Source organism: Oenanthe melanoleuca, chromosome 10 (assembly GCF_029582105.1).
Source record: "Oenanthe melanoleuca isolate GR-GAL-2019-014 chromosome 10, OMel1.0, whole genome shotgun sequence".
NCBI classification, from domain to species: domain Eukaryota; kingdom Metazoa; phylum Chordata; class Aves; order Passeriformes; family Muscicapidae; genus Oenanthe; species Oenanthe melanoleuca.
The window spans coordinates 16,222,358-16,344,253 of NC_079344.1; the positions used below are offsets into that span (position 1 = coordinate 16,222,358).

General features: G+C 51.3%; 4 protein-coding genes across 7 annotated transcripts; 2 read left to right on the plus strand and 2 right to left on the minus strand.

The window, feature by feature from the left end:
* Nucleotides 1–7,094: 7,094 nt before the first annotated feature.
* On the plus strand, nucleotides 7,095–19,569 carry OAZ2 (ornithine decarboxylase antizyme 2). Its single transcript, XM_056499477.1, is given in 6 exon segments — nucleotides 7,095–7,241; nucleotides 10,369–10,444; nucleotides 10,446–10,526; nucleotides 15,038–15,213; nucleotides 16,997–17,082; nucleotides 18,828–19,569. Coding segments are annotated over 6 exon segments (573 nt in total). The 5' UTR covers nucleotides 7,095–7,221; the 3' UTR covers nucleotides 18,962–19,569.
* A 1,437-nt stretch (nucleotides 19,570–21,006) lies between these two features.
* Nucleotides 21,007–84,940, minus strand: ZNF609 (zinc finger protein 609). Of its 4 annotated transcripts, none has more exons than XM_056499462.1 (10): nucleotides 84,804–84,940; nucleotides 70,419–71,283; nucleotides 35,575–35,800; nucleotides 27,997–28,084; nucleotides 25,300–27,658; nucleotides 24,499–24,865; nucleotides 24,183–24,358; nucleotides 23,474–23,690; nucleotides 23,279–23,357; nucleotides 21,007–23,163 (listed from the first exon to the last, which is right to left on the minus strand). In XM_056499462.1, exons 2-9 carry the CDS (start codon nucleotides 71,163–71,165, stop codon nucleotides 23,284–23,286), a joined length of 4,254 nt encoding a protein of 1,417 aa, XP_056355437.1. In that variant the 5' UTR covers nucleotides 71,166–71,283; nucleotides 84,804–84,940; the 3' UTR covers nucleotides 21,007–23,163; nucleotides 23,279–23,283. The 4 variants fall into 4 exon arrangements, with proteins under 4 accessions (XP_056355437.1, XP_056355440.1, XP_056355438.1 ...); XM_056499465.1 differs by having other exon boundaries at nucleotides 70,434–71,280; nucleotides 84,804–84,934; XM_056499463.1 differs by having other exon boundaries at nucleotides 70,419–71,280; nucleotides 84,804–84,934.
* Nucleotides 84,941–88,025: 3,085 nt separating this feature from the next.
* TRIP4 (thyroid hormone receptor interactor 4) lies at nucleotides 88,026–114,516 on the minus strand. Its single transcript, XM_056499876.1, has 13 exons — nucleotides 114,354–114,516; nucleotides 113,865–114,031; nucleotides 113,521–113,657; nucleotides 111,441–111,674; nucleotides 110,619–110,697; nucleotides 108,546–108,675; nucleotides 108,065–108,280; nucleotides 107,624–107,750; nucleotides 106,798–106,985; nucleotides 105,998–106,122; nucleotides 105,611–105,702; nucleotides 91,907–92,009; nucleotides 88,026–88,249 (listed from the first exon to the last, which is right to left on the minus strand). The coding sequence occupies exons 1-13, from the start codon at nucleotides 114,437–114,439 to the stop codon at nucleotides 88,182–88,184; spliced, it is 1,752 nt and encodes a 583-aa protein (XP_056355851.1). The 5' UTR covers nucleotides 114,440–114,516; the 3' UTR covers nucleotides 88,026–88,181.
* A 915-nt stretch (nucleotides 114,517–115,431) lies between these two features.
* On the plus strand, nucleotides 115,432–118,249 carry PCLAF (PCNA clamp associated factor). The gene is made up of 4 exons (XM_056499877.1): nucleotides 115,432–115,570; nucleotides 115,684–115,761; nucleotides 116,676–116,817; nucleotides 117,872–118,249. The coding sequence occupies exons 1-4, from the start codon at nucleotides 115,525–115,527 to the stop codon at nucleotides 117,927–117,929; spliced, it is 324 nt and encodes a 107-aa protein (XP_056355852.1). The 5' UTR covers nucleotides 115,432–115,524; the 3' UTR covers nucleotides 117,930–118,249.
* Nucleotides 118,250–121,896: the final 3,647 nt, after the last annotated feature.

Below are 121,896 nucleotides of genomic sequence, written 5' to 3' on the forward strand. Positions count from 1 at the left end.
GAGGCCCTTTTCCTGTTTCTTTCCTCTCCATTCTTTGAGCAAAGCTGTGTTCCAATAACGCTTCCGTGGAACACGGAGAACAGAGAGGTAACTGGGATGAAATGTTTGGCATCTGGCCATGTTTTAAGCTGACAAACCCTCACCAGTTTTCCACTGCAGATGTAACAATACTGGAAACTCCACTCAGAACACAACCCTGCCTGAGCCCCCAGGCCCAAGCAGCCACCAAAGACAGGACTGGAAAAAACCAAGTAATTCATCATCTATCATAACAGGAAACTGCATGAGAAACCCTGATTTTACCTTCTTTGTATCACTTTGCCCCCAGAGTTCCAGGTGATGGGAGTTTTGAGCTTTGGAGTCTTCTGTGATGGTAGTGTAGACTTTGTCTGTAAAAGAGCTCGTGGCATTTAGCTCATTCTTCTCTCAAACTGCCCTTCCTAAATCAAAGTTCAGCTCCTCCAGAATCTGAGCTTTTTCTCTCCCTCTGTGTGCCCAAGCAGTGGTTTCTTGGAGAGATTCAAATGAAGAATGTAGCTTTATAAGAGCAAATTAATTGAATCTAAAAAAATCCAAAACTACAGTAACTTTGAATCACAAGGGAAAGGCATATTCAGTGGGTTTGACACAGGAAAGGATCCAAAGTTTATATTAGATGAAGAAATTTAGCATATTGTGAATAAATGAGTTGCATCACTTGGGAAACATCCACTAGACCAAAAAGCACAAAATGCAAGGAGACAAGCACCTACATATACAGACATTCATAATAAAACTAAAGAGGACAATTTTAACAGCATTTAGTGTTATAAAGGAGCTCGTCTCCATAAAATGAGCAACCTGAGGAACAGCAGCACCCTGGCTTGTGTTTAACACACTGCAACTGCTGAAAGGAGCCAGAAGCCAGAGCAGGGCAGGCAGCTCTTTGCTTCCATCAGCCCTTTGCCTCTGCTTGCAGATGATGCAGAGGGCTAACACCCAGCCAGCTTTGCAGGGAGCTCCCAGAGATTTCACTGAGCCTGCAAATTCCTGTGGGGCTGCAAAAACAGGAGCTTTATGAACCCAACTGCACTGGAACAGCAGCATGCCCAGCAGACAGCTCACACACACAGAGGCACAGAAAGGAAGAATCCACACAGATTTGGGTCTTTTTGCAGGGACTGCATCTCCAAACCCAGCTGGCAAAATCCATGTTTGCATGTGTGACATGGAAAGAGAGAAAGAACACTCCTTTTTCCAGAGGATAGGAGAGAGGCATGATCATGCTCTAGAAATATCTGGATGTCAGAATGAATCCTCTGAGTGAACCAGTACAGTGAAACAGGCCTGGACACATTATTATGGCAGTGTAGAATTGAGAAAAACAAAATTATTAAAGCAAAAGGAGGTGTTTTGCCTGGACAGGTCCTTGAGCTTCTCGGTTCTTTGTTTCCAACGGCTTCACCACCAGTACAGGAGGTGTCAGCAGGCAGGAGCTCTGCAGCCAGGGGTGAATCCTGGGCCCTGAATCACTGGTGCTGCCTTGCAGCATCCCCAAGACCATGAGTCCTTCTGGAGGATGGAACCAATCCCCTGTGTGGGATCCGTGGCTCAGCTGGTTTAAATCAAACCTGGAGGGAGAGTGAGGCTTAGGGTGTCACCTCTGCTCAGGGAGCTTTGGGGCAGCACTGTCAGGATTTCAGATCTGCAGGGACTGCAGATTTCCAGATTTGGGCTTTCCAAGATTTCCTGTTTTATGATACAGCCACGGGTTAAGATGAATTATACAAAACAACTGACTCCCCCAAGAGACAGTTCTGAGCTCTTGCCACGTGACATTTATAAGAAGCCTCATTCAGGTACTGTGAATGCCATGGGCAGACACAAGACTTCAATTTTTTTACTATCCTTGCAGTGTGCAATCAGCTTGTGATCTTAAAAATGCAACTCCAAGAGGCCTTTGGGATTTTTGGCTGGATTAGCAGGGGCTCATCACCACGTACCAACACACCACCCAGTCTTTTCCACAAGTCCACCTCTGTTCATGGAAACATTTCCTGAAGTATTGACCACAGAAAAACAGCTTTTGTGCAAGTCCCATTGCTCAGAGGCAGCACACAGGGCCTGTTTTGGCTAAGTTCAGGCAGTTCCATCAGAAACACCTCCAGCTCATCCATCCCACCTGCAGCCAAGACATGACCCCTTTTTCTCCAAGGGACAAGCAGCAGAACTGCTGTTCCCAGCTTTCATGTTGATGACTACAGAGAGGTGAGCAACACCTGCCATGCCAGTATGGAATGCACAGGGAGCAAGGATGTGCCAGGAAAGATGAGCTCACTGTAAAAATAATTGAAAGAGCTTTTAAAGGAATCAATACAAAGCCCTGGCTGGATTCAGATGTGCAAATGTCAGCAGCAAGGCACCGCCCCACCACCCGAGGGCTTTTCTCTGTGCTCCTTTTTATCAATTTGTCCTTGATTTTGTCCCTTTTTTGTCTCTTTGTGCCACCCACCAGCCCTGCACTGAGTATCCTGGAGTGTGCTGTACTCCACAAGCAGCCAAGGAAAAGAGCTTTGGGCACAAAACAGCAGGGATGATGCAGAGAAGCTACAGGCAGTGGAAACAGGGACAGGGAATTACAGATGTATTTATTTTGGCCAAGGAAGAAGTGACCTCTGGAGCAAACCCCAGCTCCCTCAGATAGTCCTCAGTGCCAGCTTGGTTGATGCAGTCCAGAGCTGGGAGCTGCATGCACAAACCTCTCATCCACACATTCCTGGCTTGCTGGAGGCTCTATACTTCATGGATTACTTTCTCCACCACACCCCATTCCCAGGTTCTGTGGTGCCAGATCACCACAGGTGGAGGAACTGCCTTTTTTTTTTTTTTTTCAGTGTTTGCCAGTAAAACCCTGCTGCCTCTTCTGGGCAACCCATCCCAACACTCACTGCTTGGAGGGACAGTGAGAGACTTGCTCTGGCATGTCCTCCTCATGGCCATCTCACAATACCAGCAGAGTATTGCCATCTCCAAAGGCACTGGCACTGACCACAGCATCCTTCTGGAGCACATCAATGACACAGGTTTGTGACAGACCCCTCTCATGGTGAACCATCATGTGCTATCACCAGCTCATTCCCCTGACACCATCCAGCTCCTCAACCCACCCCAACACCACCCAAATTCGGGCTGCACAGGAACACCTCTCCTTGGTGCTGATGCACATCCCACTGGCATGAGGGACACAGCACAGCTGTGGGAATTCACTCCTTGTCATGATTTCTAAGTTATCTTCTGCCCATTCCCTGGCTCCAGGCCTTGGACACACCAGTTATTGCCATTCCCTGAAACAAGACATTCCCTGACCTCCTTTTCCCTCGTCACTAATTGACACCGAGCAGGTTTCAGCTCAGCTCATGCATGAACTCCACGCTGGCACCGCTTAATGGCTAAAGAACAAATTCTGACAAAGCTCATTAAAAAAGAAAGCCACTGATGTCAGCAACATGCCTTAAATCTGACCCTCAGCTCCAGGCAGGTCTGCCAAGAAATCAAGTCATCCTGCTGGAAATATTAAGGGAGAGCAGAAAACTATCAGCACAGTATGGAAGGAACCTCATTTGTGGATGTGAAGCAGACTGAAGACACAGGTGAGTGGCACAAATCTGGCTGTTCAAACTATTAAAACCCACCTTGCAGATGGACACTCAAGACAATTCCAGATGCACTGATGGGCCAGTTTTAGGGAATTTGTGCACAGCTCACCTCAAAACACAGGGAGCCAAAATCACAGGAATGCTCCTGGTGCTGTTTTGGTTGTAACAGACACAGACAGGTCAGCACAGGAAGATGGAACTGGCAGAAGGGCTGGGACTGAGGTATGAAAACAAAATTCTCTGGCAGGGTTCACTTCTGTTTTCTCCTTAGGAAAACACCACATGTAAAACAAAATAAGGAGTCACAGAAGGAGGATACAAAGGCACCGTTGAAAAGTTATTTACACCCTCAGATACATGTCCAGCTCCACAAAGTTCTGAATGACACATTTCTAACAATGTTTTTAAATAACCACAGGGTATTCATTACACTAAAATCTACCAACCTTTCCTCTCTTTGTCTGGAAACCTTTGGAGAAACCTGAATCTCCATTCCCCTAGCTGGGGAAAAATTGATCACTTCTTTCCATAGTTTGTCCTCATGGAAAGTATTTTTAAGAGCTACACAGTCTGCATTTGATCACAATAATTAAAGAGATGCTCAATTAGTGTTTGCAAGCTTCTACAACAGAGAGGTTGCAGACTGCATGTTTTGCATCTAGAATTTGGGATAGTGAACCCCAGAACCCAGCACAACAGAGTAAAGCTATTTGGAGATGTCTGTCCTTCATCAGACTGGCTGTGGCAAAAAGAAACTGCCCAAAAATATGATGCAACAGCATTTCTCATTGCCAAAATCCTGGGCAGGGCAATAAAACCCGGGGAGAGCAGGAGGCACAGAGGGAATGGAGTGGTGCGGGACTTTGCAGGGCAGGGAAAGAGAGAACTAGGAGCATTGTGGGCAGGGGACAGTGACAAGGGAGAGGACAGGCAGGACCTGAGTCCAAGCAAGGTGTTTTTTGCTCTGTGAAACACCTCCCTGCCCAGGAGCTCAGGGGAGCCCCAGCTGTGCACAGAATATCCCACAGCAGCTCCGTGCAGGGAACAGCCTCCCATGGCCAAGAACAGCAAATAAAGAACCTGCTGGCCCCTGCTGGCACTGGCACCACACAGTGACCCTGCAGCCTGGCTGCCAGGCCCAGCCTCATGTGGCAGCTCTGCCACCCCAAAACTGAGGGGCAAGGACATGTCTTGATGCCAAACCCCAGGCAGAGCAGGAATGATGAGCCCACTGCTCCCAGCACGGCTCTTGGTGTTCTTTGCACTCAGGGGACACTGAAGCACAGAGCAAGACACATGATGGGAAGCTCCCAGGGTCTGGCACTGAGGCAGGGGCTGTTTCTTGAGGGTGATGCCTCTCTTTGGCCTCCATCCTCATGGCTTGTCAGGACACCTCTCACTGCACCCAGCACCCTCCCCAAAAGGGGCTCATGGACACAGACCCCTAAACCAGCAGTGGCAAAGCACTGGAGGGCTGTAAGCAGCACCAGGCACCTTGTGTTTCACACACTCTCCTCCTCAGCACAGATGGGGACACAGAGTGACATGCAATAAAAAAAAAAAAAAATAGAAACGCTTCCCAGGGAGATGCAAAAATAATACTATGTACATTCCAGCTTCCCAAACAACAATCGCCTGAGAAGCCAGCACTGTGGGAAAGTCTCAGTTCACTTTTCCTGGGCATTATAAATAGAATCAGGGCTACAAGCAGGGCTGGAAGTGCGAAGGAAGGGGGGAAAGGCCATTTAATGGGCTCTGTTTGAACTTGAGCCCTGGCTGATGTCCAGCTTTCTGCAGAACATCTGGTCCCTTCCTGCCGAGCGAGGGGCAGCTGCATTGCACTGGGAACAGGGAAGCCCCAGCCCAGGGCTGCCTGTTGGAGCCCAGAGCCCTGAGCCTGCTGGGGCATCACACCCCAGGCTGCTGCATGTGTCACCCAGGAGCTGGCACTGTCACTCAAAGCTGCCTCTGCCATGTCCAGGTGTGAGACCAGTGTGAGATTCTGCAGGGCTCCAGCCCTGGGGCTGGCATCCATAGGGACTCCAGAGCTTCTATCCAGAGGGCTGCTCAGTCCCACTGAGCTCTCTTGCAGGACTGAAGCCCACGAGTTCTTCCATCTGCCTGGTTCTCCAGGAGCCTCATCTTTGGCTGTGTGACTTCTTTTCCCTTACAGATACACTGCTCACTAAAAGCCCTTGCAGAACCCTCTCATGGGCAGCTCCACATTCTGTTATCCATGTGTTCGTGCTCTACTCCAGCTCCTATTTATCTGGGTTATGAGCCTGTGGTACCCCAGGCCACATTTTATGCACCAGCAACATACCTTAAGCAGGATATAGAATCAGCATATCAGGGGAAGGAACCTTAAATCCCATCCCTCTGCCATGGGCTGGGACACTTTTCACTATCCCAGGTTGCTCCAAACCATGTCCAACCTGGCCTTGGACACTCCAATGCATGGGGTAGACACAGCTTCTCCAGGCAATCTGGGTGCCAAGGCTTCACTGCCCTCACAGGAGCAGTCTCTTCCCAATTTTTTACCTCTGCTCTGAAATAAATAGGGCCAGGAGACCAGATCCTTGTAAGTGACCAAGTGCAACAGGACAAAATCTGGCTCTGGTTGATGGTATATGATTCCCTGAAGTCCTGCTAGACTAGAGCAACAGTTTTCATCCTTTTATTACACACCAGTTTGTTATGTTGGAGGTCTGAACTGTACTAAAGGCCTCTCATTTGCATATAGTCCATGTGCAGGTTCTTCTGGGCACAGCGGGTGTGGTTCCGGTCGGGAAGAGTCATGGATACAGTGTAAGTAATGGAAGGAAAGAACAGACAACCAGGATTATTTACAGAGACATACAGCATTAACAACCGGGATCAACTGGATGAACATACAGGCACTAACAGCTCGTAGCTAACTGGGTGGGCATACAAACACTAACAACTGTAATTGACACCTTCGTAGGAAAACTTTCACTTTTCACATGCACCACTGGCTTCCCCTATGCGGCTCTACGCATTCCTGGGCCCTGTTCCCCAACCTCTTCTCCCACCACCTCTGCCCCTGCTCCCGCCTGGGCCTTGTCGCTTCCCACAGCCAGGCTGCCGGCCTGGGGCTCGCTGAGACCTGCCAGACACGGGTGTGGGGGAGAACCGGGAGCCCGAGAAGAACCGGGACCCAGGAGATAAACGGGAGCCCGAGGAGAGCCGGGAGCCCGAGGGGAGCAGCAGGAGATAAACGGGAGCCCGAGGAGAATCAGGCCACACGGAGCACCGGGAGCCTCAGGCGCGCTCCCGCTCCCCTCAGAGACGCAGGGGGCGCGCGCCCGCTCCGCTCGGTGACGTCACGGGCGGCGGGCGCGGCCGGGCGCGCGCCTTTGTTTTGGGCGGCAGGTTCCCAGGCCGCCCGCGCGCCGCGGGGCGGGGCCGGGGCCGGGTGCGCGCGGCGCGGGGGGCGTGTCCGCGCGCGGGCCCGCGGGGTCAGTCGGAGCGCGGCGCCGAGCGGAGCGGAGCGGAGGCGGGACACGGCGGGGACACAGCCGGGCAGCAGCGCCAGCAGCACCAGCAGCACCGCAGCGAGCCCACCATGATAAACACCCAGGACAGGTGTGCAGCGCGCTCTCCCTCGCTCCTCAGCGCGGCGGCGGCGGCTTTGGCGGCGGGCGGGCCCGGGGCGCGGGCGGGCGCTGAGGCGGCGAGGAGGCCGCGGGACGTGAGGAGGTCGCTCTGCCTTTCCCAGCTTAAAATTCCTATGGAGGCGTTGCTTCCCCCTGGAGGAAGCCCCGGGAGTGGGTCTGGGCCCGCCGGGGCCTGAGGTCCCTCCCCGCGCCCCCCGCACCTCTCTCTGTTTTTCCAGGCAGGCCGGGTGTCAGCAGGCACCAACTTGTGTATTTTTCTCACCTGACCGATTTATCTCGTGTGTCGCTTCCTTGTTTAGAGTCCCCAGAGTGTCATTTTGTGCGCCTCTGTCGCCGATAAGAGCCCAGAGGATGCGTATCGAGCAGCTTCGGTTCTTGGCCGTTGCCTGTGGGGGGGATGCTTGAGCTGTGCTGTGTTCATCACATGGTTATCTACCATTTACTCTCAAATCGGCTCCTGGATATGTGCCTAGCAATAGTAGTTATTATTATTATTATTGTTATTGTTATTATTATTGTTGTTTAGTGTAGCTGCATCTCCAGAGCCTGTTGTGGAAGGGGCAGAAAGGAAAACAAACAAAACAGTCATTTCTTCAAAGTCAGGGAGCTCTGTGGGTCCTTCCGTCTGGTCTAAGCGGTCAAAACTAAGAAAGCCCCCAAAACACCAGGAAATGTGCTGATTCCAGGCCGATGTGCTGGTGGTGGTCTCAGCCTGGCTCTGTGTGTGCCTAGGAGCAGTGATGATGGGGTTCTGAAATTGCTGAGCTGCCCTTTGCACTTAGCAGGGACAGGGCACGGGCTTGGGATCGCTGGGAGCTTAGTGAGTTAAAATTACACCCGCGGGATAAAGGCGTGACATCCATTTCCAGCTCCCCTTTCAGGCAGGGCACAGATGAGCAACTTCTACCGAGGAGTTTCTCCACGGAAGGGCCTTGGTGATCTAAATGCATCTGAATTTTAACCAAGCTGCAGGAAAACAACTTCTCCTAGGAGGACAGACGTCAGAAGGGAGCACAAGCCTAACTTTTTAGCTATAAACAGGCTCAGGGAGAGTTGCCGTTTGCCAAGGATGGATGAAGGGATCAGGCATTGTTGGGTGTTAGCGTGAATTTCTTCCCAGGGAACACAGCTGGAGAAAGCAAAAGCCCTTTTAATCTGTGCCCCACACACACTCTCCTCTCTGAGGGTGTTGCTCTCAGAGCTCTGATCCTTGTGGGGGGATAGTGGTGGTGTGCAGGGACCCTGATTTTGGGGGTGGGGAGTAGTGGTGGTGTGCAGATTTGGGCCAGCGATGTGCAGGCAGCAGCTGAAGGGGGTGATGTTTTGACTTCTGCATGTGCCAGAGGAAGTGAAACTGGGAAGTGTCTTTGGCTGTTTTTCGTGAAAACTGCCTCTCTGTTTCAATTTTTTTTTTTTTCCCCACAACTCCACTTCATTATCCAGTTTCTCGATTCCTTGGCCGCAAGTTGGAAAGAGCTATCAATAGTACATTGTTGGCTGGAGGGTAGAGGGAGGAGGGAAGGGAATAACAAAGCTGCCAACAGCTTTCGGGGGTGGGGACAGCACAAAGTGCTTTGTCATCCTCTCGACATCCACTACTACTGAACACACACTGGCCCATTGATAGCCCCAGGCACAGCAGGGAGCACAGAACACGCTGCTTTGCCACCAGACATCTCCTGGTGTATTTAAACTGCCTTTTCTCCAGGAGGTGCCTGCTCTAGCACATGGCAATGCTGCCCCAGAGCCCCGTCTAGCAGACCTGGGGGAGGGAATGAGTATGTGGAGGAAGAATATTAGTTTCCTGTAGAAAGATGTTTCTGGTGGTAGATGGTAAGCAGAGATTGGTGAATTCTGCACTCTGCATTTGTGAGTTATGTTTTTGGCACTCAGAATGCCAAATTTTAGTAGTTTGCTTGCAGCTGGCACAGGCAGGTTACAAGGCCAGGTTGGATGGGGCTTGGAGCAACCTGCTGTAGTGGAAGGTGTTCTTGCCTATGGCAGGGGGTGGAACTGGATGGGTTTTAAGGCCCCTCCCAGCCCAAACCAGTCTGATTCCATGTTTCTAGGTATCTCAGGTGGTTCTGACAGTGCAGCTCTCTATTTGGTGTTTGGATACTTAAGCCTGTCTGCCTTGTGGAGAGGGATTAGAGTGGAAAAACACTGCATTGGGAACAGCTTCAAGTAAGATGTTTCAGGTCAGACGGTGGTTGTCAGAACAGCTGCAGAATTTATTCACTTCAGCCTGGTTCCTTGCTCTGTGCTCATGAGAGCCCTCCCTCACTGCATTGTTTTGGTGGTGCTTCCCAAGCTTTGTGCTGCTGTGTTTCATACTGGGAGCACTGGAGAAGGACTCTTTTCCCTGCATGGCTTTTGCAGGCTGTGCTAGAGGAACATTGCTGGGCCTCAGCACAGAGCTTTTGTGGTGCTGAGAGAGGAACCAGGGCTCCAGCAGTAAAATACTTTGCTTTGAGCTTCCTAAAAGCTGGAACAGGTATTAAAGCCTGTGTCCAAAGCAATTGTGGAAGACTGTGTGTAGGACTTCCAAACAGACTTGGAAACTGCAAGGGAAATGTGTTTTCTTGCTGTTCAAATCTGCTCTGAGGGGTGAATTTGTAATTTTTAGGGTTGGCGTGGAGGATGCTTGCATGGTGCTTCATGTGTGTGTAAAATGTTGCCGTGGACGTTGTAGAGCATTGGTTGAAGAGCCAACCCTTTCACTTCTGGGTTTGAAAATGTGAAACTTAAACCTCCTCTTCCTGGGCCCTGTTGATCTACTTGTAGGTATTTGTCTCTAGAAAATGTGCTCTGGTCTGGTCATGTGTTCCCAGCCATCTGTTCCTGGCAGCCTTCCAGGCCTCTCTTATTAGCATGAGGTTGCTCAGCACTCTCTGGGTTCCTGGCTCTAGCCCCTCCTCCACTCCTCACAAAACATGCTGGGTTCTGGTGCCACTGGGGCAGTGGGTGGTTTCAGTGCTGACATCTGGGTGCTGTGGAGGAGCAAGGACATGAATGATTTGGGGTTGGAGAAGCTGGAGCCTCCTAAACATGATCCCTGCTAATATAACATGGTGTTCTCTCTCTTTTTCTTGCAGTAGTATTTTACCTTTGAGTAACTGTCCCCAGCTGCAGTGCTGCAGGCACATTGTTCCAGGGCCTCTGTGGTGCTCCTGATGCCCCTCACCCACTGTCGAAGATCCCCGGTGGGCGAGGGGGTGGCAGGGATCCTTCTCTTTCAGCTCTGATATACAAGGTGAGAAACATTTCACTTCTAAACATTGACCTGTACCTGTGTTACAACTCTGTTCAGTTCCTTTCACAGTCTGCTGGGAATAAATGCAACAAACTCCAAGATAATAAGTGGGAGAACAGGGAATTTTTCAGGGACTGAGCTGCAGATAGGTCTCTCCTGCTTAAATATCACCTGTTTGTTAAGAAATGAAAGACCATTGTGCAGCAGATCATTCATTAGCCTGCCTGCAAAGGCCTGCTGCAGCTATTTTACACAGAGCCTGCATTATCAAAATGTGAAAGGGCCTGGGAGCTGCCTGAACCAAGGTGCAGATGGGAGAGGCAGCCATCCAGCTCCCAGACAGGATTGTTTCTAGAACATGAGCACAGGCAGGGCAAGATCAGGAAGGGTTTCTGCCTGCAGACCTGCAGCTGTCTCATTTTATGTTCCTCTTCATTCCATGGGACCTTTCCTTTCAAATGAGGAGACCTGGCTGCTCCTTCCTGTAGAGTAACTGGCATTTGTGTGACCTGGCTCACATCTGTCTCCTTTCTGGGACAAGGGCTGCTCTTCCATTTAGATGAGGCAGACTGAATTTATGCTCACCTTGCAAATTTGTCTGTTGAGCCAGGGGTGTTGTCATAGGTGCTAGACCTGATTTTTAATTAACCTGTGTGCGACACACAGACATTACCTGATGAAAAGATACAGACCCTTTTGGGCCACAGCTCCCAGAGTCTCCTCTTGGAGTTCCTGAGAGGATCACAGACCTCATGGTTGCTTTCATAGTTTTCTTTGGTGAGTTTTCAGCACTTTACTCACTTGCTTCCCTTACAAAATGTCAACCTCTGAGTCTCCAGTGACAAGGTCCCGTGAGTTTAATGCTTGAGGTGAATTGTCACAGATGTTTGGGAGGTACAAACTGCAGAGAAGCAGCACAGTGGGCTTCCTGTCACAGAAAGAAGATACAAAAATAGCTTCAAGAGGGCTCTGGACATGTAGTGAATCCCCTCTGTGTGGGAAATGGGACCCTGCAGCTGGAACTCCTGCCAGCCAGCTTTGCCAAACCTTGTGTGTGCACCAGGCAAGGCCCAGAGGCAGAAAATGGGCTCAGCATGGAGGGGGAAGGTGGAAGGAATCATGACTTGTAGACTTTGGAGTGTTTGATTCCAGTACAGGCCTGAACTTGCACAGATTTTGGCAGTGGTGTGTAGGCAGAGGGGATGTCATTCAGATAGCTGCATCCCAGAAATATGGATGGAATTCCTCCTGGATTTATTGCTTGACAAAACTAGTAGAATCTGTCAGAAAATCAGCCCCTTATGTAACAAAAAAATCATGGAATAGTTTAGGTTGGAAAAACCCTGTAAGGACATTGAGTCCAGCTGTTCCACCAGCACTGCCCCTGTTCACCACTAACCCATGTCTCCTACTGCCAAATCCACAGGGCTTTTAAACCCCTCCAGTGATGGTGACTCCATTCACCATTTCTCTGGGCACTCTGCCAGGGCTGGACAGTCCTTTCAGTGAAAACACTTTCCCTAATATCCAACCTCCTCTGGCCTGGAAATGGTTGAGGTAATTTACTCTCATCCCATCCCTTGTTCTCTGGGAGCAGAGTATGACTCCCACCTGGCTGCACCCTCCTGTCAAGGAGTTGTAGAAAACAAGAAGGTCCCCCATTAATCTTCTTTCCTCCAGGCTGAGCCCCCCAGCTGCTCCTCATCAGACTTGTGCTCCAGACCCTTCCCCAGCTCTGTTCCCTTCTCTGGACATGCTCCAGCCCTCAATGTCTGTCTTGGAATGAGAGGTCCAGAGCTGCCTCCAGGGTTTGAGGTGTGTCAGGCCTTGGAGTGGTTCCAGAGTTGTGTCTGCCCCTCAGTCACCTGCTCAGTCTGGCAGTGCTGTAGTTACAGCAGCTGAACTTCTCAGCCAGCAGCCACCAGCATGACCTCGAAAGGCATCTGGATCCAAAGCTTAAGTCCTTTTTCCAGCTGTATCAGCTGTTCCAGTCCAAGGGATGACCTTTCTGAACACACCTGCCTCTGCCAGTGCATGCAGCACTGCTGTAAATTTGGGTTCCCTGTAAGGGTTGGCATTTTTGTGTTAAGAGATTAAAGCTCAGCTTTCCACCCAGGGAGCTTTGCTGGAGCTGGGAATGCCACAGTGTGGGTGCTGCCCAGCTGAGATGTGCCCTGGCTGGCAGATAGGGCAGGAGGCTGCAGGTGTAGCACATGCCAGCAGCAGGTGCTTCCACAGCTTTCTGCAGCCTCTTGGCTGGGGTGGACCATAACATCCTTCCTTCTGACCCTGCTAACACACCAGGGCCTCCCCCCATCCTTCCTGGGACATCTGAGAAGTGGAGCAGGGCTGGAAAATCTTGTGCTCAATGAAATGGAACCAAGTGGAAGTTGGTCCATGTGGCTTTGCTGAAATGGAGCTGGAGGGTTAGGGAGCCAGGGTTTGGGCAGCTGTGTGGAATTCAGTCTGGTAGCAGGGAGTTTTGCCCACAGGAACATGGCAGGGGGTTTTTGTGTGGGGATTTTTCCAGGGCAAACTGAAACTTGAGTGCTTGTTGTGTAAACAGGATTTTGCTTTGAGCAGCTTTCACAGGATTTTGGGCTGCTGTTGCTGCTTCAAAGGAGCAGCCCACAGAGCCTTTCCCTTCCCTGGCATCTGTGTTTGGATGCCTAGAAATAGTGTCAGCTGCCCCAGCCAGGCAGAGTAAATGTAATTCCCACTGAACCGGGGGAACTGGTTCTGCTAATCCCTGTGGTCCTGCTGCCTTTGGCTCCTGGGCTGCCACAGGAGAGGTTCCAGTGGAACAACCTCACTGGGTTTAGAGCACTGGACATAACTTCTGGTGACAAGGAAGTTCTGAACCAAATGTCTCAGCATGCTTTTCCCTTCCTATGGCAGTGCTGGTCTTCCCACTCAAAGGCACAGCTCCCATATGTAAATCCCAGCCTGCTTTCCTTACCTTCCTCACCCAGTTTTAGTTTTGTGAGCATGGGAAAAGCGTGATCTGTGAGCTTTTCTGGAGGGAAGGATGTTTTCTGGAACAGAAGCACTTTCTGCACTGTAGTAACTGTGAAGGGTCCTGTAAAGTCACTCCTGAATGACATGCACATAAGACCCTTGGATGTGTTTCTGTTAAGAACCTTTGTGTTCAGCCCTGCCTCTCTCTCCTGGCTCCATCACAGCCACAGCTAGACCTCATTGGAGCAGCTCTCAGTGCATTTCTTGGTGCACTCAGCCACTCAGAATTCCTTCAGGCTTGATGAATAAACTTGTTTCCTACAGGATATTTATTCTGGTGAAGTGTAAACTTGTTTTTCAGCTCAGTTTTGTGGGCTTTCAATGAAAGGCAGCTTCCTCTGCTTGGCTTTCAGATGCCAAGCCACTCCCAGTTTGCACATGGTATTACTTTATCACCAGTGTGAATGTCCTCAGAGGCTTCTCTCTCATACAGTAGTCAAACCAAGGGGCATCTATTTTAAGACAGGAGGTAATAGGAATTAAAGCATTGGGACAGGAACTTGAAAGGAGTTGCTGAATTAATTGCCCTGTTAAAATATCTGGAGGCTGGACAGCTGCTCACCCAATGATCCAGTGGAGCAAACCACTGCCCACCCACCTGCTGTGGAGGGAGGGACACATGGCTCTCCAGGTGCTCTCATGACTTTAGGTATCTGCTTTACTTCAGCCCTTCAAAGCTGTGCAGGTGCCTGTGAGTGTGAGGGACAGGGACATAGGAGCTGTCACCAAGCACAGGGACAGTTCAGCTTTGCTGCAGTAACAGCCTTAACTCAGGGCTCTGCTTCTTTCCTGGGGCTTGTTCCACTGAAACATGGAAATCATTACTGGGCAAGCCAAGTGCCTGCAGGAATTGTCTGAAGGAATGGAGCTTTAACCACTGAATTGTTTTCTAGGAACTGCTGAGCTGGTCTCAAGTAGTCTGCATGCTTGGCATCCTCATGGGGCAGGACTGGGGAGGGATGTGTGTGTTTGTGGTCTCTAGAGAAGACCTTCTCACAGGCTTTAGATCTGCTCTGGAATTTCCCTGCACTCTGTTTTCTTCCCTTACCAGGAGGCAAACCATTGGTTATAAAATCTGGGAAAGCAATTTGTGGTCACTCCTGGAACAGAAAGGTTGTGTTGGGGATGGGGAAGGCACCGAAACTGGTTGGGCTGTGGCAGCAGAAGCTCTGTGTTGGGTTTGGGTCTAGTTGTGTTCTTGGAAGGGCAGTTCATGAAGCACCATCAGATGTGACTTGGAGCCTGCAGTGAGGGAGTGGAGTCTTCTACTCATAAATTTAATATTAATATGTAAAACTGCATTCCTTTAACAGGAAAACATTTAACAAGAAATCACTCTGAGGGCTGAGAACTGTGTGATGTGTCACTGAGCCAGCAAAAGGGGAAGGGAAAAGCATAATCCTCTTCTCAGTAAAACCCTAAGACCATTTATTTGCATTTGCTTTCTCCAGTTGTCCCCAGCTGTTCAGACTTTACATTTTTCATTTTCTCAGGATGAGAAGATCACTGTTAGCCAAGATGTCCCAGTGCATGAAGGGAAGCCTCACATTGTGCACTTCCAGTACAAGGTCACAGAGGTGAAGACCTCCTCCTGGGACGCAGTGCTCTCAAACCAGAGCCTCTTTGTGGAAATCCCTGATGGATTATTAGCTGATGGAAGCAAAGAAGGGTAAGTTCTGGATCCCAAAGGGGCAGCTGTGGCTCCTGGGGGGGCAGGACTTTGCTTACATAGGTGATTGTGGATCAACACCCCATCCCTGGAAGTGTTCCAGCCAGGTTGTATGGGGCTTGGAGCAACATGATCTAGTGCCAAGTGTCCCTGCCCATGGCAGCAGTTGGAATGAGATGAGTTTTAAGGTCCCTTCCAAACCAAACCACCCTGGGATTCTGTGCTGTGTGTGGGGGAAATGGGCTGTGCAGTGACAGCTCTGTGTGTGGTTTGTACACATTCTGCTCCTTGGTCTAGAGTCCCCCATAGGGATATTTTTCCTCAGTGGTATTCCAGATGAGTTACCATTTTTTAAGTCCCAACACTAATGAAAAACAAGCAATAAATGAGCAAAGGGAATCTCTGCATACTTAGGTATAGAAAGCCAACGAGATTTTCTCTGCTGTTTTATTAAGCCTATCTTGGCGATTTTCCTCTCTTCCAGGGAACTAAAAACCCCTCCATCCTATGAATGCTTTCCTCATCAGTAGGTGGGTCTGCTCTTGGAGCACTGCCACACTGGTGCCAGGCTCTGCCAGGAGCTCTAATTTTTCTCTTGGCAGAATTCAGTCATGTTTTGTCCAGACAGCTCTGCTATGGGAAGTTTGTGTAAACGCAGCTTCCAGAGCAGCTCCTTCCTGCCAAGTGCTGTGCCAGAGGTCTCCACTGCAGTGTAGATGTGGCTTTGCTAGATTCCTCTCTAGAGCAGTCAGCTCCTCCTGAATCCCCAAGTAGGCTTCATCCCTTAGTGACACAAGCTAATGAAGGAAAAACCCATCACTGGGCACCTTCAGGAAGTGGCAGTGTTGTTACTGTCTCACACTTGTCTCATTTGATTCTGAGTCCAGATAAATGTTTCTGTAGTTTCTCCAGTTGGCCCATAAATCTCTGGGCTCTCCCTGGAATGGGTCCTTCTGGGAGGGGATTTATTTGCCAGTGTCATTGTGACTTGAAGTGCAATTTTGTCAGGTTATTTTTAGCTGGGTGAAACAGCTGAGGAGAGGCCAGAGGCCATAATTAAAGTAGTTCATTAACATATTAACAGAGCCCTTGCAAATTTAATCTCCTGTGCTGTGCTGCCAGCTGGTTACTGAGATGTGGAGTGAAGGATGTTTGTCACTGCTCTGTCAGCGCCAGTGGTTGCAAGTGATAGCAGTTGATTGCTGTGCCACCCTGGAGGCTTGCAGAGGGGTTACTGCAGCAGCACTTCCATCAAGAGGTGGCAGAAATTATCCAGCTGGAAAGGCAGGAAGCAAGGATTCAGGGAGCAGCAGCTGTGCCATCCAGCCAGTGCGCTCAGGAAATGGCTTTGCTTGTGCACACATTCTCTGGAGATGGTTTGTTCTCCTTTTCTGCCTGCCATGAGCTTGGTTCTGGGCAGTTTTCCTTTCCAAAAAGTACAGAACTGCCAGATCCCCCATGTGCATTGCCAGGGAATGCAGCCTGGCCCAGGAGCAGCTGTGATACTCCACTTCCTGCCTATGAAGGCTTCAGTCTCAAAGCACCGTGGGTGGGGAGGGTGTTTGTGGCTGTGAGGACAGGAACTTACCCTGGCTGGGAGCAAGGACAGCTCTTGAATCTGCAGGGCAGGAAGCCCATTGTTTCAGCACCCATTGTCTGCTGGAAGGGGGCTGTAAACAATCTTTGTGTCTGAAAACATCCAAACAGTTGATAATGCTCAGAGGCTTCCTCAGGACAGGACTTCCCAGAGCTGATGTCCTTTTGTCTTACCCCTCCTTGGCAGGTTGTCAGCACTGCTGGAGTTTGCTGAAGAAAAAATGAAAGTCAACTATGTCTTCATCTGCTTCAGAAAAAGCAGAGAAGATCGAGGTGAGGGCTGGCCCACGCTCGGGATTGCTCCTGACATCCCACACGGTGCTGCTGAAGCTGTAAAGAACTTAATCCCAGGGCAAGACTCACAGGACCCTCCTAGTGCAAGGATTGTTATGTGCATAATTCTTATGGGAATAGTTTTGTGTAGAGGAAATAAGCCCTTTTTGGAGGGTAAGGGTAAGGAAGTGGTGTGGTTTCTCCAGATCTGCTAGACAGGGCTTGAAGCAACCTAGTCTAATGGAAGGTGCTCCAGCCCATGGCAGTGGGGTGGAACTCAGTGAGCTTTAAGGTCCCTTCCAGCCCATACCAATGTGGGATTCCATGGGATTCCATTCATCTGCTTTGCTGCCCTGCCATTAAATACTCTGGTGCAAAAAGCAGCTCCTAAATGATTTGGGGCAATTTTCTCACCTACTGTCAGTTAATATTCCCCTTCTGGCGAGCAGTGAAGTCTGTTTGGCACCAGGCTGCTGTGACATGGAAGGTGAAACTAGGGAGGAGTTAGGAGATGCAAAACGAGCACTTAGAGCCTGTTGCCCTGAAATTCATCAGCTTTCTAAAGATCTCCTGGCACTTCTGTCCTTTCCAGGCTTACAGGTAATCCTGGCCATGGCTCGAGATGCTTACGGCTTTGGGGGCTGCATTAGGATCTAAAGATAGACCAGCTGGGTGAGGATTACAGCCCAGGGGGCTGGGGGATGTACCAGGCTGGGAAGGTGTCACTCTAAATCCCACCAGAGTCAGGCTGTATCCTAGCAGGTAATTCCAACCCCAATGCTAATTTTACTCCACAGCTTTGTGAGCTGTCCCAGCTTCTCCGAAATGAAAGGCCTTAGTAAAGCAGAGCTGAGCCCAGGAAGATGTCATCATCCCTCATTACCATGCCTGGAATAAATTCCAAATCAAGTCCTGTTATGTCACCACTAGCACTGTTTTCGTAGGTGGCCCCTGTGGAAGCTGGGCACAGAGGTCAGCCAGTGCCAGGGGTTGTTGGCAGGAGTTCTGGACTGGATCCAGGTCATTGTCTATGCAGCTGAAATTCAGTGCTGCCAGAAAATATCTCTAGGGGCTCCTCTGCATGGTCACTCAGTGTCCTGAAGCTGATTGCCTGAGGGTGCCACAGGGATGGGACACGACACCAGGGTGTCACAAGGCAGCTTTAGTGACACAGGCATGGTGCCACAGAACTGTATCTGTCTGGGCTGGCCCCACTCTGAATTCCCACATGTAACCCACAGTGGCTTTCCTGGGATCTCACCCCGACCTGTGCAGAGCTGTCTGGAGTTTCCACTGAGCTCCAGCACCTCCTTGTGGAGACAGCAAATGTCTGCCTTGTCCCAAAGCAGCTTTGTCTTCACTGCTGTCTCCTCTCCTGGTGCTCAAAGGTGTTGGGGTAGGACAAAACCTACGGCATGGCCACGTGCATCCTGGAAAGCAGGGATGTGCAGCTGGTGCAGGCACAGAACCAACCATTGCTGTTTCTCACAGGGGATAGAAGCAACATAGCAGGAGAAGCATGGACAAAGCTGCTCAGTTGCACAGCTAAAGTCCCTTCACACTTAGGAGCAGCTGTGATGAGCACAGGAGACAAAAATCCCTGTTGGAGAGAGAGCTGTGCTTCCCTGCATAGGAAGCTCTGGATGCACTCACAGGGGGTGTCCCACACACTTCAGTATTGATGGCTGAAGGGAGAGGTGAAGAGGGTCACTCCTGGTACTAACAGATCTCCTTGTCTTTGGTAGCTCCTCTCCTGAAGACATTCAGCTTCCTGGGCTTTGAGATCGTGCGGCCTGGCCATCCCGCGGTGCCGTCGCGGCCAGACGTGATGTTCATGGTGTACCCCCTGGACCAGAGCTCTTCCTCCGACGAAGAATAGCTGCACAAGGGAACTCCAGGGACCCTGACATGCCGTGGAGAGGAGAGAGGATCTCCTCCTTTCCTGAGGAGAGGGAAGCAGAGCTTCTGTTGGACTGCAAGCGCATTTCTCATTGTTAGATTGGGCTGTGTATCCCCAGAGTTGACTCTCATTGAAACATGTTGCCTAGAGAACTATCTATCACACATGTAATCATCACTAGGAAAAGGAAGATGTTTATGAACTGGCATAGGAGCTCTTCCCATGCAGCTGCATGGTGTGGGAGCCCCGAGGTCGGTACCACCTTCGGGACTCCTCTGAACCCCCACTGCTGCCTCCTGCCTGCCCAGCGTGGGCTCAGCTGGGACATGACCCATTCATTTCCCACTCATGACCTTAAAAACAGCCTGGCTTGGTGTGGGGCACATGCAGGAGACGCTCAAGTTTATCCTTTAACACTACATTAAACCCCCCGTGCATCTCCACTCCAGTGCTGGTTTAACTGGCCTAACCTTTTTTTCTGAAACTTCTTGCTCTTCCAGCTTTTGTTTTATGCAGTCTTAACCCTGTTCCATGTTTCCATTACACTATCACAGCATTCAATAAAAGGGGCATTCAGATGAACTTCACACACCTGGGGCTGTTTATTTGGGAGCAGCAGTTTCCTGACCTGCACCATGATGGTTAGGACAGTCCAAAGAGCCAAGAAAAGCTCCTGCCTTTATCCTCCACCCCAGGATGGATCTGGAAACAGCCCAAGCTCTCACCTCTGTTCCTGCTCACCTTCCCACAGGGATGAGCTCAAGGCTTGAGATGCCACCAGTGGCTGTATCCAAAGCAAAGGCTTGTGTGGGGGCAGGTGCTGGGTGCTCTCCCAAGGCTTTTCCAGGAAGGGGCCATGGTGCTGGCAGTAGGTCATGGCTCAGTCCAGCCCTGTCCCTGTACTGTGGCACTGTATCCTGGCTGGCTCTGTCTGACAGAGCTCCAGGGAAGGGGGATGTGCTCCAGGGCCATGTCCTCAGCTCTTGGGAGCCTGGCTCCTTGCTGTGGGATTGTTCCTGTTGTGCTTTCGCCCTTTGATAGATGATTCTGTTGGAAGCTGGACCTGAGTCATTCCATATCCACCATGGTGAGTGTTTGGTTTGGGAGAGGTGGGGCTGTGATATGTGTGTGTGTCTATTTGGGTCTCTTTTGCCCTCCTTCACCTCCATAAAACCAAGAGGAAAAAGAGCTCTGCTCTCCCCAGGAGACCATTAGACCCTCTGTAGTTTTAAAATCAAATGGGCTGTTCTCTGAGCCCTCAGGAATGGGTGTTGCTGGCTAAAACTGCTGAGTGCTCCTTCTGGCTTGAGAAGGGCGCAGTTTTATCCCTTCTTGTAGCTGGAGCTGCCCCTACTCTGCCCTGAGACTGGCAGGTTCCTCCTGGGTGTCCCTGCATGTGCCAGCAGCCAGCTGCCACCCCATGGTGCCCCAGGCTGGCACACCTTGCTCTTTCTTACTTATTGGTAAAATGTAGGATTCTGGTCAATGTAGGAGCTGGAGTGAGGCGGATCTGAGCTCTTTACTGTGCTGGAGATACAAGGCTGTGCCACTGCATGTACTTCTCTGACAATTTCAAACCCTCTCCTGCCCTGCCTCAAGTAAAGAGGGCAAATGTGGATTTCTCAGATCACCAGATGCCTTCCAAAACACCCTGTGGAAAATGTGGAAGGTGCCTCTGATGTCCCTGGGTGTTTCCTCCTCCATGGCAAAGCTGGAGGAGCCAAACCCTGCCCTGTGACCACCCTGTGCATCCAGTACCTCCTCTACCCTTGGGCCATAGTGTAGGGCTTTGGTGCCCAGGGGTTCAAGCCTGGGGGGTTCTGCCTCCAATTAGCAGGTCTGAGTTCAGCTGCAGCAGCCATGGGAGCCAGGGCAGAGGCAGATCCAGGAGCACAGGGCAGAAGGCTTCTCAAATACCCAAGATGGGGAAACCCCCTCTCCCATCCCCAAAAATAACTGGCCACAGGTTTTGGGGATAAAGGACCAGACTTGGGGGAACAGGAAGAAAAAGCAACCCTCACAGGTTTGTGATTGTCTCTTAAAAAGATTTATTCTCCCTCCTTGCCTAAATGTACAAAGGCAAGAAGAGTACAGTTTGTATATATATATATTTATATATATATATATATAAAAAAAACAAGGAACTCGTTAATAATGTACACTTTACAGAAGGGCAGAGTCAGGAAGACTGAAATGAAACCCAACACAGCAACGCCAATGGAAACGAGCTATAAACACCAACGGTCTGACACCAGGGCTGGGGGTGGCCCCGTGGGCAACGGCTGGCCCAGAGAACCCGGGAAATGCTGAAATGTCAAACCTCAAACCTATTCTGCATAAACTGTTGTTTCATTTAACACCTAAAGGGAGACTCATCTGGGACCCAGCTGGGAAGGTGGAGAGCAGCCCCCCGACCCCCTGTGACTGCCAGCAAAGCCTGAGACACCCCCGACCCCCCAGGCACTTCCTCTGCGCTGCTGGAGCCGCTGCGGGCCCTGGCCGTGCTGGGGCCTGGCCGTGCCGGGCTGGCCAAGGCTGGAGGTAGGAACAGCCAGTGGGACACTCCTCCAGGGGTGGGATGTGGGGCTCTGCAAAGCACGCCCACCCCGCCAGTCCCCGGTCCGTGGCTGCGTGTGGCTCTGTGCCGCGTGTGGGGTGGGGCCACCAACCCCCCTGTCCCTGCGGAGTGTGCCGGGCCGTGCAGCCCCGTCTCCTTCCAAACACAACATACAGTGGAAGAAAAATGAGTCAAACAACAAGAGCAGGCTGAGACCACCGTGCTGCCGGCACCCAAACCGGGGCCCAGAGCAGCCAGTGCCTCCTTTCCAACTGGGTACAGTGGGATGGGGAAGAAACGGGGAAAGAAAACAAAACCCAAAACAACAGCTTTCAAACAATTGCTTTTTACAGTATGTACAGAGCCCAGCAGGCAGAGCATCCCCGTACAGCGGCCCTCGGGGCCGGGTGGAACACGGACACGCACAACTGAGACTGATGGCCCCCATGTCCCCCAGGCAGGCAGTGAGAGCCGGGGCAGAGCAGGGACGGCCCGGCCACTGCAGGGCCGAGGTAGAGTGTCGGCCTGGAGACAGCCACTCTGGGGCTGGGGGCAGAGGACCAGAAAGCCCCTGTCCTCAGAGCTGGGGAGCAGCCAGGAGCTGGGACCATCTTCCTCCAGGACCAGGAGCCCCCAGCCCTGGCACAAGGCTGGAATGGGGACCAGTGTGGCCCCACGTGCCTCCTGCAGAACCTAAGTGTGCTTGTTTCTTGCTGCGCCCTGCCTGCAGCCTGGGGAAGCTGCCCTAAAAGCAAAAGGTGGATGAAAAGGGGACACACAGCCCCCCACAGCAGGATGTGCTGCCCCAGGGTTTGGGGGGCACTTGCCATGGTAGTGGGGCAGAGGAAAGGCTGGGGTTTGCAGAGGTGCAGCTCAGAAATCAAAGCAAAGCCACAGGCAGGAGCTTCAGGCAGGTCTGGACTGTGCACGGCCTGGGGGGCCCTGGCAGCCTGTGGGGTGAGAGATGCAGCCCCCAGCTCTGTGTACCCTGCTGCCCCCAATGGTAGAGGCTGCTCTGCTGAGGCTAAGAGCCTCCCCAGCACCACTCTGGGGGCCACACTGGCGGATCCCACCCACTCTGTAGTTGTGGGTGCTGTGGGGTGCAGGACCAGGTGAGGGACTGGGAGAGCCCCACAGCTGCCACCCACCTGCTTGGCTCACACCAGCCCCCCAACACCACCAAGGCTCTGTGAGCCAGTCCTTCCTTCCTTTCCTGAAACTGTGGCCACACAGCAGGCTCGGCCCTATGTTCCAAGCCCCCTCCTGCCCCCAGTCCTGTCGTGAAGCAGCAGCTCACAGAGACACGGCAGGGTCCCAAATTCATCGAGAAACCTCAGTGCTTCTGTTTCCTCTTCATAGCAGGTGAGTCACCTCCACCCTGAGTGCTGGTGCTCAGTAGAATAAATATATCTGCAGGTACCAGCTCACCCACTCACCAAAGAGTCAGTGTGGAGTCAGTGTGTGTCCGACCAGGGGAGAAGACAGAGTCTGCCTCGGATCATGGCAGGAACATCAAGCAGTACAATTAACACCATTCAACTGATGTCTAAAGGAGTCTCCAGCGCTTCTCCATGTGAGCCAGTCACATGTCTTGTACAGCCCAGGCATCCCGGTGCGTCACATCCTGCCACGACCCAAGGGCAAGTCAGCTCCACGAGCCCCAAGGCCATGGGCAAAACCTAAAGCCTGGAGGGCATCCCGTGAGCAGCCAGTGGGGTGCGGCAGGAGCAGAGCCTTACCGTTCTCACCTCCGGGGCGGTGGGTACAGGGAGGGAGCAGAGCCTTGCTGGCTGGCTACGATGGCTGTGGAGGAGAGACCTGGGGGGGAAAAGAGGTGTCAGCAGCTGGAGACAGGGCTGGGCACTGGGGACAGTGTGAGGGCCCCGTGGCCCAAGGGTGAGTGCAGCTTCCCCCCAGCCCAGCCCCACTCTCACCTGTTGCATAGGGCAGGTTGTACTGTGCTGGCAGCAGCGAGTAGCCGAGGTGGTGGTGGTGGTGGTGCGTGGAGAGCAGGCGCTGGGAGGGCGACGTGCGGGGCCGGTCGCTGCTCCTGTCGCCGGCAGCCGCTCCCCCGACGCTGCTGCAGTTCCCACCGCCCCCCACCACCCCACAGCCACTGCGCTCCCGCTCCTGAGATGTCTTCTCACTGATCTGGAGAGGAGAAAGCAGACACATGCTGAGGGACACGACCAGTCACCCTAGGGCACATATCAGGATATTCCCTCTGCTTTTGACCAAAAGGTTCCCATGATGCTGATGGGAAGTGGGGTGGGATGGCCAAAAGCCACGTGGAGGACTCAGGGCCTGTTTGAGGACAACTCTTTCCTCACTGCGTCCAAGTTCTGTCTCCCAGCTCAGCCCAGGAGGAGCCACGGGATGAGACAGCCCCCACATCCCACCTGCCAGCTCCAGGGCTGAGGACAAGTTGTCACCTGGTTGCTGCAGTGTCTGGAAAAGCCCCAGCACTGGGGCAGAAGTTTGGCTGGTCCATTCCAAAATATTTGTAATGCTGGAACCCATGGCTACAGGTCTCCCACAGCAGCAGAAATAGCAAAACCACATGACAAGCAGAGCTGCTCCCACCTCATAATAGGATTCAGAGACTATCCCACAGAGCTGGGCAAAGCCAGCGCCCTGCCTCACCGTGGGTGATTTGCTCTTGTAGTGGCTGGCATGCTGCTGCAGGATGTCCAGGGCCTTGGACTCTGAGCTGGATTTACAGCTCACGCTGGGGCTGGCTCGGGACTTGTCACTGTCATCACTGCCGGACGCTTTGCTCCCATACGGAGAGAAGGAATAGCTGGAGGGTAGGTATGATCCTGGGGGAAGAACAGCAGTCAGGGCACCACAGTGGGAGCATGTGGCTCTGCATGTGTGTGAGGATGTCCCGCAGCCATCCCCCACCCTGAGAGCAGGGACAGCCGGGAACAGACACCCCCTGAAGCCCCCAGCTCCCTACCTGGGTAGTTCTGCATCATGACGGTGGGCATGGCACGGTAGCTGGGGTGGTTGGGGTCGTACGACTGGCTGTAGGAGTAGCCGTGCATGTACGGGATGTAGGACTGATGCTGCGTGAGGGGTGAGGACACAGGGACGTGCACACTGGGCCTGGGCTCCTTCCCCACCATGCGAGCCTCCTCGCCGGGGGTCAGCTTGCACTCGGAGCTGCTGCTCTCCTTCCCCTCCTCCTTGGACGAGGCTTCTTTGCTTCGGTTTCTTTCTTCCTTCAACTTTCGGTCCCTCTCCTCTTTCCATCGCTCATCCTCTGTCTTGATGTCCGAATACTTGGCTGGGTACACATAGGTCCACATCCGGGGCTCAGCTTCCTGCAAGAACAGCCAGCCATCAGAACAGCTGCCTCCCCCTGGTCCTGCCTGTCCCAAAACCAACCTGCTTTAGGAGGAAACTGGCAAACCCCACTCCCCTTCCCTGGGCTCTCCTTGGCCCATCTGTGGCCTCTGCTTCCCACACAAACAGCCAACCACCAGAGCAGCTGTCTCCCCACACCCCCATCCTTCCCAAATCCAGGCTGTGTTTGGAGGAGACCAGCAAACCCCACTCCCCTTCCCTGGGCTCTCCATAGCGCCTCCATGGTGTCTCAGCCCCACCCTTTTTCTGTCCCTGAGGGAATCTCATGGAGTCCCACCACAAGCAGAGGACAACATGTGTTCTCTGAGGTGATGGCCCCAGCAAAGCCTGGTGGGTGGCTTCCTCTCGGAGCAAGCCCAAGGCTGGGATGGCAGACAGGGCAGGGCATTACCTGTCTGTACCAGAGAACAGGGTCCACCTCTGCTTGCCGGCCACACTCGGAGCCAGCCTTCGTCTCAGCCGTCTCCTTCCCTAGGTGACCAGCCTCACTCAGCTTCACCTTGAGCCCCTCGGCCACCTGGCTGCTGGACAGTTTAGATGAGTCCTCCAGTTTAGGGATGATGACAGATTTGGCCATATCAGGACCTCCCTGCTCCTTGGGCTTGCTCAGGCCTGACTTGACAAGGTCTGTGAGGCTCGGGGCTTTGGTCAGTGTTGGGGGCATGGGTGGCTTCTGCTTCCATTCCTCTTTGAGTGCCACCTCTCTCTCTTTCAAGCCCAGCTCCGCCTTCTTGTCCAGCCCTCGCTGCTGCTGCTGCTCCAGGCTCTGCCGCTGCTTCTGCTGTTCCTCGTACTGCTGGCGGTAGGCAGAGTTGGTGCTCAGCAGGTGAGTGTGGTAGCCCTGCTCGCTGTAGCCGTAGGGCGGCACGTAGGCGTACTGGTTGTAGTAGAGGGACTGCATGTACATGTTGGGGCGCTGCTGGATGACTGAGGGCTGCTGGCTGGAGCCACTGCTGAGCTCTGCCTTCTTCTCTTCACAGCCTTCACTTTTCACCTTCACCTCTGGGTTCTCCTGCTCCTCATCCTTCTTCAGCTTCAAGGTCTGTGTCTCAGCTGCAGACTGCCCGCCAGGGTTCAGGGGTCCTGGGCTAGCCTGGGGGTAGCCAGGGGAATAGTAGGTTTCAAAGCCTTGGTAGAAGGGAGACTCTTTGCTCTGAGGTTGTGGTGGGAAAAGAGCTTTTTTGGCGCCTTCCTTGACCAGCTGCTCTGGATCCTTTGCCTTCACGCTCTCCAGCTTGCCCTCCCCATCCTCCCCAGCATCGGAGATGTCCGAGTAGGCAGGGCTGTTGGTCTTCACTGAGCTGGCCTCTGCCCCATTCTGGGTGACAACATGCAGAGGGGTCAGGGCCTGGGCTGGATTGGTGTTCTCCAGCCTGCTGGCCCCGCCAATGGAGGGACTGGGTGCATTGTCAGTGAAGCTGTAGATTTTATCCGCCTCAGCCTTGATGCTGGCGAGCCGGCTCTGGTGGGGGTCAGATGAACCGTTCAGCAGCCCCTCACCTTTCATCCCCAGCTCACTGGATTCCCCTCGGAAAGGGCTCTTACCTTCCTCTGCTCTGCAGGCTTTGCCAGGAGTCAAAGGGTTTTCCACCTCTTTAGGCTCTTTCTTCTTCTTGTCTTTCTTCTTCTTCTCCTTGGAAGGGGTGAGGGCAGGGTTGACAGTGAAGGGCTCTCCCATCACTGTTGGCTTGGGCTGGATGGGTTTGAGCTGGGGGCTGTTGGGCATGGTCTGGACCACAGTTGTGGCGAGGCCAGTGGAGGAGCCGGGGCTGGCTGTGGTGAGCGTGGCAGTCTGGAAGGTGTAAATGGGCTGCGGGGGGATGGCTGGTGCAATGGGTCTGGCAGACTTCAAGCTTTTGGAAGGAATCTTCTCCTGTTTAGCACCAGAGGCCTTCTTTGACTTGTCCTTATCAATGCATCGCTTCTCCAGAGAGTCAAAGTCATCATTACTCGTCTCATCGGCCACCAAGGGACCATCCTCAGAGCCATCATTGGACAGAGCACCCAGATCTGTGTCCCCTTCCCCACCACCCACCTTCTTCTTGCAAGGGACCTTAGCACTGAACTTGCTGGATGGGGAGGGGCTGTGTGGCTCCATCAAACGCACCTTGGGGGTGGCCGAGCGAGCGGGTGACAGGGAGCCCTTCTGTGTCCCGGCAGCACCGTTGCAGCTCCCGACATCTGCATGCAGGGAGGGCTCCTCGCCATATTCACTGTCCACATCCGCCTCCAGCTTGCTGTCGTCATCCGTGTGTGCGTGGGCCTGGTGATACTTCAGCCCGTTGATATGCTTGTACTTCTTGTTACAGTTGGGGTGGGGACAGTCGATGAGGATGGGAGAAGGGCAGTTGCGCTCCAGGACAGCCGGCTCCACCTTGACCGTGGCAGGCGGCACTGTGGCCGAGCCCATGGAGTTTGTGCGGATGCGCTTGCTGCCCTTGGAGTCCTCCGAGCTGGAGTTCAGATCCATGTCGGAGAGAGGTTTGCTCTTGCGCTTGGTGACAGAGGAGGGGCTGGCCTTCACGTCCTCGCTGGTGCCGCCGGGCGGGGTGCGGTGGTCCGACGAGTTCTGGCTGCCCCGGCGCCCCTTGCTGTTGGCCCCTGCCCGGGTCTTGCTGCTGCTGCTGGTCCCCTTGCTGTCCGAGGCAGTGGCCGTCTCGTTGACCGGGGTGTTGCTGTTGGGGCGCATGCGCTTGCCCCTCCCCCGGCCGTTGCGCATCTCCAGGTCACTGGTGGGAGAGTCACAGAACCTGCAGCGAGGAGGACACAGAGGTTCTAACAGAGAGATGGCTGTGCTGGGCTGTGCTGGCCCCAAGGCACAGTGGGGTCCCCCTTACTACCCTCACCACCAGTCCATAGACATCTCCCCCAAGTGATTGATAAAGAGAAAGCGGAGAGGTCCCCTGGGACGTGTTAAGCCATCTCCAGTCTCCAGGACAAGGGATGTGTTACTGTAAGGCAAGGAGGAAATGCCAACCCCTGTGGCAGCCCCGAGGGCACAGGCAGTTGTGTCCAGTGCTGTGGGGGCCATAGAGGGCCAGATCTGCCCTCGGTGCTAGGAGTCCAACAGAGCCCCCCACCCACTTACCGGGGAGGCGCCCAGTCATGCTGCGTGCAGTCCAGCAGCGTCCCCACGTACGTCTTGTTCCTCCAGGTGACATTGACCACCAGCATCCCTGCAAGGGGAGGGAAAAGGATCAGATGGGGCCAGATGCGATTCCATGGTGCCAGGAACCTGCCCCTTGAGACAGGCAGGATGAAGAGGTTAGCTCTAGAGTTGAAGGAGGGTGGACAAGGGGTCATGGGCTCATAGAAGAGGTAAGACATTGGGCTCAGGGCTGGAGGGGCACCAAGATAGAAGTTGGAGACTCCCAGCTCATCCCTTCCCTTGGCATGTCTCACCTACCCCTTCTTCCTGTTCCCTACTTTCATGGGATGTTAAAACACAGTGACCCCCAAAGGGCTGTGGGATTTCAGGTTAGACCTGAAGATCCACATTGGCTCCGTGTGTGCTCAGGTAGGGTAGAGAATGTGATCTCCAGGGAGAAAGAGCTGGGAAGCCACTGGGGAAAATGCAGAAAGCCTCTAGCAAGGCTGTGGATCCCAAAGTGGAGCCCAGCAGGGCTACAAACCAGCATGGCCATGAACCTCATGACCCTCTGGGAAAACCTACTACTGCCACTAGATGGCAAGCTGAGCCCAGCATTCCTGCTCAGGCGACTGTCCCTGGCAGGAAAACACAATCCTGGCAGAATAACCCACAGTTGCTCTAGGCCATTTTGCTTCAGCACCTCCAAGGGCATTCCTCTGCCCTGTATTTCCATCTGGAGAACCATCCATGGGGCCACATCCTCCCATCACGGAGCAAAGTCACTGGGCATTCAGAAAACATTGCAGTTTCAGCTTTTCCACACTAATTCAGAAGAGGAACTGCCTGGCTCACACCCACGCTGAGGCTGAGGATCCTCAGCACCTCTTCTGGGAGGCAGAGAGGTCTTGCACAGCATCCCTCAGCATTGTAGGGTCTCCTCCTTGCCACGGATCACTCTGATTTCCACACAACGGGAGCAGAGTCTGTTGTGCCAGGCACATTTATCCAAGCAAGGTAAAAGTCAGTAATGCATTTGCAAGGGTTGATGAGTGCAGCAAGATATACGGCCCTGGGAGATGAATGGAGCCGAGGGAGCCCGGAGCAGCTGCGCCTCAAGTATGTTTATAAATCTCAGCCCACATCCCCCGTTGTGCTATGCCAGCAGCCAGCTGCAGGCTTCAGCAGGGATAATACATGGAGCCAAGGCCCAACACGTGGGGCTCCTTCAGAAAGAGAAATGAAATGCAGACCTTCTCTTTCTCCTTTTCCTCCTGGAAAATGTTGCCAGCAGATCATGGGAAGACATGGTGCCAGCACAGGGACAAGAGCCACAACCAGCTCATCCCAGTGAGCAAGAGATGCTGGGCTCTCCCTTCAGAGGAAGGTGCTGGAGACCTGCCTTAACAAAGACATGGCCAGGATGTGATGATAGAGACCACCTGAGGGAGAAACCAACTGCTGGGAACCCACAGCCCCATGCACGGAAAGCTCAATGGGAACAGTGGGATGCTGGTTCCAGGCATCCCAAAGAGGGCATGTGGAATGAGGTCTTCTGTTCTTCCAAATTCAGCAGTTTTTGGCAGGCAGGAGCCTGTCTCCCTTTCCTTAAAACCCAAAGAAGCTCCTGGCCGCATCCTGCACCTCAACCCAGCCCTACCATTCCCAGGACACCTCTGAGGAGCTGCTGTGGGATCCTCCCAGGAGCTGCCCAAGGACCTAAGAAACAAGCAGCACTAACCCAGGCCCCATCCCACCTGGTCCTTCTGCTCTCCCCACCAGTTAACCCCTCTGAAGGCAGAGAAGACCATGTGAGCTGCTGGAAGTTAATTGTATGGCAAACCACTGGAGTCTCTTGTGCATCCTGGGGCCAATGTGTGATATTAGAAAGGTGCTGGCATTTTTCCTCCTGACCACCACAGTCACAAGAGCAAGATGAAAGAGGATGGGGCAAAACAAGCTGGTACCATCTCTCCTTCTCTGTTGGAACACCAGGCCTCCAACACACACCAGCGTATATTTAACCCACTGCAACCAATCATTCCAAATCCCCTCCTAATCCTCCAACAATAACCCAGGACAATTTAAACCCCAGGATAGATCCTAAGCAGCTTTATTCACCCACTGTGTCCCCCTCCCACGGCAGGATGATGAGCAGGCACAGGCATGACAAGGGCAGCAGTGAGGAAGTAATGCTTTTGCATCCCCAAGAATGCAGATGCTCTTGAACAGAAGGAATCCTGCTTGGGTAACTCCCATCCCACCTGGTTTCATGGGAAGGTGACATCTTTGAAGCTCTTAAGGAATAGATACCACCCAAATCTGAGTGCAAACCGCTCAGTGTCCTGCTCACTAAGTGCTCACATCAGAGCTGTATCCTGTTTGGAAAAATTAAGGGCTGGTGATGGTGCAAAGATGCCATTCAAGAAGGCAGTGTATGAGAAAATCCAAGTAAAAATGTGGGATGGAGGACAAGGCTGCTGTGGGCACCAGGAGCCATTGTAATGGGGCACATTTTCCCCCTTTTCAAAGAAGAATCCCCCAAGCCCAACCAAGAACATCTCCATGAATTCCTCCTCCACCTGTATCACTTCCAGGATGCCCTGGCTTTGGGACGCCCCTTCTTCATTAATTTCTTCCTCAGCTGCATCACTTTCAGGATGCTCCAGCTTTTCCATAAGCCCTGCCTGTGTGCAGAGATCCCACCTGACCTGTAGTGCCCAGGCTTTGGGACACAACACCCAAAGCTGTTCATGGCCACCACGCTCCTGCCAAGAGAAAGGAGACATCACAAGGCTGTCCAGCATAATTGTCACCTCACCCAGTGAGATCATTCACCAATTGCCATCACTGGCAAAAGAGACTCATTCTGGGGAAACTAATTTAATTTATTGCAGATCAAATCAGAGTCATGAGAAATAAAACCAAACCTTAAAACACTTTCTCCTGGATTCTTCCCAGGCTCAACTTTTCTCTTGATTTCTATATCTCTGCCCCTAAACAGCACAGGGGTATGGGGAATGGGGACTGCTTTTTCTCCCCTTCCTAAATATGCTATCCTAGAGGCACTGCCCTCACTGCTGACAGACTCAGCCTTAGCTGACCTTGTCCAACACGGGGGAAGTTTCTTGTGTCTTCTCACAGAGAAGTCCCCTCTATCAAATCTTGACAGGAACCATGAACAGTTTCCCCGACAAGGCAAAAGGGAGACAGGATCATCCCATCACACCATGCAGGGATGGATGCTCAGATGGTACATGACTGTCCCTGCCAATCCAGCTGCTCTGCAGGGACTGCAGCACACAAAGATCACTGCCCTGGACTCCAGGAGAGATGACTTTGGTCTCTTCAGAGACCTGTTTGACAGAGTGCCATGGGACGGAGAGCTGGAGAGAAGTGGGACCAAGGAAGCTATAGATGACATCCAAGGATCACCCCTGAATTCAGGAGCAAGGTATCCCAACAAAGAGAAGTCAGGTGGAAATGCCAGGAGATCTGATGGATTAACAGGGAGAAACTCAAACACATGAAGGAAGCCTGCAGTCAGGGTAGCCCACAGCTGAGGGGCTCATTCACTTGTTTCCCTTAATCTTCTCCAGCAAGTGCTCCAGCCACACTACCTGAGATGGAGGAGGCAAAGAGAGGGACTGGAAGAAGGAAAAACCATCTGTAAGAGAAGTTTGAGGTGTGTAAGTCCATGGGACCTGATGAGATTCATTCACAGCTCCCATGGGAACTGGGAGAGGAAGAGTCTAAACCACTATCCACGGTATTTGAGAAGTCTTTGCTCTTACCCTCCCATCTTCTCCTCCACCATTCCAGTTGGTGTTGGCCCAAGGTCTGGTCTAGCTGGCAGTGAACACTGTTCCTTATGCTCTCCTGTGGCCATGCTGGTGACACCATCCCTTTGCTGAGCCTGGCTTGTGCAGGGATGTGTTTTATCCAGATGTTGTCATGGGGAGCAGCTGTCTTGGGAGCTCCCCTAGTGCTGCTGTGTAATTCTAATCCTCAGGAACTGTTAACTGATCTGATCACACCAGGAAGCATTGCTCTCTCCGCTGCCTCAGGAGCTGCCAGGTCTCCTCCATCCCCCTTCCATGAACCTGTTGTCACCTGGCTTGGACCATGTCCCCTCACCTCCCCATGGTGCCACACCAGTGCTAACTGCAGCAAAACAAACACAAACCCTCTGAGCTATGAGGATCATGGTGTGACAGCACCTGGAAAACATCAGCACACTCTACATCTCTTCCTCCAGCTCCTTCCTGAGACATTAGTGGCAGGTTACCCATGGCTCAGATTTCTGTACTCTGGACATCTTGATTGTCCTTTAGCAAACTTCTTGTGAGGGTATGATGGAGCACAAGCATGCCCAGGGTTGGCACATGCCAGTGTGGACGTGCCCTTGCCTGGATCAGGAGGGAAATGAAATAGATGGGGATAGAATGGAGAGGATGGACCAAAAGCCCAGAGCTACATGGTTGGTGGTGGGAGCCCTCTGGGATGCTTACAGCAGGGTTCATGGACTCATGGCAGATTTTCTAGTGGGAGATGAGGACAAAATTGGCTCATCAGGTTCATTGGAGCTTCATGCTCCCATCTCAGATGGACTTGTCCTTTTTGTCCAACTTATCTTTCCAAGCATTGCCAGGTTTGGGTTTTAGAAGCTTTTCTCCATGATTTTGCATCCCCACATGGAGAGGAGAAGGATGACTTCCAGTGCCTAAAGGGGATCTAAAGAAGGCTGAGGGGGGACTTTTGCAAGGCCAAGAAGTGACAGGCCAAACGGCTTTAGCTGAAAGAGGAGAGATTTAGCTTTAGATTGGATATTAGAAAAAAAAAGTCCTTCCTGACAGGGTAGTGAGGCCCTGGCACAAGTTTCCCAGAGAAGCTCTGGCTACCTCATCCCTAAAAGTGTTCAAGGCTAGGTTGGATGGGACTTGGAGCAACCTGGGTTAGTGGAAGGTGTCCCTGCCCATGGCAGGGGGTGGAATGAACTGGGCTTTAAGGTCCCTTTCAATCAAACAATTCCTCAGTTCTGTGATTCTAAACTTGATGCAAGCCAAGAGCTATTCCACTGCTCTGGGGTCCTCCCAAGCAGTCCAATGAGGCTGCTACATCCCAAGGAGCAAGGGGAGAGACGGATTCCTCTGGAGATGTTGAGGAGAGCATTCAGATGCTGGAGCACCTCACCTGGCTTTGCAGACATGCCCCTAGAGTAGCTTTCTCCTCTGTATCCTCTGGGCGAGCAGAGATGCTTGCTGCATCCCTGAACATTTCACAAGCTAGATCCAGCATCACCCTTGACTCCATCTTTGACAATGGGAAGGCAGGGGAGAGATGCCAGGCAAAAAACAGGGATAGCTCTCCCCTGCCTTTTCACCCAAGGACAAGAGATGCTGTGTGACCAAGAGCCAAGACACACAGCAGACCCAAAGAGACCAAAGGCAGTATCAGGGCTTGCCTTTGTGCAGAACTGGATGTGAAATCCTTGCTCCCAACAGTGGCAACCATCAGCAGCTGGCAGAAAAGGATCTTTGTGTGAGTTCACTGAATTACCAGAGACTAAAAATATCCAGGCTGTGGGGAATCACAGGACACCTCCAAGCCATGCTCTGAATGGTGGCTGCAGAAGTGAGGGGAAATGTGGATGGACAGGCAGACAGGCATGGAGATCATGCTGGGGTGAGGAGAAGGAGAAAAGAACAGCAACTGGTCCCATGGCAAGGCCTCTCAACCAGCAATTGGTAGGGAGGGATGTTCCTGTGCTCCCTGACTCAGGGATGTTCACTTCATCCATCCTGACACAGCCACTGTGACCCATACAAGGCCCAAGCTCTCATCAGGTTTGCTGCTGCCTGTGGGGGTCTCCAGCAGCCCTGGGATGTTCAGGGAACTCTGCAGTTCCAGGGCTTTTGGGTCGAGTGAAGTCACACCAGGACAGCAGGCTGATGGGACTGGGGAGATGAAGAAGCCCCACAAGTGGAGGGTGCCAATGTTTCTCTGTACTGCTGTGTCCCAAAAACCAGCCCAGCCGTGGCTCAGTTTCCTCAGCTGAACATGGTGTATCCTACAGAGTGACCAGGCTCTTGGAGACACCAATCACACAGTGCTGGGGAAGTGGTAGATCAGTGCAGACCTTTCACAGGTTTCTTTGAAGCAGATCCACCCTGCAGATCCCCTGGACCTGGCACGTGCAGAGCAGGGCTCCTGAATTCTCCTGCTTTGTGTTTCTTCTCACAGATTTTACATGTGACATCTTTCTACCTTGGAGCAGCAGAAAAAGCACACAGCTCCCAGCTGCCTCAATCAGGGTGAATTTTTTTCCCCACATGGGATTAACAGTAAAGCAGAGGAGTGTGGAGGTCCCCATCCCAAGCTAGACATCCCAGTCTTCCCCAGCATGGTTCATCTACTGCTCTCTTCCCAAACAGCTCAGGTGCTGTTTCTCAAGATGCTTTTTCCAAGCGGAACAACTTCAGTGCTCACATCAGCAACCACTGCAGCACTTGGTCCTGTGCCAACCACGGTGTCAAAACCAGTTTCCCAGTAGGAAGAGAGAAAAGGCAAACTGGGCCCACCCTCACCTTCCAAAAGCACGGGACAAGAAAAGAACCTCAATGGAAGCAGCACGTGGGAACAGAGATTTCAGCTCAGCATCCATCACAGATAACAGTCTCACTGAGGAGTGGCTGGGATGAAGACCAACAGCTTCATTCTCCACACAGAACAGCAATGGAAGAGTGGGTGCAGATTTCCAAGAGGAGCACATGGATACCTCGCTGAGATGACCCATCAACCAGCCTCCACCACCACTGCTCTTTCTCACCTTTGTGCTTCTGGACTGTTTCTGCTTCCAGACGCAAACACAAGGAGCTCACCCCGTGCCTCCCAAAGCAGAAACCTCCAGCGTCCCACTGAGGCTAGAGGGAAGACCAAGTTCCAGCATTTGCCATGGGCCACTGAGCCATCTATTCATTCCTTGTGTTCCTTGGCAGAGCCCCAAGAGCAACAAAAACCCATCAAAGGACCTGGGAAAGCAAACCAAGCTGTGCACGGATGAGATGAGCTCCAGTGGAAAAAAAAGATTGGCTTGGTTTGGCAAGAGAGCCAAGAAGCTGATCTCCCACTGAGTCAATTTTGAGAGCTCCGTTGAGGTTTTTTAATCCAGCAGGAGATTTCTGCCGCCTCCCAGGGTTTGAGTGTTTTTGTGACAGACCTGTGGGTTGCCAAGCAAAAATGAAGTCAACTCTGTCGAATTCCTGTGCTGGCTGGCATGGTCTTTCCCCTGGATCTCCAGAACAAGCCAGCTCTTGTCAAAGGGCAGAGAAATAGCAGATTAGATTTTTGCCTGCTTTCTGTGCAAAGGGATAACACAACACATGGGACTGACTCAAGTACTGGCCCATTACTCCGTTTGCTGGATGGATTATGGACTGCTCTCACACGGCTCCTCTGTCCTGAGCACCCAACTGGTGGCAGGACATGCCAAAGAACATAGCAGGGACATGGCAAGAAAGGGACTGCCGTGACTCCCCCGTGCTGCTGTCACAGAGCAAGCAGCTCTGTGCCACTCACCGTCCTCCGTCTCCTGCCAGACGATGCCCTCCAGGTTGACGCTGGTGCCGGGCTCGCAGGGGCCCAGGCACTCGGGCTCGGTGGCCAGGGCCACGTCGCAGGTGTTCACCCCCACCGAGCGCGTGCGCACCATGATCTGCTCGCACGGCGACGAGATGTCGTTGTTCACCACCGGGACGAGGAGGTGCAAGGGCAACACCGCGGGCGTAGAGACTGGAGATTCCATCTGTGGGGAAAAAGAGAGACGTGGTCACCATCAGCAATACTGCTGGGAACACAGAAGGGAGAGCAAGTATCAGCACATTTACATTCCTGGAGCACCTCAAGCTCAGGACTGTTACCTTCAGTTCATGTCCCACACCCCATCAGGGGACAAGGATCTCACAGGGCTCTCCTGCCCTGCCCATACCCATGTAACCCTGGGGAGCTCTGCAGTCACAGAGATCACACCCACAAGTCCTTGTGCAGGAGTTATCTGTGCTCCTGCTTCAAAGAGCTCGTGGCAAGTTCCTTAATGATGGCTTCTGTAATCACCCCTGGTGAGGATGCCTCTTGGCTATGGCTCAGATGTTAATGCAGTCAATGACTTTGGACCCAATGGTTCACTAGAAGAGCTTCTGCTCAACCAGCAGGACAGGACAAACGAGTAGCAGACTCCCTCTGGCACCTATGAAAACCAACATCCTTCTCCTTCCAGAACTACCCTGTGACCACCTGCAGACACAGGCACTTGCATCATATCCTTCTTCTCTATGCAAGTATCTGCTTCAGAGCCTGATCCAGCCATTGTGCTCTCTCTGCACAGAGAAACCAGATCCCACAGCCAGAACTGGGCTTGGAAAGCCAACAAGCCAACATGCCAAGTGGAAGCCTGGCCAAGCCACCCTGCTGCTGAGAGGCCAAGGTCCTTGGCTGCCACGAAGCAGATTACAGCAGTGTCAGGAGGAGGATGGCTGATGGGCTGATTCTGTGGCTGGCCAAGGCAAGGGCAGGGTGGAGACCTTCCCATCCTTTGGGGTTCATCAGCCAAGCCAGCCATGGCCAGCCATCCCTGCACCTTGGCTTGCAAGGACCTGCAGTAGCTCTGGGGCAAGTTGCTCTACTTCAGCTTAAACCTCCTCTCTTTTACCATTTGTGATCTTTAGACACTGGGCTACCTCAGCAGAGAAGCAGACTGAGGAAACTCATCACATCAGCAGGAAGTGCTGACCCGGGCTCCAGTTTCAAGCAGGCAAAGATTCCTATAGAGCACCCAGTTCTACTCCCAACCCCCCTAAAACTCTGCTGAGGGAAAACAATACACCTGGAGAGCACAAGTTTGTGGTTACCAAGTGTGGACACGGGCACCAGCCCATGATTCCTTCCAGCCTTGCTGCTGACTCCCATCCTGGTCCTGACCAGCTGCCAAATTTCCCTGCTCCCTCTCTTGCTCACACACCTCCATCCTTCAGGAAAGGGAAACAACTCCAGCAGAACCTTGCACATCTAAACTAGCCTGCTCCACCCAATAGGGTGCCCACAAACACAGCAAGTGCCTGGAGCATCCCACCTCCCCACCAACTCCTGACCCACAGATTCTCTTCACATCCGTGGTGACACACACCTCTAGGCAGAGGAGCAGAGAGAGGATATCACATCCTGGCTCTCTGATAAGGCAAGTTGATTTACTCTTCCAGCAGAACACAAAGCACTTTCTGCCTGCAGCCCTCTCCTTGTCCTGCATCCATCCTCTCTCTAGACAGCTCATCAGAGCAACATGCAGCCCACTCGGCACTAAAGATGCCTGGAGATCTTGAACAACAGTGGTTGAACCCCACAGTCCCCTCCCCAGCAGCACAGCTTGTTATCCACAACCACCTCCAACCTCCCACCAACAGAACTAGTTCTCCCCCAGGAACTCATCTCCAGACCACCCACCTCCAAGGCTGCCCTAGGGCCAGTGGCCCAACTGCACCCCATGGGATTCAAGAAGGGTGGTTTTGGCATAAAACCACCAGAAGGCTGCCAGAGGAGCTTCCAGAAGACTCCCACAGGAAAATCACCACCCAAAACATAGCAACCTCATCAGCAGATCCAGGGCAAGATGCTCCAAGGAAGCATGAGGCTCCTTTGAAGGGACTCCTCAATGGCACATTCTGCTAACCACAAGTCAGTCTGCAGCAAAGGAAGAGCCAGGGAGGAAGCAGGCAGGGCCACCTGGCTGGGGTGGGCAGCGAGAACAGCCCAGGGAGTGGCAGGGATCACTGCCCCCACTGCCTGTGGAGCAGTGGCTGTGTGTGCACATTGGGGACCTGCTGAGACCGTTCAGCTTCCTTCCACTCTGCAACAGAAACCACAGCGCAGCACAGGAGCGTTTAATTACAGTTCCAGCTCTGCTAATTATCGCCCGGTCACATTCGTAATCTGCATTATGCCATGGTGCATAATAAGCAGCTCACTGAGATCTCTAATAAGCAAGGCAGCTTGATGGGATTTCATATCTCACCCTGCTCTGTAACAAACAGCCTCTTTCAGCAGCTGTGGGGAGACAAGGCAGCTCTCCTGCTCCCTTGCCTGAAGCTCCAGAGCAAAATAAAAAGGGTCCTGATGGTTCCTCAAGGGTGAGGGCAGGAGCAGAGGTTCCCCACTGGGACACAACCAAAAAAAACTGAAAGCCATGCTGGAGGAAAAGACATATGAATTAATCCCTGAAATTCACCTCCCCCTCTATATGTGTCTTATCTCCCCTTGCCATGTTCTTTTCTCCTGCTTTCTGAGCAAGGTCAGGAGATGCAGGATGGCTGGGAGAGCCCTATATACCATGGGGCAGCTCCTCTGGCTGCTCTTCCCCTCCAAGGGAGAGAGGGAGCCCAGGACAATGCTGGCAGCACTCACACCCCACAGCACTGAGCATCCCATCACCTCCAGGGCTGTGCCAGCCGAGCTCACCAGCCCCAAAAACAAGCCTTGTACCTTCTGGCCACCCCCTCATACCATTCCTGGGCCCTAAATCCCCCTTGCAGAAATAAAATTTATTTCTCTTTCCATTCTGGGTAGGCTCTAAGATTAAATACCTGCTACACTCTCACTGCTGCAGCAACCTGGTGTGTCTGCAGCCGCTCCTGTGGGAGTTACATGGGGTGAAGCTTCTGCGTGCTAGTGCTGGCCATCCGTGTCTGCCTGCCACTGCCTCCCCTAATGAAAGGCCTTTGTGTTTCTGGTGAGGCTTTCCCATCACGAGGAACGTGCTTTCACCACCGCCGAGGACAGAAGTGGAAAGGAGCCAAGCCTGGGCGGCAGCGACCAGCACAGGCTCTGCTCAATGGGAAAAGGAAAATCCACTGAGAGTCCAGGGTGATGCCAATGGCACCGTGGGATGCCAGGCTCTGGGGGACAATTAAAACCTATCCCTCATTACAGCCCCCTGGGAAGGTGGGAGGGGGTCTCACATGAAGGGAAGCACGGCAGTGGGTGCTGGCATGGGGAGATACACACAGTGCAGTTCCTGCCATCTTTGCAGCACTGGCTCCTTAGCATCAGCTGCCCTCAAGGGGACATCACAGCAATCACCAATGAGAGAGTTAGAAGAGGGCAAACCCTCTAAACAAAAACACCCCACTGATATAAAACACCCCACTGACTTTAATGTGGCTCCCTGGACCATCCAGACCACCCATTCATGTTTATGAGAATTTTGGTTTGTCTGCAATAATCAAAGTCAGGCAAGAAAAATGCATTTTGGAGAGATAAAAGCCAAAAGCAACACCAAAACCCGAGAAGAGCAAGCAGCAGAGATATCTGTGGTGCATCTCTAAGGGCAGAGAGGGTGTGAAGGTGGAGAGCATCCCCAGATCTGCACCCTATCTGTCAGTCAGGACTCAGGGTGAGACCATCAAAGCATCTGAGATGCTTCTAGACTCCAGTATATCCCCATATGAACAAGCTATGAAGCACACGGATCATTTTTCTCACCTACAAGGTCCTTCCACTCCTACAGACACAGAGAGACAAGAAAAGCCAAGAGGGAGCCTTGTTACTGGTCACGAACTCATGACTGTGTGTGCCAGGAAACAGAACCAAAGATGTTCCATGACAGGAGCATTGCTCGAGGCTTGCAGTCAACACGTCACTGACCAGCTCAGCTCAACCTTTGGGAGCTCTGATGTTCTTAACTCCTGTCCTGGTCTGTCACTACATGCCCCTCAGCTTTGCTGTTTCAGAGCAGGAGCTGGGACCTTTAGCTTCCAGCTCCTTGGAGAGAGATTCCCAGGGAGCAGAGCCATCCAGGTGACAAGCATCTTTGGTGAGCATCTCTAAACCCCAAAACCACAGCACCACAGTGCCTCTTCCCCTCCACTGACCTTGGCAGGAATTTCTGAATCTTCTCCAACCTGACCCCCAAAGCCAGGTATGGAGCCTGAAGACAAAACCCCTTTGTTGGCTCTGGTGCCCACTACATCTATGATTCCATCTTAAACCCACCTGCAAGCAGAGCTCCCAGTCATGTTCCCCAGCAACATCTGTTTTCGTCCCAACACAGGAGGTACTTAACCCCAGGCCATGTGCAACAGGCTCCAGAAGAACCCCTCCCCAAACAGTACAGCTGCCACTCAACACTGACTGCATTTCTCCAGCAAGAAAGCAGCCAACAAGAGCTTCCAACAAACACCCACATGCAGGGAAATAGTGGTGGCAAAAGCACCAGGTCCAAGGACAGAGCCAGGAGTGTGGTCTGGGGCACTGATCCCTATGCTGTTGCCCATTGTTCTTCCCTTTTGCTATAGCAAGAAGTTGAGGTCGCTGACATCAAGATGTGAAAAAAAGGATTCTGTTCTAGACAAAAGTCTCCCTTCCTTGGACAAACACAAGCTCAAATAAACGAAGGCAGTTATTTCTACAGACCATAGCTACACTTGGGGAATATACTGGCTCCTTAGTTGGCAAATCTGAGCTGACAGGGCAACAGGGCAGCTGCTCCAAGAAAAAAGGATTAACATTTGCAACAGCCCCTCCTTACCAAGAAGAGCTAAATGCCACAAGGAAGAATTAATACTTCCATATGCTTCCATGTGCTCAGACTGGAGTGGGCTCAGCATCACACTTCCTGAATTCACTGCCCAGAGAAGACAAGTGAGTGTGGGACCCCCTGGCCAGTACTACCACCAAAGAGCCAGGCATTTCAGACGGGAACTAAGGAGTTTTAAGGAGCAGAGGTCCCAATTTCCCAGTCCCAGGGCTTTTAGCATCCCCCAAAAAAAAGCCAAGAGAGGCCAATTCCCCACCACTCTCCTTCACAACTTGTTCCCAGTGTTCCTCACCATCTGCTCCCACCTGTCAAACTTGGGATTCACGGCATCTCCCTTGGCTGTTGATGTCAAGGTGTAAAGGGAGTGCTCTACTTACAAAAGCTGCCTCCATGTCCTTTCCTGGCCATACCAAGCACCTGTACTCCAGCTCTGAGATTCAGAATAGGGGCTTTGCCTCCATCCATACAAATACCTTCCCTGGCCAGCAAGACCCTGCAAAATGGCCAGAGCAGATGGTGGCCAAAAGGATGGCACAAGGCAGGACAATGCTGAGGTTGGCAGCACATTCACAACTCAGACTCATTTTTATCTGGCCACTTTGGGGTGGACCTGGCTGAGGAAGTCTATTCTGGCCACAGGTGAGTGGGCCATAGGAACCAAAGCCTGGAAGAGGATATCTGCATAAAGCTCACAGTCCCACCACCAGCACCACCAAAACTGGTCACAGTTAATGGGAATATCAGGGTGAGACATCCCACCCAGTGATGCTGGAGGCACAACCTCCCACCATGCCAGTGATGGGGATTCAAACACCTGGCTGTGCAGACAGCCAGATATGATCAACCTCAGCCACGCTGCTGGAGAAATGCAAATACAGCTCAGCATGACTTACAACGAGCTGCTTTTCCTCTGCAGAGGAGAGGGGAATAAAATCACTGCTTGAACACAGCCAGTCTTATCTCAGTGCTTGCAGTGGTTTGAGATCAAGAGGAGGCAGACACCGCAGAGGCACAGTCCTGCACATTACTGTGTCTTCAATAAAGCCAGGAATAGTATCTAAGGCAGACGTGCTGGCACCGAGTCACCTGCTCCGACCACTTACAAGACTATCAGATCTGCTCCTGGAAGGGAAAAACGGTGTCTCCAGCAGGAGAGAGGTAGTGAAGAGCAGTGATGAAAGGGGACAGGTGACATAAGTGAGAGACATGGAAAATAAATCCAGGCTGGGACCTCTGTGCATTGGTCCTACCACATGTCACTGGGTCTCTGTTCAGCCATGATCAACCACTGATATCCCACACACGGGCCATGGGTCTCCTCATTCATTGAATTAAAATGAGGAGCAGGTGATTTGGTGGGGAAAAAGGGAAAGATCCTATGTGGAAAAACACTGGAGATGCATCTGTCATGGGAGAGCAGGGATGATTAGGAACACAGAGCCTGACCATGGGTGGCTACAAGCATCCTTCACAATGACCAGCCCAGCCTCCAGCCCCTTCAGCACTGCTGCTGCCATGGTCACCATCCTCACCTCTGGCAGGAAAACTCTAGTGACAGCAAGTGACTGGGAACACAGATCTCCCATTATGGCCCACAACCTGCACCCCCACCCTTCTGTCAACACAGTTATAGCTGACATGTGATTGACTTCTCACATTGCTGCTTCCTGCATCTCCATTCTCCAGCATCCCCTGCACCACTGACACCAGCCATGTCTCCTACAAGTCAGGTTTCTACATGGAAGAACCACTGAGAGGGCAAGTCTTGCTTTTGCTTATTTTCTTTCCACCAAAATAAGAAGGCAGCTGCATCCAAGGATCCGAGCAGTGCTCACCAGCTGCCATTAACAGCACTTGCTGGCCAGCAGATCTAAGCAGGCAAAGGAGAACATAAAAAGTTTCACAAGCACCTCAGTACATCTATCTCCCAGAAGGAGGATACAAATCCATGAGACCTTTCACAAACCACTGGCAGATCCAGCCACTGATAACTGATAAGAGCCATCTGATAACCACCAGCTCCACAAACCTGGCCAAATGACACAGAGGTTGAACCAGCCAAACTAGAGACATCCCTAAAACCTGAATCTGCAAGGCAGGCAAGAGAAATCAGATGAATAAACAGGATTTTTGTGGCAAGTGGCTTTAACCTGCCCACAGGGTCTGCCTTGTGCTATACAGCACACTGCCCAGCATCCTGAGCACCAAGCACAAGCTTCATCACCCAAGCAGCTCTAGGGATGAAGAACATGCTGCAGAGCTTGGCATCTCCATTACAACAGATCAAGAGATGAGTCTGAAAGAGGCTGAAAAAGCAGGCTCATAGAGACAGCAAAAACACAAAAGCTACCAACAAACTTTGGCCAGGATCAACAGCCAAGGACTGCAAGCCAAAGCTGACACTTGGTAGGTCAGGGCTGAGCACAAAAAGCTGGCACAGCAGCTCAGCTCTCTGTTAGGCAATAGCATGGCTCCATCTGCCTGCCTCAACCTTTCCTTCAGTTTTTTCACTCTATCATTTCTCTTGCCATTTTTTCCTCTACCTCAGTCTCACAAATCTAAACCCCTAAAACATGGACACTGTGGCTGCTAGGCCTCCAGCAATTAATGCCAGGACATGGCACTCCTGCACACACACCCACATACATACCCACAACCCTACATGCAAACTCAGGGCATTAATAATTCAATCACTTTTAATTAATGCTTATCCAGGCACAAAGTCCTTACCTTAGAAAAGCTGCAGTACACAGCAGTCAACCAGAGGGGAGACAGCTCAGGATTTACAAATCACTTCAGTACAAAACTGGATTCTTGTAAATATAGACCAAGACTTGAAGCAAAAATGAGCTGGGCTCTGACCTTTCTCATCTAGGATGGGTTCCTTTGCTTGCTCAGTGCACAGTCCAGGGACCAGCTTAGTCCACATCCATCCCAATATTCAGTACCCTCTTCCAGGTGAGAATGGACAAAGTCACTGCAACCACTCTGTCTCTGTGGACCCATGGTAGACAATACAACTACGTGCATGGATGTGGTTTTATTACACCACTAAGAAAACAACTTTTAAACTTGAAAAGCACAGGAGATGATGTGCTAAAAGGCCCTGGTGTTTTCAGAGCAGAGCTGAGAAAGAAGAGATGGAGCGTGGGGTAAAAGATGGGCTTTGTTTGGGAGTGTTTTGATGAACCAAGCTGTGAATGTGGGGACAGCTGGACCTTCCACAAGAGCCAAAGCTGTGGCATTGGGTTGTGCCTCCAAGGCCTCAAAAATGGCCAACAGCAAGTATCACTCACATTCAGAGTCACTATGCAAAATACAGGGGGAATATGGAGTTGCAGACATAAATAAAGCAGTCAAGCACCATCCAAAGATGATCCTCTCAGTGACCTAAAAGGGATCATCTGCAAAAGGGCATCTTATTATCCCAGAATGGTTTGGCTTGGAAGGGACCCTAAAGCTTATCTCATTCCATCCCCCTGCCATGGGCAGGGACTCCTTTCACTAGTCCATTCATGACAGAAAAGGACAAGAGACAAACTGAAGGAAGTTCAGAGAAGAGACACAAAAATAACAAGGCTGAGGGGATTGGTTTGGAAGAGGAGATTAGAAGAGCTAAATATGGATAGCTTGGTTCAGTGACAGCTATGTGGGGACACAGCCCTAATCTACAAATACATAGGAGGTGAAAACATCAAAGGAGAGAGAGGAATTACGCAGAGGATGATGCAGAGGAGCAAGGAGGAAATGGGATGAATCAATGAGAGGAACGTTTAAGACAGACATTTGCCACAGCTTTCTGGCAGGAAATTTTTTCCTAAGTACACCAGTATTTTCCAAGTGAGAAAATCCTTCATCCTTCCATTCCTCTGCTCCTTCCCTCTTTCTTTCCCACAACCCTCCATTAATATCATACTGCATCACTCCCCACCGCACTCCCTAAGTGCTGCTCACCCCAGAACCATTCTGTGCCAGGTTCTGAATCACCAACAAGCAACATTCAAGGTTTTCCCAAGACATGGCAGTAGTCCTTCTCCTTTTAGAGAGCCAACATCCAGCAGCTTTGGAACTGTCCAAGTTCAGATTAGATTTGCCAGGTTTTGGCAGGGTTTTACTTAAATTTTGGCAGTTATCTTTTCTTGACGTTCTTCCACTGCAACCACGATAACAAGCATCTCTGATGAGAGAGCAGCTTCAACTCTGTGGTCCATCTCTGTGGGAGGATGGTTTGTAAGAATAGTGTTGAAGGCAATCTCCTCTAAAGAATTAGAGCTGTACTGAGGAGTGGAAACAGCCTTGCCTGACCCATGAGGATGAGTGTTATAAAAGGGCAGGTTAGCTAGTTGTCAGTTAGTTGAAGATGGGGTCTGCTAGCTGTGTGGTGAGGAAGAAGGGTCACAAAATCTAAGATGTCCTGTGAGGGACAGGATGGATTTAACTGGTCATGCAGAAGGGAGAAGGAAACTCTCAGAGAGAAGGAGGGAAGGAGTCAGTGCTGTGTGGAGCTGCCCGTGGGAAACTCACAGACAGAAGGCATGAGGAGTTTTTAAGATAGTAAGGGACAGACTCCAGTGTCAGTCATGCCTCCACTGTTACACCTCCATGGCTAGACCATGAGGTTCATGGCCAAGCAGATAAGAAAGAGGTTCTTCTCTTATCCCATCAATCTCCCAACACAAGGCAGTGGCAAGTTGGAGAGTTTTCTAAGCAGTTCTCCTGCACAAGAAACTGTCTGCCCACAGCTACAAACAGCATTTGGTCCTGAAGGTCCTGTGGATTGTGGATGAGAAGCCAAGCCAGATGCTCATGCCTGTTAAAATTTGTTTGGGGAAGGGGTAGGAGGGAAGGAGACAACACTCAGTCCCTGCAAAGCAGGGTGCACCTCCTGAGGCACCAACACAGCTCCTGGAGGAGGTCTAGCATGGGGAGGGCACCAGAGGACCACAGCTGTGACACTTACTCTAGTGGCACCATGAGAAGCATCATGTCCAGATCATGGGGTGCACATAGTTATGGACAGGGGGAAGAAAGAGGCAAATCCATTCATTGGATGCTTCTCCCAGAGACCTTCCATCACATCCCACATACACCACGAATACAGAGCATTTCTACACATGGGTTGTTGCCAGGTATTGGCAGCTCCTGGAGAGGCTCAATTCCAGGGTGAGACACACATATTTCAGATGCAACAAGCATCAAAGTCAAGGAGGAGTTTCAGACCTATTTAACCCTCAGACAAAAGGAGACATCTTCCTTTCATCTATTTAGTAAAACCTGCTCAGGAGTGATGTGCACATCCCAGCCCCCACAGGCTGCACGTTTAGGAAGCCGCCCACTTGGCTCTCATCTCCTCTTCTTTGTAGATTTTGCTCCAGTTGCCAGGAGAGATCCTGGTGCTTTCCAGACACAAAGCCAGCTCTGTTCCACGGCCTGATGGGGAGGTTACAAGAGAAGAGAGAGCAAGAAATGAGCTCAATCACATGATATGAGGATGTGGGTGAAGACAACGGTGTCACCACATGTGTCTCATACCAGTGGCCACAGAGAGGGAACTGGTATCTGGAATGTGCCTCTATCTCCCAGCACGCAAAATGGAAACCTCATGCTAACACAGGAATGACAAATGTGCTGTGTCCTACAACTGCATCAGACCCCTCTCCCCAAACCCCAGTTTTCCAGCAAATTCCTTCAATCATGCTATTTTAAAACAGCACAAGTCAATATTTATACTCTGGCTGATAAATGCTGGGCTCACCCCAACTCTTCAAGCAACAGTTTGCACCCATGTCCATCAGCTCCCATCAGGAACATGCAGGAATCAGTGCCTGCAGGACACAGAAAATTCCATACGAAGTTTTTCAAGCCAATTACCAAGGTTTTATTAATTACTGAAATCAAGATGCTGCCTCACTATTCCTGAGCAGAACAGTGTCCCCAAACAGGACACTGACCCCAAAGCAGCACAACACATGCTCATATGGCTGTGAAGTCTCTAGATGAGCTGTAAGAGGAGCAGGAGTGAGCTTCCCATGTAAACCCACAGGCTCCCATCACCTACTCTCACTCTGGACTTTAATTCTAGCCTTTGGGATGAAAATCAGCTTTCCTGTCTTTGGCTCAAATGCCTCTTGGTGCCCCTGCTGTGATTACAGAATCACAGACCAGTTTGGGCTGGAAGGGATGTTAGAGCTCACTGCAGGCAGGGGCATTTGCCAGGGGGAGGCAGAGCCTGTGGGAGCCAGTGCCTGGCTGCTGGACACAGCTGGGCTGTGATGCCTGAAGGTCTCACCTGGCAGGTTTTGTGCTGACGACCAGCAGCCGCCAGCGGTCGAGCAGCAAGGCTGGGGAGGATCGATGGCTCCCTGCAGGGAGAAGAGGAGCTGAGCCAGAGCCAAGCCAGACTGTTAACTCATCACCTGCAGGCCACCTACAGCCAAGGACTGGTAGAGCCACAGTGGGGCTTTCAGCACATCTCAGGGAGCAGAGGATGCTTTGTGATTCACATCACAGGACTGTGCCACCCGCAGCTCCTCCTTGAGAGTTCTCCGAGTAAAAATGGAAAAAGAGCTTCAAGTAGCTGCACCACCAGCTCCTCTGGAGCATACCAAGGGGAAGAGCTTGCATCTGAAATCCAAACCAGCCTTCACCAAACAAGGGTGGATGCTGACACCACCCATGGCTGAAGCTTTCTGCTAGTCCAATTAAGCTCCAGGAAGGTTTTTAGCCTCCAACCTCACATTTCTCAGGCTACATGCAGGGATACCCACGGGTCACCAAATTCCAGCTAACAAGAAATTGTTCCCCTTGCTACAAAACAAAGCAAAATGAGAGAGAAAACAGTCACCACTGAAAAAACACTATCCAAAGCCAGCAGTCACTATGCCTCCTTCCATCCAGCAGCACCTTAGACAGCACACAGACATGTAAAAATGAGATGCCAGGGGCTGGTGGGCACACAGATCAGGGAGTAGTAGAGCCAAATTTATATTCAATCAACACTGGATTTTTAGCTGGCATCCCTAAAATAAGGCAAGGATACTGCTGGAGTTAGACTCATTATAAGCAAGTATAAATCTTCAAAAATTTCATTTCTTGCCCTGCCAAAATGTCTTCAAATTACCAGCCAGCTATTACAGAGAAATCCTAATGGCATGAGGAAGAGCAGAATAATAATAAATAAGGGAGTTTTAGCCCCAAGGATATCATGCTCGAGTACTGGGGTTTGGGATCATTTTGACCAAGAAATGCTGAGGGTTTGTGGTCACATCAATAAAAAGGATGTCCTCAGCACAGAGGAAGCCACCACCCCCACAAGTCCACGTTTCCAGGTTCTTTGGGAAGACGGCACCACAGTGTTTTTTGGCATTTAATTCTTAATTTATATATACCTTTATTTTTTATACTTCAGGATCCTGGAGAGTTAAAAGAAAAAAAGAATGACAAAAATACGGTAAAGGCAGGATAAGCAGGATACCAGAGTCCCTCCCAGGAATGCCTCTAGATCAGTGTCATGATCTAACTACCAGTGGGACAGTCTTCCACAACCTAGTCTGGAAGTTCCAGTACCCCTGTTATGGCTGTCCCATAGCTTTTGATACCTCTACTCCAGACTGAAGCAGACAAAAAATATTTCTGTCTGTAATAAACCCATCTGACCTTTAATCACACTGTCTCTCCTGAAAACACAGCAGCAGCATGTCCATACACATCCTCTACTCCCACTCATACCTGAGGAAAAAAAGCAACAGCTTTTTATTGATAATAATCACACAAGATGTTGTTTGGACAGAAGGAGAAGGTTCCCATTGTGCCAGCCAGCAGCCCTGGGATGGCTAGGACATGCTAATGTGCTGCTGGTCTGCAGGTTGGGGCTAGGAAAGCAGGAACTGGCCAGGGAGAACCAGGGCTTTGTGCAGCTCTGCAACACCTGGGAGCAGGCAGGAAAGTGCATATGAAGGCATGATGTGGATGGATGGATGGATGGATGGATGGATGGATGGATGGATGGATGGATGGATGGATGGATGGATGGATGCTTGTGTAACCCCTGTGCTCAGAGTGGTGTGGCAGCAAAAGTCCTCCTTGCACACTCTTCCCATCGTTTGGGATCTCTGCTAACATCTGACCTGATGCTGGCTTTTACCAAGCCAAAGCAGGTAACTGGTGCCTGTCTGAACACCACCCAGATCTTCTCTACAGCAGAGACCATGGCAATGTCCCCTAAACATCATGCAGGGACAACCAAAGAGCTTCCCAAGGGCCTCCAAGAGCTGCTGGTAAAGGAGAAGGGCACAGCTGATACAGCAGATCCCAGAGATGCTTTGTGGCCACGGAGACTAAAAATCAAACACTGGCATTTGAAGGACAGTGTCTCAGAGAAGGAAGTAGATGGCTGCAGGGATGAAAGCCTGAGAAAAACTGCATGAGCACTAGGAAGGACCACTGGGAGTGGGAGGGGGTTCAACAGGATTAAAGAGTTGAAACTTGGTAAAAAGCCTGGAAATCAGTCCCTGCAGGATGGAGGAACACCAAGGGACAGGATGAAGGAGAGGACCAGAAGAATGTCCCTGGATATGGTAACAGTAGCTAGGCAAATAAGCATGGGAAAAGCCAATGGGATACACCAAAACCAAGGGTAAGTGCTGGTGGAGAAGTACTGACATCCCAGAGGAGCAAGTGAAGAGACAGAGGTGGAACATAGCTGGAGTCATGCCGAACACTCTGCCTTGGGCAGGAATACCAGTCAGGGAGAGACTTGGGAGGTAGCCTGGCAGAGGAGAAAGCCTTTTTCCATCACATCAGCAACTTCCCACCCCGAGAGAGCAAGTGCCCTCTGCCCTCTGTGCTGGCAGTCTCCACAGCTGCCACCCTTGGAGATTGCTGAGCCACAGGGTCCTGCTCCTTCAGCTGAGCATTTCCAATATTCTGTGACTGTCATTCTCTTCCCTTGAAAGCCCAGAGACCATAATTCATCTCTCAGCTGGCTTTAGCTGCTGTGCAAATGACCCCCAGCCTGGCAAGACATCCTGCCCATTAGTCGTCACCTCAGCCTGGCAGCTATCACTGTTACACATCAGCTGCAGGAAGCCAGACAGTCTCTGCTCCAGCCTGTTTGCATCCTTGGGAACGCTAGGAGTCATCTAGCCACCTCCTCAGGCTGGGAGAGACAGCCCTGTGACAGCCCTGGCTTAGCCACTTCCCTTCTCTGGGGACCACCGCTGGGCACGAGCCAGCCAACGTGGAGACCTGCCCTCTTCTGAGCCAGCAGCTCCCACCTTCTCACACACAGGCAGAGGAATATCTTGGAGAAGGGAAGCAGAGCTTCTGTGCCACAGCTGCAGACACATCTGGTTTTAATTGCATCAGCAAACCCTAAGCAATTAATGGCAGGGAGGAACAGGGCACGGAGAGAGAAAATGGGTACAGCAAGCAAAGGGAACCATTTACTCCTTCCCTAAGCAGAGGGACATTATTTTACAGCTGCAGCTGTGGTGGCCTCACTGGCTGCATCCCACTCCTGGAGCATCTCTTGTTTTGTATCCAGATTACTACCATGCCTTGTTTTGTGATTTTAGTCCTGAAGTCCCTTAACCAGTTATCTCAGCCCCAAACAGAGATCTCCAACCCCGCCATACCCACAAAGCCTTCCACATGCTTCCCAGGAGCCACAGGTCAGGCAAGTGCCCATGCCAAGGGCAAACAGGGACTGGAGACAGAGTCCCCCACCACCATCCTGAAGCTCTGGTCTGCAACCGTCTGCTCCTACTCAAAGCAGAGCCCAGTCCCCATCATTATCCCTGCCCATCCCACTCCCTGGGAAGTGTCTTCCTGCAAAGCCTCCATAGCTTGATCACAGAGATCACAGCTCCTCAAACACAACCTGGAAAGGGCAAGGCACTGGGATGCCAGGAAAGCATTGTTGTCAAAAAGCAGTAAACCATGTGCTAGGATCCCTGACCATCTTTGCTGCATCTTCAGCCACAGGAAACAGAGCTTAAGAAAAAGCCTGAATACAAAAGCACCAAAAGCTGAGAAAAAAAACCTTCCAGGAAGGGGAAGATGATGGAAGATCAAGGAGATGCTGGCCTGATCCCCAGCTGGAAAACTCAGCTCTGAAAGGAAGGCTGACAAATAAGGAAAGTATCCATGGGAAAAGTCTCCACCAATGGTTTGCAGCAGTCTCACCTAACTCTGCACTTTGTCACGCTGGAAACCCAGCCTGCTCCAGGATGGTACAGCCAGGCAGAAGCAGTCTCCCCTCTCAGCTCTGCTCACCTCTCCTCCCACCATTGGAATACAGCACTATGGCAATTTTTTGCTCAGTTTAGTGAGTACCAGGACTGCCAGGACTCCAAAGGCTCAGGGCCTGGCTGTGCTCCCTCAGAGCATGCCCTGGGCACTTCACCCACAATAGAAAATAGCTTTTGGATCATCAACAAGCTTGTGTCAGGATTAGGGGAGTCATTCCCTCTGCTACCTACAATCTCAAGCACCCCAAACTCAGTACCAGTAATCCCAAGGAGATCAAACAAAGTCTTTGGCCAGATCCCAAGTCCTCCTCCTGTTCATGAGTAAACCCCAAAAATCCAGGGAGCTGGACTGGTGAATTCAGGTATGCTTGAGGCATGAGGCACTCCATGCTGGAAAACTGCTGGCTGGAGCAGGGTTCTGGCTGCCAGCAACTTGTGTCTGAGAATACCCCCAGGAATGGGCCATTAGGCACCCCCAAAGGGTGATTTCACTGCTTCTCGAAAAAGGCTCAGCAGCACAGACCCTGTTCCCAGGACAGTTTGGGAATGAGCACAGCAGAGCAGTAGACACCTGGGTAAGTTTAACCCGCACAAAGTAGAAACCGAGGCACCCCATGACTGAGCACCAGCAATTAAAACCTAGAAAACCCACCCTTTATCACCAACCCTTGGCTTTTAAAGATTCAGGCCATTATCAGTAGGATTGGGCAGGTGTCCTGGTGTCCATAAGGAGCTGTGCTCCCCAGCACATGGAACACAGCCAGACAGCAGTTTATCCAAGTTATTTTCTCTGTCTGAGGAATGACATTACAGGAGGAGAGAGGACTGGACAGAAGCCTGCCCTTCCTCCTTGCCCTGCACAGAGGCTGATCACATGCTCACCCAGTGGCGAGGAGCCATCCAGAACCCTGCTGAAGATATTGAATTTGCCAAGAAGCTGAAGAGAGGTGCAAGGCAGCAGGCAGTGATTTATGGAGCTGACGTGCCTTCCCAGGTCACACATCAATAGGAGCCTCACCTCCTCTGTGGGCCAGCAGCCAGGCCGATTATCTGTCCTGTGCTGCAGGATGCAGTGCCAACAGCCAAGCACACATCACCCAGCTTGTTTGCAAAAAAAAAATGATAATAATAAATAAAACCCTGTAGATCCAGGTGATCTTTTGCTCAAGCCCATGCTTGCCAGTGGTAAATGATCAAGCACAGCAGCCTGCAAGAAAGCATGTAATGCCTGGAGGCTGACCCTCACCAGAGCTCCTGGAAAGCACAATGGCAGCCAGCAGCAGGAGCTGCCTGGCATCTGCCCATGGGGGCTCTCCCACCTCAACCCACCCCAAATCTGGCCCTAAGATTTTTGCAGTGTTACAGACATCAGGATAGAGCTGGTTGCTCCATGAATCCTGTCGCTGGTGCAGAGCTAAGAAAGCAGGAAAACAGCCTATGCAAAGAAGGTGCTCACATGACCACGTGCAGAAGCCACGTGCCTTTTACAATTAGCCCCTGCTGACAAATGCACTTTTTTTGAAAAAAATCAATTTTAAGAAATCAATTTTTCAGAAATTTAGATTTAATATGGTATTTCCTCAAATCCTTTTTCCTCTGGTAGACCTGAGGGATAAGCTGAGAACCACCCGCACTCAAGTCACCAAGCTGAATCACAGAAACCTGAAGGACATAAGCTGCTGGAGCTGCTGGCTGCCAACACTGCATTAACCTTTTTTTCCCCTTCCTTCTGTTTTACTGAGTAATCCCCAGATGCAGCCACTCAGCAGCAAGATGCCATTCAGTATTCCTCAGGGAGTTTCAGAGCCTTTCTCCCTCTGGAATCAACAGTGGAAAGAAGTTTGTGGTTCTTGTATGACAGTCCTGTAACGAGAATTCCATAAATTCTGAACTGTATTTCATCAGGAGTTTTAAAGGAGAAACCAAATTTCACAGGAGAGAAACTCAAGACGTGGGTTGAGACTTTAAAAAACCAATTTTTTGTTCTCTCGGATCCCACCAAATGCCTTGGATGATGTAAACTTTTGAAGGAAGGGATATTCAGAGATACTCCAAAAGAAGATGTACAACACCTGAAGCTCCTAACCTAATCACCAATGAAAATACAGCCCAAAACAGTGAACCAACCTTGTGTTTTTTACAGGAATGAACAAACTTGAAAGAGCCAAACAGTCATGTCTGAGAGCAAAACAGCAAGGATGTGAGAGTTTGGGTGCAGGCAGGTGAGCATGACCACAAAAAAGCTTTACTCTTATTTTTCAGCCCATTTTGGTGCCACTGGCTGCATGCTGAGCTCATGCAGACAAGAAACAGGACCAACACACTCTGTCCCATAGGACAGGTGGCTCTTCAGAGAGGTGAGACTTCATCAACATGGAATCTAAGCAACATATTCTCACCTGTGACTTCAAATCACCTAACACACCTGGAACCCACCATTACATAATCCAGAACCTGAATGTTTTTACACCTCAGATAGATATATTACAGAAGGCCACAAACATGCATAAGCCATCCCTTGCTCCACAGCCGTGGTGAGAAGCCTGCAGTGCCAGCCAAAACTGGGACCAGGAAGGACTGGAGGTGTTAATCTGGTAACAAAAATGAAACCTTGAGGTTGTGAGCCAGGCTCTGTCCCAGCTGAGCTTGCGTGCTAGAATTTTAAGAAGGAGGTTGTTTGCTGACAGCTTAAAGGATTTAAGGGAAGGATTAACCATGGCTTTGCTGATGAGGAAACCAGTGGCAAACTTGGAGCAATCCCACAAGCATGGGCAGAAGCTGGAAGAGGACATGGAAAGGGCGGATGAGCCTTCAACAGCAAAAACAATAGGGACAATTTCTTTTGCACAGTGAACTGGACTGGGAGCAGCTCCTCCCAGCATTAACAACCTTGGTTTGGTGCCCACCAAACACAGGACAGCCAGCTCTGGAGTCCTGCCTTCACAGCACTGGATCATTGGGGTAACTGGAGGTGTCCAGAAGCCATACAAGTGAGAACACTGCAGACCTCAACCATGAGGAAAGGTGCCTAAATAGAACAGAGTGGAAGGCCTGGAGGGGAAGGACGTGGTGGTGGGAGTCCTGCTGTGGAGATGTGGGAGGAGGGAAATCCTGCTGTGAGCAGCAGGCAGAAAGGAACCACAGATCCACAGCACATCCTGGTTGCTTCAGGAGAGCTTCGTGTTGTTGCTTAAGAACTCTGTGAGCTGTGTCTACAGCTGAATGAGGCTTATATCCAGGTGAGCAACACAGATAAAAAGCAGGAGGCAACAGATCTGCTGCAGACTGGCAGAGGAACATGAGCCTAGAGGGGTTTGTTTCCAGAAAGCAGGATGCTGGTTACCAGGAACACACACAGACCAATGGACTTGTCTGGCAAGCTGGAGCCCAGCAACAAGAGCATGTTCCAGCTGGGAACAGCTAATCCACCCTCTCAACCCAGTGCAGCTGCTCGGCAAACAAGCACGGTCCCCTTAAGAGAAAGCACAATCAGCCCAGATTTAGCTGGAAGAGGGTGGGGATATCGCTGAGCTCCAAGCCATGGTCTGAACCTTATCTGCTGCTTTAATACCTATCAGTGTTGATACAGATTAAAGGATTAGTCAGGATTATTGAAGGCAACCCTCCCTCGCCCCAGGCAGTGAGGATGGGCATGGGTTCGGTGCAATTCCAGTCTTCCCCTGCATCCACAGCCCTTGGCTGCACCCTTGAAGAGAAGGAGCCTGAGAAATATCTCATAAGAGGCTCTCCATGAGCAATGGCAACCATGAAACAGATGTAAGGGAGGGAGACTGGGCTCCCTGGGAAGAAAACAAAGACTCACCAGCCGGAATCCAAGTGGGAGTTGGGTTTGTTGTCCCTACAGTTGCCTACCAACACAGCAAGCCTTCATGGACTAGCACCACCACCAGAAGAAACCACCTCACTACAATCCACCCATGGCTGTTTATTCCTGCTGTGGTCCAAAGCCCTCTTTTCCTAACACAGGCATTTGTGGACTGTCAGGAAACTGCCTGGTTAAAACCTGCTTTCGATGTCACTCAGCACAGCTTTTAATTAGATCATGCCCCTGACCCAATTCCCCACATGGCTGCACAAACCCTTGAGCGTCAGTGTGGGAAGGGGTGGCCAGGAGTAGGCAGGACACCTCCTGGGGGAGCAGTAAAGCTCCAATGACTGCACAAGGAGGCAGGAAGGCTCCTCTGCCCACATTTAGGCTGAACACAAACCTGTGAGGTTTGAGATCTCCCATCTTCCAAGAGATCATCACCAAAAACCAGCTGTGTCCAGAGAACTTGGTCCTGAAACCTGGCTGGGCTGAAAGTGGCTCAGGACAATGGCAAGATGAGAGATACCACAGTAGAACAATCTCCCAGTTCTGCCTCCCATCCCCATGTATTCTGCTCCCTTCTCCAGGCAGAAACCATTAAGCAAAGACTATGGCTGTCATCTCCTGGATACCAGGAGCTCACATCCCAGCCTGTCATCCAGGAGAGACAGACTCTGAAAGGACACAGGTGGAGGAAAACACATGTTGCCCAGGTGAAGAATGCCCAAAAAAGTTGTGTCTACCCCATCCGAGGTCAGGCTGGACAGGGCTTGAAGCAATCTGGCCTAGTGGAAGTGTCCCAGCCCATGGCACAGGGTGGAATGAAGTGAGTTTAGAAGACCCTTCCAATCCAAACCAGCCTGTGAGTCTATGAAACACTAAGATGGAACCAAATCTGGCTCCCCCAGCTTTCTTGCTTCTCGCACCAGGACAACAGAAAGGAATGGCAGAAGCACTGAAGCTATCAGCAACAAGAAAACAGGTAATGTTGGGGCAAAAGGACAAAAGGACATCACTGATCTGAAATGATCACCTGCAAGAGCCAAACTTAGCTTACAGAACCACAAAAAAGTTTGGGTTGGAGAAGACCTTAAAGCTCATCCAGTCCCAAGCCCCTGCCATGGGCAGGGAACACCTTCCAACTTCTCCAAGTAGTGCATTCACATCCATATGCCAACATCCCACATCCTGCAGTGATTCAGGGATGAAACTCTGGATCAAGCCTCAAGCCCAAGGCAGTACCCCCTCTCCATCCCCACTTCCCCCAAACCATTTCCTCTGCAGGGTGAAGTCCAGGCAGCTGCTTCAGCCATTTGTTTCTTCCCACTAAAACACTACCAGGCTACACATGGCTCAGAAAGGAACAGGGAGCCCTGGCCAAAAAATACACCCAGATAAAAGACTCCTTTCCCCTGTACAGAGAAGATCAAAACCTTCACCAAATTGGTCGCACTTCACTCAAAAGCACACACAGTACAATCACCTCACCATAAGACACAAGCTGAAGACCTGCAGTGTTGGACATTCAAATGATACTAAGAGTCTATGTTGAGATGTTAGTTTTGGTCCCATAAAAGCAAGCAGGGTTTCATAAAAGCAAGCTGCACTGGGCATTCAGGGGCCAACAGCAGTAAATCTGACACTGGAAGAGCATGCCAGCCCAGTGCCAGGACAGGGTGACAAATTCTTGGCCCAGATGGAAGAGCAGCTACTTTCAGCCTCATTGGGTCACAAGCCAGCTGGAGCCCTTCAGTGAGTCTCCACAGCCAGGCCCCACATCCTGCACCATGACCCCAGGCAGCAGCCAGAACAGCTCCCAGCCAGCACAGATGCCTTCAGCCCATCCTAGGAATGTCAGGAGCTCCACAGGCAGAGACACTAAGGTGGTTTTTGATGATGCTTTCTGATGGTGCTTTCCAGAGCTCCTATTTCTAGACCGGAGAGATCCCTGAGTAGGAACATCCTGTCCCACCAACACTATCTCTTCCAAGTTAATATCATAACTGTTTATGGAGTCAAGCCTACCAGGAGCTGGACTTGATGATCCTTGTGGGTTACTTCCAACTCAGGATATTCAATGGATCATCACTTTACTCATCTGCTCACGGGTCATGGTGTGATTCCCAGGTGGGAAACACAAGCCACTAGCCAAGAGCCTCAGAGAAAGTCCTCTTATGAGTGTGCTTTTAATAACGCCTTGTTAATTGTGAATTAACTGAACTGACCCAGAGCAGCCAATCCCAGGTCCTTTGGGAGAGGCACAGGGCAACATACAGCCCATAGAAGCATGTTAAGCTTCCTCCAGCAGCTCTAACTCTGCCCCTCAGAAAACAGATGGCATTCAAACAGTATTTTGCTTCAGGGCCACGCAAGTTTGGAGAACACATGCCACGTATACCTACACATCTCATCAAGGAAGAAGTTCAGCTCCCTGTCACTGCACAAGTTGTCAAACAGTCACAGCATAGGGACATGTGACTTTTAGCAAGAACACTGCCAGAAGGAGAATGACAAAGGGGGCAGCGCTAAGACCGCTGTGCTCTGCTGAGCTCAGCGCCTCTCAGGTGCTGAGAGCCAAACTACTCCAATGCAGCATCAACCCACTTTCAGATGGATCTTCATACAAAAGCTCAGGGATTATCTGTGTCACACTGCCACCATCACATACTCGACACCTAAAGCTACACAAGCTATCACCCTCATTACATCAGCTTGTCACAGGAGATGACAACCCATCCATGAGCAATCCATTGTGAGGTGTGAGGAAGATGGATGTGTGCATCAGCAGTGTTCCCATCAATCTAACCACATTGCATGCAGATCTCTCCTCTCAGGGATTCAGTCATCTCAGCCACAAACTCCTGAAACTTCCCTGACTGCTGTTAGACCACCTCAGGCAGCATGTGACAAATTCAAACACTCTTGTGGAAAATTCATAGTCCTCCAACCCCCCAGGTTGGAGGTTCCCCAGGAGGAACAACGATCTGGAGCATTCAGAGCTTCCTAGGATGGTTCTTCGTGCTCACCCACAAATTGTTTTACAAGACAAAGTCCCAACAGCAGTACTTAGTCTCCAGCAAAGATTATTTTTGGCAGCTTTATCAGAACAGTTGTCACTCCTTTAATCTCTCCTTGGATGAAAGCACGTTTAGGAAAACAGTCCAGATGCTGGAATTCCAATAAAACAAAAACCTTGGTACAAGGCAGTCCTGAAGAGACCTTTATAAATAAACAGCTTGGGGGGGTTTCTGCTCAGCAATGCCAGGCCCACACTCATAAACCAGAACTACATGCTCCCCTCCCCAGGAATCAGAAAACAAAAGCTGGTTTGGGTCACCCAACTGCAGGACACACATGCAAGAACTACTCTTGCAACTCTCCTGCCCCTAAATGGCCAAGCTACTCATACCACTCCATGGATTTTTAACAAAATATTCCAAAATAACAATTTACAGAAGGAGTTACAGCCGAGCCAAGAAACTTGAGCTAAGAAGATGTTATGGGAAACTCGCCATCAGCTCTAAGTGAGGGTCCACAGAGCTGATGAAATCTCCCATCACAGCAACAGGTTTGTCCACTCCTCACACATCTTAGTTTAAAACTGGATATCATCCACAAGGGCTTTGAACCTCATAGCAGCATTTCTCACTCTCAAGAGCACTCACCAGCAACAGCTCAGCACCACTGAATCACAGATCAGTTTGGGTTGGAAAGGATCTTCAAACTCATCTCTTTCCATCCCCTACCAGGGGTATGGACATCTCCCACTAGACCAGGTTGCTCCAAGCTCCATCCAGCCTGGCTTGGAACACCTCCAGGGACGATGCAGCCACATCTTCTCCAGGAAACCTGTGCCAGGGCCTCACCACCCTCACAGGAAACAATTCCTTCCCAATATCCCATCTAACCCTGCCCTCTGGCAGTGGGAAGCCATTTCCCCTTGTCCTCACACTCCATGCCCTTGTCCAAAGTCCCTCTCCAGCTCTCTGGGAGCCCCTTTGGAGCTCCCCCTGGAGCCCCAGGTGAACACCCTCAGTCTTCCCAGCCTGGCTCCAGAGCAGAGGTGCTCCAGCTCTCAGACCATTTCATGGCATTCTCTGGACTCACTCCAGCAGCTCTGATGTTGGGACCTCTAGACTGGAGGCAGCTCTGCAGGTGGGGAATCACCTGCGTGGGGCAGAGCTCCCTCCCTCCTCTTGCCAGATGCACTCCTCTGGATGCAACCCAAGCTGGCTTTCTGGGCTACAACAGACACTGCCAGGTCACATCCAATTTGTCAGCTACCCATATCCCCAGGCCCTTCCCTCAGGACTGTGCTCAATCTATTCTCCACCCAGCCTGTGTTTGTACTAGGGATGGCTCCAGCCCAGCAGCAGGACCTTGTACCTGGCCTTGCTGAGCTTCACAGAGTCCACACAGACCCACCTCTCCAGCCTGCCAAGAAATCTTGACGAAATCCAACCATACCACACGGCTTCCTCGAACTCCAAGGCCACTATTAGCAAAAATTACACCATCTCCTCCTCCTGAACCATACTGGCCATGTCCAGTAGGTCTGGGATGACTCTCATCATGTACTCCCAGAGGACTCCACCTAATTTCCAACTGACAAGTCTCCAGTATACTGAAGAAGGCTTATTTTTCCCCTCTCCTCCCAGCCAGGGAGGGCAGGAATGGCATCCCATTAAATGAGCCAGAAGAAACCCAACCCACCCAAGGCAAGGCCCTGTCTTTGCCATTCACTGGCAATGTCAGCATGAAATGCAGTTGTCAGAAGACTTCTTGGGTTTCCTTAAGTTCTTCTGCCAAGTTCTGATTAAAATCCTCCTAAGTGGTTTTCTCTTTATTCCATTTCCTAGAACTGAGAAGCAAAGCAGACCTGAAAGCAGCTCTGAGTGCTGGTGGAGCCAAGAGCCCCAACAAGCCAAGCTGAGTCTCCCACATCAGCTCATTAGTATCAATGGGAAATTGAAAGCAACGCTCCTTCCATCTCCCACATCAGATGATCAGCTCCCAGAGGAGACTGGGTTTTAATGGCCTCACTCACTGGCAGGAGGCTGGGATTGCTCAACCAGCAGGGGCTGCTGAGGCACCTCAATGGGCGCGGCTTCAGTGTCATGTGTGAAACAGGTCAACCAGGAAGGAATATTCCCACAGGCTTTCAGGTAACACACAACAGTGGAGCAGTGGCTAAGGAGAAAAACACTGCACTGTAACACATCTCCATGCCCAAAACCATCCAATTTACTCCAGTCTCTCACCCCTACTTGACATGCTCTGGTTCATGATGATGGCTTCAAAAGAGAAGGCAACCTCTCATCACAGGCTCCTTGTGCTACCAGCTTGAGATCTGCACCACACTGGATTCCCTCTTTGCCCAGAAAAATCTGTCTGCTTTGGTGGCCTGGAGGATGAAACCATTGGTTTCTTTCCCAGAAACAACAGGTACCTGCAAGTCTAGTTGCTCTCGTTCCTGTGGCCAAAGGCTGGAGGCCATCAGGTCACCACGAAGATGGCTTCTGTCCTCCCAGCCAAGGGTAGCTAAGGAGAGCCCCTTCCCTGCAGGAAGGTAGATTTGGTCCCAGGGCTCAAGCACACTGAGAGCACTGTACAGGGATGGTGCAAGGGAACCCCAAAACAGCCTCTGTTCACACAAGAAAAACCAGAACCACGTGTTGCTGCCCTCTCTGCTGTGTCTTCCTCCTTTGCAGGGCCCCACATGGGAAACTGCTCCTGCCAGAGCCAAAACGCTACTGATGAGTATACAGCCTGAAAATCCCAGTACTTCCATTTTTTAATGCCATGAACCTCTTTATGGTCCCTGGGGGAGCAGGAAGACACTGACCCTACTGAGATAGCACGTGGACAGGACACATGCTGGTCCAAGCTACTACTGAAGGATCTTATCCCAGGGAACACCAACAGTTCCTATTTTCTTGGTCTGGAGGAAGCAGCAAGGGGGAGCACAGGCTGTGAGCCCCTGTAAAGCAGGGCATTTTCCTGGGAGGTGGCTCTTCTACAAGCCAGGCAGTGATCTGGCAAAGCCATGGTATATTTGGTCACATTTGGGTGTGGTTTCATATGCAACCTTGACTTTTTGTATGCAAGATCCATGTATTCATGTATGCTTCAACTCTTCCCCCAGGTCCAGGCAGGGACCTGCTCATGGCCGTAGGGGTTTGACCAAAAGGCTGGTTTCCTTCAAAGGGCCATTCACCACTCAGCCCCTCTGCTCCCACACCCTGCCCACAAAGCAGAGCATTAATAGCCAGCCTGTGAGACCATAAAACACTAATGCCCAAAGAGTTCCTGCACCTTGACCTTCTGGTCAGCAAACCAGGTCCATGATACACAGACACAGTCACCTCCTTCCCCTCCAGGCCACAGAACAGCAAATAGCCCTGGAAACCCTGAAACCTTGCTCTGTGTACAAGGCACCCTATAGATCCACTGGTTCCACCTAGGCATGAGAGCTTTGCCAGCAGGGGACAGCTCTGCTTGATGACTTTGTCACCACCTCAAAGAGCTGCCTGATACCCAGCCATCCTCTCCTTTCAGCCTGCGAAAGCAATTTTCCCTAGCCTTTAATCACATAGAGCCCAGACTCAGTGCTCTCCTGTTTTTCCAAGCTTCTCTAAGCCATTTTATTCCCAGAACTTGGCTCCAGCTTTCATAGATTCATAAAGGCTGAAGACCTCCAGTCTTCTAGTCCAGTCATTAACCCAGTGCCACCATGCTCACCACCAAACCCAGAGTGCCACATCCACACACTTTTCAAACACTTCCACAGATGGTGATTCCACCACTTCCTTGGGCAGCCTGTTCTAATGTCTCACTACCCTTTTAGTGAGCCCTTTCTTTGTTCTCTTCCCCTTCTAAAGGGACATCCATTCCTTACCTCACAGTGAGTGAGAGGGACACAGAAGTGAGGACCTAGGGCTTGGCATCCCACTGGGGAAGGAGGGTCAGGATCCCCAGCTGGAAATAGCTGCTTGCAGCTAGTGTAGCCACAGTAGCCATGGCACTCAGCGAGCACCATGTCTGTCTGGGACCACACAGACATCACAGCCTCTCCTCTGCACCACAGCGATGATGGAGCATCCCAGCTGCAGTGGTACCAGGGATTTTTGGGATGGCCTTCCCTTTCAGACAACAGACTCCACTTGCCACCACCCACAGATGACCCATCAGGTGGGTGCAGCTCTCTCTCCTCCAGTCCAGCTCGAACACCAAGGACCAAGACCCAGCTCCAGGGTCCTTTTTCTGAGCCCTGATCCTAGGATGCTGATCACCAGCCACATGGCATGCAGCTGACTCCAGAACATGCCACAGCTGTCTGTTAAGCAGATGAGTGGGCCACTCCCAGCGGGGCAGGCAGTGTACCTGCACCTTGACAAGTGAAGAGAGGGGTGGGGGAGTGAGCAGGGGGAGTCTGGGAACAGCATTCACTTGCACAGTACCTGGGGAAAATATCACAACACTGCATTTCCATGGGTAATGGGGGGAGCAAGCAAGCTTCTTGGAATGAAATTACTTTCTGGCTTGGAAAAAGAACCCAAAACCACAACGCCACAACCACAGGACTTGTAGCTGCAACAGTTTTCTCTACCCAGAGCACCCTTGTGCTCCCTCCAGCAAAACCCATGCTCAAGCCTAACAGGAGAAGCCAATCATGCAGAGAACAGGGAAAACTGAGACACACAGGCTCCAGCATTTGCATTAAGGGAGGGCAGCCCAGGGGGTTCTCTTACTCCCTTAGCACCAGAAAAAATCCACTTTTGAGCTTTAGCATATCCCATCCCCTCACCAAAATATGGTCACATGCACATTCCAACCAGAATTCCAGCTCAGGCCTGCAAAACAGGTATGCTCTCCACACTATTCATCACAACACATTCCAAGACATCCCAAGTGAATGAGGGTCAGACAGTATTTTAAAGTAAATCTAGACACCAAGTTTTAAAGCCACATCAGTGTCAAGGACAGGGGAAAAGTCAGCAGATGTGAGTACATGCCTTCACCACATCATACAAAAGCTTCTCCTTGCAAAGGGATTTATCCTGCCCACACAACACTGGGATGGAGCTTGCACCATTCAGCTGGCAAGGCTGGGGGCACAGGAGGAGGAAGGATGGGGAGCACAGGTACCACTTGCTTTCCTGGGTTGAGCAGAGCTCACCAAAGCTACTGTGAGCCCTGCCAGAGGCCAGTGAGCCCTAAAATCTTTACACCACAGCAAAGCCCCCATCTCCAGCCCCAGGTGCCACCACCACCAAAGGTGCCACCATCACTGCCATGCTTGCAGCTCCAGCCCCAGGTGCCACCATCATCGCTATGCCCCTATCTCCAGTCCCAGTGCCACCACCACTGCCCATGCCCCATCCATTCCAGCTCACCCATCCATGCCAGCCCACAACCTGAGCTCACCCCAGAAAACCCTGAGCACATTTATTTACATCAATCAGTTCCCGGATCTGGTCCTTGGGCAGGAATGAGTAACAGGGACAGGAATATATCGAGCAGATGTTGTCACCAAATACAACATATCGTCAGGCTGCTGGTGGCTCTAAATCATTCCAGAGCTCAGCAGTTGCCTCACAGCCCTGGGCTGCTCTCCCAGCTGCTGCTCAACAGCTCTGAGCCCTGGGGTGGCTCCTCTTGCACCCAATGAGCACTCAGGCTCCGGGTACTGATCACCACGAGGTAAGAATGTCAAAAACCACCACAGAAAGTCCATAGCAATCACCACTGCCTTTTTTCCTCCCCAGCTTCAGCTCTGGGGATTTAAGTGCCCTCTTGCCCAACACATCTTCAGGGTTGCCTGCACACAAGGATTCACAGGATGGATTTCACAGCTCCAGCCCAAAGCATCCTCGAGAGTAGCAGCAGAGTAATGCAGCACTGTGAAAGCAGTGGCACAGAAGATGTCGTGCCTGCAGAAAACAAGGAAAAGGCAGTGAATCCCCAACCAAGCAGCCTTTAAAAGCATAGGAGGGGAAACACAGGCAGCCTGTGCTCTGCTGCCCTTTCCCATGGCCTCCCTGGCTGCCGGGTGGAGAAGCAGCTTTGCTCATTAGCGGGTTATTCCTGGCACACTCCCCCTGCATCAGCTCCCCGGCAGGGCTTCGGGAGCAGCTCACAGGGTTTTGAAGCCTTCGGGGTTGCACAGCGCTCCAGAGGCGCAAATCTTCCTTTAAAGAAATCTCCCTCGGCAGATAAATGGTGCTGGGTAACTGGGGTCATTAGGCTAATGAGCAGCTACCGCCAGCCTGGAAGCAAAGCAAAAAATCAGCACAGAGTCTACCAGAGCCTGCTAGCCTCCAAATCTGACCCATCTTCAGCAGCTGCCTTTGCTCTCAAGGGAGGAATCAGGTCCATGAGTCAGCAGGATCAATCACCTGCCGGCCTTCCCATTAAAATCTCTCATCAAAGTACTGGGGGAGCAGATTTGCAGGTTGCTTGCACCAAGGAAGCTGAGAAGGGACTGTTCCTGCTCTGTCCCCCCTCTATCAGCCCCTTTGTTACCATGGTGTTATTTTGCTCTCACACTTCAGGAGTAGGGAGGTTTTTTCTCTTCTTTCCCAGCGCTGTTTTATTTCCTACCACCATGTCCTTGATGGGGAGCCACATGTCCTCCTGCCCATTCTGGTGGAGACTGGGCCATGTTTCGGCATGACAGCCAATTCACTGGGATGCAGCAATGCTGATGGGTCGGGCATCAAAGCTAACTCAGCCTTTTAGTCCTTCCTAACACTGCCATCTGGGAAAGCAACCAGGGAGAGATGCAATTTTCCCTTTGTAAAGCCTTCAGAGGTAGGATCAGCTGGAACTCCCAGCCAGCTACATCCAGTGGTTATAAAAGAAAGCCCACATATAAATAACCTCTCAGCAGGAGCCAAAACTCCAGCACTAACCCCAAGGTTTGAAGTGAACGAGGCTAATTTCCTCCTTTGTAGCTCTTGACATATGTTGGCTGTGTGCCCCCTTCTTGCCTTGTTCCTAGAGCAGAAGGCTCTGGGCGGCGGAGCCAGGGACAATAAGGAAATGAGTGGTGTCATTCCCAAGGACTCCCAACACAGCTCTGTCAGCAGCTCTGGAGGCAGCTGATTCCAGCATGGGACCATGGAGAAAAAGAACCATGGTGAGAGCATCAGGCAAGAGCGGTCCTGCACGGCCCTGCCACCTCCCTGAGCTGCCCTTGTTGGCTGCCATTCCCTGGAAAGAAACAAGCCCTTCGGCACAAGTGCTGGGAAACAACTTCTCCCCAAGGTTTTGGGGGTCCCTTCCAAATCAGTGGACTTCCCACATGCCCTAAAAATCCCTGGGGAAAACAAAGCACAGGGTGAACACCATCTCCAAAGCTTTGGAGGGGCTGAAAAAACAACAACTCTTTTCACCAAAACAGCTCCACTGGGAGTTTTTCCACCCAAATTCTGGCCCCAAGGCAAGGAAATCCACACTAGTCAAAATCCCAAGCATATCTTCAAAGCACAAGGCTGGGACCACCCCCAACATCTTCTGGCTCTCTGCCATATCAAGAGTGTCTGTGGCCATCTCCTGTTGGGCTTGGACCCAGCAGAAAGACTGAGAGATCTCACCTCCTCAAGCTGGAGTCACACAGGAATCCCTCACACCAATCCTTGCCACTGCATGCAGAACTAAGCTTCATGCCTTCCCCCAACAATGGAAAAATGGCTAGAAAAAGGCAACCATGCCTTCACTCCAGGTTAAAGGATGAATGGTGAAGAACACCTGGCACCTGGGGGTCCATCCCATGTCCCAGGCTGTAGGACCAGCATTGGAGGCACCACACAGGTCTGCATCCCTGGAACAGGGCAGAAGGTCCACCAAGGTGACACCAAAGCCACCCTGCAAATTGCTGGATAAGCCAGCAGCAGCAGGGACAGTGCACAGATATATTTTTTGGGTGTATTTCATTTTTTTGCAGCTGCCACTAGTGTGGAGTCACCACTGCCACCTGACCCCAAGCACTCCATCTGCTGCCACACAGTCCTCCCACAGAACTGCAGTTCTGGTGTGAACACACTGCAGCATCCCCCATCTTACAACAGTCCCTCTCCATCAGGTCACCCATAGCAGCAGTGTCTGCTCTGAGCACGCACAGGGCAACACCACACCGTGTCTAGGGAGAAATCCAGGAGAAAAAAATGCACCAGTGGCTTCAACCCCCTCTCCCGCAGAGGGACACGGATGAATCCACCCTCCTGGCTGCCCAAAACCGCAGCACACGTGACCCAGAGAGGCTTTTCAGAAGAGCCGAGTCTCCAGCGGCTTCTGTTTGCCTTTCCCTTGTCTGCAGCAGCATCACATCTGGACGCTTGTCAGAAGAGAAAGGAAAAAAAACAACCCTCCCTCCTCCTGCTGAACAACCTCGCAATCAAAACAAAGCCGGAGCAGCAGCCAAGAGCTGGGAGGCTCTTTTGTTTAATGCTCAACATCCCCCGGCTGGGCCAGCACGCCCTGGAGTGCCGGAGCGGGTGCAGGGGCCCAGGGTGGGCAGTGTGCTGGGTGCAGGGCTGCTGAGCAAGGGGCCAGCTCAGCCACCAGCCCCAAGGCCAGCTTAGCACACGACAGTGGCTGGTGGGGCAAAATCTGCACTGCTCCTCTGTGCACAGCCATTTTGCTGAGTTCAGCTGCTCACCAAGAGATGCCATTCCCTCCCAGCACCAACGTCCAAGCAAAGCAAAGCAAAGCAAACCAAATTAAACCCCAAATTAGCTCCAGCCATCTCCAGTGACCCAGGGACTGACCCAGCCACTGGTCATCATGCTCAGGGTCCATCAGCACAAACTCTTTTCCCTCCCTGCTGCAACTATTTTAAGCTCCCACTGCTGCCCCTTCGAATATTTTCTGGGGCTTCAAGGACCTGCCCAGGCACTGACCGCAGCCAAAGGCAAACCTTCTCGAGGTGATCAGCCCATCCCAGAGACTCTGGAAAGTCTCAGCAGGGTTATCATCAGTGGGCTTCATCAAGATCAGCCCCATCCCTGGAGAAGTTATCGCCCGTGCCCCAACACACTGATGGCATCGGGTTTGAGGAGAGCATGTAACAAGCCAGGACACAGCCAAGATCCACACCAAGAAAAAGGATATTTGGGATATTCAGCTCTGGAGGCTTCACCCCAGGAAGCAGCAACCAGAGCCACAGGGTCACACTGGCAAAACATCCCATGGAGCCCAAGGGCCATCTCCACAGGCTCCATCACTGCTGTCAGCCATGGGAGCAAGGGTGAACCCGCCTGTGGACAGAGCCATGGAGCTCACGTGGAAAAGTGTCTGGCAAAACCCAAAGCAAAGCTCCTTCCTACACCCAACAAGGACTCGATGGCTGCCAAATCCTGCAGCAAGATATTGGAAGAACACAAAAGCAGAAGTAGAGGCAAGTGGGGTGAGCTGGGTGGGGCAAGAGCTGGCTGCTACATTGAAGCACCTCATCAAGGAAAAATACTACCTGCTAAAGTGCTTGTTATTCCAGCTATGGAGATACAACAGAGCCTCCCGGCCGGCGGCTACTAGCTCAGCACACATCTCTTCTGTCTGACTTCCAGGGAGGTCACCCACCCCAGCTTCAGCAGTGGAGGGACAGAGTCTCCCTTTCTTCATCCACAGCTTCCCTGCCCGAAATGGAAGTGGGAGCAGTACAGGGTTAAGCAAAGGACAAGCTGACAGAGACCAAAGGTTGGCTGAGTCATGCTGTGGCTGTTCCTGTTTCAGTCTGAGCAAGTTTCTCGCTTCCCAAGCAGGTTTGTCCCCAGGGCAGAATGAACCTGCGGCCTTAATCCTCTCGATGCACTGCCTGGAAGAGCTGCCCTCCCTCCCACAGGCAGCACATATCTCTGCTCTTGGTTTGTTCTTTGGACGCCACATTCAGTTTTTGGGACATCGCTGCAACTTTCAGGAGACAGGACAAGCCCAATGCCACATCCCCCACTGCATCCCACTGGTCCTCCACCCTGCCCCAGGCATCCACCCAGCCTCAGTCTCTTCCTGGAGACACAAGACTGCTTTCCCACCCCTTACCATGCAGATACCTTTCTTCTCCTCGCCCACGGCTTTCCCGACCCAAGGAAGCCATCCAGCTTCCCCCGGGATGCTGATGAAACACAGACAATGCTTCCTCCTAAGTGACACATGTTCCTGAAGATCCAGACATCAAATCCCTTCTCCAAACAGGGATCAGCCCTCCAGCCTGAGCTTTCACCAAGGGGGTTATGCTTTAATCGGGACAAGTAAAATGGCAGAACCATCCTCACTGGGTGTCAGCACAGAGAAGATACAATCATTGGGATTAGAAGCAACCTTAATGCCCATCTTTTTCCACCTCCTGCCTCCTGGTAGGGGCAGCACCCACTAGACCACATTGCTTCAAGCCCTGTCCAACCTGGCCTGGAACACTTCCAGGGATGGGGCAGCCACAGCTTCTCAGAGAAACCTGAGCCAGGGCCTCACCACCCTCACAAGAAAGTGTTTCTTCCCAATATCCCTTCCAAACCCGTCTTCTGCAAGTGCTAAGCCATTCTCCCCTTGTCCCTAGTCCCTCTCCAGCTGTCCTGGAGCCCCTTTAGGCACTGGATCCCTTGAAATTTCCCTAGAGCCTTCTCTTCTCCAGGTGAATACCCTCAGCTCTCCCAGCCTGGCTCCAGAGCAGAGGGGCTCCATCTCCATGGCCTCCTCTGGATTCATTCCAGCAGTTCCACGTCCCCTCTCATGTTGGGACCTCATGGCTGGAGGCAGGTCTGCAGGTGCAGTCTCACCTGAGTGGAGCAGAGGGGCAAAATCCCCCCCACCTCCCCTGCTGCCCACACAGGGGGATGAGCCCAGGAGACAGAGGAGCTTTCAGGTGTGTGTGGAGCTTCTCGTCCCCCAACACCACACATCACATTGGTATCTCCAACTGCAAAGAGTTTCTGCAGCTGCATCAGTGAAAGAAATAAATCTTTAATAGTAACAACACAGCAAAGCCGTGCAGGGGATGACCCAAGGTCCAGTTGGCTGCAGTGCTGGCTGTCACAGCAGCCAGCACAGATGGCTACAAGGGAACATAACAGCCAAAGAATGTTGAGGTATTTCCCAAACCAATTCCCAAGCTTCTGTCCTCTTCATGCTTTTCCCAAGCCAAAACACATTGCCCTGTACACCCTCCTGATGAGTTTCTCCTCCATGAACCCGAACCCACTCAGGTGCCCCAAATCATAGATGGACTTCCAGCATCCACAGCTTTTAGCAGTAGCATTCCAGACCTTTACACAAAAGAGCATCTGCTGCTCTTCCTGGTTTCATTCACTTTGGTTCCACTGCCAGAACAAAGGAACAAGATGTCTTCACACCACTCCTGAATTTTACAGGCTTCAATTACCTGTTCCAGGAGTCTTCCTCTTAAGTGGAGGCAGCACAAATCTATTTAGCAACCCCTGTCCCAGAGCCATCCTGTGGTTGACCATCCCCACCATATACTTTTCTCCATATATGCTCCCAAACAAATCTCTGGTCCCAGCACCTCTCCCAACACCACTGTGCCTTCCCCACCCATCCCAACGCCACATTGTGATCCCCACATTAAAGCAGAACTCCTCTCAGGATTTCTGGCTCCTCCCAGGGAACCTTTGGCTGCAAACATGGTGATGATGGTTCTCATACTCCCCAGCCACACTCATAATACCCTGGCACATATTGATGGCAATAGGGCCAAGCTGACCATAACACACACACTTGTGATGCTCACCCTGTGCACAACATATGCACGACTTCACCAGGCACACACCCCGTGTGCAGCTGGCACAGAGGAAAGCACAGACCTCCACATGCTCAAAGTCCTCCCCATCTGAGCCAGAAATCACATCAGCCACTGTGATTGCACAAAAACCAGTGTAAAATACTGAAAAATGGCCATGTCCAGACACAGCCATGCAGCCACCCAGAGTCCAGAGCCACCAGATGGACAGGCGGCCACTCACCCCTTTGGTCATCTGCCACTGGGAGGGCTTTTTGTGCCCCTGGTGACCTGGAAGAGCAGCTTGGCCAGCTCACAATCACGTGTTAGTAGAGAAGTAACACGTCAAACATCATCCACAGCTATCCACCAGCCCTGGATCACCACCCCAAGTGGGACAGAGCCCATGGACCATCAACAGACCTGGGAATGAGGCGGTGACTCCTGTGAGCCCTGCTCCTTGTGCTCACCAGCATGCCCATGCAGATCCCACATCTACTAACATGTTAAGGGATCCTTCTCTGCACATGATGCAACTGCAGAGAAATAAATTCCTTCGGGAGTTGCAGGGAGCCTTGACACACAGTGTGAAGCTAGCAGAACACAGAGCACAGCACAAACTCTTTGTGTCCCCCCTTGGGAAATGTAGCAGACAAAACACCAGGACATCACCTTGACTTCAGAATGATAGAGGCCAGAGGCCTGGACTGATACAGCACAGCTAAAGTGCTGAGGAAAACCACATCTCAGAGGCTGTAGCAGCATGGTACCCAGAGCATAGTGTCTACAGGTGATCTGCCCACATGTGGTTCCCAGAACCGAGGCTTGACCAGTGTCATTCCACTGCCATGTCCAGACACCAGCACATTGCATGGCCAAACCACCCTCATGCCAAAACCAGGAGGAACCAGCCATGCACCAGTGCTGGCCCCAGTAGTACAAGACACGGTCCCATTCCCTTGTCACCCACAATGCCATGTCACAGCAACACCATGTGAGCAGCAGCAATGGCACCAACACCTTTCTTACCTTCTCGGACTTCACCTTTTTCAGCTGCCGGCACTCACTTTCTCCATCCTCCAGCTCCGACTTTACTCCCAAGGGATTGAGCGCAGCTCCTGTGTCAATAGCTATACTCCCAAGCTGCTCAGCAGCAGCAGGCTCTGTCCCCTGGCCCCCATCATACTGTCCCACCCTCACTGCCAGGGCCAGGGGCTGCAGCACACTGGGCTCCTTCTCTGCCGAAGCCCCTGCACCCTCACTCCTTTCCTTCTTGCTTTTGGATGAACCGCTCTCCTTCTCCTTCTTGGAGCCAGCCACACTGCGAGACGCCTTGGCCGACTTCTCCGAGCTCTTCGGGGTGACAGCGGGCACCAAACCACCTGAGTTCACACCATCCCCAGAGCGTCCTTGAACCTCCTTCTTGCCACCAGCTCCCTCACCGGGAGTGAACAGGGAGGACCCTGGGGTCAGCTTCCCACTGTCCTTGCCAGTCTTGCTCCTTTTCGACTTTGATTTGCCCTCCTTGCCTTGCGGGCCTGGCACTGGGCTCACAAACTTGATGTTGTCCGGTAGCGTTGCCACTGCATTGGGTGCCGGGAGCCCCACCTCCTTGGAGCCCGACATTTCCAACTTCTGCTGATCCTTCTCCAAATCAGCGTCCAGGTCAATGATGAGATTCCCTACACCAATGTCCCACTCATCCCCACTGTCATACGTCTCAACCGGGTTCGCATCAATTCCTTTCCCTCCGGAAGCTCCGCTGCTCAAGGACATCTTAGAGTTAACGGCCCCTCACAGTTCAAGGCTCTTCCCTGCCTCTATGCCCTGGGGGTCACCTACGTCCTTGGGGGGCTTCCAGTGGTCGAGGTCTGCCCAGGTGACGGCATCGCTGCTGGAAGGGAGAGCAAAGAGAACAGGGTTACACACAAAGAGCCATGGGCAGACAGATCATTTACAGCCACACCTGCAGGCAGGAGAGATCTGGGCAGAGCAAAACCCCCAGCCTCCCAAATCCCCCTCACAGCATTCCTTCTGCCACCCCCCGGGCTGGGGCTGCTCCACAGTCGCCCCCCCAGCAGCAGCCATCTGGCACTAGTCCTCGATCAATACCAGCCCTGGCAGGTCACGGCTCTCGGCTCCAACAAGACATTACTCACACATTTCCCCGCTCACCATTTCCCTCTGAATTATCGAGCGCTGCCCCTGGGAGGGAGGATTGATTCCTCTCCTGCCAATGCCACCCAGAGTGAGGGCTCCTCTCTGCGCCAGCCTCGCTGTGAGGGACAAGAGCTGCTCACCAGGCAAGTCAAGTGCCTCGGTGGGAAATAAATCAGAGGCTTCAGAGTGCCTGTGACACTTGGGACCTGTCAGAGCAGTCACCAAAGCCCAAATCACAGTGGGAAGCATAAGGGTTCCCATCCCACACCTTTGGGCAGAGCAATACAGTACCCAGATTTGGAGTGTTTAACACCACCACCTCTGGCCAAGCCCAAAAGCTTCCAGGGGGAAACAGAGACGCAATTATATAAGTACAAAGTCTTAACCGGGATGAGAGGGCTCAGTCTTACCTGCCCACGCCACAGCTGACCCCCATAAACCCAAAATACCTCTTCCCTGCTTCCCAGCCTCTCCCCCCAGGGAGGGAAACAAAAAAGACACCCACGCGCAACCTGACACAGCACCCTGACGAGACATAATTAACACATGTAACAGCTTCTTCCCAGCACCACCCAGCAAGGCCACCTGTTCTTCAGAATCCTTAAGAAATCCTTGACCACCCATTTCGACGAGGCTTCTCTTCAGCAGCATTGTCCTCCCCTTCCCCGCCAAGCTCCAGGCCTGCCTGCTCCTGGTACTATTTACAAGTGACACTTCAAAAACAAGTGACTTATAGAGAAACGAGAAGTTAAAGAAAACACAAAGCCGCAAAAAGCCCCCCCAAAAAAACAGCCAAAAAAGCCCACACCACACACACACAAATTTCTTTAAACCCCAGCAGGCAGGAGCCTGGAAAGCAGCTTCAGTGTGTTTCCAGAGACGCAAACACTGTAAAAATGCCAGGGATTCTTTCATCAGCTAGGCTGCCGCAGCCAGACCATTTTCCATCTGCTCCCTACAGCATCCTCGGCTCTGTACAGCTAATAATCCACTCTCTGACAGGTCATTACGGAGATTTTTAACCCCAGGAGCTGGGGGACTTGCGTGCAAGCTGGAAATGAAAAGCACTGACCTCTCATTTCAGCAGCAGGGAAAGTGCCGAATCAGGAGATCACTTTGTGCACCAGAGTTGCTAACAGCTTCCCAAAGCTGACCTGCGTGTTTCTATGGCCACCTCCTCCTCCTCTTCCTACTCCTGCCCCAGCACCTGCTCCCCAGCTCCAAGCTGATGTGTCCAACCCCATCAACCTGCCTCTCCAGAGTCTCTCTCCAAATCACCAATGAGATGCAGCAATTGGCAGCAACCACCTCACCCCTGCATGACAATCTTCGTGTCACGGATCCACAGCAATTCCTTTGTGCAGGTGGGCAAAGCCAGTAATGAGCCAGATGAACCAAATTTTTGGCTGATACCAGCCCCTTCCCAGCCCTAAGCTGAAGCATGTAATCCAGGAACAATCCCAATGAACTGGTGGACCACTGATGACCACTGATATGCAGGAGCAACCCACAGGAGCTGGCAGCAGAGGATGAAGTTCAGTCTCCAAATCCAAGAGTTGCCGACCCAAAGCTGGAGCAGGCAAAGAGCCATGGTGAGCTCAGGTCAGAGGGAAAAGCAGACAAGGATCTGACCCTGCAGTGACAGGAAAATGACAGACAATCCACAGGGCTCTACTGCAACATGCATAGCATTACCTGCTCCATGTAACACCTGCATGATGCCAGCTCGGCCAGCTCTCCACTCCCACCACAGAATTCACCTTGCTGCTCCAAACGTGCATATATGCACACACATCTCCTTAAGTATTATTTATACATGTGGAAAGGAGAGCAGATGAGCAGGACTTGGTTCTCAAACTCTGCAAACAGCAGCAGCTTTTGCCAATTCCTACCACAACAAAATAAAGGAGCCTAGAAGTCCACTGGGTCCCCAGCAACTGGAGAGCCAGGAACAATCAAAGAGTTAGAAAATAAGAGAAGCAAAACTCTCACCCTACAGAGGAGGTGCCAAGGGAGCCCAGGCTCTGCTAATGCAGACAGAAGGGAACCACAAACAGGACAGACAGGAACATGCTGGATTGGCAAGAGCAGGGGAAAGGCACGTTGTGACGAGAGTGAGGCAGAGAACTCAAGACATGCCACTACAGGAAGAGGGACTGGGGCAAGGATCAGCCCTTTCTAGAGAAGAGCTGAAGGCTGGGACCCTGGAATACCATCTGGGGGGATCTCCTGAATATGCTCTCCGTTGCATGTGGCTCTAAAGCATATTCCATAGGTTTTTCCCTCCCCAAAACTCCCATCCAGCTCCCCATTTCTCTACTCCGCCACTGAAGGCTCAGCCTCTGCAGCCAGAGGAGCATTTGAGTCTCTCTCCCAAGCCAGACCCGCAGGGACCTCAACCTGACACATCATGATTATATTGGGTGCACAGGAGCCCCTGGCTACTGCACCCCATGGCCCAGAGAAAGAGGTGCCTTTCCCACTGTCTCCTTTGCCCAAGCTGGAGAATACCAGGTGGTATCCAGATCCTTTCCATTCTCCTGCCGGGGAAGTAACGCTGCCACAAATCACAGCATCTCAGAAAACAGAGCGAAGAGATTGATTCAGCTGTAAACGTGTCCTTCCCCTTACCTCCTGCCATCACAGGATTGATCCCCACACAACATGAAAAGCATGTGCTCACTTGTTGGCCTGGAGACCTGCCAACAAAGCATTTTAAGAGCAGTCCTGGAGCGCAGATCCTACAAGGAGACAGCTTTCTGCTTGGGAATGCTGCACACACACAGCACCAGACATGAATAATTCAGCTCCATTAGGTGCTGAGACCTCTATAATCCACATCTACGGGCTGGGTCAGAGCCAAACCATATTCAGAGACAAACCTGAAAGTTCACTTTCAGGGCTGCACACACACCTAGAGATAGCTCTTCCACCAGAACAGCTCCGCTTCCAAAAGGCAGCAAGGAAACTGTGCCAGCCCCCGGCTCTATGTGCTAAAACCAGTGCAGGATGCTCAGAACCCGCTGAACCCGCGCCACTCAGGCTTTCTCTGCTGTTTACCAGAGGCCAGGAGACCAAAGCCGGGAAGGATTGACTGCCCAAGGGCAGCAAGATGTAGGAGAAAGCTCTTCTCCTGGCAGCAGCCAGCCCACACATAGGGAGACTGTCTCATAGCCATGTGCTCCAGCCTGCAGCGCTCCAGGATTAGCCTCTGGTGGCTTCCAGACATGACTGACTGCAATTTTCACCCTGATTAACTTTCAGGAATGCCCACAAGAAGGAGCGGCAAAGAGGACGAGGAAGGGGGGGAGAAAATCTGCAGGATGCAGCATTTCCTCCAGCAGGCACAAGGCAAGGAGCAGAAGGTTTGGTGAGATGGTTGCTGTGGCCAGCAGCAACCCTGGAGAGCAGAGCTCTCTGCTCCCTCCCCAAAGTGCCAAAGGCATGGAAGGGGTGCTGCCCCCCCAGCTTGCCCAACCCCCGAAGGGCTCCCCAGAAGCCCCCAGCTGAGGCAGCAGCACCAGGGGCTGCAGTGCCGAGGCCCTTCCTACAGCTGCTGGCAGCCAGCCGGCTGCTCTCCCCATCCACTGCCTCTTTATGAGATCCCTTTTTGTTTCCTTTTACGACTGAAGAAACTCGGGGCGGTGGGGGAACACACTGCCTTCCCCACGCTGCCGCGCTCACTCCCCACTCAGCTCCTACTGCCGCGCCTGTAATCCCCCAGCTGGGCTTGTTTGGGTTGGATTTTTGTTAAGTAACTCCCATGTCTTTTCTGCAGATTTCTTTTTAAGATGTTCCCTTTCTCCCCGCCCCCTCTCTCCAGAGCTGAGGGAGAGAGAAGAGAAAAAAACGAGAGAGAAAAAAAGAGAAATGTTGAACGCGAGCCAGCTGGCACGAACAAGAGGAGACGGAGAAATCTGCACAAAGGAGCTTCCTCACTCACTTGCTGCTTTCAGCTCAAGAAATCACACAGGGGAGGAGGGTTCACTCTCCCCCAGACATCAGTCAGGCTGTAGCAGACAAAGGAGATTTGCCATGACACCCTCCAGAACTGCCACCCAATGGGGGCAGGATCCCTCCACCGCCTGCACCCTGCAGGAGTCCGAGCTGTTGCAAAACACGCCAAGGCACAGAGCTTCAAAACAGGCACAGGTCAATGTGGAATTAAGCAAGATTTTGAATGGGGGAGCTGTGCTCCTGCCTCTGTGCTCACACAAGGCACCCGGAGAACTTCAGTGGCTCTCAGGCCACTGAAGCGGGACAATGTCAGCAAGCTGCCAGGAGGGAGAAGGCTGAACCCAATTTGAATAAAATGGAGCCACCCTTCTTTTTTTAATATGGAGGTGCACCCCATTAAGACTACATCTTCCAGCATGCACTGCAGCCAGAGTGCTGAAAGAGACAGGATAAACTTAGGCCAGGACTCCCAAGTTTCCGAAGGCTGAGCCTTGACACTGGAGATGAACCTGAGACAGGGCAGCAATCAAGTGATGAGTCATTTTGTTGGCATTCTTGAGAAAAGCTTGAAATACTTCAGTCCAGGCATGACAAAAGTGGGACACCTCTGGAAGAGGCTAGAGATGGAGGAAAGTGAAGAGATGAGCAGAGACCACTTTGGTGCAGGACAGCCAGGCAATCACCCTACCTGAAGCAAAGCTCCAGAGACCTATCAGCAACAAAACCCACCTGCTCCCAAATACACATTCAGGCCTCAACTTCACATTCATCATCAGGCAAAAGGTATTCCTGGGATCAAAATACAACCTCATCCCCATTCCCATTCACGCATGACCTTAAAATATGATTTTTCTAGCAAAACTCCACACAACTGCAGCACATGACAACATCCAGCAAAACTGTCAATATAAAAGATAAACACACGGTGCCAGTGCATTTGAAGAAAATACCAGAATAGCTAAAAACCTAGTGTTTGCTTCTTATTGACAGTTCTATAACCTCAATACCATGAGGTTATATAGGTTATGAGGTTATACTCAATCCAGGGCTGAAAAACCCAGGGTTCTTGAACGTGTCTGACTAGCAAAGACACCCTTCTTGAGAACCCCTCACTTCCCTCAACTCCCAACAGGCTACATACAGCCCTGACACATGAGGAACACAGAAAGGGTGAACACAAAGAGGACCAAGAATTTCAGGCTTTCCTCTATATCATGAAATGGGGAAAACTGGAACAAGTACCTCTCTAATCCTCCCATCAGTTTTGCAAGTGTCACCACCAGAGTCCAAATTTTTTGTCTATTCATTCCTTGAGACTCCATAGTTCTTCAGATTTACAATTATTTGATTTTGATGTCTCTCAACTTGTGCATTTTTTTCAAGGTACCACTTCTGTATATACTTCAGAATAAAACACAGCTCACATTTCTTCCACCAATTCACAAGGAAGTCCAAGAGCCTTGTATTTCAACAAAACTATCAGCAAGAGAACCAGCACATGCTCCTCAGCACATGGTCCTCAAGTCAAGCAGGAGACACACTGATACCTACAGACCCACATGAAGCACCAAACTTTCCATTCAGTTCCTGTGAAGGATGGCTGGCAAACAGCACTTCCTGGAACATCTGCTCACTCTCTGCTGAATAGCACTGCTGGAGTCACTTCTCTGCTGGGAAGCTGAGCAAGCACCATTGTTACACACAAGCTTGAACATACATGTCTACATGACTCAGGTCACAGAGCTGTAGAGCAGAGCAGGTTGGAAGGGACCTTGAAAGGTCACCTGCTTCAACCTTTTGTGAAAATGGGAGGTCAGGTGAGATTACCTACCACCCTGTCCAGACATGTCTTGAAAACCTCCACGGGCATGGACTCTTACGGTGCCCCAGAGGAGATTGTTTCATGGAATGGCTGTAAGAAATTTCTTTCTTATGTTGAGATGAAACCTCTCCCAGTGCAATCTTTATCTGTTGCCTCTTGATTTCTCCATATGGCTCCTCTTTGTAGGTGCCCTTAAGTCCAGCAATGTTCCTGCCCACACAGCACCTCTGCAAAGAGCTGACTGACCTCCTTCCTGCCAGGCAGGAGCCAGGTTTGCAGGAAAGGCCACAGTGCTAGGGTAACACAGAGGCATGGACTGGAGGAGCATCAAGCACAGCATAAACAGGCTAGAGTCATGCCACTGCTTTGTTACAGCTCTGACAGCAGGGTCCTGTGTGAGCCACATCCCCTCCCAAGTCTTTGCCATGGAGATGAACAGGGAGTAGCAAGGCTCAGGCTCTGGATCATAGCCTGCTCATCCAAAAATGCCAGGATAGACATCTTCCAGCAAGCATGATCTTGCAGACTCTAAAATCTCAGACAGCTGAATATGGCCAAGATCTTCCTAAGAGATCCCAGATCTTACCCAAATCCACAAGCATAAATAGATGCCCAGTATCTAAACTTTCTGCTGTATAGAGAAAGAGGAATTAAAAAACCCACATGTGTGGGAGAAAAAGTATTTGGTATGTAAAATGACAGAGCAGCTTCCTTCCTGCAAGCTCAGTTCTCAGATCTACCCTGAATCAGGGCTGCCTAACAAGGATTAAACCCCTCACTGTTGTGTCTGCATGCTGGAAGACACCCCTGTGTTACTGCCATACCCACACCTGCATGGGATGGTTTAACAAGAACCAGAAACACAGCCCCATCTTCACCCAAAATCTGCATCCCCTGCTCGCCCCATGGTCCTCATGTGCCACCCTGTAGGTGTCACAGCATCACTGGCACCCAGCAGATGCCCAGCAGGCACTGGCAGTGCAAAGGAGTAGAGCAGGGGCTCCACAGGGTTTGGCTGTCAAAGGCCAACACACAGACCACTGGCAGCTACACAGCAGCAAAAGCAAAGCAACACCATGAGCAGTAACCAGCCATTGGTTTCGTTTGGAGACTTTGGTGAGTCTACCCCAGACAAGCCAGTGCATTCCAGCAGCACTAGACATGGCCCTGGTGTTCCCCTACCACCACAAAGGCCATTCTTGAGCCCAGCCAGCCTTGTCCCTACTGGCTGGTGCCAAAAATAACATTAAACACTCAAAACGAGACATCTGAGCCAATCTGCTTGGCACTGCAATGCTTCCCATAGTGATAAACCTGGGGAATGACTGTCCCTTGAAAAGAGCTGGTTTCAGCTGGGGAAGTGGAAGAGCTGTGTGGATTTAAAACCAGTGCAGTTACATCCTTGTTAACCCCAACACAGAAGTGAGCTGATTTATGAGAGGCTTAAAGGTATCTGAACTGGTGGCCTGTCCTCTAGCATAGCCTAGAAGAGGGTAGAGGGCACACAAAAATAACCCACGAGGTTCCCAAACTTCAGCACTCCATGCAGGCTGGAGGATCACCAGCAGTAAGAGGAAGCAGCAAGACAGATGTGACCAGGAAAGATTCTCGAAGCATGAGCTGTGGAAATGGGAAGAAAGAAGACCTGGCAAAGACCAAAGACAGCCAATGGGCATAAATAACCAGTGGAGTAAGTGCCAGAAAAGGGAACTTGCCCTTTTCCCCTGCTCACCCAATGCTGTCAGCAGGGATGCAGGAAGGTGTCCAGGTGCTGGCAGCATCTTGAGCTCAACGTTTTGGAGAGAGCAGGGTGGTCAATACTGAACCAGCCATTTGCTCCCTATTCTTACAGGGCTCTGGAGGCAGCATGGCTCCTCACTCTGCTCCTGGTCTCCCTGCTGTCCCCTAGCCCCACTGTGGGCCCAGTCCCAAACTGGGTTCTCATGGCTTCAGAGATGCAGGTATCCAACAAAGATCACCCTCCACAGAGGTACAGCAGGAACAGCAAACCATTGGCTGCACTGCCACCCTGCATCAAAGTCAACATCTCTTCTTCATCTTCATCCAGAGTGATCCCAGCTGAGCAGTGTCTCCCAGGCACAGCTCTGCCTCAACAGGAGATGAGCAGAGCTGGTCAGAGAGGATGGACAGCCAGTGGTTTGCTTGCTCCTAGGGAAGGGAGAGCTTCTGGGCTTTATTTCCTTTATCTTTCCTTTTAGGAGCAGACCATGCAGCCAGCCTTGGCTGTTTCTCAGCCTTCAGAAGACAACGAACATCCCTCCACCACTCCAAAACCAAAGGAGCTGCCACTTCACCTATAATTTGTCTTTAATTCCCTTCATTCAATAACCAATTAGGGCACCTTGGCTCCCAAAGCTGAGTCTCCCTTTGTAGTAAGGCCAGTGCATGCAGCTGTAATCCCTCTTCCTGTCACATCATCAGCCTGGGAACACTTTGGGAAAAAAACAACCAGACTGTGAAGTAAAGGAGGAGGGAAGGCACATGCAGACAGGGACAAATGCAAGCAGAGCAAGCACCATGCCGAGAAATCCCTTTTTTTTTTTTCCCTGGGAGGGATAATAAATAGGTGTATCTCCCAGATTAATACAGCACATTTACAGAGCTCTGATATCCATCAGAAAGTTGCTAATTTGTGCTAATGACCCATTGCAAATTGCCGAATTTTGTGAATTAGCCAGTGCACAGGAATACAATAAAACCCAATGAAAACCATGCATCAAAGAGGGCTGGGCTTATTTGGGGAGTCCTAGTGCACTTGGAATTACTTGTGGCAATGGATGCAGAGGGAAGGTGCAGATTAGATGTGAAACCCCCTCAAAGATAAACAAGAAATCCTCAGGACAAGAAGAAATTTCAACAAGGCTACAAAACCTTTGGGAAAGGAGAAGTAATTCTCTCAGAGATGAGCAAGATTCTTCCTTTCCTATTGGATTAATAGTGTTTACTGCCAGTGAAGTCATTACACACCTCCTTTTCACTCCTTTAAAGCAGCACAGCATATTCCTCCTGATCTGCACCAGGAAAACTCCAAGTCAAATCCTTGGACCCACCTGAAGCAACAATGTTCTGCTAATCCAAACCACAAATGGGCTCAGCAAATTCATTAAAATCAATTTTGTTATCATTAAATCAGGATAGCCCCATCACACATGACGGAGCACTGTAGAGATCTCATCACTGCAGCCAGTGGAAGAATGAGGGGCCCAAGAAGAGCTTAGAGGAAAAGTCCAATGCCACAAAACCTTTCTGTGCTTGGGGAAAGAGGAGCAGAAAGCAACAACATCATCTTTCCTTTTCTCACACTATGAACATGGCAATGAATTGTAGAAGCTGGCCATTTAATGTTTCAATACAAAATATCAAGGCTGTCCTGAAATTATCCTTATTAATCCACAAAAAACTGCACTTGCATCCTTTCATACCCCTCACACCACATCTGAGCTGACGTTCAGCAGCTACGTCAGTGGGTTTTGTGCATGTGAAGGACACTCAGCTGCAGCGAAAACAAAACAACCTCTTGGGCACATCACAAAAACTGATTTTTCACCCAAATGCAGATGGGCATTGGTTTCCTTTGAAGAAAAAAAATCAACCACAAAAACAACCGGAGTCCCAGAGCAAGTTTCCTGGTCAGGCAGCCATTCCCTGTTTTCTTACTGTAAGATTGTTCAGGCTCAACCTCACTCCTTCCTCTGGCACAATGTCATACCTCAAGGCACCGACCTTCAGTAGCAGGAAAGTGCATCTGCATGGCAAAGTAAGCCATATCCCAGTGGGATCTCCTTCCATGCCCTTTCCCAACACAAAACAACACCCTTCCTCATCCAAGTCAACACAGCATGGCGACACAAAGCAGACCAGTTGCTGCCAGGCTGGTCAAAGCTCTGATTCAGGAGCTACACATGGCCACCAATGAGCTCCCAGGATAGTTGTAAGCCAGCTCATCTACCTACCCCTGATCTTAGAAAAGGTCCTTCACACCCACATGGGCTCCTCAACACACCACAACCCCAACCCCAAACCCTGGGGGAGTCAAGCACCCCCATGCAATGGCATCCTCATCCCTCCTCCCACTGCCACAAGCACCCAAATTAGGATCTTCCCGAGTAAGCAGGCAAGACCCAAGTTCATCACAGAAGAACTGCAAACAGCCCAGGCCATCTCCAGGTGCTTCAGAGACTTCGGTGCCTCCCAAAAAATATCTCCACAAACTACTATCAGTTGCAATGGAACACAGATTTGGGAACAGACACGACTCTCCTACTTCCAAGGTTGGGGAACCAGCAGTCCATATTCTGCAGGAACCATGGGATTCTCCATGACCTCAGTGGGCAACCACCCTACAGACTCCAGCGCTGATCCACTCGCTGCTTTCATCATGTACAAGCAGCTGAGCACGGTTAAACTGTCACCAGCTCCTGGCAAGGTCACCCACAGCCTCACCTCGTCTCCGTGGGGAACCAGCACGTGATGGACCCCCAGAAGCATCCACTGCTCGCTGCCTGCCCCAGCAGGTCCCCGGCCCTGGCCAGGAACAGCGGCCAGCCAACACTCAAAGGGCATCGCTGCGCACGCAGGATGTCGCACAGCCCCAGAACAACATACCTGGCACCATAAATACCATCTGATTTACATAATGCTCTGGATAAAGGGGACAAAGAGGCTTACTGCATTACATCTGGAACTAGGATTGCATCAGCGTCCACAGGCCTAATCCCAGGCAGAGCCAGGCTGCACGGGGCGTGGTGGGACAGCGCCGAGGTGCATCCCCACGCCCAGCCCAGCCAAGGTCAAGCTCAAGATTCTCCTTCTTCTCACCACAAGCATGCAGAGAAAGATCCCTACACTCCAGAAATGCCAACTGGATCAGGCACAACACGTGACTTTGGTCCTCAACCACCATCAGCTGGGCCCAGAAGTGGGATCCCAGATGTGGGTCTCCCACCTGTCTGGCCTAGACACAACACACAGACATCCACTTTGTCTGGGGAATGATGATCACATGGAAGTGCTAGAAAGACCAGGCAGCTCCTGGTTTTCTTTAATTTATGCAATCACAACTAAGAATACACTGTAAATACAACCTATAAACGATTTTTGATTCAAGGCAGGCCTGTTCTGCAAGAGAATAAACCAGATGGAGTGAACTCTGGTCTGTCCTTCTTGTTAATTCAAAATAAAGACACACATACAAGGTGTTGGGTAGATCCAACACCATGTGAGAGCACCTCAACCACCTTTGTGAGCCCTTTCTTCCCACAAACACACCTTTTCAGCTCAATTTACAAGGAAAAAGCTTTTGAGGGAGAAGCAGCGATGCCATCACCGCCGACATAAGACAAGCCAGGTGCAAAGAAGTGTGAGGGGACTTTGCAACTGAGGCAACGAGAGATTATCTGTGGCTACCAGCCAGCACAGGGCTCCAGACAGATGGATCCCCCCAAAAAATCACACCGCTTTCAGCAAGCAGAGAGATAACAAGTATCTTAAGAGACACATCCATGCACACACACACTGGCCCCCTGAGGCTAAAGAGCAGCCTAAATGGTGACTCACCAAACACACAGACCAAGTCTGAGTGCCTGGCTTGGAGAAAGGAATAAAATCCCTGTGCTCTGGCCATACTCAATTACAAGTCATTCCAACTTGCTTGATAATTAATTTCCTCCAGTAGCTCTAACCAGAAGCAGCCCTTGCCCCGCATGCCAGGCCAGTCCAGGTGAAACATTAAATCCTTGTCTTTTCCACCAGAGAAACGCCAGTTCCTGGTGCCATGCACATCTCCCTTCTCCTCCTCCTGAGGAGAAAACCTCACTGGATGAACGAGGGCATAAAAGGGCAAGGATCTGTGTTTTGCGACTGAAACAGCTTCAAAATAATAAATTATTTTTGGTCGAGAGCTAATCAATAAAATCAGCTGCCTGGATTTTCTGAGTGCCGTGCATGTGCGGTCGCATACTGCCAACAAAGAGCTAGAAATGTGCGGCATAATCTGATGCTGGAGTCATCGCACAAAGAGTGGAAATAGGTTTTCCTGAGGATGTCCAGGCGACGAACTGCCTGCACACGATGGAGCCCAAAATCCAGCCCCAAACCAGCATCCTTCCATATTTCCCCAGAGGTGGGGAAAGAGCCCATGGGGCTCTTCGGTGCACACTTTAAAAAATGAGTGTCTAACGCCTCCTCCAAGGGAAAGGGCCTTCCCAGAAAGGGAGGAAAAAGCAAAGTAAAGGCAAAAGGAAGGCTACTGGGAGATGGAGGGGAGCCAAGTCTCGCAGACCAGATCTGAACCTGTGACCTTCCCCGTGTACACAACGGGCGGGAGAGCGCACGGCAGGAGCGCTTGCCCCGCCGGCCGCCCCAGCCCTCGCGGGACAACCGGCCACGTTGTCACCGGCGGGGTCACCTCCAGACCGGCCCCGCTGCCCAACGGGGGCTCCAAGGACTCGGAGGAGGGCGGCTCGTCCTGCGGCACCCGGCCCCAGCGGTGCCGCCCGAAGGGGCTCCGCTCTCGGGGTCTGACCCGCCCCAAACTCACAGCGACTCGCTGAACGCATTGGGGAACATTGAATCATCCGGGATCCGTGCCGAGAACCCCCTAACGGCACTACAAAAGAGCTGGGGTCCAGGCAACCTCTGCTCCTGTGCCCGCAAGCCCTCCCTGCACAGAGATGGGGGTCAAGAGGGGTGACCCCCAGGAACACCGCTATCCTCTCGAGAAGCCCCTCTCCGCCCGCATCACCCCCCGCAGCCCCGCTCCTCCCCACAAAACCTGGCATGGCGGTGACCCCAGCAGGGGAACACCGCCGCCCTCCAGCCGTGGGAACCCCGGGCTCGGAGCTCGACCCTCGCGATGGCCGAGGCGGGGCCTCGCACCCCCGGCAGGAGCCGGCCCCAAACGGCCACAACACCCGCGGGGCTCCTTCCAACGGCCGCGCAGGGACCGCAACCGCCCCCCGGGCACGGGCACGGGGGGCACCAGGGGCGCACAGAGCCTCAATGGTCCCGGAGATCCATCCCCACGGCGAGAGATGAGGGCGGGGGAGGCACATATCCCCGTCCCCAATGGTGGCAGGGGTGGGCAGCACACAGAGTCCCCAAGGGTCCGGGGGGGGGGAAGCACAGCCCCATTGCCGGGGGTCACAGAGGGGGGGGGGGAGCACTGAAACCCCCGTTCCCAATGGTCCAGGGGGAGGGGTACGCAGAGCCCCGTCCGTAAGGGTCAAGGGGGGGGAGGGGGAGGGCCACAGCCGCGTTCCCAGGGGTCACAGGAAGGAAGGGGGGAGGGCACGTATCCCCGTCGCGGCGCTCACGGCTCCCGACAGCCCGGGCCCAGCCGGCGCGGAAGGGGCGGGGGGGGATGCCCGAAGCCCGAGGGGAGCCCCAACCGCCACCCCCCCACACACTGCCCCCGGCCGCGGCGGGGCGGCGCGGCGCGGCGGCCGCGCACTCACCCGGTCGCTGGGGGCTCCGCCCTAGGTGCGCTCCATGTGGGTCGCGCCGGAGCCGGCGCTGCGGGCCGGGGCCGGGCCGGGCCGGCCGGGGCCGCCACGCGCTGAGGCCGCGCCGCGCAGGCCGCGCCGGGTCCGCCGGGCGGGGCGGGGCGGACACGGCGCAAAACGCGGAGGGCGGAACGCGGAGCGGCGTCCCCGGGCAGCGGGGAAACACGGAGCGGATTGCGCGCCGGAAGGATCGGGAGCCGGAGACAGACAAAGCCCGGAGCGGAGCGGAGCGGAGCATTCCCTGCCTTAGGAGCCGAAGCCGCCGATGTGCCTCCTGGGAAATGGCGGGGGGAATCTTTTGGGCGTGTTTGACGCTCTGAGCGGTGTCTTGTGCCCGGCACGCTTTTAGCTCCCCGAGCCAGCAGCAGGGGGCGGGAATATCACCACCCGGGGCATCCACACCTACCTCAAAATCCTCCACATTGTGCCCCACGCTGCCACTTTTCCTTTCCAAACGCTCTTCTGGATGGAAAGAACACCTGACTCCCCACCGTTCTCATGCCCTGGAGGTGACATGTCCCCTAAACTCTCCCCGCCCAAAGCCTCAGCACCAGCCCTGCTGACTGGGGAGGGGATTTCAGTTCACCTCAGTGGGGATGTCCCAGTCCTGTCTCCACGACACCCCAAACCAGGAAGGAGAACAGGTACAGCAAGCTGTGCCAATGGGAGATGGGCTGCAGGATCCAAGCTGGCATCTGTCAGTGCTGAGCATGGAGCAGGAACACGCAGGAATCTGCAGGTCCTGCCGATGGAGAGGGGAGCACCAACTCCATCCACCCAGCCAGGGATGCTCTAAGTATTCCAGGCCAAGGAGGTGCCACCATTCCTTGAGTGTGCCATCATCCAGTGTGCTTTCAGGGGAGCACCAAAGGAGATGCCAAATTCTTCTGATGCACCAAATAAGGACAACACAAGACCCAAATCCCTGGCAAAGGAGGTGATGCTGAGGCCAGAGGTTTGGATGTCTCATCAGCTTTTGGGGCTGGAGCAGGTGGGAGGGAGCCAGAAAATGTTTAAAGCAATAGGAAAAGAGGGATGATAAGAGAATTCTTACAGCCCCAAAGAGAGAAAGAGGAGAAATCCTTCCTTATCCTCATCCTGATATTATCCTTATATCAGATCCTTACTCTCTTCCTGATGAGGAGAAACTGTTCTTGCACAGCACAGAGCCAATGCTGGCAGGCTCCAAGACAACCTGTATTAATAAAACCAGGTCAGTTTTTACTGAAGTATTTTCAAGGATTGGGTAAAAGGCTTTATGGGCATTTGTTGTTGATGTTCACCAAATCTCAGACCAGGAATGGTGCTTCCAAGGGTGGAAAAACAGCATCAGACAGGAACGCAGGATGAACCAGGGGATGAGTCAGTGCATCTTTCCTGGCAAAATTGTGATGCCACTAATAGAGGAGGAAAATAAAACCCCTTCCAGGCAAGGCAGATCCATTGGGAATGACCTCAGCATCACTCCAATGACATGTTTTGCCACAACCACGAGCAGGGCCTGTGATCCAGCCTGCCTGTGGCTGTCAGAGATCCCACAGAATCCAACAGATGATGGTGGACATCAAACCCTTAGGGATGAAACCTGCAGGCACCAGGTAGACATGAGTTGTGGGTGACAAAGGACAGGGAGGTGACAAGGCAGCAGCCACTGCCAGTGGTGGATGCAGGAGATGGATCTGGTTTAATATGGAGCCCAATTATGGGCTCATATTAAAGCCAGGCTCAGGCATGGGATGGGTGACCCATCTGGGGAAGCAGTACTTTGGGATGGGCATTTTAACAGGCACCAGGTGTGATGGGAAGGTGGGATTTCGTGGGATCACATAGCTGGTACAAGATCCCACTCTGTCATGGTCTGGTCTGATGGTGCTGCACTCCTGGGACAGGAGCAGGAGCTGGGGCTGGGCTGCCACCTCCTCCCTGGGTGCTCGCCGCTCCCACACAGCTCACAAGGAAGGCCTCTCCTGCCTCCTTCTTCCCAAGGCACCAAGACCCTGGGATGACTCCCCAAGCCCCCCATCCCTTTCCAACTCTGCTCCTATTGGCACCATACACATTCTCCATCACTCTCAAGGGACATCCACCAAGACAGTAGGATCTCCACGTGAGAGAAGTGCAGGGAAGTCTCTAGGAATCCCAGCACAGCTGACTGGACCATAGTGGTGGGACACAAGGGACAGAGCAGATGGGGGAATGCAGCCAGGGGAGGAAGGAAGCAGAATTCCATCACCCTTGGCATTGAACAGCAGCTCCCACACCACAAACTCTGTGCCAGCTCTGGGCAGCTCAGAGCTGAAACACCCATGAGGGTTTTCCCACTGAGGAATAACATGGGTGGGTGTTGGATCCAACTCCATCATTTCCAGCACCTCAGAGATCCTACAGGCAGCAAAGGGAGCCAGAAGACAACTCCCAGGGCAAATGGCATGGGGCAATTTCCAGTGCTGCAGCACGAAGGCATTGCACCCTCCTCCTCCTCCTCTCCCATGGGGCAAAGGGCTGGGACAACCTACACCCAGGGACTGTGCCAGCAGTGGAGCTGGCAGCTCCCACCACATTCCTGGTGCTCTTAGACTATGGCAAGGCAGAGCCTGGAGCATTGCAGCACGAGAAGGGATCGAAGGCCAGGATACACCAGTGCATGATGAGCATGGGCATGGCAATGTGGGGAGAGGCTCAGTGTGAGGGAGTAGAGAAAAAGGTAAAATACAGATTATTCCCAAGGTGTTCTACAGACAGCTGCTGGGGGCCAGCTCATGGGGGGTGGCTGCTGTTTTGGTACAAATCAGCAGAAGAACATATGGTTGGGCACTCAGCAGTAATTCCAAAGGGCTGGAAGAGCACCTGTGAGCAGGCACAGAGCCTGCCTCTAACCCAAATTTCCCATACCCACTTGAGAGCTCAGGCTCTCTGGCTGTTGGGAGCCACCCTTCTCCTCCCATAGAGCAAAAAACACCTCAAGGTACTTTTTGGAGAGAGAGATCCTGCCAAAGCCAGGATGGAGCTGGGCTGCCTGCTGCCAGAGAGCTCCCCATGCCTGTTCTGGGACCTGCTGCTCCTGGGGGTGCCAGTAATTGTTGAACCACAACTTGTCAAGCTCCATCTCCCACCCACCCTTGTCTGCAGCACAGGACCTCTCTGGAAGCATAGGGCTGTTGGGCCAGGTTTTGGTGAAAACAATCTTTTAATACTTTTGCAATACAAGAGATAAAGCAATACCTAAAGCAATCTGGGATCAGGGATCCATCTTCCACCTGCTTTCCAGAGCTGAAGACCATCCTGGCACCCTTCAGAGGCAGTTGGGTGCTTCACAGGAACCAGTGCTGCTCACCCCACAGCTTTCTGCTTCATTAACCCCTTCTTTGCTCCCTGATGGATCTTTGCATCCAGCTTCCCTGTAAAGAGGGGATTAAAGAAAAAAAGAAAAACACAACAAACCCTCATCACTCTTTATTTTTAAATGCTATTTGCAATGCAAATGAGCTGGAGGCACCGAGGTCTCCTAGTTAGTGTGTTCCTGTCACATCCAATTATGCTGCTTGAGGAGCCAGGCGTTTCCAGCTGCACAGCTCCCGTCACAGCCGTGACACCGCGAGCCGGGGGCAAGCGTGTCCGATGCGGCCAGGAGACGCCGGAGAGGGGAAACTCGAGGAGAGGAGTAAATTAACATCCAGCACTTGCCTGCCACTACCAGGGGGGAAAGGGATCCCTGTGCCTGCCTGCAGGAATCGTGTTGATACGCTCAGAGGGGATGTGGGACTGTCTAGCAACGTGTTTCTCCACAGCAGGACTGGGGACAGCAAGTCCTCAGCTTGGGATGATGGTGCAAAGGGTGATTGGGACATCTGCTCCACCTTGCCACATGCTAGGCTGGTGGTCTCCAAGGCCATCTGCTGCCTTTGCCACCAGGGAAAACCTCAGCCAGCAGCTCTAGTGGGACCTGGAGAAAACACTGACTCTCCTTGACCTTCACAGCCAGCTCTGCTTTCCCACCTGGAAGAGGAGCAGGACACAGGAACGCAGGCTTTTGGACAACTCCTGATGAAGAAGTCAGAAGCCAGGCATAGTGATGTGCTCCCTCAGAGGAGTGTCCTTGTCCTCTTCATCCTGCAAGGATGCTCCCACCCTCCCAGCTCCCAGAGAGGCTGCAATGCCACATCTCCCCAGGACTTGCCTTCCTGCTGCTCCCCTGCATCTTCCCATCCTCTAAATGCCAGCCTTGTTCTGTCTGTGTAGCTGGGAACAGGGATAGGGCAAGATACACCAGGCTCCAAAGTTCTACTTCAGCCACTGCTACAAAATCTGCTGGTAAATGCCCATGTGCCATAAGAAGCAGGTGCTTCTCCAGGGAAAATGGATTCTAACCAGCCAGTGACCATCACCATCTCTTCAAGAAAACGTCTCAATTCCAGTTCAACAAACATGGTTTGCAGATCACCATGCCACAGATCCACAAACTGAAACATGGCTTGGAAGATGTCCTGGGAGATCCTCCATCCCATTGGCCACTCCAGAGAAGACTTTCCCCCAACTGCCTAAGGATGGGGAAGAAGGCTCCTCCTTGCAATTGCTGTTTCCAGTCACTGGCACCTAAGCAGGCTGAGCCAGCCCATCCAGAAGCAGCGTGTCAGATCACCCTGTCCCCACACCAGGGCTGGTTTTGGCAGGAGAAAGGCAGGAAGTTCACATTACCCCAACACTACCTACTGTCACCAGAGCTGTTGTATTTCACATGCCTGCCTGTTTCTCCTGGACCCCAAAAACATTGGGAGGCTCCTCTGTTCTTCCAGCTGGCAAACACCACACAAGTAACCTTTAAGAAAAGGCTAAAAATAAGGCAAAGCCCCAGGGTCCCTTGCTCTTTCTGCTCAATGATTCAAGGCCTCTCATCTCACACCATGTCTTCTGCTCCTCTGCACTCTTCCAGCCACTGACTGTTGAAGGGAGGGTTCTAAGTGAAGCTTCAGGGTAGCTTTGCCTGGATTCAAGGAAATCTCCCATGAGCTCATCTCCAATGAGCTTTGTCCTCATGTGTTACAACTACATGGGGACGTATCCAGGGAGAGCTGTGCTCCCAGATGCAACACTGTGCCCATCCCTTCCACAAAAACAACGACCCTGGCAGAAAAACTGAGCCATATTAGGGTTTTTTTTCCCATCCCCAGGCTGCTAGAAACAAGTAATTTGCAACAGAGAAGCATCCGGATGTCAATGTGGCGAGGTCCATGCTGTTATCTGGCACAGAAGACTGTTCTGGCTTGGCTTTCCAACAGGACAAACTGGCATTTTGTCATGGTTTGAGCCAGGTTTCAAGGAGATCAGGGCAGCCAGCAAGCCCAGGTGGGGATGTGAGCTGGCACCTTCCCTCTGCTCTGCTTCCAGCTGGGAGAATTAAGCTTCTGACTGCCTGGGATGCAACGCCAGCTTCTATTAAAACAGCGCCTTGTGCCGATGAAAGGTCAAAGGCTTCCTTGCTCCTTCCCTAGGCTGTCATAAATATCACCCAGACGGACCATGTCCCTTCTGGGAGGTGAACATGCAGCTCCACAGCCCCCCTGCACTGCTCCTGTGACAGCTCCTACTGGGATGGAGGGCAGGGAAGGCAGGGCCAGCAGTGGGAGTGGGAGCACAGGCAGCCGCCAGCACAGCCGGCTTCCTTCCAGGCTGTTAGACTGATCCTTCTCCAAGCAGAAAGTGTCACAACACAAAGGAGATGATGTGACAGATGGGGAGGGGACTGGCAGCAACTGCACCCAGCAAGGCAGATGCACAGGAGCCTCATAGCAGCTTCACCCTCTCCCACCCATGGCCAGGCAGAGGTGGGAGTGAAGGAGTGCTGGGGAAGGAGCACAAGAGCCTGGCAAGAGCAAAGCAGAGGTTAAAACAAGGGAGAAAAAGGATGCAGTGGCTGCATCAGTACTCAGGGGGCCACAAGGCTGTTCCCCCACAGCCAAGATTTGCATCCTAAATAACTCCTGCCTGCTCACTGGCACTCAGAATAACCCATCTAGGGGGAGGACCACAAGCGAGATTCGAGTGCTTGCAGGTCTCCATTGGCTGAATGCACCTCCCAGTTGCTGCTCATAAAGCCAAGGAAGAAACCTTGGTTCCACAGGACATCCCAACATCCAGCTGAGAGAGAAAGGTGCTTCCCTGATCAGAGAGGGAAAAAAACCCCTCTAAGACAACAAAAATAGCCCTCTGCTATGCTTCCTTTATTAACCAGTCCTGAGAAATCTCAACACTCCTGAGCTCCAGGTACTAGCCCAAGGATCATGTAGAAAGGAGGGAGATCACCCAGTTGTCAGCTCTGCTAAGCAAACAGCCAAGGCTCTTCCTGCTTCTGCTGCTTTTAGCCCGTCAAATTAATTTTTCACATCCCCTGCAAGCGCGTGCGGTGCCTTCCCCGGGCTGTGTGGTGGGGAGGCTGCTAATAAGGACAGAGTTGACTGCAGGCTCCCCAGCTGCTGCATCCCTCCTCCATCCTTTTTATAGCAGCAGGCAGGAATAACTGGCAGCCTGCAGAGGGGCTGGTGGCTCGTAAAAGGGATAACGATGCTGGCGAGCGGAGCGCGGGCAGATGCTGCGGAGCTTCCCTGTGCCCTGCCAGGACATCCCATCCCATCCCATCCCACCAGCCTGCAGATGGGGAACGTCCATCTGGCCCTGCAGCTCTTGCTGTTCAAGACCTCAGGGGCAAGAGTGAGATTTGGAACTACAGGACACAGAGGTTGCCTGGATGTGCCTGGGCATTGCTGCACCAACTCCTGTCCTGACCCAGGCTAATGCCAGCCACTGACACAACTCCTCTCTGACTCCCCGAGTGTTTGCAGAGGCAGGAAGAAACGTATTTGGAAGGAACCGACATCTGGGGAAAGGGGAACCAAAGACAAAAAAAAATATTACAGATGTATTTGAGCCTTTAACAAACACCTCCAGATCAAAGAGCAGATGATAAAGGTTGGGAACTCATCTGGCAGCGGCAAGCTGGGGTGGCGAGGGGAGCCAGCTCCAAGGGCTGGGGGGGCATCTGGGGAAACTTTACTACTTACAGATTTTGTGTTTGCCTTTGATGGGAAACTTCAGAACCATCTCCTGGGGATTAGTGCAGATAAAGACAAATGGAGATCCGGACTCCTGGCTCAGGTCTGGATACTGTGAAACACAGAGACACAGAGACCAGAGTCAGGGCAGCTGCATGGGTGCAAAAAGAGCTCAGTGTGCAAGAACAGAGGGATCTTAGCCAAGATATGGGTTATATGGAGGCTGTGGCAGCTCAGATCAAACCATTTAAAGAACTTTTATTGAAAAAAAACCCAAACAATTCCAGGTTTGAGTCTTATTCTGCAAGCCCCTTGCTCAGGCTCTTCCCACTGCACCTCTGCCGAAGCTCGCTGCCTCTTTGGATCTCTTCACCTTGGGTGTTCCCAGACCCCTTTCAGCTCCGACCTGTGCTACCCCTGTGGTGTCATAGGACTGACTGATTTAGGCTGATCAGAACCCTGGTGGCCCAGGCCCTACCATCACCAGCCCACCCGCTCACTGGGACAAGCAAGCGACAGCTTTTCAGCCTGATGCACCCCCGGACTCAGATGCCTAGGAATATGAGTATTCCCATTAATCCCTAACTGGTCATGGACAGCACACCAACACCTCAACCAAAACAACCTGTCAAATCCAGCCTGAAATGACCACCAGAAAGGTAGCCACCACCAGCTGTCCCAAACATACATCCCCAAACATTCCCCACAAAGCTCAATCCCAAACATAAGAATTTGAGATTTGGAGAGTGTGCACTGTCCTGCTGTGGGACATGCATTCCTGGATATTCACTTGCCTATAAAGACTGAGCAACACACCTGCTGCATAACAAGGTGATGGCTCAGAGAGGCCAGCTAAGGGCTGGCTTCATTCACAGAGTCAATGGAGGGAATTTACCACACTGAAGATATGGGAGAGTTTTATAGGAAGAGAATAAACAGATTATAGAATCATAGAAGAATTTAGGTTGAAGAAAGACCTCTAAAATTGTTTCTCTCATTAACTATGTGGGGAAAAAGGAGAGAAAAAAACCCACTCCATGCAGGAAGCACACCAAGATCCTGGCTGGCTGCAGCTCAGCCTTCCTGGCATTCAGAGGTGAAAGGCAAAACAGTCATAAAAAATGCATATCTCAGCTCCCACCTCAGATAGTCCATAAGCTGCAGAGCTGGTGCTGACAGGCGCTGAGGCCAGCACATGCCATGAGGATGCTCCAGCTCAGGAAACCCTGCTCAAACAGACTGTGGAAGTGGTTTTCCTTCCATGGGAAAACTGCCTTCTTTTTTTTCCTGCTCCCCTGCCTTCCTGGAGCAGATTCATCAAGGCTGCTTGAGGGGACAGGATGCCAGACCAGATGGAGCTGCATGTCCTGGCAAATCCCCCATTTGTTTCTAACAAATGACTCCTAGGCCGAGTGTTTGAAAAGCTCTCACCGACCTGCCAAAATGAGTTTGGATTTGCCCTGGAACAGCTGGGCATGGCAAGGGAAGCAGGGAGCAACCCTCTCTCCCCACACTGCAGCAGGGTTTGGCAGCATTGCCAGCAGTTCAGGGAGATTTACAGAAGCCCAACGCTGGGATTGGATCAATCAGGGGAAGCGTTTCCAAGCCCTCTCATTTTACAAGAGCATGTAAGAGCTGTGCACAGAGTGAGGGAAAGGTACAAGCACTCAGCTGCTCCATGCAGCTCCGTGCAAGGGAGGAGGAGCCTCACTGATCCACATCATGCCCTGTTGCACTGACCCAGGCTTGGAAAGGTTTCTTCCTCTCTGTTCTTTTTTGGCTGAGTCACTTTACTTGACTTGCTTCCACTGCTCCATGCCCACGCCAAGGATTTTCATTTCCCATCTGCAGGGAAGGAGGATCTTGGAAAGTTAGGAAGAGCCAATGTGAATATTCCTGGCTAACGCCTGGAGGGAGTGAAATGCTGTCACTGCTTTGTTGCTCCCAGCATCACCTGGTGACTGGTGGCACCTCCGTGGCTGGAGGACCTGAGGACAAGCCAAAGGACCAAGGTCCTCCAAGGATGGAGGACCAAAGGCTACCCCAACCTGGCAGCAGAGGTGATGCCTTTCCTGCTCTGCTACACCTGGTTCAGCCAGGTGTTTTGCAGAGGTTCTGCTGCTGGAATGCAGTTGCTTCCCAAATCCCCTCAGCCACCATCTCCCAGGTGGACCTGGACAACACCATGTCCCCCTCACACCTTTTACAGCCTCATCCCAGGAACATCTCCTGAAGAGGCATCAGCAGTGAAAGCAACAGCCAGTTAGTTTCTCTACTGACAGTTTTCATTCAAAACCAGAATCAAGCCTTCAGCTCCAACAGCTCCTGCTCAATCTGATCTCAAGGCCAAGGTGGATGCCACAACTTGAATTTCTGCTTCCACACCACAGCCTTTCATCTTTGCTCCCAGGGTGCATTTCAGTCTGTGAGCCAAATCACTTTGTGTCCTTCATTTTAAAAAGCTTTGGTCCTTCCTCTGGCATCTCATTCCCAGGAGGCAGGGAAGGAGCCACTACATTTAAGGCTTCCTATTGTACCTACCCCAGAAACTTCTTATTTCATACTGGTGAACAAAAATCCAGAATATTCCTGCAGGCTGGAGCCGAGAAAGAGCCATAACCCTCTGCTCTGCTTAGAGTCAGGATGCTCCCAAGGTGAGGAAGATGAGGCTGAGCCAAGCCAACAGCCCAGTTCCCTTCTTCCCCCAGTCCCTTCCATGAGTACATTCCATTCATTCATCCCACAGAAATTTAGGAAGCTTCATTCTCAGCAGAGACTGCCACCAAGACACCAAACAGGTTTGCCTCTGTTACATGGCCCAAATTTAAGTACCAAAACCTAATTTCTCACTGTTTCTGCTGTGAAAGGTCAGTCAAGTCACTCTACTGCAACGCAGGAAGTTTAGGAGAGAGAGAAAAAATTTATTCCCAAGTACTCCACCCCACAAGCAACTCATCATCACTTCAGTAAACCTTAGCTTGGAATAAAAGCCCAAAACCCAGAGCTGGTGTGGCAGAGGGGGAGGACAGAGCATATCCTGTCATACTGTTCAGGCTGGACAGGGCTTGGAGCAGCCTGGCCTAGTGGAAGGCATGTTTCACTCCATGGCAGGGGATGAAATGAGATGAACTTTAAGGTTGCTCTTAATCCCAGCCAGTCTGGGATTCTGTGATCCCCAGTAAAGACAAATCTCCAACAGAGGTTTTCAAATAAAAGGTCAATTCAGAGGAAAACCATGCTTCCTGTCTTCCAGAGACTAAGAACCAAACCCAGCCAGGAGACCGATGAGGGATGTCCCTTCCTAAATTAAACAGCACTCACCTTTCTCATATTGGGGGTGTGAATAAGAAAGGTGCTGGTACTCCAGGCTTTACACTGCCTCTAACTGGAATCAACTTGGCATTTAGAAGGTGACTACAACAAACAGTCCAGAGAACAGATTATCCCTCAAGAAGGAGCAAACCTACCCTTCTCCAATCCTGCAGATGACCAGGGAAGCTCAAAAGAGAGGGGTGATGCAATGCAATCAGAGTGTGAAAAAAAAAGATTCAGCCTCCTTTCAGACCTTCTGCCACATTGTAGTCGGCTGGCAACCAGGCAGGTGGGAGGGCAGTGGGCTCTGTGGGCTGCAAACAGAGCTCTCACCGAGAGCTGCTCCTCCCACTGCCACGCACCAACACCCCACGGGTGCACTCCACTGCCCCCCTGCTCCTTCCACGCCTCACCAGGGCTTCAGTTTGCTGCTAACAGGTCTGGAAGATCCCAGCTGTGAGGAGATTAGGTGGGAGGGAGGAGAAAAGCAGATCTCAAGGCAGCTTAACACCCGCAGGAAGAGCTCGAGGTTAAATTAAGCTGGAAAAGGGAGCTGAGTGCTGGGCTCCTCCAAAAACCAGCCACCAGACTCACCCTCACGCCAGAGCCAGCACTTTGAACATGTATTAAGTGGCTATCAGATGTCCCCAGCAGTCACCCAGCTCAAGCTGCAAGCAGGGATAATTGCTGATGAATGTTCCATACACTTTGTTTTCGCCATCCCCCGTCTCCCATCACCAGCTTGTCACCACCAGGAATAGCAGCAGGGCTGCCAGCCTCCTGCTCCACAGCCCACAGCAAAAGAGCAAAGGAGGGGACGAGCCAGCTCAGAGCCAGCAGACACAAACCCACCTTCTCTGGCATCTGAGAAAAAAAAAATTCCTGCTATATTTTTCTCCCCACACCAATACCAATCTGTTACATTTTTTTTTCCCTGATTTAGGTAAAGCCTGCAGTAGGATGCTGGGGCCATGCAAGCTCACCCAGCATCACTGGTACCAGTGCCAATGGGACCCTCTGCTCATCCTGATTCCACCTGCACAGGAGAAAAAAAAAACATGGAGAAGGGCCATCCCAAACCCCTCGACTGCTGCACCCCTCCCCAGTAAACTGCACTGGCTTGAACCCAACTGCCATGACCCGAAGGCAGGGGAATGGAAGGAGCAGAAGGAAAACGTCCTGGGGGGAAGCCAAACCATCACTAACGAGATGAGCTCTGCTCCGGTGCATCCGAGGCAGGAACAAAGGCACCACGTGCACGGAGCAGCAGCTCTGCACAGCACAAAGCCCCAGCGCTCCCGGCAGCTTCTTTAGCGACCCTCCAGCAGCATTCTCACTCTCATTAAGGCCTCGGGACACAAAGGGGTGGGAACAGTCCCGGTTTCACACACACAGAGCCCTGCAATGCAACCCGAGCTCTCCTCTCAAGCCGAGTGCACATCCTGGTGAAGAATTGCACGCTGGAACCTGTGGTCCTTCCCCTGGTCACTGCCAGCCTCTCCATCTTACAGCTGCCAGGGACGCTAGCGGTGAGGAGCTGCTTGAGACGCTCTGCAAGGCTCATGATGGAAAGGGGTGAATCATTTTCCTGGCGTGGCTCCTCAGTGAACAACAGGGAAAACACGGCTTGCTCTGCCAGGCGGTGCCGGGCCAGGACACCCGCTCCAGCCTTCATTTCCCTGCTGCTCTCCAAGAGCTTTGGAATAAAAGAGGCAGCACTGGAAAGCAATGCTGTCTGGAAAGAGTAAAAGCAAGCAGACCCTATGTGTTGGCAAGAGAGTTCACCATAAAATGCATTCAAAGGGGAAAAAAAATCATCCTGGTGGAGGCAGCATCTCCTCTGAAAGAGAAGGGCTGGGCTGCAGGATCCAGCAGTGGCAATAAATCATTTCCCCCCAGCAGGCAGAAACACACACTGAGCTCTTCCTGGGTGTTGGAGACACTCCTTGGCCCTGTGCAAAAAGAGGAGTAGGATGCAAGGGATCTCCTGGGAGCCCAACTTCCTTCACCCTGTTTTCTTGGTGATTTGTGGGACAGGCAGATTTGCTCTTCTTTCATGCCTCATAAGCTTCATCGCTGTCAGAGATGTGTAACAGGTAATTAACTACTAAACAGCCATTTTCTCCTCCTCTCCAGAGGGAAATTGCTCACCATCCAGCTAGAAAATGTTTCTTCTGTGGTTTGCAAGAGGGAAAGCAAATGGGCAGCTTTTTGGGAGTGACTGACTGGGGGGTGCTGTGGCCAAATAAGGGCACTTGCAGCAATGCCTGCACCACGAACACATGGATCAAGGAAAAAGGAAGCCATCAGAGATGAGAGATAATGCTTAACTGGATGTGGGTGCCACTGTGCCCAAGCCACATTTGGCCTGTCACTTTTCCAAGGAGAGTGGTTTAGCAGCATCAGCTCGACAGCAGTGGTCTCCATCTCTTTAAAAGGACATTCCCTTTGGGGAATTATCCAGCCAATTTTCCCAGCACAGCCATCACCCTGAGTGCTCCAGAACCCATTCACACAAAGGTGACACCTCTGCAAACAGCAGATCCAGTTTTACCACTGCTGTTACCTCCTTATTTAGCCCTCCAATCCTGAAAAGCGCTTGCAGAGCACCCAGTGCTTCCCTCCAGTTCTGAACACCATCATGACACTGTCTTGCATCACACTTCCAACTCTAAGCACATTCTCAAGCACCATCTTTTAAGGTCATAGGCCAACAAGCCTTTGGCCCATGAGAAGTGTAACATTTTCCTAAACAGAAACCCCAGAGCAGATCCAAGCTTCTAGAAATGCCAAATTTTCTAGCTTGAGGCAGAAACATCCAGAACATGCACCCAAAGAACACTACAAGCTGTCCTTGGCCATGGAAGAGCTCAGGGATGCAGCAGAGCTGCTCTACAGAGGCTGTGTTAGCAAAGGGATATGCATCAATGTTCAGCTCAAATCAACAGAACACAAAAAGAAGGAAAAAAAGTAGGATCACAAAGAAATCCAAACAAAAGCTGTCAGCCAAACTTTTGTTTGAAAGCCTGTCAGGTCTAGACTGCAACGTGTGAGGAAGGAACAGCTCGAAACCACAGCTGCTAATGGTTATGGATTTGGCAATCAAAATGTCTTTGTTAAAAAAAAAAAAAGAGAAAAAAAAGTTAACTGCCTGACTATTGAGGCTACAAACCGCAGCCTTGATGCATTGTTGCAGTCAACATCCTCCCTGCTGTTCCCTGAGCGCTTACAGCTGCTGCTGGCAGCTCGTGTGCTGGCACATGCTCCCTGCACCAGGATGCACAAGGAATTTTGTGAGCCTCCCTTTCCCCTTCTTCCCACCACAATGCCTGGCAGCCCTGGGCTGCTCTGCCCCTTGCATGCCTGGCTGGTATGCAACCAGATCCAGGCACAGCAGGCTGGGATGGCTGCAGGATCCTTCCCTGGTGGGGTGGATCCATCCAGTGGGTGTTCTCTGCCTCCAGCCCAGAGCCCAGCTCTCATTGAGGTGTTTGTACTTTGATTCGAAGCACAGGGGAAACAATTAAAACACAGTAAGTAATAACAGGACTTTGAGACGTGGATTTTAAATTCAAGCTTGTGCTGGTGCACTCTGAGCAGTCTGTGGGAGACCCAGAGGACCCAGCAGTACCAGCAGCTGCTGCCCCAGCTCTTGTCACAGGACCTACAGCCACCAACACCCTCCTGCAGCTCACACCCCAGCCAAGGACAACACCCACCCATGGCAAATCCTGGAGATGTTTACAGAGTGCCTAGCACCAGTTCAGGTGGACTTGGAATAATATTTGGGAAGGGACTAGGCTGAAAGGGCTGTTTCCATCCTCCTGTGCCAAGGGACAGCTCCAACACGGCCCCATCACCCACACCATTGGCCAGACCCAGCAAGGAGAAGGGAAAAGCAATGGGGAGGAGGAGATGAGGGAAGCAGGGCACCTCATGGAGCTGCACCTGGCTACATACAGTCAGACTTCAAGCAGCTGCACAAAGTGCTTTCACAATCAGAGCTGGGAAGCACAGGGGTAGGACATGCAACCAAGCCAGAAAACCCAAACGTTGGGAACACAGCCCTGCACAGCTGTGTCCCTGCCCTGGCTCACCTGGGCAGCTGCCTCTCCCCATGCTGACCCCTCCTGCTGCTCCCCAAGGAGGGATGATGCCAGCACCTGCTCCCAGGATTGATTCAATCCCTCGAATGGGATGGGATCTCTCACAGGACCAGGAAACTCATTGGAGCAACCAGTCTGTTTAGGGTTAGGAAATCAATGGCACATCAACAAAAGCTTAAGCAAGCAGAGTCCTTGGGCACTCTACATGTACTGTAAGGTTTGTGTTTTGCAGCTGACACATCATTTGGGGTCACCATGGAAAGGGTGGTCATAGGTGAACCTGGGTGGGAAGGCAGTGGGGCACCTGACCTGGGGCTCCAGGTCAGTTTTATCTAACCCTCAGTTTCAGGATTAAATAAAATCCCAACACTGAGAAGGCAGCAAGTATTACTGACCACATCTGAGACAGGGAAAAGGCCCTGCCAGCTCATGAGTATTTTGCTGAAATGGTAGCAGAGGCAAAGTCCACAGTCATCATTAATTAAGTCATATGCTTCAGTCTTGGCTTTGCTTTCTCCCTTGGGTCCAGGAAACCAGAGGAGAGGGCAAGCAGGCCTCTTATCATTCGATTTCTTTGGCATGCTAATGCATTCCTAAATTAATCATCATCAAGTGACAATCTCTCCTTCATCTTAACAGCCTGAGCAGTGGCCTGAGCAAACCTGCTGGCTTATGCAAGGCAGCTGGAGCCTCAGAAGAGCCTCTGATGAAAACCAAAGCACTTCCCATATGGAAAAACTCCCCCATCTCTTACCGTCTCTAATCCAAACCAGCTGCATTCCTGCTCTGCTCCCAGAACCACAAATCAGGGGATTTTGTGGGGTGAGAACCTGAATTAAAGAGATGCATCACCCTGTGAGCCAGCCTAATGCCTAACACCACTGGATCTGGCATCTGGCTACACAGAAAAGACAAATTCAGCTCAGGAGAATGCAGGGCCCTGTTAAGTTCCAAGGCCTTGCAATCATTAACAGCCACCTAGACTGCTCCAGAAGGAAGGATATCTGACCTAGCTAAAAATCCTTCACTGGGAGAGGTGCCTCGGGAATGAGAAGGCAAATATCCTGGTGGTGGAGGCAAGGAAGATGCCAGGACAGCCACAGCACCACACAAACAGGCATCTGTCTCACTTGGAGCCTGCACTAGGAAACCCTTCCCTCAGGGACCAGGTCCTCATAAAAGGTCTCTATGCATTTACACTGTTCTTAGAAATACACATCAATGTCTATGTTTGTGTTTCTCCCTCCCATTAACTCCTTAGGAAAATATTCCCAGAGGGCTATTGTTCCTTTATTTGGAGATAATCTGAACAGGCACCTTCTTGAGTCTAAATATAGAAAATCTCTCCTCTTCCTCACTCCTGTTTGAGAATCCAAACTAACCTCTGCACAGTGGGCACCTGAGTCTCTTTGTTTGTTGTTGCTTTTTTTACCAGAGAGGGAAGAGGAGGCCAAGAGTTTAAATGCAACTTTTCATGAGAGGGAAAGCTGGAGCCTATTTAAATGATAGCTGCAATCTCATGGAACAAAAATAGCTTCTACATGTTCCCCTGTGCAGATTTAGGACACTAAGTGATCACCTAGAAATGAAAAATAAACACTTAACTCCCATCAAACATAATTAGCCAATATTTCAGCCTGGTATAATAGCTCCATCCAGATCTCGGCGTGTATCTGCACTCAAAATAAGCCAAACACACCTATCAACCACCAAAACAGCAGCAGGAAACACTCTTTTTCCAGTTAAATAGTCTCTCAGATCAAAGTCATTAGCAAAATGGGCTTCAGAGCACATGGAAATGGCATCAGTGTAAGCACTCCCCTGCTGGCTTTATGCTGTGCCCCATCCCACAGATGCCAAGTGGGTGCTGCTGAAGTCACTGGTGCCTCACACAGGAAAACAAGGGCAGCTCCTTGCTCTGCTCAAGGTGTCAGTGACATCAGCTCCGGAGCAAGGAAAAGCTGTAGTGAATGCTTGGATCTCCAAGGGGGAAAAAAAGTTTCCAGGTCACCTCTAGCTGAAAAGCGTAACAAAGGAATCATTCTGGTCTGGAGCAGGGATTTTTGGGTTGCTGCCAGGAAGAGAAGGAAATGAGCCCAGAATGTATTCTGAGGAGGGGCAAGATGTGCAAAGCTCTACTGGATATCCTGAGATTTCAGAGGGATCTCCAGGCAACCAGGGCTGAGTTCAGGAAGCAGCTCCTGCTGCAGATCTCTGCAAACAGAGCAAGTGACACTGACACCTGGGCTGGACCCTCCTAGCTGAACACTTCTGCTGCCAGAGCAGCTCCAGGCCAAAGATCACAGCTTGAGCAGTAAGATGTGGTGTAAATAACTTCTTACTGGAATAATTACTTTATTTCCCACTTGGGAAAGAGACCCAGAGAAGGAAATTTAACTAGCTCATGCAATAAGCAGCATAACTAGGATTAGGGTACCTGACATGCCACAGTTCCTAATCCCAAGGACATCTCTACTCTTCCCCTGCTCCCTGCCAGCTCCAGCACTCCAGATCCTGCTCCATCATCACTTCCCACACATCCTCAGGATCTGCAAACCATCTCATCAACATCAGTCAGGCCTCACATGCTGCAGGTAGGGCAGAGGAAGGCAGGACTGCTCCCTCTCAGTGGTGATGAAAGAACAGGCTTACATGTGCATTAAAAATGTGGACAAATAACCCCTCCCTGATCATAATGTAAGAGCTCTGGCAGGGAAATGGGTCTGACTCTGCTGGGGCAGCGCTGCTTAATTTTGGTTTTTTGAGCATAAGTGTAAAAAAAAAATATTAAATGAGGATAATGATAGAAAAATACCAGCGGGGTGCCACAACATCTTCATTAGCAACCCAAGAGAAGATGCAAACAGCAGGGAAATTAAATCTGCAGACAGTGCTAAACAGGGAGTGGGTGACAGCAGTGAAAGGTCTGAGTGGTAATGGGAGTAGGGACAGACTACAAAACCATGGAATCACAGACTGGATTAAGTTGGGAAGGACCTTAAAACTCATCTCACAGGGAACAATTCCTTCCCAATATCTCATCTAACCCAGCCCTCTGGAAGTGGGAAGCCATTTCCCCATGTCCTAGAACTCCAGCCCTCCTGGAGCCCCCCTTTAGGCACTGGAGCCCCTTTAGGCACTGGAGGGGACTCTAAGGTCTCCTCAGAGCCTTCTCTTCTCCAGACTGAACACACCCCAGGACAAAAAAAAAAAAAAAAAAAAAAAGAAGACCTAAGACCAGGAAGAGTCTCCTTTGCCTTTTGGGAACAAATAGTCACAAGAGTCAAAGCAAGCTTCTGTGGCTGCCAATAAACACTGGATCACCATCAAGACACCATGAGCAAGCCAGGAACTATTTCATTCTCACAAGGTTGGTATAACCTGCAAGCAAGGCTCACCCTGCACTTGTGAAATTTCTTCTGGAACATGCAGGAGCCTCAGATGAGAGGTGGTGAGGAGGAGAGGTGTGAGTCAAAGCACAGTGCCTGGAAAAGCTCCACAAGAGCTGAGTTCCCAAGAGGTCTCTGCTCTGCATCACCGCCCCTTGCCTGCTCACACATTCCTTGAAAATACCCTGTGTTTCTGCACGCCCTAAGTGCTGAAAAAGGGTAACATTCCTTGTCCTTCTCCCTGAGCTACAAGGAATTTTTGCACACCAGGAAATGGTTGGATCACAGTGCTGACACTTCTGATGAACCCAGGCTGAAACACCCACGTGAGCAACAGGAATTTCTTACTCCCGACGAGACCCAAGTCAGATTTCTGAGCTGGTGCTGCACACTTTGTCATCTTGCTGACATCTGCAATTAAATTCAGCTCAGCTTCCTTCAGATGCACTTGCAGCTCCTGAGAGCCCAAAAACCCAGACATTTCCTCAGAAGGCAACTGCAGAAAGGCTCACATCTCTGCATTTTAGCTCACACGTGAGGGAAATTACTGCTGCTTAAAGGAATCCTGGGAAAAGCAGAGAAAATCACCATAAAAAGGCAGGAAATTAAGAATTATAAGTAGTTTGCAATACAGGAGCAGCAAAAAGCCAGAGAAATGCAACCCAGGAAATGCCACAGCATTGAGGAGGAAGGGAAATCTGTCATTAACAGGTTGGATAATGGTGTTCCTGGAGTATGCTGCTCTGCCTCCAGTGCCTCTGCAGCCAAGCAGTACCCACAAACTGGGAGGGATCTCCAGAGAATGTGGCTAATTGTGAAGGTCCTCCATGGGAGGATTAAAGCTAGTTACCTACAGCAAAATTCCCAGCTCGGAGACACTGTCACAACCATTCTACCAAAGCCTTAAGAGCACATCCACAAAGGATGAGGAGGGATTGTGACAAACAGAAAATCACTTGTAAGAGGCCTAGATCTATTTTTCTACCACTGTTACAAACAGCAGGAGATGGACAGGAATCTCCACTGAAGCCCAAACTGCAAATTAGTGGATGCTACAAAAGAAAATCCCTACACTGGCCTCAGTGCCCCCTTCCTCTCTCTCCCAAGGTTTGTTCCCATACAAAGCCAAATACTCCTGTAGGTTTCATGGTATTCCAGTCCCAAAGCTCCCTCTGCTGCTCATACTCTAACTTCTCTGCCTTCCTCCTGTGATTAAGAGGCACAAGCTCATCAGAAACACATTCTCTGTCTTTCCAGGCATCTCTCCCAGGTAAAAACCTCACAGGGTTTTAAGCCAGAGGAGCACTTCCTGAAAAACAGCCCCAACTGATGCTGCCTCTCCAGATCTTCACAGCAAGATCATCCTGGTGAATTTTTTCCCAAGGAAACCATCTATTCCACCTTACAAGATGGTTATGGTTCACTATCAAGCCCTACATGGCTTGGTGATTCCCAGCAGACCAAACCTGATGTGCACAAGGGAATGGAATGAACAGGGATGAAATGGGATCAGGAACAGCCATGCTGTGCTTGGTGCTAAGTGCAGGTTTTTTAAGTCCATAAAATGCACCTCAAGGAAAGCTCCTGCTCCAGATTTTGGACATGGAGTCAGTCACAGCACCAGACTCAGGTCTCAGAAGGTCTCTAGTTCAACCTCCCAACCAAAGCAGGGCCAACACAAGAATTCAGGTGAGGCTGCTCATGGCTTTGTTCTCTTGGCTCTTGAAAATCCTCCCAGATGAAGACTTTTCAACCCCCTGGGCAATGCCCACTGCTGGGCCATCCCTATGGTAATTTATTTCCTTAAGCCACATTCAACCCTCCCCTTTCAACTTATGATCCTCCTGCTGTGTATGTGTACATCAGCACAGAGCCAATAATCTCCTTGCAGGAAGTGGTAGATCTGCCTCCTGCCTCTCCTCACAGGACTCCAGCCCCTAACCATCCTTGTGGTCTCTTGGGATTTGCTCCACTTTATCAACAATTTTGTGGTGACCCAAGTATTCCAGGTGTGGCTTAATCAATGCAAAGAGGAATAATACTTCTACTGGTTACAATTCCTCTGGAATTTGTGCCTATTCCAGGACAGCAGGTTAATAGATACTCTCCACTCTATCTATTGCATCCAAGAAGGTTATCAGGTTAGTCAAGCATGAGTTTATTTTTAGGTAAATCCACATGGCTATTCCTGATGTCCTCTTCCTCCATGTGCCCAAAACTGGCTTCCAAGAGCAATCTCTCTAGAGTTCCCAGAGACCAAGGAGAAGCTGACTGGATGAAGTATCCAGATCATCTTTCCTTTCCTTTCTAACCACAGGTGCAACAGTTACAAAGAGTCCTCTCCTGGATTCCATAACCATCCCAAGCTAAAAGTGGCCTCACAAGGCCAGTGCTCTCAGCATATCTGGACACACATCATTGTCACCCATGGAGTTTTATGGGTTGAGATTTCTCAAAAGATTCCTGATTCCAGCCTTGCTTCACTACAGGTAGTCCTGTGGCTCTCCTGTCCATCTTCCCTGGTGGGACAGAGCTCACCTCCTTCCTTGGCTCCATCTCCAGGTCACTTAACCCCAAACAAGGCACAAAACACTCACCAAAAAACACTGGCCACTGTGACCTCCAGCTCCTGTAAGGAGCACCAGGCAGATCCAGCAGCTTTGGACCATGGTCCCTCTGCACAGGCCAAGCCACTCTCTCCTACACCAGGGCAGTCAGTGCTGCTGGCCCCACAGAGAACATGCTGCTCTGAGTTGCCAGGCCTCTGCCACATAAATCCCAGCAATAATTTATGTATTCTTAATACAATCTAAAATTTCCACTCAATGTCTTCTCCAGAGGAAGTTCCACCACTTTAAAAACCCTCTGGTTAATGCAAACATGGAAAGGTTCATTTCTGTACCCACCTGCTCCTGAAATTGCTCTTGTGATAAACAATCAGTCACATCCACACAGCCCAGGAGGCATCCTGAGGGATAATCACTTGGAAATTCCACATCTGCAGCAAAAGAAACATCTCTTCAGGGAGCTCATATTCCCACACACAGCAGGGGTCTTCCAATCCCCAAGTGCCCTTCCCTCTTCTCCAGGCACCTCTTTTTTTTGAGGGACAAGAACACATATAGCAATTTTAACACTTTTTTTGTGCCTTTTCAGGTCAGGATCTTCCCCAGGAAGGACTAGGGCTTGGAAATTTAATTTTATATATAGCTTTCCATGCTCAGCATGGAGGATTTCTGACATTGCTCATTATGTGGCTCAATGTACCCCAAGAACCAAGGAGAGGAGTTCACCTTTCTGGAGTAGCATTCTGTAGGTGGCCTCCAGTTCAGAGATTTCCTGAGGGGAAGGTCTTTTAGCAGTAGCTGCAATCCATAACCTCCCTCGATGAGATGTATACCAGGTCCTGCCCTCCACCCTAAAGAACAGAGGGAAACATAGGACTAAAACTTCAGCAGAAATCACCCACATGGATAGATTTTTCATTCAAACATAGACAATTCCTGCTGCTAAGCTTTGCCCTGATTATCTCAAGAATCCAGGCACATTAGGATTTACAGCATCTTTGGCTTGGGAAGTGAAAAAGCTTGTCTCCAAAATGAGAAACGTGGTGAAGGGAAAAAAAGGCTAAAGAAGATTCTTTGTTCAGTATTAACAGTAGCAGCTTCTTTTTGCAACCCATTTTCCAGCCCAGCTGAGGAAGGTAGTGGCAAGCGTTGGGTTTCTTTTAAACAAGGCCTGGTGCCACTGTTGCCTTCTTTATGCTGAACAAAAGCCCAGAAGAACATATTTCAAGTGATTACCTTATTTGCTTTTCAAATTCCACACAGGAACTATTGCAGTGAAATCTCAGCCTCTCTCTACATTCACCCACTCTGAAGAAACTTGTCCCTTGAAGGTTAGGTACCATCCCAAAAAAAAAGATTCTCCAGCTCCTTGACCCATCAACCCACTGAAGAGCAAGCACAGGTTCCACACCTGGAGCTGTCACAGGTATCAGTCATTGCACAGAGCCAGTGGGTCTGCAGAGATCCTCTGAGAAACACAACTGCCCACCTCCCCTGTGGAGCAAGAGCTGCCTGGGGTACTTCACCTTTTCACTCCTCTCACCAGCAAGGAAGCCCAAGGCTGGTGCAGGCTGAGGCACCAGCCATCATCCGAGATCTCCTGCAGCTCCCGGTCCTGGATCCGCAGCCTGCTCCGCTCCGAGCCAGGCTCGCTTCCAGCCCCCACTGAATGAAGAGCTTTCCTTTGTGGGACCAAACCAGTTTGATCCACCCACTTGAGAGTGTTCAAAAGAAACAGGGAAAAAGTTAGCACCTCTCCAGGAGTCATGTGTATCCAATGCAAATCCTATTTGAAGTTTTCTTTCATTATCCTTATGCCCTTTGTAAAATGGGAGTCTGGCAGAAAAGACTTCATAAAATAGAGCTGAAAAGGTGACTGCCTTAGGCTGACTCTCAGAAACTATTCTGCAGTCCTGAAAAGAATGCAGGATGCTAAAACTACCAAACCAACCCACTGGGAGCAGGGCATTGTCAAACCTTCTCTATCCCAAACTGAGATGGCCAGTGAGGGACACAGGGGAGGAAAGAGGTGGTGAGAAACAAGGGGAAACAGGGGGAATGGCTTCCCACTGGCAGAGAGCAGGGTTAGATCAGCTATTAGGGAGAAACTGTTTACTCTGAGAGTTGTCTAGAGAAGTCTCCCCATCTCTGAAAGCATTCTTGGCTAGGTTGGACAGGGCAACCTGGTCTACTGAAAGATGCCTCTGCCCATGAAAGGGGATGGGATGAGATGGTCTTTAAAGTCCCTTTCAACTCAAACCATCCTGTGATCTTTTGTGGTTCTACAGACATGCTGGAATTGACAATTTTCAAGCTCACTATTGTGGAATAAACCACTGAAGCCCCACTGACCAAAGGAGCAGGCTGGAGGAGACGGGGATTCACCAAAACTCCAGAGTTTGGTGTCATCTTTGCCCCAGGGCTCCTGGCTGGCTCACTCAGTGCACCACAGCTCATGGCCTCAATGGTCTCATCCAGTCTGCAAGCACAAATGAGAAGGATGAACACTCCCTGCTTCCCCTGGGAACATCTCCCTTCTCTGCACTCACTCCAACCCAAAGCACTTTTTGCCCCGTTCCCCCCATCAGATTTCCTTGCTTGGTCTGATTTCTAATTTCAGCAGTCACTGCTCTCTAGTACAGAAACTCAGCTTGGTGTGAATTTGAGCTGAATTGGTTCTGTCGAGACTTCTACAACACCTCTTTCCCAGGCAGCTTTACCAAGCATGCCAGACCACTCTCCATAAGGATTTTCACATCCTTGCTCTGGGGCATGCTGCCAGCCCTCACTCACTTGCTGTGGTACTCAGCCATGCTGCTGTCCTCCTCCAGGATCTGCCTGCCAGCGAAGTCGATGGTGATTTTCCTGGCGAGCCGGGACGCGTGGCGCAGCTCCCGCAGCTCCTGCTCCCTCTTCTGGAGTGCTTCCCTCTCCTGCTTGGACAGCCACTGGTTGGAGTCAGTGGCAAAGTAATCTGACTCATCATCAATGACTTGGGTCCGACGCACGCTGGGAAAGCCCCGGAGAGAATGAGCACAGGGGGACCAGGACAGAGTCTCAAAGCCACCCTCCAACCTGCTCCTTTCCCTCTGCACTCTCATGGACAAAAAGCAAGGATACCCAAAGGGGATCCATCCCAGAGACTCACTTGTGTCCCACCAAATGCCATAGTTAAGGTGTCTGTGGCTGCAGGCTGGGTTTTAGGAGGAATTCCCAATGTTTCTGCTAAAGGTCATTTATGCTGTTCATGTTGGTCTCCCACCTAGTATCTTACCTTGTCCTGTCAAATTCCAACAGCTTGTCTTTGTGCTTCACAGCCATCTCCAGGCCTGATTTGAGTCTTGCTTCCTGGTGAGGCAGCAAGCCTTTGCTTATGTCATCCAAATTCCCTGAACTTTCGGAGCCTGAGACACAAAACAAACCAGAGCTCAGTAGGTCGGTGTGTTAAAGCCATTTGGATGGGCCAGGGTGCAAAAATGCCCCCTAAGCTAAAGGCCATGCCAGGAGCTAAAAGTACAGCCTTGCAGCAAGATCAGCATCTTTCTGGGGAGGTTGAAGCCACAATTTTTGCTCAAGCCCATTTCACAGACTCCATCCTCCAAAGAGGAGGAATCACTTAAATATCACAGTGATAAAGCCTGAGTAGAGTTTAGGGAGAAGCTCTTGGTCTTTGGTTCTCCTTCACCCTTCCCTAACAATTCCTGCAGTCAAAATTCCTCCCATCACCAACCATGAGCCTTGGGCCATAGAATCATGGTTTGGGTTGAAAAGGACCTTAAAGCTCATCTCATTTCACTCCCTGCCATGGTGGAACACCAAGGACACCTATCCCAGGGTGCTCCAAGCCCCATCCAATCTGGCCTGGAAGACTTCCAGGGATAGGACAACCACAGCTTCCTTGGGAAACCTGTGCCTCACCACCCTCACAGAGAAGGATTTCCTCCCAGTATCCAATCTAAATTTCTCATCTTTTAGTTTAAAACCATTCATTCTTGTCCTATCACTATCTGCCCATTTAAGTATTCCCTCTGCCTCCTTTTCCTAAGCCTCTCTAGGCACCAGGAGGGGCTCTAAGGTATGGAGGCTTTTATTCTTCAGCAACAACCCCAGCTCTTTCAGGAGTTCCCTCCTAAAAGCCAAACCCTTCCCACATGTTCACTCCCACAAAGAGTCTCTTGCCCAGGACAGATTCCAGGAAGACCCAGAGCCTTCTGCTGCTGTTTGTGCCTCCCACAAACAATATCCTATTCTAACACACCACACTAGATTACCGAAACCAGCTGTTTCCAGAGATGGAGAAATCTATTCCCAGCAAATGTTCTTCCTTCTTACCCCTCCTGGCTCGGGGCCCAAACCCAACCAACCAACAGGGAACAACCAAAAAAAAAACAAAAAAAAAACCACAAAAGGTTTGAACCCAAACCAGTATATTTCACCACACTGGGAAATGCCCTCATTTCAGGGAAACAATTGCCTGTATTTCCCTTTGGTCCCTGATCCACAATTTTTACTCCCAAGACAAACAGCAAACCACATTGCAGATTTTACCTACATGGATAACAAAACAAGAGCTGGTAGGGGCAGGTGGGAAAAGGGATAAAACAGGTAAGAAAAGGGATCCTGAAGTACACCAGCACCTGAAGTACATCTGTACTGGAAGGATAGAACAGACTGGCTGGTGCTCTCAAGGATTTCCATCCTCCTGCCATCTCCACAGCTCTAAGAAGAAGCCCAGATCTGGAGGAACTATTTCCCCAGTTCTTCAGCAAAGTGTATTTTCCAGCCAAGAACACCATGACCTCAGCTGTAGTTCAGTTAAACTCAGACAAACATCCCCACAATGCACAAGTCTTTGCTGGGACACTGGGTAGTATTTCCTCTTGCTTTCCTTGGCTCTGTTCCTATTTTTAGCTCCCAAGGTAAGTGTGAGACAAGAAGAGCCATTAGAAAATATTAACCACCACCTCTCTAAGCCCAGCAAATCAGACAGCAGCACTTCATCTTCCACAGCACGCATTCCACAGGAGACTTATCCTAATTTTCAAGGACAGCTACAATGATCCAGCTCATGTGATTGATTCTGGAATGCAAATGAGCAGCCCTGGGGCCTCAGGGAAAGGACATCACACGCTGCCATTTGACACTGGCCACTGTCACCTCTGCTGAAGCCTGGGAATGCTGCCTAGGGCTGCAAAAGGATCCAGGGAACCAGCTCCAATCCATCCCTTTAATGCCTACCACAGACAAGGGGCAGCAATGAGAGCAAGTGGCTCAGTGAAGTCTGAAGGAAATAAAGCACACAAACCATTTGGATTGATTCTATTCCAGGTATGGAATAGCTACTGACCTGCCATGAGCTTCTTCAGCAGTTTATGGCTCTTGTTGGAGTCCCGCTGAAGAATGTCCTGCTCTTCTTTAGTGCACACCTGAGGAAAAGAAGGAAATGAAGGTTTGGGAAGGACATCACATGGGAAGGATGTCACAGCTTGACCAGTTTCAGAGCCCTGGACAACAGTTCAGGCCGTTTAAAGTGGTAGTGACAATCCACACCTCCTTCATTTCCCCAATGACATGGGAAGCTTGTTCTTTACTAAAAGAGAAATGTAGAGTTTGATCTCTCCCTGTTCTGTGGGTGGACATGTTGCTGACTGAGCTCCAAGGACAAGAGACGAGCTCAGAACCATCCCAGGCAGAACCACAACCCTTAACTCAGAGTTTTTCTTTCCTTCTTGGACACTGGGAGTTAAACTGATCTTTCAAAACAGCAACCAACCTGCTTTAAAACATTTTGCTCTACCCAACTAATACTTTTCTCTCACACAAAGAATAATTTCCTCTTCTATCAATAACTTATCCCTTCTCTCCAAAAGGTGCCCTTTGAAATGAATCTGGGTGTTAACAGGTATCCCAAAGGATCCAAGAGTTTAAGGAAAAGCAGGACACTGCTCCTGCCCAGGGATGTGCCTGGGATGGGGCTGAAGCCTTGCAGAGATTTTAGACACTGTCAGGAAGGAGACTGTCAAGACACCAGGCAAGCTCCAAAGCCATGTAAACAATGTAAAGGCTCTTTCCTTCCCTGCTTTAGAGCTCTGCAAGAGGAGCCTCTATTAAAGGGCTAATTCAGCCAACTCCTCCATGTCCAAAGAGGGCAGCGAGCCCTGTGACTCACCAGGGCCCCGCAGAAGAGGCAGGGCCCAGAGCCCTCCTGCTGGCAGACGATGCGGCCGCACTGCAGGCAGTTGTTGATGAGGTTGTGCTTCTGGCCCAGGCACTCGCAGCCGTGGCGCCCCGGGAGCAGCACGGCCAGCCTGTCCTGCCCCTCCCTGGTGTACAGGCTGACAAACCTGGGCTTCTTCTTAGAGGAAATGCTGCTGCTGCTGCCTCCACTGCTGCTCTCCTGGGCCTGGGAAGGGAAAAATAAACCAACAAACTGTGCTCCAGTGTAGCACTGGCAGCAGAGCGGACACTGACCCACGGGCAGAGCAGCAGGCTCAGACAAGAGTTATTCTGCATCACTGGAATGAAGCTTGGACCAGACCCAGACTGAGAGCAAAGTCAAGCTCAGGCCTGCCAGAAAAGCTCCAAGGAATCCAAACAAAGCAAGTACACCAGGATGCACTCAAAGTTTGCCCCCCATGCCAGCTGGAGCTGCTGGGATTTGGGCAGCAAGAGCTGCTTTCTGTTCTTCTCACAGCCTCACGCCTCTTTAACAGCTCCAAACTACTCCCAAGTTCATCTCCAAGTATTATTTAGACTCTCTGTTTGTAGCTGTACCCAGACACAGCTGGTGGTGGCAGCAGGGCCACTGCACTCACTGCCATGTCACCTCCCAGCAGCTTCCCCACATCCCACCAGGCACAACAACCCCAGCAGGAGGGTTCAAGTACTGAGCTGTGAAATAAATTCTGCTCTTCCTTCTATCATCTCGCCTCAGTCATTTAAGGATTCACCTCTGAGCTTCAATCTGGTTTACTGACAAGCAGATGCAGCATTTTCAGTCCCCCCAGTAAAGTCCAACTGGTTTTAGTGCCACTGCCAGATTCAAACACTGCCACCAAGATAAAGTGACTTTGGCAGATCTTTCTCACTTGTTTTTTTTAAATTTTAATTAAGGTAGAAGGTAACTACAAGGAAATGTAACATCACTGTCCACTTTCAACCCACTAGTTCAAAAACATTGTGTTTTATCCTATAAACACTTTTGCAAACACTTTCAGCCTTTGCAGCCTCCCTGCTCCAAAAAGTTCTATTCAAAAACATGAATTCAAGTTCCACTCCTTACTCAGGAATAGCAGCATTTCTTGGGTTTTATGCTCATATCCACAGTTTCTTGCTGAAGTATTTCAGTTGCTAATTAAAGCTTTAATCAGTGTGAATGGGATAGTTTAAATACATCAGAAAAGAATGTTCTAACCACTTGGTGGCTTAAATTCCCCATCCTCACATCTGATTTAAAGAAATCCCTTTTATTCCTAATTACAGCCTCACCTTCCTTCACCTGCTCTCTCCCCTCAGGCTTTCTGGGGGAGAAAAATCCATGCTGGCTTATATGCAGCCTGATGATTATTTTACTCCCAGTTATAGACACAAACAGATATAACCTTTCTCCCCAGCCTGGATATCATAGAAACATGGGAATGGTTAGGTTGGAAAAGCCCACCAAGGTCACAGAGACCCATCATTAATTCTCCCTCCTCTCCTCTCTCTCCCCCTCCCTCCTTCCTCCCTCCCCACATGCCACATCCACATGTTTTTTTAATCCCTCTAGGGACAGTGACTCCACCACTATCCTAGACAGTGCATTCCAGTATCTGACCAGTATCATTTCCATGAACAATTCTTTCCCTAATAGCCAACCTAAACCTCTCTTGGCACAGCTTGAGGCCATTTCCTCTCATCCTGTCTCTTGTTTTCTGGGAGCAGATGCCAACACCCACCCAGCTCAGTTCTCCAGTCAAGGAGCTGTGGAGAGCCAGAACATCCTCCCTGAGCCCCCTCAGCTCCCTCAGCCACTCCTGGTGCTCCAGCTCTGCTCCCTCCTCTAGAAATACTCCAGCACCTCACTGTCTCTCTTGTGAGGGGCCCAAAACTGACCCCAGGATTTGAGGTGTGGCCTCAGCAGTGCCCACCTGGGCATCCCAGACACTCATATCCACTTTCCAACCACACATTTACCAGTGTCTGACACACTCCCTCCCCAGGTTCCAGGCTCCAAGCCTTCCCAGTAACTTCCAGCCTCCCACACTCACCTTGGCCAGGTCCAGAGGGGTTTTCACCTCCTCCCCATGAGCACTGGGCTCAGAATATGCCAGAGCCTCCTGCTTGTTCCTCCCTTTGCGTTTCCCCTTCTTGCCCTGGTCCCCAGCCCGCAGCACCTCTGAAGCCTCTGCAGTGGAGCAAGCACAGGAGGGGCTGGGTCAGTGCCAGCAGCAGAAACATGTCCCTGGGCTCTGCTTCATGGCTGAAAATGGGCTTTAAACTGTCCCAACAATCAGGAGTGGGACCAGTATCCATACAGGGATTTATGGCATGGAATTGTTTGTAATCACAATAAGCAAGCTTGTTTGAGAGTTTCCTGCTCTGCACCACTCACCATCCTTTTTCCAATAGGCCGGGAGAGGCTCGGGGGGCAGCTGGGCAGATTTCCTCCACCTCGTCAGCAGCTCTTCCACAAACCAGCTCTTCTTCCCATCTGTGCCCTGAACGAGGTCAACAACGTACTCCCGGATCTCATCCTCGTTTGTGATTGACAAGATGTACCTGCAAGGGGCCGGGGGGGATAGAAATGGGTGAGGGGTGGGTGCTCCGAGGTCTAACGTGTGTCATTTGGCTTTCCTTTTCGGATAAGGTTTCTGTGGAGATCGTGGTAAGACCACGGCACGACATGACCTTTAAGATCCCTCCCAACTAAGAGCATCTGTGATTCTGCAACCCCACACCCCCCTCGCCATTTCCCCTCCCCAAATCTCCACCGGAGCGGCAACCCCGGACAGCTGCCCTGACACACCCTGTTTTCTCCGTGCTGGACCGAGGAGGCAATGCTGAGGGCAGGAGGGCCCCGCCCGGCCCCGACCCCGCTCACCTCACCACGTCTTCGCCCACGTCCAGCCCGAAGTCCCCGCGCAGGTGTTGGACGCACCAGGCCAGGAGCCCGCTGGGCGCCGCCATCTTCCGCGGGGGACGGGAAACGGCGCCGCACCGGCCGGCACCCTGCTTTTCCCTTCCCCCCGGGAACGCAGCCGCGGAGCGACCGTTCCGGGACCGGCTCGTAGCGTCAGGAAAATTAACCCACAAACACCAGAGGTTTATGTCCAAAAAGCAGACAGAGGAGTCCTTTTTTGTTTTAATCGAATAAAGGGAGAGGTCATGGGGCATTCCCCTGGGATGTCTCAAATTTTTGGAGGACGCAGCCTCCCTTTTATTCCAATTTCGCGGCTGCATTTCCCTCTCTCTTTCCCCATGGGCTGAGGTACTTGAGAGGCACAGACTGCCCAGAACACCTGACATCAGGTTTATGGGAAGCTGGTATTGAGATGTATTTTTCCCGATGGCTCTGGTTATTTTAATCGGCATTCCGATATATTTTTCCCGATGGCTCTGGTTATTTTAATCGCGGGTGCTTGCCGGGCTCTCATCGTTTGGGTGTTCCCTGCACAGTTCCTGAAGGAGCCATTGGGGCTGTGTCTATTTAATGGTTAATCCGGGCTGCCCTGCTTTTGTTGGGTGTTACACTGCTGTGATGAGGCAATCTGTGTCCTTTTCCTCCGTGGTCCTCTTTTTGGTTTCTGAGCTTTCTTTATTATTTTATTCATACAAACATTGCTCATTCTACATTCTTGTATAACTTTACACGAATTACACTGCCCTCACAGGGACTTGCTTTCCCACACCACCCTGGGCCAGGCCGGGCTCCATTGGCCGCCTGTGGGGCGGAGCAGGCCGGGCCAGGCCGGGCTCCATTGGCCGCCTGCGGGGCGGAGCGGGCAGGGCAGGGCCGGGCTCCATTGGCCGCCTGTGCGGCGGAGCGGGCAGGGCACGGCCGGGCTCCATTGGCCGCCTGCGGGGCGGAGCGGGCAGGGCAGGGCCGGGCTCCATTGGCCGCCTGTGGGGCGGAGCGGGCCGGGCTCCATTGGCCGCCTGCGGGGCGGAGCGGGCAGAGCGGGCCGGGCTCCATTGGCCGCCTGTGGGGCGGAGCGGGGCAGAGCGGGCCGCGCTCCATTGGCCGCCTGTGGGGCGGGCCGGGCCAGGCCGGGATGGCGCGCACCAAGGCGGACCAGCGCGGCGGCGCCTTCCGCAAGGGTGCGGGCCGCGGGGATGGGGGGAGTGAAGTGAGGTGGAGTGGGACGGGACAAGACAGGCAGGGCTGAGCCGGGCTCCCGGTGTGACCGCTCGCTGTGCCCTTGTTTCCGCAGTGCTGGTCGCCAGGGCTCCCCGGAAGGCGCTGGGCTGCAGCAGCACCAACGCGGGGCCGCCGCTGCCCGACAGGAGAGGTGAGCGCGGCGGGGATAGGTCTTTCCTCCCTTCCTTCTTTACTTCCTGCCCTCTCTCTTTCTTCCTCTCTCCTTTCTTCCTCCCTCCCTCCTTCCTTAATTTCATCTCCCTCTCTCCCTCCTTCCTTCTTTTCCTCCTTCCTTCCCTCCTTCTTTTCCTCCTTCCTTCACTGCGTTCTTTCTTCTTTACTTCCCTCCCTCTCTCTTCCTTTCTTCCTCCTCTCTCTCCTTCCTCCTTCCCTTCCCTCCTTCCTTCTCCTCCTCACTACGTTCTTTCTTCCTTCTTTACTTCCCTCCCTATCTCTTTCTTCTTCCTCTCTCTCCTTCCTTCATTTCATCCCTCTTTTCCTCCCTTCCTCCCTTGCCCCTTCCCTCTCCCATTCTTTTCCTCCTTCCTTTCTTCTCTCCCTCACTACGTTCTTTCTTTCTTTCTTCTTTACTTCCCTCCCTCTCTCTTTCTTCCTCTTCTCTCGCCTTCCTTCCTTCCTTCCTTCCTTCCTTCCTTCCTTCCTTCCTTCCTTCCTTCCTTCCTTCCTTCCTTCATTTTATCCCTCTCTCTCCCTCTCTCCCTCCCTTCTTCTTTTCCTCCTTCCTTCCTTGTCTCCCTCACTATGTTCTTTCTTTCTTCTTTACTTCCCTCACTCTCTTTTCCTTCCTTCCTTCCTTCCTTCCTTCCTTCCTTCCTTCCTTCCTTCCTTCCATTCTTTCTTCTTTACTTCCCTCCCTCTCTCTCCTCCTCCTTTCTCTCCTTTCTCCCTTCCTCCCTCCCTCCCTTCCCTCCTTCCGTCCTTCTCCCCCTCATTACGTTCTTTCTTCCTTCTTTACTTCCTTCCCTCTCTCTTTCTTCCTCTCTCTCCTTCCTTCATTTCATCCCTCCCCTCTCGCTCCCCACGCTGACGCTGCACTCCCCGCAGGTGCCGGGCGCCCCGTGCGGCTCAACCGGGTGTGTGTGAGGCCGGTGCCCGCCTGGCAAAAGGGCATCAGCGACTTCCTGAAGCTGCCACCCAAGGAGAACCGCGTCCCCGACGGAGCCACGCCCGGGACCAGCGGCCTGGAGTAGGTGTTGGGGCAATGGGAGGCTTAAGTTGTGATTATTTGTTCTCCATGATTCTGAAACTCTAGTTCATCTTTGAAGGGGCAAGTGACTGCTGACAAGTTGGCAGTGTGTCTCCTGATCTCTGTATCCTCGTGGAAATTATGTTTCTCAGCAAAGTCTGGCAAAGTTTTCAGGGACCTCATCGAGGTTCCTGCAAATGGGTGCAGTAACTGGTAGTTAAGGGAAGTTCTCACTGCTCAGACATAACTTTGCTACCACAGTGAAGCTTTGGAAAAGCTTAGGAGAACACTAACAACTTGTATGTGCCAGGAATTGAATGGCTTTTCCAAGTTGAAACCTCAGAGTTTAACCTGTAGGCTGCACTACTGACTAAAAGGCAGCAGTATAAAATATTGTCTTACAGACACTCTGTTTTCCATAGAGAATTTTGGGTTGAACCTCCATTTTTCCACCAAATATAGGTATTTTCAAACTGCCAAGGGAAGCCCATAAGCCTGGGGCTTGCAGGACAAGTAGACAAAAGCTTTTAAGTACATACCACCTGTTGGTGAAACAGAAAATACTTGTTGTAGCATAGGAAAACTTTCATCCCTGTAACTTGGAGTTTATTGGGCTGAGTAAGAATAAGGTGGTGAGAAGAGAGCACAGATCTTTCCCATCCAAAACAGTTTGCAGCTTCCCAGTGTGTTCTGGAAGAAGCCAGAACTGTACTCATTCAACTGCACAAGCTTTTTGTCCAATGAGTTTGTCAGGTGGAAACTCAGGTGTGAGATGGGAGTTATGCAGCTTCCAAAGGAAAGTGTGGAACCTGTGTGTGTTCCTTGAGGTCCAGGACATGCAGGGACCATCCAGGGATGTCTTGGTGTGGAATGTTATCCTTCTGGTTTGGAAGGAATATCTCTGCACTGCATCTGGGCTTGGAGCACTCAGGATAAAGTAAGCCTGTGTGAGCCCTGGTGCCTCAAGTCATTTGGGCTTTGGGAAAAGGTTCTTGTTAGCCTCTCAAACCAGAGCTGGTTTCTGCTAATGCTTCTGAAATAATGCTCCTTACAGAGCTCGGCCCCTACCACTGGATCCTGCTGAAGATGGAGAGTGCTTGGAGGAAGACTGATGGGATCCGACCTTGATTTTCATGTTAAAATGCTCCTTCTACTTGAGCTGGGTTTTGTGCATTTGTATAGTTTTTTACAATTTTTATGGCCATGAGCACTGGAGAAATTAATTATTTTTTACTGTTTGGCACTTAATGTTCATTGTAAACCACTGGTTTAGTTTTTATCTTGGTTTGCTTAAATTCCTCCAGCATGTTGGGCAGCTTTTGTCTTTCATCTTCTGACTGCCTTGTGCTTGTCCAAGACTTGCATGATCATGGTTGTTCTGTTACTGAGAAGCAAATCCTCATTTTTTTAATAAACTGAAGCCTTCTGACCACACACCTATGTTGTGTCTTGTAGTAAGAGGTGTTAATGAAAATTTTTTTGTCCAAAGATGGGAAACTGAATTTGGAAAGACACTGGAGAGGTGTGTTGGCAGCTGAAACTTGCTCTGATTAGAGATGAAGTTGATTTAAAACAAAGTGGTTGTTCTAAAGAATCAGAACTCAGAAAACTGGGAGAGCAATAAGTAGCTAAAACTATAGAAAACTTATTGTGGCTGTTACAGTGTTGCCACATAACTTTTGGGGTAATTCATAGGAAAAAAGCAAGTGGGGCCTTGTGATAGGTCTTAATGTCAGGGGTTCTGCTTTTGCTCTTCCTCAGAAGCTCCCTGGAATATCAGAGTATTGTTGAGCAGATGAAAAGGGCAGTTTAGGAGGAAATTTAAATTTAAGAGAGTTTAGTAGCAGCTCTTATAGGTCAGCCTGGTGGGGAAAGTGGTGAATGCTGTGAAAACCTCTTCCTAAAAAGTGTACTGATAAAAATCTGAACAAGTCACAGCCTTCTTTGCCCTGACATCACACAAAACACCATCACAGTGACAGGTCCCACAGTGACACTGTTGGCAGCTCTTTCCTATCCCTTTGACCTGCCAAACCAGCATATCCTCAGTTCTCTATTTCTCCTCTAAAAAAGCCTGGGAGACAGTAAACACCTCTGGGCTCTGCTCAGATCTGCTCATCACCTGTATCCCCTCAGCTGTTATCCATGATCAGCTGCTCCATGAGGGCTGTGCAGCTGCCAGGTGGGAAGGGGGGAAGGATGAGCAGGTGCTCATCAAGGAGCAATGGCTCACAGAGACCTGAATCACAGATCCCAGAATGGTTTGGGTTGGAAGGGACCTCAAAGCTCATCTCAACCCACCCCTGCCATGGGCAGGGACACCTTCTACTAGCCCAGGGTGCTCCAAACCCTGTCCAACCTGGCCTTGGACACTTCCAGGGATGGGTCAGCCACAGCTTCTGTGGGAAATCTGTGCCAGGACCTTACCACCCTCACAGGGAAAAATTCCTTCCCAATATCCCATCTGACCCTCCCCTCTGATAGTGGGAAGCTATTCCCCCTTGTCCTGGCACTCCAGGCCCTTGCAAATAGTCTCTCTCCATGTTTCTTGCTGGCTCCTTCAGGCACTGGAAGGCCACAGTTGGGTGACCCTGAGCTTCTCTTTTCCAGGCTGAAGAATCCCAGCTCTCCCAGCCTTTTGTCCCAGCAGAGCTGCTGTATTCTCTAAACATTTTGGTGCTTCCTCATGTCAGCTCCATGTCCTTCCTGTGCTGGATTGCTCTCACACACCATTAAACAGATAAAATCTGCTGGAGCACAGGAGCCTGTGGAGGGGTGTGAGGTGCACAGAAGGAGCTTGGGATCAAATATGTGCCTCTGTAGTACACACCCACCCTGCTGGAGCTTCAGCAGAAAGCAGCACTTGGTATTAAGGAACAACTAAACTGCTTTTGCCTCTAATAAATAAATATGCTCCCTCTGCACAAATAAAATCTAAATATTTACATCAGGACCTGCAGTCTTAAAATTGAGTTTTTAATAGGAGCAAAATGCAGAAGGTGTTTACTTGGCTGCTTTCCTGCCCTGATGGGAGTACAGGATGGTGACCTTCAACCCACACTCCCTGGGGCTGGAGCTGATTGAGCTCCAGCTGTGTCCCTGCTGCTAATCTCTGAGTCTATAGGGAAACAGGAATAGCACCCAGCTCTTCTGAAAATGAGGGGAAAAATCCAGAAAGGGAGAGAGTGCTAAAGCTCAGGAGCTTCAGACAACCCAAAATAAAATTTATAGTTAAGACCACACTTGTAGGAGGCTTCCATGCCCAAAATCTTGCCTGGTTGTTTTTTGGATTTTTTTTTTCCCAGCTATTGTTGTTCCAATAAAATCTTAAAATGGCACTGTGTGGGTCTCAGAATGCTGAGAGAGCTGCACCTATGCTGACACCTGTGCTGAAGGATTTCCATCAATCTCAAGAAGTACTTCAGTCCAACAATAAATTAATAGCAAAGTTTAATGTGGCAAAGATGGATCATGCACAGTGTTGAAAATTAATTTACAGATAAATTGTCTGTATCACTGTACTGGGTGTAATGTTACAGCAACTAACAGGTCTTCCCTGTGAAAGGGGATTTCTACAGTCTTAGGGCAAGAGGTGTGGACCAGAAAACCTCCTAAGGGGAACAATCAGCTGGAAATCCAGTCAGTATTACTTTTATTTTTTCAGAGTAGTTTTCACTTCAGAGGTAATTTCTTGGAATTTTAAGGGATTATTCTATAATGATGATATTTTGGTTAAATCCATATGAACACTACAACTCATTGACAGCCCCTTCCAGTGCCTAAAGGGGCACCAAGAGAGCTGGAGAGGGACTTGGGACAAGGGCCTGGAGGCACAGGATCAGGGGGAGGGGGGGAATTGCTTCCAAATTCTTCCCTGTGAGGGTGGTGGGGCTCTGGCACAGGTTGCCCAGAGAAGCTATGGCTGCCCCATCCTTGCATCCAAGGCCAAGTTTGATGGGGCTTAGAGCACCCTGAGATAGTGGAAAGTGTTCCTGCCCATGGCAGGGGGTGGATTGAGAGGAATTTCAAGATGTTTTCCAATCGAATCCCTGTGATTCCAACACTTTTAAACATCAGTACCCCAGGCTGACCATAGATGTCAGCAGCATCTTCAGCTACAAATGCTGGGCTGTGCCAGGGACCAGGCAAGGCACCTTCTGCCTCAGACCAGTTTGTTTAGGAAACGTGAGGAGAATATATAAATGTATGGATAGAAGACTGGAATTGCTCATTTCCTGAGTCTGTGTTATCTTGCCAGGTAAGGAAATGGCTTCAACAAAATCACCTGCTGTGTCACTGGCTGAATCCCTGTGGCTTCCTCAAAGCCAGCAGTGCTGGACAGTCAGGGATGGGTAGTGAAGGCAACCCACTCCCCTCAGCAGATTTTATTTCTATCCCAATACATGGAATTTTCTTTCAGTAGTCCAAATTATTTATCTGACCCCTGACCTTGAGAACATCACAGCCCTGACAGCACTAATGAGCAATAAACTGTTCTCAGCTGAGGCTGCTATTCATGCCCAAAGGTCCAAGGGCTCCTTTTGACCCAGGCTAGGGCACCCCCACTTTTCCCCAGAGGATGCTGGATGTACCTGCATCACAAATGAGAGCTCAGGGGTTCACTGCTGGCAGTTTTTCAGCAGGAAAAAGAGCAGGATGCTCCAAAAGCAGTTGCAAAGTGAGAAAACAAAGTGTTTAGGAGAGGAGATGGAAGTGTTTAGGATATAAGAATTCCTGAGAGCCCAATATACTGAATTTTAAATCTTATGGGGCAAAATGATCTTTGTTTGGGCAAGAGAGAGTGATGCAGCAGATGCCATCCTATCTCATCCCCATAGCCTAAGGCTTTTCCTTCTTCTCATGGGGATAATTACAAATTGCTGCTGCTCCACAGCACCTTTGAGCTTTTCCCTGGCAGCCCCCTTCTCCCCACATGTCCGAAACGGGACAGACAGCACATTTCTATTGGATTTAGCTGGAAGGAAGGCTCTCCTGCTGCTGTCCTGCAGCCAGGGCTGCACAGGGGGGCAGCTGCTCAGTGGGGACAGCAGATGTCTGGGCCATGAGGACGCAGATGGA

Coding starts and splice junctions, on each gene's coding strand:
- TRIP4 (XM_056499876.1), bottom strand. CDS start 114,439: ATGGCGGCGCCCAGCGGGCTCCTGGCCTGGTGCGTCCAACACCTGCGC. Junction 114,032..114,353: donor GTGGGCGAAGACGTGGTGAG/GTGAGCGGGGTC, acceptor GGCCCCTTGCAG/GTACATCTTGTCAATCACAA. Junction 108,281..108,545: donor TTGGAATTTGACAGGACAAG/GTAAGATACTAG, acceptor GGGCTTTCCCAG/CGTGCGTCGGACCCAAGTCA.
- ZNF609 (XM_056499462.1), bottom strand. CDS start 71,165: ATGTCCTTGAGCAGCGGAGCTTCCGGAGGGAAAGGAATTGATGCGAAC. Junction 35,801..70,418: donor AAAAGGTGAAGTCCGAGAAG/GTAAGAAAGGTG, acceptor TTTTCCCCACAG/ATGGAATCTCCAGTCTCTAC. Junction 24,866..25,299: donor CTGTTCTCTGGTACAGACAG/GTAATGCCCTGC, acceptor CTGTTCTTGCAG/GAAGCTGAGCCCCGGATGTG.
- PCLAF (XM_056499877.1), top strand. CDS start 115,525: ATGGCGCGCACCAAGGCGGACCAGCGCGGCGGCGCCTTCCGCAAGG. Junction 115,571..115,683: donor CGGCGGCGCCTTCCGCAAGG/GTGCGGGCCGCG, acceptor TTGTTTCCGCAG/TGCTGGTCGCCAGGGCTCCC. Junction 116,818..117,871: donor CCCGGGACCAGCGGCCTGGA/GTAGGTGTTGGG, acceptor TGCTCCTTACAG/AGCTCGGCCCCTACCACTGG.